This window comes from Aphelocoma coerulescens, chromosome 4 (genome assembly GCF_041296385.1).
Source record: "Aphelocoma coerulescens isolate FSJ_1873_10779 chromosome 4, UR_Acoe_1.0, whole genome shotgun sequence".
In the NCBI taxonomy this organism is placed as follows: domain Eukaryota; kingdom Metazoa; phylum Chordata; class Aves; order Passeriformes; family Corvidae; genus Aphelocoma; species Aphelocoma coerulescens.
Window position 1 is genome coordinate 42,519,670 of NC_091017.1, and position 144,179 is coordinate 42,663,848.

The 144,179-nt window shown below is 36.9% G+C and overlaps 2 protein-coding genes and 1 long non-coding RNA gene across 6 annotated transcripts; 2 read left to right on the plus strand and 1 right to left on the minus strand.

Annotated features, from left to right (window-relative positions):
- The first annotated feature begins 39,555 nt into the window (after nucleotides 1-39,555).
- LOC138109760 (uncharacterized) lies at nucleotides 39,556-69,217 on the plus strand. The gene is made up of 6 exons (XR_011150704.1): nucleotides 39,556-39,819; nucleotides 51,041-51,171; nucleotides 52,696-52,811; nucleotides 53,638-53,748; nucleotides 67,226-67,271; nucleotides 68,565-69,217. It is a non-coding gene; the product is annotated as an uncharacterized lncRNA (long non-coding RNA).
- A 12,645-nt stretch (nucleotides 69,218-81,862) lies between these two features.
- Nucleotides 81,863-98,016, minus strand: FBXO8 (F-box protein 8). Of its 2 annotated transcripts, none has more exons than XM_069013747.1 (6): nucleotides 97,739-98,016; nucleotides 95,595-95,934; nucleotides 93,272-93,398; nucleotides 86,401-86,519; nucleotides 84,751-84,947; nucleotides 81,863-83,990 (listed from the first exon to the last, which is right to left on the minus strand). In XM_069013747.1, the coding sequence occupies exons 2-6, from the start codon at nucleotides 95,921-95,923 to the stop codon at nucleotides 83,803-83,805; spliced, it is 960 nt and encodes a 319-aa protein (XP_068869848.1). In that variant the 5' UTR covers nucleotides 95,924-95,934; nucleotides 97,739-98,016; the 3' UTR covers nucleotides 81,863-83,802. The 2 variants fall into 2 exon arrangements, with proteins under 2 accessions (XP_068869848.1, XP_068869847.1); XM_069013746.1 differs by having other exon boundaries at nucleotides 95,595-95,931; nucleotides 97,739-97,822.
- Nucleotides 98,000-111,068, plus strand: CEP44 (centrosomal protein 44). 3 transcript variants are annotated; one of them, XM_069013743.1, is made up of 11 exons: nucleotides 98,000-98,089; nucleotides 99,488-99,630; nucleotides 100,217-100,364; nucleotides 101,372-101,518; nucleotides 102,406-102,513; nucleotides 103,965-104,096; nucleotides 104,483-104,692; nucleotides 107,410-107,479; nucleotides 109,337-109,464; nucleotides 109,716-109,753; nucleotides 110,553-111,068. In XM_069013743.1, exons 2-11 carry the CDS (start codon nucleotides 99,542-99,544, stop codon nucleotides 110,659-110,661), a joined length of 1,179 nt encoding a protein of 392 aa, XP_068869844.1. In that variant the 5' UTR covers nucleotides 98,000-98,089; nucleotides 99,488-99,541; the 3' UTR covers nucleotides 110,662-111,068. The 3 variants fall into 3 exon arrangements, with proteins under 3 accessions (XP_068869844.1, XP_068869845.1, XP_068869846.1); XM_069013744.1 differs by having other exon boundaries at nucleotides 103,968-104,096; XM_069013745.1 differs by lacking the exon at nucleotides 109,716-109,753 and having other exon boundaries at nucleotides 110,553-110,645.
- Nucleotides 111,069-144,179: the final 33,111 nt, after the last annotated feature.

The window sequence follows — 144,179 nt, forward strand, 5'->3', positions numbered from 1 at the left end:
AGAAGTTTGTAGTCATCAGGAAACAAGATTTTGGATTTTTTTTCCTTAGTGGCAGGAAGTAATTCACTGGATGTATTTTATTCCAACTGCTGTGATTTATGCAATGAAAATATAGGTAGTGTTGAGGAGAATGCTCTTTTTATTCAAAATTTTTTAACATTTCACAATCTTCAGGATCCCAGAAGTGCTAAAAGCACAGGAAGGGTTACAGTTATCCCAACAGTGATAACTTAATTGCATCTGTCGGCCTCCCTCTTTGAACTTTGAACTGCTGTTTTGTGGCATCATGATCCAAAAGGATTTAGATCTGACTTTTGTGTGGCTACAATAAATTATACCCAAGTATCTGAGCAATGCCTGGAATCTTATCTTCAAGGCAGGATGAGGCATCTCACTTAAGGGATGGTATAAATTTGGAATACAAATCTCTTTGGGTCCTAGCATTTCAGATGAGGTAGAAAAGATCATTTTTTCCTCTGCAATAGTTTGAATTATAAGCAAATTAAGAATATACAAATAAAATCATTAATTTCCTTAAACATGTCCTGAAAAAATGGCTCCTCAGAACTGCTTCAAAATGGGACTAAACCAATCTTTGTAGTCAGAGGCTGATCTGTGCAGTACCTGAAATCCATTTGCAATCGACATCTCCATTGTTTATAAACAATTTTATACATTTGAATTTGATAACTAAAGATGCAGCAGTCTAGAGGCAATTGCAGCTTTCATCATTAATTGGTCTAGGCGAAATGTTACTCACTTCTTCATTACTAGCTTTGTGTTTAAATATTAATGGTTAAGTTTTACTGTTCTGAAAGTCTTGGGTTGAGTTTGTGGTAACTGAGATAGTTCTCTTCATGGTTTTGAGTAATTCTGATTTGTACCACTAATGTTAATGTTAGTATGGTCTCAAACTTGGCTCAAAATATGAGTCTTGATGGCATGCATTGCATCTTCATAAACAGTCTTAAGACGACTACAGAGTTATTTATACATTACTATGCCAAGGGATATAAGCAGTCTTTTCGCTATGCATCAGCTTTAGTCAGTTCAAAATATTGTCTTTTCTTTTGGTTTATGTCTAATTACAACTTTCAGGCATGGCCTGATTCTCATCTCACTTACAATGTGAGTTTCCAGATGTATCCCTGGATTTTCACAGGGTTATTCATAACGAAAAAATTGGTCTGTGATATGCCAACTTTCTGATTATCCAGGGCCCAATTCAGTTATACATGTTTAAAGCAAGCCTAATTCTATTAGCTGCCAATCTGTAGTGCTGTGAGAGGATAATCAGACCTTGTGGATTCATCTTGCCCTTATGAAAAATTTTGCGACGCACATTATTTTCAATCTTGCCAATATGTAGTTGTGTCTCCTGTGGGCCAGACATGTGAGAACACCTTTTAGTCATGCACTGTATTTTAGCCATGATTAATTTTAGAAACGTTTTCAGTCGCACAGGTTTGGGGTATGTGGGGCAATTCACATTTTTACCCATTAATTAACTGCAAAAGTTACTCTTCTCACTATTTCGGTCTAGTAAAGTGTGCTGAAACAATGGAGGTTTTTTTGAAAAATACCTCATATTATGGGCAGTTTTTGGTACAATAACTCAGGCTTCTCACATCCATACACATATTGACTTAGCATCCATTTACTTAGCCATTAATGTTCATTAAATTGTTTGGTTTTTAAAATAATGTATAAATTTAACTAAATGTGTTACGTGCAAATAAATATGAATAGGACAGATTCAGACATCTCTTACTTCTACTCAAATACCCCACTTCAGCAAGGGTTGCAGAGGTGCAAATGAGGACAGATTTACCTCAAAATTTTTGCATTGCTCACAATGAAACTTCCCTTTGCATGTGTAGCATAAAATCAAGGATTCGTTTTTGTAAAGGGGAGAAAGAGATTGACATTTGTAACTTAATTCCAACACATGGCTCTTCATGTTTTCCTCCTACTTCTACAAGTATTCATATGTAAAGCAAAAGAATACATCAAAGTGACACAAACAGAGTAACAAGAGTCTGTCTACAAAGTCCTGTGCCAGCTGGTTCTCTTACATGGTTTAGATTAGAGTCCAGAGAGTACTAAGGCTGGACCACCACAGGAGAAAGAGCTAGGGGACACTGCAAGTGTTCCCATGCACAGTAATAGACAAACACCTGGGTCAAATTAATCTAGGCTTATCCACTGTGAAAATTCACAGGGTTTAATGGCTTTCCTTACCTGTGAAGGGGTGGTCTACTTAGAGGACTTCTGTACGGAATCTGATGCAGAGGGGCAGATTGCAGATTTTTGTGTGTTAAAGGTCAAAATCTGCAGTAAGAGGCAGACAGGTGGGAGTTAACATGCAACAAACAGAAAAATAACAGCAAAGATAGGAATTCCTCAGCTTTCATTAATTTTTTAGTTTTGAAAAACAACTGAGATGTTATTGTATCAAGTTCCAAGAGAAAACTATATTTATTGTTTGTGAGGAAAAATAGAAAACTACATTCCTGCTGTATGCTACAGGATTATTTTATTCTAGAGATAGATGGTAAACTTATGATGGTTGCATTTCTGTGGAACTACTTTAAAAGCTTTTCCCCTGTTTGTCTCTTAGGCTACTCTGTGTGCAACTCTGCGTTATAAGAAAATTTTCTATTTTCTCAAAGTTTGATCACTCTCTATCTTCCTTTCATGTCAAAATACAGAGCAGGATTTGCTGTACTTAAATCTTCTTCAACTAGGACACAACAGAACCAATGAGAGGGGATATGGACCCACTCATTTGCAAAATAAACTTGGCTGTATCACATAGTTTTAAGAATATGCTTCAAATACCTCATTAGTCCCATTAGCTGTCATGCATAACAAGAGGTAATCAGCAGGTTTCCTAGATCTAGTGCTGCAGTTGAAATAGCTTTGGATTAGGGTTTGTTTGTTTGCTTTATCCATGCATTAGTCTTTGATAACAATGCTACAAACACGACTGCGCTTGTCTTCTATATGGAGATGGATGAACTGGCTTTCTCCGAAACAAGACCAGGAATTCAGCAAGATAACATGAGGCAAATCAGAAAGTAACTGGAATTTTTACAGGGCTTCTTCTACACTGTTAATATCTCCTAAGGTTTTTTTACTGCTAGCTGGAGCAGCTTCCTGGCTTGGTGGTCACATTGCTGAAAAACCAGGGGGTATCCCTATGTTTTCAGTTAGCTCCTCCAACAATATAAAATGTTTTAATGTGGTCCACCATGGCTAACAGAAAGCTGTTGTGTAATGTTATTGCCTTATCTGTAGTGATAAAGCCACAGTCTTGTTGCTTTAGGAAGCCAGTTGCCTTATCACTACAGGTAAAGCAAAAGTCTTCCCAGTAAGTTTGAATGCTTATTAAATATTATACTTTGACATTGGAATACCTATTTCTCTGTCAGTAATTAGGACATAAGATTTGGTTTTTGTTTCCAGTTTTAAATAAGCCCATCAAACTATCAATACAAAAAGTAGAAATGAGGCAAAGGGACAGAACAGTTGTAAAAAAGAGCAATCTCCATTATTAATTTGGAGGATAGGCAGGAATGGCTAAACAAATATGTTAGGCTTTGGAAGAATAAAGATTTGTGGATTGTCAAATATTATAACTTAATAAAACTCAACCCCCAACTTGAATACTTAAATCTGTAATTGCATATAGAAACACATAATGTCCATAATGATTAATGAACGTATATTTGTCCAGAAACTGACCCCTAAGGAGAGCACTAAAGGACCCTGATACCATTGTTGGAGTATAGGAAATTTGTGAGGAAGGAGAATTTTATGATTCCTAGTCAGGGGAGAGGAGAACACTAAGAAAGGCCTACAACCTGACAAGCACTGCAGATCAATATTAACTACTCTCACCATGGCACTCAGTTGAGGTGATGTGATGGCCCACTGGGAAGAGAATGGAAGAGTCTGCAAATGTATAGCTGAAAACAACAGTATGTTGGTTTTTTGCTTGATTTCTAGGCCTTGACCCTTACAAAGTTACAAATAAAAATCCCAAAGGAACAGGATGAAGACATGACAATGGTTGTGGAGAAAAAAAATTGTAAAACTTGAAATAACATTAAGGGATATGATATATGGGTACACCACATGAATAAAACATTACCTTGGCCTGGAGTTCTTCCTTTTTTTTACCAGATGTTGCTATGCTAAATCATATGGGCAGTTTCAGAATATATAATAAACAAGGCACAGAATGTTAAAGGCAATGATGATATAATAGTAATCCTTCTGGTACTTCTCCAGTGTGTCTGTTTGGCTCTACTCACATTGAGTTCATGCTGATGGTAGTCTAAGAGATATTGAGGAAAGTGAAAGCTGCATCTCTCCCCATCAACAACTACCTGTGACACAGAGTGGCCTGACCTCTCAAAACAATGTCAGCAAGCTGCTGGTCTAAAGGAAAGCATACATCTCACAGAAAGACAGTGGGTTAACAAGCCTGCTAATAACTTTTTACTTGGATCAGAAGGGCAAAATTGTAATTTAGATACCTACAAATTAATAGTTTATGTTCTACCAAATATTTCTAGCTACAGTTAAATATCTGTGCTAATTTAAGACATCTGAAGATGCTGATGGCAGTGATGAAACAAGACAAAGAAAGAGATTATATATTGAAAGAGGAGTAATGTAGAAAGAGACAATAATAATAACACCAAGTTATCTGATGTGTAGTATGAGGAAAATAACATCAAGAATAAATATGCTGATTAATATGCCTAATTCTAAGCATATTATTTTCAGAATTCATTTAAATTTTCTGGTTACCCCTTTATCTCTCTTGTTGTGGAGATCAATCTATGCCATTTTTCTCCTTTTATAGCCTTATTTTTCCTTCTTTGTCCAGCATTATCAAACCATGACACAAATTCAGTTATGATGTTGTGATGCCAAACCTGTGGTCCTGGCAAAATGTATCATGGAGCATATCTAGGTAAGTGAATTAAAAAAACATCTGAGCAGGTATCTGGTGTGTGTCACCGTTCATTCTTCCATAATAAACTATGTTCTTATTCTCATTCATTTGTCAATCACAGTAACTAAAGGTTATTATGTGCTGTATGTACGTGACACCAGCAATTTGCAAAGTCTGTTGGAAAGAAAATCAGGTTAGAATGACAGAGTGAGAAATTAAGCAGAAGTCTGATGTAATTAGCTATAACAATCAGTGCTCTAATTTCTGATTTATTGTTTCCTGTTTTCCTGCTGCTTTCAGTCCATGCATACTGTATGTGCTTCATATAGGTCAAACAATTGTCTTATCAGTCCTGGCAAACCAAGAGGTCAGAGTTAACAATATTTATTTAAACATGCAGGATGCTTCCCACTGCAATTAGGAAATAACTATTACTAATAGATCTTTGGTGCTGTTTCCTCATTTATAAGACTTTGTAAAGACATAAAGGCAATAGGGAATTCAGATTCAACCTTCTTCATAAATATATCTTGCAGATAGATTTACTTGACTAGTAGCATTCTGGTTTGTTGAACTGATCACACTGAATCCCACCAAATGACAACTTGACAACAAAATATCATTATGAAATATTTGCATATACATATATAAATTTAATAACAATGGGCATGTGGCATTATGTGATGCTAGATCACAAAAAATAAAAGGCTATCCAAGTCTTGGTCCCTCTCAAAGCAATGAGAGCTTTGCTCCTGACTGTGATAGGATTCTGACTTGGCCCTATAAATTTGTTCTGGCTGTCTTTTTCACATTGTACAGAATTCAAGGTCTTTGGATAAGCAATCCCTTTTCATAATCCAAGGCTGAGCATAATTTACTCACACAGTTCTTGCAATTCCAGTAGGAATTCACATGACTGCTTGTTTTGATTTGAAATAGGCATAGTAAATTGTGCATCTCGCATATTTACTGTATGCATTGAACTCTTCAGTTAACAGACACATTTTCATAAAAAGCGAGTCTAGGAGAGATGCTTATAGGTCATGTAGTCTGGTGTCCAAAGTATTCCTAAAAATAAACTAGTACTAAAACATTCCTGACAGGCTGGCCTAGTCTATTCTTTAAAAATTCCAGAAACAGAGATCCCACAACATCCTCATGTAATCTATTCCACTACCTACTCCAGTACTCTTATGGAGACATAATAGCAGGAAAGTTCTAAACTAAATACTTTTGCTGTTGCAAATTAATCCAATTATTTTCATTTCTATAGCAGATGTGGGGAGTAATTTATTCTTTGTAATAATCTTTTACATATTATGTCATATTTCTTATTAGTCTTTTTTTCCTCTAAAACTATTAATTTTTAGCTCTTGTTCCTTGAAATTCACATTTACTTGATGTCTGACCATCTGTTTTGCTCTGTGCTGAGCCTTGCCCAATTTTGACAGAGAAGTTGCAAAACTTGGTGCTGTATGTCCAGCTCTTGTGTTTACACTTCACATTGTAGTACTTTCTTTATTGAAGAGTTAAGACACCTCTGACTCATGTGATACACTATAACATCCAGATCCTTTTCTGTAGGGCTGCTATCTAGGCAAGACATTTCTCAGAGAGTATTTGTGAAGCTGATTGTTCCTACTTAAATATTTTATTTGTCTTGATTGGATTGCTTTCTATTTATTATAGCTTCTTTCTCCCATTTGTCTTCCTTATTTTGAATTCTAACCTTGTCCTCAAAAATGCTTGCACTCCTCCCAGCTTGCTATCATATAAGAATTTAATAAACTTACTGCCTGTTGTACTTCCCAGGGCATTAATGAAATGACTGCACAGTATCAGACTCCAGACAGATTTCAGTAGAACTCCAGTTGATACAGCCTTTCAACATATTGTTTTCCAGTCTCTTCTGCACCCTTGTTACAGAGGTGTAAGTAAAGAAGTTATTTTCCTGTTTGTTTGGTTTTTTTTTCCAATGAGGTCAATAGTTATGCAAAGCAGCATTTACTGTTTAATAAGTGAAGATGCAGTATGTTATTTTTGACTGTTATTTTCACTGGTTAATATTTTAAGTACTTAGCAATAGATGCTTTGTTAGTTTTTCAACTGTTTGAAGTCAGGCTAGCTGACATGGTTCATTGGCTCTCCTTTTCCCCACTTTTAGGAATAAGCAGTTTATTTGTCTCTTTTTTTGGTGCACCAGAACCTTGACCTCTGCAGGTTCTCTTATTTCTAATGACTCTAATGATTTTTAATGAGTCTAAGTTTGTTTCACCTTTAGATATCTTTGTTAAGTCCTATGTAACTCACTGCCGACTGGAGTTTAACCCTGTTGCTTTCAATGCTAGCCACACAATTTGTAATCTCAGATCACTATTTTTTTTCTGTGAACCATGAACCAAAAGAATATTAAACATTTTGTCCATCTTGGCATTATCTAGCACTGCTGACAGTACTGTTGGCTTTTTATCCCTGTTGACGACCAGGCTAATTTATTGCTTCGAAAATTTATTTTTGTGGAGAGAAGCCACCTGTTCAGAACTTCTGGGCAACATCCATCCATGAGGGCCAGTTCTGAAGTCATCTGTCCAAGGCCCAGGGCAGTGCTGGAAAAGAGTCATGACTGCAGCATATAACAGCAGTAAATTTAGGATATGGATAATGTAAAAATTAGACTCTATGAGATTCTATGAGATTCAGTGACATCTTCTGCCTACAGAGTTGTGTGACATTACCAAAGGGTGCATGAGCATGGAGGGCAAAGGAGGGATGAAGATGAAGAGCATAAATGTGAATTAGAGTGCTTATATTATTTTCAGGAAATGTCACAAAATCCCTTCCCATTTCCCATCCTCCTGACATTTGAGAGAAGTGCGGAGTTTTTCTCAGGAAACTTTTGCTTTCAGGATGGGTACCTGTCCATGTAGCAGTTGTGTTTGGTAGATTGCAGCACATATTCATGAGATTTCTATAGATACCTTGAATGATGGGGTCTGGATGCCCATCCCTGGGCTGAGATGTGAGCCTGAACCTCAGACTGGAGCATGATCTGAGTGTGCACTGGGAAATCCATACCAGGGAAGAAGGAACTGTTGTGCCTTCCAGTCTGTACAGTGAAGGAGGCAAGGCTCCAAAGCACGAGAGACTCACAGTTTAGACAGACATATAACAGCAAATTAAAGCAGTGCTTAGATTCTTTTTCTGCTTTTCTTCTTTAGCTTCTATTCTAATGGGTGCTGTCTTCAAGTTTCTCTTTGTTTCGGAGTTTCTACTTGTTTCTGATTCACTGTTACTACTTGGAATGCTTATGATTTTGGAAAATTTACTTATTAGTATTACCTATTTTTCTTGCATATCAAAGCACATTATAAACAGGAAGAGCCTAATTCATCTCTATTCACATGTCAAAGTTTGGGTAGAAAGCAACAGCAAGACTGGAACTTAGTTCTCAAACATGTGTGTGGGAAGGTGGTGTAGGAAAATATCACTTATGTGTTACTTTTCTGGTTATCATTCAAGAATACAGGAAAATATCTTAAAAGTTCTTGACATCACAAAATAAACCACTGTAAGAGCCAATTTACTGCAGAAGAATTTGTATTTCTTGTTTTACAAATTAACATCTTGGCCAAATATTCAGCTAGCATCAATCATCATAGCTTCCCAAAATCCAATTTATACCACCTTACAGTAGATGAAGATAGCTGTAGGGTATCATAAAAACAAAAGACACACTGATTAAAAGTTTTTGGCTGATAATCATTGTCCAGAATACTAATACTAAATATTAGTTTAATTTTCTACAATTTCAGGAAAATGTGAACCCAACAGCATTATAGTCTGCAACCATCCTAATACTTATATCCACCAAACTTCTGGTGGACTTGTTTTTCTACTTTTTTCCCCTCAAAGTAGTTCATCTTACTTATTTGCTTCAAGATATTGATGCTAATTTTCTTTGTCAGTTAATTTGAGGGTAGAAAATACAACTTGGGCTCAGTCCTCCTTGTTTGATAATTTAATACCAATATTATTTACGTTATTAGTTTTACTGGTAAATCAAGAAGCAAGTTGCCGGAATACAGCTGTGACCCCAGGGCAGGAACTTTCTGCCGGCTGTCACCTTCTGACAGTTTGGGCTGTTAATTACCTCCAACAGTTGGAGCACAAGCACCTCTGTGTCTGCCAGCTGGCAGCCTCTGCCTCACACTGGCAGCCTGAGATTTAAAACCTGTAACAAAAGGCTGTTATGTAAACAGTTTATTGTATAATACACAATGGCAGCAGTAGACCGACACTGGGAATCAAAGGTACTCTCTGCAGTCACGAGTAAGTTAGGGCTGGAAAGGATGCAAGATCCTGCTTGCCTCTTTCCATCAGTCGGCAGAAAAAACATGAAGTCCAAAGTGAAACAGCCTGAGCTGAGGCTTCTCAGACTCTGCATACTGAGATCCAAGTGTCTGAATTGTTGCTGTACTGTTGAACTATACCAATTACTTTAACATGTGAGAATTAAAGACTTTAATTGCCTGGTGACACACCAGTCACCAGCCCAGAGAAACTGTAAAAATCATCTCTGAGGTTTCCTTCTCAGAAAACAAATGCAGACTTCACAAGTGCATTCTCAGGTCCTCTCATTTAAGGACTCATTCCCTGAAGTGGTACAGATGTCCCCTGGAGATTTAGCTGGTATGTATCTGGGAAAGAGCTCATGATTACACTTCTGAGGAAACAGTGTCAGCATGCTGTATATAAAACTTGAGCTGCTCAGAAGTGTGAGAAGCAGGTTCCTTATTCCTAATTCACGAAAGGATCTCTTTATAGTCATAATGGCTCAAAGCATGCAGATAAACCAGTGCTGGAGCCAGACAATGGGAAATCCCCCAAAAGTGGCTTGCAATTCGGCTTCTGGAAGTTATTTTATGTCTTGTCAATCGTTTAAGTTTAGAAAACAGAACCACCCTGAGCAAGAGGAAGGTGCCTAAACCCCTTTGTTAGCTTCAGGTGAGTGGTTAGAGCACTTCCAGAGGGGCAGAACTGGATTGCCATCCAACCCAAACCTGAGAAGATTCAAGCCCCCATCTCACTTGTCTGGAGAGTAGCCTGAAAATTTCCAGGTGAGCTTGGACCACCAGAGATCTAGAATTGCAGAACTGATGGAATCAAACAAGAGCAAGCTCATTTAGACCTGGATGAGCTATGGACCAGGATGAGACATCCATGCCTGGCAGGGAGGTGCTCCGGATCACTTCCTTATTCTCTGTAATGTTTGAGTATTTTATATTCTGGCTGCTTGGTGCAATAAGCACAGTGTTTCTGTAACAGAAATTTGTGTAATTTTAAAGACCTGAAGTAACAACAAAATAATGAGTTATCTCTCAATTTCCATTTGTGTGCATATAAATTTGAATTCAATAAATGTATGTAAGGAATATTCCCTACTATTAGGTTTGCATATCCAATATAAGAGTGTTCAGACATCTGTTATCTCTCTATCATGCCTAGATAAAGGACATTAATGCTGATGGTAATCAAAATGTTCTTGGGGCCTTTAAATGGTATCATCAGAACAGAAGAAATAATTCTTTAAGAATCAAGTCAAGCAGTAAGCTTTGCTTTCAGAATTTGAAATAAGTGAAAAAGAAACTTGTAACAAAATTATTTCATGTGAAAATTTTTATGTGATCATTATAGAGCATCCTTTTTCTCTCTCTTACTAGGTTTTACTCAGAGTCAAAATAAATCAATCACATCTTGATTTAAAGATTATTTCTTATTAAATTTATTCTAAGAAACGCTGCAGTTTATGTCCTTTGAGACAGCTCCTAGAGAGAAGGAGCAACTCTTGGGGAAAAAAGCTACTATGAACCAGCAATTTTTGCAGTAGAAGTGAGCCTGAGTTCCCTTATGTAGATAGAGTTCTCAGTATTTTTAAGTATTTTGTCTACATAATTTAGGTAGACTAGAGTGCAGAATTTTCTTTTCAATGTATTTCAGATCAGGCGTGGAACGCTCTACCTCCTCCATCCCCTGCAGACAAAGGGAAGTTGGAACTAGCTTAAAGCTGTTCAGCAAAAGAGGACAATAACTACCAGCTTATCAAAAATTAACAATAGTAACCCAAGTACCACCCATCTTGTGGGCTGACTTCCAAATAAGTCTAAGCCTCCCAGGCCAGAGACTTCCACATAATTTTTAAAATGGAAACATCTGGGAATGGCTTTTATATCACTGTGGAACATGCAATTTCATTCCTATACGTGCAATTTGTGTCTTACAGTTATTTCACAACTACATGATTAACGAGGTTTAATCTCACAATATCCTTTTAGAGCAAATGACAGAGGCAGGATGTACCAAATTGTGATTTTGACTACAATGGAACTTCCCAGTACTTACAGCAGTATGAAGAGGAGCAAAGTTTGATCCAGTGACTTCACACAGGCATAACGCTGGGAGGATTCCTAAAATGTGTATGTATTTTGAAATTTGAAATTTAATGTAAAGAAAAAGTAACTTTAAATCGGTGTTTTACATTATTTATACATATGAAATATTGCTTATAAATTCTCTTTACATTGCTATTGAAGGATGCTTTGAAAACAATGTACAGAAATTAAACCAATTGCCAATGTAAATAAAACCAGCCTTCAACACTGGTGGAGCTAAGGAAATGTCCATTTCTTCGAATTCTCCTCTCTAAAGTAGTGGCAAACCTTTTAACAGTTCCCATTCCTGCAGGCAATTCTCCTCTCATGGTTAACTGCTTCACTGCTGGCCCAGCAGCCACATCTGCCCTGTGTTGCCATAGCACATTGGTGCTCCTTGAAGCTGGGGAATTGCCAGCAAGAGATACCTGGTATCTATCACCAGCAGTCAAGCTATCTGATGGCTGACTGGAGCAAAGCCATTTTAAAGTTATATTACAAAAATTTTCTATGGTTTTCACAGATCTGAAGCACCCTGACAGTATTGCATTTTTTCATTTAAATAGACTTTTATTTTATTTAGCAGTTAGAATGGAAAATATAAAAAATAAGTCAGCATGGTTCTTCTTGTTATATTTGAAAATATTATTTAAAACATTTTCTTGAAAGGATATTTTTTCAGCAAGTCTCTTTTCTTCTAGGCCTTTTATTTGTAATAATAATTTAAATATAATTTCTTTTGCTTAAAGATTTTTATGTACCCTTAACCTTTCCAAAATATATTTGATTTGATTTCTGCTAGAGCATTTACATGAGAAAACCTTTACTGTTACTTAGGCTGTTTCATTGGAAAAATTCAAATTATTTTATAATTCTTTTTTTCTTTTTCATAAAACAACCAGATATCACAGTCTATTTCATAGATACAGAACTGAGTTTTTAAGTTGTTCTGATATTTGAGCTCTTTCAATTGCTTAAAATGTCAAGTTTCCCATTTCCATTCACATAATTTATTTTTCTTTGCAGGCTCTTTTTTTACTGCTGGCACAGACCCCTCCCCCATTCCCATTTTTTTGCACAGCGTTCCTTTCAGGTGGATCTTGGAACAGACATTATACATTTGCTATATTCCTGTTTCATACTGACCACTCCATATAGCTAATTTTGTGCCTGTGAATGATCCCCCCTAACTCAATTGCTTTGCCCTGCTTATGATGCAGAATCATGAGAGCCTACGTGCTCCTGGGCACTCAATGTCCAAAGCCCAACATAATCTGTTGAGTGACAGACCTGCAGTGTGAATGAGCCCGGTGGTCGGATGATCTTGTCTGACAAAATCATAAAATTCTACGCTTGAGTTTGGAGATGTAGCCTGCAGAAGAGGGACACTTTATATTGCCCCTTTTTTTAAAAAATGTGATTTCCAGTACCATAGAGCAGAGGGAAATGAAGGAGGGAGAAGTTCAGGAGGAAGAGGCATTGCTCAGGCTTTCTTTGATCTGCTCCAGTTGAAGCTTTTCTGACCCAGGCAGACAGATCAAAGAAAGAAGCCAGAATACAGAGCACTTGAGACAGTTCATGACTGTAGAAAATACTGCCCCAAAAGTGCTTCTTTTTTAGGTTGGAAATATGCTTGCCTTACATATAAACTGTTGTGGCACTTATTACTAAAACCAGATGATCACAAACTATTGATTATTTTATATACCTCTGTCAGGAAGGCATTAGCTATATAGTGCCTCAGATAAAAAAACTGTGACTGGTACATGGAGAGTGCAATAAAACTAACAGAAACAAATGATAACAAATTGCACATCTATTTTATTTCTAAATATGTCTTTGCTTAAAGAGATTCTAATTTCAAATCTTCAGTAATCCAGTGATTAGTAAAAGACTCCTTTGAACATTAGTAAACCCTAACTCTCTTAATAATTCAGTGACAGGCAGCAAACAACTGCTGTATTACCCTCTTCTTCAATCTGCAGTACTGAGCAGCCTTTACAGAGCAGAGAGGTATCAGCGAATAAGGACTAAATCCTGGTTGCAGTATAAGCTATGTGCTGCCTGCTTTATAGCCATAATCAGACCACTTTCTGCCCCAAAGATGCCTCTAACAAGGGCTGGCCCTTGTGATTAACTTCCTGCACTGTGAGCACTGATTGAGCTCCACTGACTCTTCACAGGCCTTGTCGGGATTTCTCAGTGTTTGCACACCAAGTGCGCGACATGCCTTCCGCACCAGCCCCAGCAGCAAGCCCTTTTGCTGAAAAGTCACAAGAGCCTTGTTTATGTGGTTTTCTCCTTTTTTTTCCGTGCTGGAGCTGATGGGCAGCAGCAGAGGGGCTGAATGCAGTTTCCTTCTCTGAGACAGAGAGAATGGTGCCATCTACTGAGGCACTCACATCCCCTCCTGCATCCCACAGGCTTTTCACACAAACCTCTTAGCCAAACTGGAAAGCTCATAAGACCAAAGTAAATCCATGAATTTGATGAAACTCATTAAAAGACATTTCAGGAAGAGCTGCATTTGTTTGAATTACTATGTTATTCCATTTGCTGTGTGCTAAGCGAGAGGGAGCAGCCTTATGATGAATAAGGAGGACATGATGCAGAAGATCATTTTGGCACATGTGCTTTAAAATAACAAAATTCATCGTGAAAGCCTGCTATTTACATGCTTATAGGACGGGATGAATTGAATAGTTATTGTGTAGTCATTTTGGTTGTTAACTCTGAATTTAAACTGTATTTTTATAGAATCTGGAGTTTCTGTTAATCCTTTTTTAAAATCTGCTTCATGCTGATAGTTATACAGCTATTATCATTTTATGGCATGTGCGGAACCCCAGACCCATTATTTGAAAATAGATTACAGAGTAATTTCTGCTAATACTTCTATCTGATAGTATAAAATCCATCACTGTGGTATTTTGTGTAGCAATGGTCACAAATAAACAGTATATTTTTGTCTTGCAGGACCATCTTTGAAAATTGTCTTCTAGTATTTAGGTCAGTAAGTTTGTTTCAAAAGCCAGATCTGTACTTTGCAGAACAGACTCGTTTCATTATCTGATGGTATCTGTCTTCTTTAATGAGAAAAGGGCACTAAAGACACCGGAGAGACAGAGCAAATACCTTCATATGTGACTGTGAGTAAATCACCGTCTGTGTGTAAGCCCAACACATGCTTTCTGTTCATAATCCACAGGGGAGTGTACTAATCATGCATTTTTACTGCAGCTCTGTGTATCCAAACATTTGACCAGGTAAAATTATTGGAGATGTCAGGGAAAAAGATATATTTGCTGTTCTTACTTTCACCTCATCTTAGAACATAAAACCCTGTAAATAAAAGCTAATCTTGGCAAATCATGTAGAAGAAGTCAAAATCAAGTTGTCAAAGCAATAAACAGCCCAATACAGCTGACAGGTCTCTTTGTTACAAAATAATATACAAGTCAGTTGTAAAAAAGATAGGCTGAGACCTAAATGTACTGTTTTTGAAACAAGTATGAAAAGTTCTTGTTCTTGGGAACCTATACAACTGAGCCATGATAAAGTACAAAAGGAATTTTTTTGATTTTTTTTCACCTAAGCATGTCTCATCAGCCTACCATGATCTAAGAATATATTGCAATCTGATAGCAAAACAGAGAGGAGCATCAGCAATTATATGTACTGGCTTTGGGGGAATTTTAAAATTTTATCAGTGAATGACAATTGTGATTGAAAACACTTCATGTTGGTGTTGTTTGTGCCTTTTCCATTCTTATCACCAGACTGCGAAATAAATGATAGAATAAAACCAGACAAAAATAGATTTTCAAGTGCAGACGTAAATGTTATGAGTGTTTGGTATCAAGAAGTATTTATGGCATATCAAATTGTTCTCCTACGTTTTTGGATAGATTTTACAATCAACAGGTTAAGTTAACAGAAGCTGTGAATTATATCTGAAAGGTATTTATAAACAACAGTCAAATTTATGCATGCAGGCAGATACTGAGAAGTTTGAATAACACTGTCACCAGGTCTATAGTCTTTCTCCTCCCACTTACTACTATTTTCAAGATAGATAAATCTGTAATGAGTAATATTGATCTAAGCTTCCAAGTAAAACAGAGCACTCTATCTGTTATTCCAGAGGCCACACACTTGTAAAAGTACTTTTCTTTATAAGTTTCTGATCTTCCTAGAGTGTTGTCGTTCCTTTAGTGCAGCCGAACAAGGTTCAAAATATTTAAAGCCAAATTCATGTTTCTGACAGATTCTGCAATTTAATTTAGAGGCAGTATAGTTCAAGTGTTTCTTGGTGTTTGATATCATTACCTATGACTTTGCCATAGGTGATTGAATACTGTATTGGGAAAAAGCGTTGAAGAAATAAGAATTGAGCATACCTGTTAAAAATTTAGGTGGGTGCTTTTTGTTTTTCATGCTTACTTTTCTATTATTGTAATTTACAGGTTTTCTGAGCTCATGGAAGTGCTGTTGTGACAGTCACTGGACAGATACACAACAAAAGGCAGTACCTATTCAATGCACCTTGTAATGATTTATTGCCTTTCTTTTTTTTGTTTTTCTAATGTTGTCTGCCCCAAAACTGTGAAGAATCATCACAGATTTAATGGAGTCTATCTGGGCTACTTCTAAAAAAAGATGACAAGATATAATATTTTGACCATTACCATGTGATATTTTTACTAAGTTGCTATAAATTTGTTGATAAGCAGAAAATAATCAAGAAAATATTGCCTTCAAATTTCCTAGATAAATGTGAGCAATATGCATGTGAACTTTGAAACCTATTGCACACATGGAGTGCTATGAATCATGAACTACAATATTTTAACTCCAGCTTTTATATTCGGTTATTGTTTGGCTTGAACACAGAGTTGAGGCACTCCATACTTTACTTTTTGTATATTTAAGAAAAGGGAGAGATGGCAAGAGTATACTTACCCATCTCCCCTTTTTAGGGATGATCAGTTAATGCTGCTGTAACACTTTAAAGATAGGCTTTGCAGAACTTAAATATGATTAGACATTTATACAGATAATAAAACATTCGTACTTACCTAAGATAAGATACAAGGGATTTAAAATACTCAAGCTTCCTGGCATAACTAGGTGATTGAGATAAAAAGGGAAACTTTTTTTCCTACAGGCGGGTTATTACTTAAGGTATTACTTTTGGTGGTTGTGGGGTAGTTTCCATGTTACTTTGAAGAATCACACACTGTTGGCTGTAACAAGATACTAGTTTAAACAAACTGCTGGCCTCAACAAGGATGGCAGGTCTTAGCCTTGTGTGTTTCTAGATCCTCACTGCCTGGTGGAGATGAGCCCTTTAGCTTCTGAGTACATTTTACTGGGGCACAACATACCTGTCTTTGGCTACACCACATGGCCAAGGCATGTCCCACCTTGCCGAGCCCTTAGGTATTTCAGTTTATCATATTTGTTGACAAAATTTAAAACCTTGTGGTTCTGATTTGGTTCAGTGGACATAATTGCAATAAGAAGCCTTACTAGCTAAAAACTCTCAAAGTAAGCCAAGCTGCTTTGACAGAATTAGAAAGTAATGAAATAATTCTGGTGACAGACTTGGGGTGGGGCCATCCCCACAGACAGAACAAGAACAGCACACCCGAGTATTGCATAGATATGGATACAAGGGTACCACAACCCAAGCTGAGGTGTACTGCTACTCTCCTCTAGCTATTGCCCATCTGTTTGGGGGGAATAGATGAAACCCCAGCAGATTGTCAGGGAAGACCTTTGGCCCCCTTGTGTCACTGCAATGCCTGTGAGTTAGTCATTGCCATCACGGTACTGGAATAGGTAAAGCAGAATCTGTCAGAAAGCAGTTTGCTAAGACATAGTAAAATAGTAAAATTGATGCCAGAATAAAGTCCTTTCTGGGCTATTTTCAGAAAGAGCAAAACCAAAGCAATATATGTAGGCTTACTGAGAAATAAGAACATTCCTCCTTAAGAAAATGCTATTTACAGCACTGCGTATTTTAAAATTTTGATTTTTTTTTTTAAATTTTGCATCTTTTTTGGAGGCAGTTTACATTTTTAAATACACACAACTATATGCAGTGCGTGTGTGGTATGTGTGCATGTGTTTGGGCAATAACTAGCTGAAATTCACACATGATTAATTTTTTTAACTTGCTTATCAGACAGCATGTCGCATTTAATTTTTATTCAGTTCAGAGTTTCTGTTTTACTGCCTCGTTATATTCTTCAAGTTCACTGGGTATTTCTCTCTCCACCCTTTTCTTCCCTTTTGTTGTATATTTGTTATATATAAATACACACACATATATATACAGAGAGAGGAAAAGAATTGCTCTGGGGAAATCTTGAAACCCTTTTCCTTCCCTAAACAGCAACAAGGGATTTACATTTATAAATAGGGAGCTGGGGGCCAGCAGGGAGAACGCTAACACACAACATCAGTGAAGTTACACAGATAAATTTTTCAGTTCTTTTATCTAGTAAACATCCTAATGATCCACATCAAAGGCTGAAGTAAGAAGCCGTTCTCTTTTGTGCCAGATTGAGAAAGAGTGGGCTCTTTTACATCTCATTTGGGAGATATGAGGAGCCTTTGAATGGATCATTGCTTTTTATGGGTAGTAATGAGGTGAGAAGTATTCTAGTGTGTGGCACAGGCCTTCATTAAAAGCGTGAAACAGAATGGCTTATGGTTAAAAGGAGTAATTTGTTCTAACATACTTGCTAAATTGTGCTGTAACCATGCCAGGTCACTGGACTACATTTTCCATAGGATTTCCGAATGCATTTGTGTGTAATTATTCTGCCTATACAGAGTTGAGGGATTTTTCCAATGACTTGTGCTAACTAGCTGACAACACTCATTCCTTTACTGGAAACTTCTCTAAATGTTATATTTTAAGAGGTGTGGAAGAGCCCAGATTCTTTTGCTCAAGCCTATATTTCCTCAAAAAATTAAGAACCAGCACAACACAAAATAAGTGTAACTGATCCAAAGTTATGACAAAAAATCAGGGAGCCATTCTCATAGTGTTCCCCCTCAGTCTGACAGGATTTTATCAGAGAGGCCCACGCAAACCAAGGCAACCAAGCTGCTATGTACTGCTGTCTCTCAAGCAGCACATTTGAGCAGCCTAATTTCCCAAAGAACTGCTTAGCCACTTCTCACATCACAGTCGACAAGTGGCGATGGTTGTCACTCTGGAAAATCAGCCACTCGTATTGAGCTGCTGCTGACAAACATGCTAGTAATTATGCAGGAGCACAGACACCACAATGTGCAAATGCTTTTCCAAGTTCTTGTTCCAGTCATGCTTAAAAAGACAGGAAGCTTCTACCTGGAGTACCAATTTCTGGTCAGGTAATTTTTCAGAGAAGAGAAAGAGGTGTAATCCCTGGGAACTACACTCCTGAACTGTGAAGGACTGTAACGCATTACACTGGCAAAGGACAATAGGAATCCTTTTTTCAGCAAAATACTGGTAGCATCCAGAGCTAATCTTTAGGCATTAAACCCACCCAGTCTGCTGAAGATTATGTATCTAGTTGGCAGCATGATATGGAAGAGAATGGAGACTTACAGCCTTCCCCTGCTCCAGTCACCACCTTGCACGACCTCTCTGCTTGCTCCGTTGTCCCAGCACCAATGGAGAAACTGGCTTTAATCCTTGCCATGCAAAAAATGACAGTCCTGAGTTTTGATGTAACATAGGAGTAAGAGCTGATCAGATGATTTCTCTTCTAAGCTTCTTTAGAAGGAAGTGCTAAGGTATTAAAATAAAAATGACAGAAATATCAGTTTTGGTTTGTGTCTTTTATAACAAACAAACAAAAAACAAAACCTCCCCAATATGTCATTTTTCTCTTTTTTTTTTTTTTTTGTGTCCCATTTTAGGACAAATATCAGTATCTAAAAATAATAAAAACCCTACTAAAGTGTTTTCATTAACTCAAGCCAAGCTTTTGTTTTGAATGCACATGGAAGAAAATTTATGGGATTTCAACTTTTTGCTCTGAGTCAGTCAAGGAAAGTGTTTGAAATCTCAAAACCATCTCATTCCCAGCTTTGAACTAAGGGAAGGGACAGGACTGTGCCTGTATGTGTGTGTGCATGTGTGTTTGGCAGCAATCAAAATATGAGAGCAGTGCTTAGAGCCATATGCTTCCTCAGAAACTGATGAAAGTCGCATGTGTATATAACTGATGGAGAATTTGTCCCATAATGTTAAGACAGCTGTGTTACGTACAGTTGTTTCTTTAAATCAGCTTACTATTTCTTTCTGTACAAGTCAAGAAATGCTAGTCCATTTTAACCTATTCATATGAATGAAAAAGTAGAGAAGTTTGTGAAGAATATGTGAAATCAAGTCCTTTTACCGTTTGTCTTCTGAGCAGCAGACACTTAGAAACCTGAGAAACAGATGAATTACTTTCTCCACATATTTTCTAACCATATTGTGAAACATAGGAGACTTCAATGTTTAATGCCCATCAGTAAGTGCTGGGGTCATTCCTCATAATCCTATTCACAATATTTTGTTTAAAAATGTTAGTGACAATGATTTAAATTACTTATTTTAATGATGTGAAAAAAACTAGAATAAAGCAGAGAAGTACAGTCTGCTTTAGTTAAACAGCCACTGCCATGAAAGTGATGTATATATGATTGTGTGTATGTATACATGCAAGTATAGTGTATATACATTATTATTATATATGTGTATATATTATTATTTAATGTATATACATTACACTGTTTGAACAAGCAGCAAAATACAGTCTTAGGTTTTCCTATATATGTTACATTGTTTTTCCTAGCTTTTTCAGGCAGAGAGATTAAATGTCAAGAAAAAGATGGGGTAGTATGTCAATAGACATCTGGAAATTGTAAGAGTTCAGGCAGTGACTATATTTTCTCCTTGACTGCAAGTGGGGAAACTCATCTGGTTTCTTACAACAATGAGGTGAGCTCAGGTTGTTGTGAAGGTTTTTAAAGGATGCCTCAGACAAATGTCAGCTACTTTTTTATTGGGAAGGTCTGAATGTCCTGACATTGAAAGATCTTTATGCCATATTGATCATGAATGCATTTATCCACGCATGCTAAAGTTAAGGTATCAATAGAGATTGTCAATTGTCTTGTATTATGAATCATGTTTTAACATTTATTTTGGCACTGATGATTTCTCTATTGTTTTAAATACTGTTTAAAATTAGATCTCTGTTTTTTAGTGCCATCTTGGAATTTAGGTCTGCAAAGCCAGCATTTGCCATCTTGCAAACACTACAGAGTTTGTGCTACAACTACAACTTAAATGCATTTTAAACCAAAACCGACTTGAATATAATGCTACTTGGATGCCAGTGTTGTCTGATCTTCCCCTTTCTCCAGCTTCATCTCCAGACTGGCATTGTCACCATTTGCTTGAAGGAGTTTATTCTGTGAATAATTGCTGAATTAATAACTGCTTAAAAGGAGGAGAAAATAAAGATGAACAAAATGAAATCACTTGAAACTATTTGGGAAACAGGAAAATTAAAAACTCCATTGATACAACTACCAGAAGATAGAATCTTAACCAGTTTGAAGCTCTGGAGTCCGGTTTACTCATAGAAGATATGAAGACCTAGAAAATGTTGGTCTCAGTCCTGCCCGGATCTTCCTGATAATATTACATTTATTTTTGTTACACAGAAATGAAGGCTTTTAATTCTGTAAAGGACTCACACATTCTGATAATGGGACTGCAAATGCTGCTATTAATGCCCTCTTTATTAGCAATTATTAAAAAAGCAGCAATACAAGTGTTGTAAAAACAGTAAGCTTTGCCCTGTGCCTCAGTTTCTCTTTACAGCATGTAAATCAGCAGATTCCTATGTCTGAGCTTCACAGAGTTCAAATGGCTTGATGTTATTCAAACCCTTTATTAACAGATAGAATCTGAAAGGGTGAAAGTTGTGTGTATAGATAGATGTTTTTTGCAATAAGGTCATAAATTACTCCAAATCTTTCTTGATTAATCTTGAGTCAAATTATCTTCAATCATTTGTCGAGATATTTCTTGCTTCATGAAACATAGCATCGATGATAAAAAAAACCAAATGCATTATCAAAAGAGAAAAAGTTTTACTGTGAGACACTTCTCTGTGCTGTTTTTAGGAATTGGTGTCAAGGTCCCATTATCCCTATTTATTTATAAAGCATCACACAGAGGAGGAACATATATGTGTACTATATTTATCTCAGACAGTTCCATTACAACCAAAATCCTGCTACTTTCCTCCTGTTACATAGTCCTGCTCACAATCCAGAATCAACCTATCATTCAGGAAGAAACTACAGAAGAGAGGTACACATCTCCTTCTCATTCCTCTGATTGTATACAGGACTGGATTTCTAAATTATGTTACTTTTTTTGCCCAGCAGAGGTTCCTCTAGAAGACAATTGCATTTCTTTAAGGTGACAGATCACAAACTTTGGTTGAAAATTTTATTTGCCTTCTTCCCATGTCTCCTGCCTTCAGACACAGGGCAAATCTTTAGCTGGCAGACCAGGCTTTATTCAAGCTGTCCAGGGCTCCTTTTTGGGCTTTGGACCCCAATGCTGTGGCATGACACCTTCAGGGAAGTACAGCCTTGCCTTGCATAAAGTTCCATGCACTACCAGAATCTTTGATTTACTCACCCATCTCTGAAAGGCCTGAGTATATGCTCAAAAGATCAGTTTTCCAGTAAAACTTTTTACAGATACAACCAATTTTGTAGATTTTTGGATTAGAAGTTGCATTTCTTGCCCTCACCCACCATGCAGGTGTGTGGGGCACACCCAAGCTAAGAGCTGTGCAGGTGTGGAGTTACATTCACTCCATCAGGCCCTTTTGCTCCATGATGTGCATTTATGAACCTTAGCGACCTGCTGAGACAGTAGGGAGAAAGGATAAGGGAACCACAACCAGAATGAGCACATTAGTGCTTTTAACCATAAAAAGGTCATCTCTATCCTAGTACTAAACTTTTTGGAAATTACAGAATCTTGTTTGGCATAAATAAATTCCATTCATCCCTTCTGAAAGCCTGTCTTGTAAATAGGATGTTTCTCTGTTAAGTTTAGGATTAAACCTAAGCCTGTTGCTGAGCACTCAGGGGTGCCAGAGGCTAGAGCTGGGCAGACAACTGACTTGACCACAGCAATTTCCCTCTTTAGTCTGCCCTAGGGTGAGATCTCAGCTCTTTGAATGGAAGCTGCAGGTCAGGATGCCCCCCTCAAATGTCTGTGCTTAAAAATACATCTAAAGCAAACAAACCTTGGTGACTTTCAGCATAGATAGTGATGAAATTTCACCAGTGTGTTATTCCTCTTATTAGAATCCCCAAATAGGGAAGTGAAATGAGAAAAAAAAGTCATTGAACTAATTAAAAATGTGAAATGGAAATGTAGCTACAAGAAAAGAAAATAATTCAAAAGGAATAATTTTCCAAAACAATTGTTCAGTTACCAAATGAAAATAATAAAGTGAAAGTCAGTGAAAGGGGAAATTACTGCTGCTTTTTTTATGGGTTTTTTTAGGTCTTTTATATCATTTTATACCAGTGCACTGATCTGACATAGAGCAGAGCCTTATAAACAGTTGCATTGGCACAGTTGAGTAGGCAATAAATTGGAGCTGGGGTTGAGAAAGTAGATGAAACCAGGAAAAACATGGACATCTATTTCATATTTTGCCATTGAATTAATTAGTTGAGACCAAATCTGTGCTTTTCAGGGGTTTTACTTTGTGTTCTGGGTTTATGCAGATTTCAAAGCACCAGTGCAAAACAAGAGTTGCTGGTAATGGCACTTGGTCTGACTGTACCCTGTAGCAGTGGGGGACAGTGGGGATACAGTCCAGAATACTGTGAAGAAAATCTACAACATGCCATGTAACACTTTGACCTACTGAAAGTGAAACACATGGGCTGCTGCTTAAATTGCCATTTCCCATAAAGGCAGCACTATTCTAATGTGTTTGCTACTATTTTTTCTTTTAAAATGCCTAGAGGAAATTAATTTTTATAAAAATGACAGCTAGGCCTGACCTTCCATCTTTAAGCTCCTACTTGAGCCTTAGAGATCCAGCACATATGGTACAGTATGTTGCATCCAGCTGCTAATTGGACTCCCTGCAAACATGACTATTAAGGTCAACTGAATCAAATAAAGACAGCTCAAGCTTTAAATCCAAGGGATATATGCCCTTCTGCTGATTGCACACAGCTCCCTTTGCTACTGGTGAGAATAAAATGGATTTATCCAGAAACAATAGGCTCCTATCCAGCTTTGATATTATTTATAATATTTCTTATATTATTATCCACTTATAAGTGCATTTGGAGTTATACATTAGAAAGTGCAAGGTCCACTCAGACACTTCAAAACAAAATTTTATGTACTTGGATTGTGTATCATATAATGCATACTGAATTTGTTCTTAAATTTCTGTCTCACTTCCTCTTAGTACATACAGATAAAAATTGAGAGTAAAATAAGGAAACTAGAAATTGTAATATTTTAAAATGTAATAGAATATTAGAAATCCTATCCCTTCTGTATTGTGAGAACATATTTCAAGCATTACTGTGTTGATCTTGCTGATGCTGTCATAAACTGATAGAATACTACCTTTAGCAAGCTTAGGGGAGGCAGGACAAAGCTTAGGAGAATGCTACAGCACTGCCTAATAAAAAAAGTCTTCTAATGTATATGAAATCTTGCCAGTGGCCAAATAGTGTGTTTGTGTTTTAGCCTGTTACTTTATGAACATTCTGCCAGCAGAGCGCGAACCTTGCGTCTATCTTAAGCTTGACTATCAAAGTCAACAGAGAACCTCCTGTTGCTCCCAAATATCTGTATTAATAAACTGTGTAAACAAAACTTTTGTGGATACCTCACTGGGTCTGAAGTCTTATGGAGCTGTTGCTGATTAAGGAGTCTCTTTACTTAACATTTGTCTTTCACATTTATTTTTCAAAGTACTTCCGTAACAGACCAATGTGACTGAAGTTTCCTGACCCTCTGCCAATCACAATATAACCTTCAAAGGAAAGAGATAACCTCCCACTGAAGTAAGATACGAAGAAACGTTCTTCAGAAGAAAGTCCAGTAAAATTCAAATAGGGAGTGCAAAACTGGAACTGGTTTAGAGAGCCAAATACTGAGATTAATTTAACTCTTTAACTAGTTAGTCCCGTAGCAAAGGGGCTGATGTAAATCAGAGTTCTACTTATCCAGCCATGCTGCAGGGAGCAAAAGCAGGGTGAGATAAGACCTTCTGTGGCAGACACTTTGAAAGGCAGTGAGAAGCAAGGATCTTTCAGCTAGGACTGCTTGATGTTTGTCAAATGGGAAGAGCTGAGATAAGCAGGACCTTATTTGCACTATAACTGAGTGAGCAGTGAAGCTTTGGTTCCTTGAGGTATTCTGATACACTGGTATTTATTTCCATCCCAGATTGTAAAGAAATTTGGAACATCATGCTTTGTGGTTTACTGGGGTTTTTAGTCTTTTTCTGAATGAACATTTCCTAATGAACATGATTTCGAAATAATGTATTGTTTTGACTCCATTTGCTTATCAGGCTACATTGCCTCTTGAGGACAGTAACCTAAATGCCTTGTGCCCAAATTCTTCTCATGTCCAGGTTTTCTGGTGGGATGACTTTTCATTTCAGACACTGAAGTGCTGTATCTAGGTCAAAGGGATGAGAGAATATTAGAGAGTGTAGCAGGAATTGCTGCAGATTGTCATATATGCTCTCACACCTATGACAGCCTGTATGACAATGATGCATCTCCATTTATAACCTTCAGAGAAAGAGGAAAACCTCCCCTGATTCAAGTGACCAAATCAGTGTTCTTTGGAAGGAAATTCAATTAATAGACAATAAAAATAATTTTTTATGCTTCACACAATTTTCACTGAAAGGCTAATTTCCACTGAGTACATTTTTTAATCTATGTTTCTCTTCCCTAGACATATAGCAAACTGATGCTGTTTAATTGGTGAGATACTCAGCTAGCTTCAAGTGTCATAGTCAATAGTGTTAGCAAAACATCATTAGGGGCTTGGTCTATTTTCAACATCTATTTTTACCTTTTTGTTTGTTTGCTTGTGTTTGTGAATGGCATTTACATAACTCTTTAGAAGCTTGACCTTTTGGGCAGAAAGTTGAAACTCTTTGTCATTGTTACATGGGGGTCAATTTTTTTTTAATTCTGAATTTTTTTTTTTTTTTGCTTCTGAAGGGAAACAGCTCAGAATCAGATGGTGGATGGTCATTGCACAAAATATTGACAATGACATATTTTCTGGTTTTGAGTAACCTCCAGGAGCCTGTGTGTTCATTTAGAATATGTGTCTGCAAATATGGCTCACAGCCTCACTACCTTCTTTGAGTGGAGGAAGATTAATTAGTCATCCCTGTTAAATGCCACAATAACCCACCATTGTTTTAACCAGCATCAGCCTTGATTTACAGATGTGAAACCAAAGAAGAAACTGCTGCCCTTCTTGCCTAATATTTGGTGTAAGTGTCTAAACATAATGCTGTATTCCTCTTCATGTATCAAATGGTATTTTATTTATACAGGTCCAATTCTTGCCGAAGTTTGGAGGAGGAAGAATGGAGGGAGACTGTACAATAAATGAAAGTTCAGAAGTTAACAGTTATGATCATAGAATCATTATTATCTGAATAGTTGTTTTTTTCCACTGGTAGTCACATTTTATTTTTCACATTTCTCAATGATTGAATTCACCTAAATTTACCAACTTTGCACATAGATAGTGATGAAGATAAGACAAGTAAGAAGCTTGTCTTATTCTCTAACAGAAGATAACACAGATTTAATTGAGGCAATAAATACATTTTTATGACAAATCTTTAAAATTAATTGTTGTCCTTGAATTTTTTTTCTTCCTCAGCTTTCAAGAAGGCCACTTAATATTCTGTTTTGATATTAAACCCAAGGGAATACGCCATGAGAAAAGAGGAAGAAATTCCAGCTTGTATCTTTAAAGCTATGGAATGGTGTAAATTATTACAGTGGTTTCACATTTTCATGGGATCAAGGCAACAACAGTAAGCTCATAAAACAGATACCACTAATTATGCAGAGGAGAAGTCATAAAGTCACTGATGGAAGTATGTTTTATATTCATGAACACATCATTAAAATTTTAAGACACACTATCAAATTCTACATTTTAATACTACACCCAACAGCATTAAACCCTCCCAACAAGAAAATCAGACTGTTTAATGATTGTGTTTGTCACACAGGTTTCATATGCCTGTTGTTGATGCATACGTAGTCTTTTCTGTTACTGGACAGCTTTTATCACTGGACAAGTAAAAATATATTTTTTATGCAGTTTGAAAACTAGATACAACAAAAAAGAAACAAAATCACCAAAATGTTAGGAGTTTTTAATTGCAGAAATATTTAAATTTAGCCAATCACATAAAATGTTTTTATAGTGTTGTCAATTTGTTTTTACTTCTCTTGTATTTTATTTTAATGACAAAGATGTTTTAAAGTAACAGGATAGTGATTTAGGCAGGCTGCAACCCAGCACACAAATGTTAGGTATTTCAAAGGAATTTTTAAAGTAAACGTGTCTTTCATGTAGCCATTTAAGTCAAGGGCAAAATATAATAGGAGATATTTCAGGACTGCCTGCTTGGCTGAAACTCTTGGAAGACCAAGGAGTGTCCTGTATGACTTTAATTGCTGTCCTGAAGAGACTGAGGCCACTGTGAAAATACACATATGAAAGGTCCCAAATTCTCTGATATTGAAAGAGGTCCAACAGATGGTAAATAAATGTATCCTTGTCAAGACATCGATGGCACAAGTGACACTTTCAAATGTGGTTCTTGTGCTCTTCAAGCAAGGGTCCTAGTTTTGGCCTTGGACTAACAGATGAAATAGCTGTGCAGTTGCACATTCACACATGAAGCCCTTGCCCAACCCCTGGTGTGGACACACAGTCTCATTGCTCTGCTCTCCTGTGTTGCTTCTTACATCTGGGACCTCTAGAAATAACTACCTCTCTAGAAAGGCTGGGCACAGTCAAGGAAATTAAGAGTCAATCTTATTTGCCAGCATTAGTAACTAAAAACTCAAGTACTTAATGCTGCATTTAAAGGACTTTTTTTTTTTAACATTTAACAACAGATCAAACTAGACCCTAAACTGGTCTAGCTCTAGTTAATTACTATATGACATTCAAGTACCAGCTAATACCATAGTTAAACACTTATCTGACAAAACTCAAGAGACAGCTTCAATTATAAGTATAAATTTTTTAAAGTGAGTTCTGATAGGACTCAGTGAAGACTTCTGCCTAAAAAAATCAATGGCTAAATGTGGTCTAATATTATGTCTCTTCTAAACCTTTCTTCCTCCAGAGCCAATATTTGGCCTACACTATCTGCCAGCATCTTTTTAATGAGAAGCACACATCTAAAAGCTCTCACAGCTCTCAAAATTTAGGAGTAAATATTTTTAAATTAAAACCGTATGCTAAGCAGTGCAGATTTGCTGCTGCAGATGTTATTTTTGGCTGATTTTTTTTAACTGATTCATAACCAACATACTTCAGTCTATTTTTTCCAAATTTATTAGTAGTATTCTGAATACCACAGTTATAGTTAAAGAAGTTACTAGAATAATATCTCAAGATATTTTAGGCAGTTTTCTACTTAGCAGCAAAGTCACAGCTAAAATTCTGTGAATAGGATGTATCCTCAGAATACTATAAATAGCAAAAGGGAGAAAAAGAGAAAATGGAGATAAAAGTCACTTAAAAAGAATGGGACAAGAAGGACCATTTTGCATGAAATTCTACAAACCATCTTTCTCAGGAGACTCACACAATCGTCTGCCATTCAGTTTGCGATTCCTTTCTGTAGTTTCTGCAGGTCAGAGTACAGTCATGTCAGCTTTGGGCTGTTTTGTTGATGGTGGTCCCACATTCATTCTAATTATTTAGGATTCCTAACTATTTCTATTTGTACTGTTTATATTCATGCCTGATATCCCAGTGTCTTTCTTCCCTGAAAGAAACTGAAGTCTATGGTGAAGGTCACAGAGTTTTCCACACTCTGCTAATTCTTAATTAATTCAGAATTAGTGGATTCTCTGGTTATGAGGGACCCTGTTGTCAGCCTTATTATAGTGACCAATCATTCATTAAAGAATGTATCATGTGTCTTTTCCATAAGTAGATCTAATTAGTCTTATTCCTTCAAATATTGGTCATTCGTGGGATCTTGAAACCACACTATTTAGAAAAGTCAGTTTGTCTTTTGGCTGTGCATGGAAAAAGACTATCATATTTTTTGGATTGCAAAAATCAGATCAATTTGGTTAACCATCAGAGTGGACAGTGCAGTGACAGAAGGCTTGAAACACAGAGCTGCCGTTCATGCCATTTACAATGATCTGTTCAGGTATTTTTCTTAGACATCAAAATTGCCAATTCTTAGTTCAAGCATGAACAAATCTTCTTTTTTAGCTCTATTTAAATAAGGTGAATGGGCTTTTACTCTGTGTGATTATGCTGTTCTTCCTGTTGTGAGGATCCACTCTGTAAATAAGTATTTTTAATTTGCATACCATATAGGCTTAATATGGGACCAATTTTTAGCCCAAAACTTAGAGAATTGAAATACCAAACGTTTGTGACTCTGAATAAAAGAATTCTTTTAAACAAGCCAAGAACTGTGAAATTTGAGAATGAGAAGCTCCTCAGCCACAGACATGAAAAGAAAATAATACACTAAAATCAATTAATTTTGCATGAGATTACAAAAGGAATCTGAACATAGGTTTAGAAAAATGTCTGGGCACTAAGGATCCAATCCACTAAACGTCCAAGAATTGTGTATACTACTCTGATAAGTAGTCCCATAACTACTAGAGAACTGATCAAGGCAGTAAATGGCAAAAACAGTTTTTGCAAGGTCAGGTCTTTTGGCAGAACTGCACAGGGTTTGCAGGTTTCCCATTTTTATGTCTTGAAACATTTTTGTTTGAGGTCTTTCTGTCAAGTTTTGCCAATTATACCTTAGACCTACATAAGATACTTTACTATGTTCGATGCTGAAACAATAACTTCTCAAATTTTCAAAATATCTTTAATTGCTAGAAAGCTGTAAAGTAGAAAAGCTAAGTTGTTATGGGGTTCTTACATATTTTTAAATTATTTCCAAAAAATTGTGGATGTTTTGCAGAGTGTCACATTTTTTTGAAAAGAAACAAACCTCAAACCTGCAGGTCATTCATTTTTATTGCCCTCTGGAACAAAACAGAAACATGCAAGCAATGGAAAATGTCAAAACCAACATTCTCATTGACTTGTTAAAAAAGTCCTGATATTTTGGTGAGAAAAGATTCAGGAAAAAAACCCACTTTTGACTGGCATGTTTACAGACCGTCATTCCACAGCCAGAAGGATATGTATTTAAACCAGATAATCCCCTTTACTAAATCTAATAACGGCACCTTGCTAGAGACACTGGCTAATCAGTCAGCAACTAAATCTAGGCCTAATTTATGAGACAAACTTCATTAAATAAATTTTATATTGTACACTGCGCAAAACCAAACTCAATAATTGGGATTAATTGCCACCTTCATCAGTTTTAGCAAGGTCAAGGATTAAGCAGGCTTGGAGAATTATCTGACCTTTCATTGCAATTCTGCTTCCACTGAAATTTTTAGCTGTCAAATTCACAATTGTAGGTTTTACAGGAGGTTGCCACAAAACAGATTTTGATGCTGTATGGTATTATCCATGCCTCATTTTACCCAGCCATGAAATAGTCAGACATTAAAAAAATAGCTGCTTTGAAAGGCAATGTGAAAATGATGTTAAAGTGCAAGTTTTTCCATGTTTTGATGGTTTTTGCTACAGATTAGGAACTAAAGCTGAAAAATCAATCACATGAAAAATAGAAAACATAAAACAAGCTTAAATTTTATGTTTATACATAGAGAAGTTCTAAATATGAATTACTGAAAATTTCATATAAAACCTTTTTCTATGGTTTATCATTTCAACTTTTCATGAAAATGCCCCTAAACAAAATATTTTCAGCCAAAAACTTGTCTGGTTTTGATTATTTTGGAGGAGGAGGTTGAGGAAGAATTAAGATTTTACAATATGGGTCTAGAAGTGCTCTTCTGCACTTGGTTATGTATATTTAAGACATATCTTCCTCCTGGCATGATTTTCCACACAATAATGGAGCAGTGTTGAGAAACCCATGCTATTGCTCTTGACTTAAATTCCCAGAATTGTCAATCTGGCAGCTGTTGCAGTAAAATATTTACTTAATTTTTAAATTACAGACAATTATACAGAACTCTTCTCCATCAAAGGATTGGTTTCATTCCCCACCCTCCCCCTGAAGTCAATAGCAAAATGTCCTTTCTCACAGTGGGAAAAAGTGCCTTGGTTACGCTTACAGAAGAGCACTGTATGCTTGAAATCATATTTTTGCTTTCGCCTAGTACTATGATATTTGAGAAAGTATGTTAGTAATGGGGATGCTATAAATAGTAGCTATGAAGTCTTTGATGGTAAGCACAGTTCCTGCAGAGCATATATGATGACTATTTATGGAATCCTAAGAAATAAACATTTGGTGATGGCTATTTGGTTTTGTAAAACTGTAAACTCCCATGACTTGAGATGACAAGAGTTTTTTCAGGTTAATTATTAATAATTTTTTCCTTTTTTTTTTTTTTTAATGAGAAAAAAACAGCATTTTTCTAAATGAATGAAGATTGTAATTGTCAATCAATGAAACACAGTATGTCTCCTGTCTCCTTTTTCTTGCTGTCATCCCTTCAGCTATATGAGAACTACATTTTTTTACAACTGTTAGCATGAAACAACACGGGATTGCTCTTATGTGTCACTGGTTGGTGCTGTGAGTTTTTTGGCCAAATCACAGACAGATGGGCAGATGAATGCGATGCAAGCATGACTGAACTTCCACTCATTTGATTTCAGATGGCAAGGTAAGCCTGTGTGTGGATGTGTACATAATGTACAATGCTTTTGTGTAGGCCCACATATGCACACGTATTGTGACTGGTGTTTGGCCAGCAATGTCAGACAAAGAAGCGAGAGAGAGAGAACCTGAGTGCTTTTTCTATATTTTATGTAGTTAGTCACAAAAGTGTTTAGTTGTAAAAAGCTAAATCCAAATGCTTTTTCTTTTGCTAAGGTAGTTACTCATATGGAAAAAAAAGGGGAAAGGAAAATAGACAAACCCAGCAACTTTTCTTTGATTCTACGGCAGGATACATGCTCTTCTTGTGATGCCCACAGTGCCGTGGAGCAGCAGTGGACCTTGCCCCTTTTTGTAGTTAACTGGTGAAAAAGACTGCATCTGCTTATTCTCAGACATTAATACAGCTAAAGGAATAAGACATCAGAGGCCTGAAAATGAGAAGGTCTTTTTAAATTTACAAAGCATTTGCTCCTGAATCCACCTCAGCCAGTTTGGGGAAAGCGCTTTTGGCACCAAGTCACCCTTCAGGGAAAGACTGATAATGATCACTAGAGACATACTACGGGCTCCTGCCTCACTCACTTCAAAGGCCTTCTCTCTTAATCAACATTAAATCATCATTTTGCCTTGGATATAGGGACAGCTGTACACAATCTATTTGTTTTAAAACAGATTAGGAATGGGTTCTCTGCCAGAGTATAAGATGCATGATAAATTTACTTTAAAGCCGTAACTAGGAAAAAACATTGCTCCCTTTGTTAGTTGGATTCCAGTACTAGCTGAGAACTTGCATTGTCCCAGGACTGGATCCTTCTTCGGTTGTTTGGCTGTCCCCAAGAGCACTCAGGAAATATGACAAGTTCAGAAAAAAATCAAGTGTTTGTTGGTCTTAGCTGTGTCTTCTGCTGAATTTCCCATGAAAAGCAATAGTCATAGGAAGTTGTATAAGATTGTCTAGATCTGCTTTCTTCTTCCTTTTTTTTTTAATTTCAGAGTTAAAAACCCTATTTCATCCACTGAAAGTCTCACAAGGTGACAACAAAGGCCTTTTCTTACCCAATTAAAAGTTGATGGCCAGATAGTTGTTAAATAATTAAGTAAAGGCCCTAAATTACAGGGGAAAGAAATCCCTTCTCTTGATCCATGCTGGAAATATATTTATATGGTTGCTAAACATCTCACTATAATCTGTTTTTCTTGCACAATACAAATGCACTGGAATGTACAAATTTTAAAAGAAAAGTCTAGCAGCTAGACATATTTCCAGAATAGGACAGTAGGTATTGGAAAGCAGTGGTTCCCAAAACAGATCTGGGAGTCAGAATGAGTACACAAAAGAATATCATTCCCAGAAGAACATTGTGATGAAATTAGCTACTCAGTTTTCGTATGTGCGGAGACAATATTGATCACAGAGGAATGAAATTAGTCCTATTTTCCACTTTAAAAAAAAGGTATTAAAAATTAAAATATAAAAATTACAAAGAACATGTCTCACAATGAGAAGTTTACAATGTTCAATCCGCGTTACTCTAAAAAAAAACCACAACAAAAAGATTGGCAGGCAAAGTGATCATATGACACTAGCTCCTACACAGAGAGAAAACAGTTTTTTTAATACTTCATATATTAGAGAAATGCAAAATGAATTTAAGAAAGTTTAAGCAAAATGAGACAAATCAAATTAAAAATGAGGTCCAGCTTCTAAGAGGGACCAGTAGGAAAATCTATCAAATGAACTGGCACCTTCTGCACTTGTTTCTTTTCTTGCTGTCCTTAAGCCAAAACCAGCCAGCTTTTGGGGGAGCTGTATCCTAGCCAAGCTTTAGCTGCTTTAATTCAAATTGCACTCCACTCAGAAGAAGCTGAGTGAAATGCAGTGCCTTTCAAAGTTAAGAGTGGTATAACTAGACAGGGTGATCTAACAGCTCATCCTGAGCTCTAGCTTCTCTCACATGTCCTTGGTGCAAGCACAAGTGGCACTGCATGGCATTTTCACACATCTACCTTAACTGTGGGCATGAATCATAGGCCTGTGCATGTGAATTTACATGCCAGTGGATGTCGCCAGTCACACAATCAGAACACATGCAAGGGATTGGGACTGTTGTGTCAACTCAGGGTGACAATAATTGCTATCTATTTATTTGGACACTTTTCTAAAGCCAAGAAAATAGATTATTAAACCCAAAAATTCATGTTTTGTATCTTTTTATGATAAATCACAATTTTGCCTTAAGCATAATTCTCTCTTTAAATAATCAAGACAAAGAATGAATGTCTGTTCTTGATACTCTTATGACCCAATTCAGAATATTCTATTCTAAAAGGTCTAACTGATTAATATTTCTTTCTTTTCATATATATAGATATATATATATATGTATGTATGAATGAATGTTCTATTTCATGATAAAGGTAATAGGAGGTGAAGAAGTTTGCCAGAAAACTGTAACCCAGTGTAGCAAGGCAGATACTACCACTGACTTCAATTTTCACATTGTGTTTATCATGTGGTGAATAGGGAGTAAATGAGAAATGTACCCTAAATTCTTTATGTAGGTGCTGTCATAAAGAATATTAGATTTACAAGAAATTACAGCCAGGCATGGGAATAAAGCAAGAAGGAAAGGCAAATAGATTCAATTTTAGTTAACAAGCAATAGAGGGAATCAGCTGAGAGAAGGGAGATGGGGATATAAATGCAGTAAAAACTGGGTAAATTTTTGACAAAAAAAAGGATTAAAGATTAAGAGGGGAAAATCCTAGTACATGGAGCAGAAGAAAACACACCATGTGTGGAAAAACTGCATCTTATCTAGAAAAGGGCTTCACTTACTAGAGCAGAGAGGGAATATTATACTGAATGAAGAGAGGCCCATTCCTGTCCTGCCAGAGAACCCATTTTTCAGTGGATGAGAATGCTCCAGATGATCTAGCTAGTGAGCAGGATGCAAGGAAGGAAAAGCCATATAAAATGAATCCTATGCATTTGAAAAACAACAGAATGCAAATCAAGGCAACATAAATTATAGAGAGGGAGTGAAAGTTACTCCAGGGGTTTTATCCCCCTGCCCCCACAGGATACAAGCTATTTCCTTTGAGTTTGCAATAGTAATTTCAAAATGCTACTCCTGGCACTGTCTGAGCCACATGTATTTTCAGCACTTGGCAAGAAGACATGTAGAAGACAGAGGTTGTTCCTTTACTTGGGAAAGGGAATTAGACTTCTTGCACTGTGACAGTAAATAATGCATTCATCCACTGATGTCACCACTGCACAGACAACGGTAAATTTGGCATTTCCTAATTTTTTGCTCCTTGACTTTACTACCTAAAAAACTTTCTTTTTTTCATTGAGTAATTGTCCACATGGAGTCCATTTTTACTGTGCGCGTGCTCATGGCTAGCTCAGGCACAGGGAGCACGTACAGTCCAAGAATGGATTACATGTGCATAACACATTTCAAAGAAGTACAGTTCCTGAGAGGTAAATAACTCCTTACTAGTGTGCAATATTGAGTAAATTAAGAGGGGATTGTCTGACCATTGCCAATGCAAATTACTGATCTTTGATAAAGTACAGTGGATAGACAGGGTTCTGAGTTCTCAGCAAATGTTCACGACTAAGTAATTCTACAAAATAATTTGAGACAATTAATACTTTAATAGGACTGAAAAGTTATGTCCCTTTGTAAAGTACATCACACTGACTGAAGATTCCAAAATTAATTTCCAACAATGTCCACCACTATACAATAGTTCTCAGCTAACTATATCCTATTTTATATAAAAATGCTAAATGGTGTTCGTAATTAACAGCAAAGACAAGGGAAAAGGCTATGGCTTTCATTTATGAAAGCAGTTATAGGACATAGGAACAGCCATTCTGGATTAGATCAAAGCCCCCGCCTGTAACAGTGACCAGTAGCAGATGTTACAGGAATAAAAGAAAGACATTGCAGCCCCTCCTTTTCTGTGCAATCAGACACTGTAAGTCTATACCACCAGGCTTTCCTGTGGAAGGGCACATATGCAAGAAGGTAGCAACTGGATGATATTTACCTGTTTATTTACAGAATTCTGTTTTCCAGAATTCTGTTTCATGCTGTGAAAGATTGCAGCCTCTTGCCAGAAGACAAAAAGAGATTATAAATATCACTGATATTTTCTGACCAAATAATATCATCTTCAGAAAAGATATGTTATGCTGAATGCCAAGATCGAACAAAAAAACCAAAGTTTAAGTCTGAATTTATTCCTATTATATCTAATGGAACTGCTGAGATTGCTGTGTTCAGTGTCAGGGTATAAAACTCACAGACCCAGCTAGAGAAATGATGCTTATTAAACAGGCAAATTACAACTTTGATTTTCAGTTTTATCTAGTATTAAAGAGAAAAGTAACACTCAATTTGAGAAGGATAAATCACTTCAATTTTGTGTATTTTTAATTACCAAGTGTCGTCATTTCTTTCTTCTGGGAAGAGACACTGGTGTTACCTACAGTTGAACATAAGAAATATGTTTCTAGTAGTTTATATATTTCTGGTCTTGCTTTGTCAGTAGCTATAATTTTGAAAAATTGGTAAACTTAAAACAATTCAGATTGATAGTTTTATTTTCAAATAGTGACCAATGGCCGTCATCATGCAGTATCACATAGCCTGGAAACTCAAATATGTACCTGACAGATACAAATAAGAAAAAGGGAGGAATCTAAATCATGGCTAGACTGTATCTGGTTTGGATCTTGTTGCTCTTTTTAAGATCTGATTAAGAAAATCTGAGCAGGCAGGTTTGCTTATAGGAAGCTATTCTGCAAATTATAATGGGGAGGTCAGAGCCTCAAACTGTCATGAAGTTGCTTAAATTCATTGTTGTATCTGGGCACCAACTTAGAGACAATGTCAGGACTTGTGTGGAAACAAAGTGAATTGATGTTCATGTCTTCCAGTTTATGTGCCTCCCTAGATGAGAAAGGGTTAAGCATGAGTTAGGGATGCATGTGAAAATATATGGGTGAGGTAGGGAAAAAAATTCTCTTCTAGCTTGAGCCACTCCATCTGTTGCCTTAATTCAGTGGCAGACCTTGATCAGACCCTGAGATCCGCTAGTCCCACACTTCATACAGCTTCTCTCTGTAAATTAAGTTGTTGGCCTGTGTTACTGAGGGTTTAGCAAGGTGAGTGATGACCTTGGTTTGAGTATGTTTGTATAGAAACATGTCACTGTAGGGTGATGTCTTTCCTCCAGGGACATAGGGCCCAATACTAACCATTTGTTAAGAAAATACCAAAGCTAAACATATCCAGTGTATGAAAGGATCCAACACCCTTGCCAAGTGTAACTTACACTCATCTTTGAAACATCAGTGTACACAGTGTTTTAAAGGTTATTTTTAGCACTTGTCTTTTAAACTGTTTCCCATCTGATGTTAACATCTTGCAACTTTCAAACTAATATGAGTTATTTTTATGTCTTTAATATACTGTAGTATGGCAATATGTTTAATAAATATTTTTAAAAGGAGATATAAAATAGTATTTATTCTCAAGAATCAAAACGCATAATTCCAGAGAAGTCCCACAATGTTTTCAAGTTCTGAGTTTCTTTACATATCTAAGATTAAAAGTAAAATGTTAATGACAATACAGTTCTTCTTTATTCCCTCTTCCCTGTAGTATTTTTTCAGAAGTGATCTATGTTCCTAAGTCCTGATGCATGCATGTTGTTATTTGGACAATCAGTTGTGGTTAGTCAATTGTCTGAGAAAGTTCTGTTAAATGACGTGAGTTCTCTTGCATTTTTTTTGAAATAACAAGGTAAGGAGTTCAGTCAGATCAGTAGTTTTCTTTAGCTTGTGAAGTTCACCAGAAAACACAAAGAGAAAAATTCAGATTAGAACCACAGTTTTCAAGCCAGGTAGTCTTAAATCTGAATTCCTAAGTGTGGTTTTAGACTTGAACTTTAAGCATCTGAGACTGAAGATGTTGGCCTTGTTAAATATTCCTATTGAGGATTGATTAATGTATAGTCAGGATGTTTTTCCATACAGCCAGCCTGTAAACGTTACCTTTCTAAAGTTCAGGCCATACTTACTTGGTATATCTTTAAATAATTTATCTTCCTTCCCTGCACTTTTAAAATATTTCAGACTATTTTAGTTTGTGAAACTGTTGTGAAACTGATGATCTGGTGCTAAAGCTTCTCCTGGGTATGACGGGTAGCTGGAGCAGGGGACAGCCTTTTATTAAACAGAAAAGGATGAAATTTTAGCCGTGTCAGAGTCAGTGGAAGCTTTGCTGCTGGCTTCCACATGGCCTGGATTTTACCCAGGTATCCACCTTTGGTCTCAAGTGATGTAAATCAAGCATGACTGCACCAAAGACTGAGGATGCAAAATGCAGGACTCATATGCGAAGGGAAATCAGAGCAAAACCAGCCAGAGGAACTATGAAAAGCTGGTCAAAGGAAAGTACCTGTATTAGAGGAGGTACATTAAATGTATTTTAACATTTTCTCCCTGCAAAATCTTCTCCAAATGTGTGTTTCAGGAAATACAGTCTACCACTATGTGAAACCAATCCTAATGGGTATATTATAAAAAGTAAATTATAAGAATGCTGTATATGTGGGATTTTATCTCTCCCACAATAGCTAAAGAAGTTACCTAAAACTGACAATGAACTATTTCTAGATGTCTTCTTTCCTCCGCAGGTAAAAAATCTTTTTGTCATATCTGAACTTCTATAAACTCCCAAGTCTTGCTCACTCCAACATAAACAGAAAACCAACGACATATTTTAGTTGTTCTTCTATTGTAACTGTGCTCTTTAATTTCATCTATTTAAAGAACTGTATTAGATAGGAATGACAACATAAAGAATGCACTCAAGTTCTTTAGCTGAAAATAACTTTTATTTACAATAGGTTTTGGATAATTTCTTTTGGAAGCTCTCATTCCATTACTTTTCACATAAATCAAAAAAGAAAAGAAATGTATTTGAGAAGAAGTGGGAACTAAAGGTCATATCATTCAAGAAAAGGCACATGTTTTATTTGGGCTAGCCCTGAAGAGCAGAATGGAAGATTGGACAGATATCTGGAGAAATGTTCTGAATGTTTTCTGGGTGAGAAAACACTTTTAATTTAATAAATTAATAAACTTTTAAATAAACAGAATAAAATGTTAAGAGCCTTTTGTTTTATACCTAGTGCAAAGAAGAAAATAACAAACCCTTTTAAGAGCAGCCAGGATATTATTCCAATGATAACTTCAAGAGATGCAAAAGCATGGTTAGAAGGCATTTAAGCAAAATGCTCTGCAGGAGTTGAGAGAAAACCACCTGTACACCCCTCCTTCTGGAACACAGCTCCATTTTGTGACAACTCTCAGACTCTAATGGAAAGAAATCAAAACCTTTAAAACCCTCTTAACAACCAAGAGGTCTCTAAATTTAAATTTTTCTATCAGGAAGGGTCTTATGAAATCCATAGTGCCGCCAGCCAAACTCCAGAGGTGTGTGCTGGAGTTGGTTATCGGTTTGATCTTAGCTTTAATTAACATGATGGGCTGTGAGCTGCAGCAGTGGATAAGGTGGGCTCTGCTCTGAGGAAGGTTTGCTTCCAAGCAGAGAAGCAGGTGGGTGGGTGGTCACCTCTGAAACTGCCTTAGCTTTGTCATCAAAACCTATAGACTTTGGGTTTCGCTCTACTGAGCTGATCAGAGGTTTCCGTCACTATCCTACCTGCTGTGAGCTGTTTCTCTTTGAGAGAAGGTTTTTTTAGCTTCTCTTCTTCAAAAAGAAGACATATACAGAAGCCTCCCATAAATTTGAAAGCTCCTCACCATTTGGTCTAGCAGAAAATGCCATAACCTGGCTAAAAATTGAAAACATCAGATGTTAGAAGATGTGCTGGATCTGCCAACACTTTTCCCATGACAAAACCTCCTATTTACCAGGGATTCTTCAAGTACTCAGTCACCATCCCTACCTGCAGAAAGAAGTTACTTCCTCACCTGAGATCACTCCAATTGTCACACAGCTGCAGCATCTTTACATGGTAGTTGGATAGCAGCTGCTCCTTCTGGCTCTCTGTTTCTTGCTCTGTTTCCTGCCATTACTTTTAGCTGCCAGGTCTGAAGAAGAATGAAATCCTACTGGGACAGTGATTAAATATAAAACAATGAAGAACTACTTGAGTTTATTTCCCCTTACCCTTATTTCTCCAAGAGCTCTGGTAGAGAACAAAGTGAATGCAGCAAATGGGATAACAGGCTCTACATTTTGAAGCATTTTGAAAAGAGATGCTAATACAAAAGGTCAGCATTACCTTGCTCATCTTTTTTCTTTCTTTGAGTTGTGTGAATTGGCATAATTCTAAGATTTTTTTTTACAATATGTTAGCTTATCTCAGTTTAACAACCAGAAGCTTCCTTTCCTTAGGGTCAGTTACTTTGTGCTCCCAGACAGAGGAGAGGTTCATGGGCTGAACAAAAGCTGTTTATAGGTGACCCTTGAAGTGAATTTACAAGCCTGTTTGAAGGCTTCAATGAGTTCTTGTCCACAAGAGCTCCTTGTGTGGCTTGTCGTCCACTTGTCAGATATGTGTATTTTTAAACTGATTGATGCAAATCTGAGAAAATGTTGCTTTCATGGGGTTTTTCTACTCTTTGTCTCGATAACATCAGTAAAGCAACATTTCTAGCATTCAGTTTATCATTATATTCGTCACTTGTGCAGTAACTTTGATGAATAATTTTTTGCTTTGGTTAATACCAGCAGCCCTAGATGCTGTATCTTTCCATAACCACAAGACATGGGAAACCAGGGGGACTAAACAAAAAAAGCAGTGGCAGAAATGATATGTAAAAGGTCTTCTTGCATTGTGCTTATTAATGCTAAATGTAGAGGAATACAAGAGAAACGAGTTACACCCTGAACACTTCAGACTTTATTCAAATATTATACCTATGTATATATTTGTATATATAGTACATATATATTTGTATATATAATTTTTATATATAATACATAGGTATAATATTTGAATAAATGTTATACCTATGTTTACTGCATCCCTTAACCTATTTTTGTTATTTATGTAAAGTATGCCTTACTCAGTTATGTCACCTTCATAGCCACCCTATAATTAATTTTTCTGGTAAAGAATAAAAAGTGTGTGACTCTGTACCACTTGCAGACAGGAAAATGATGGTCTCAAATTTTAAACCAGATTTTCTTCAAATGTATTTTTAGTCACACCTTTAAGGGAAAGTCTGCAGATGTCAAGCTGTGTTCATTTGCATGTCTGTGAATATATTTCTATTTTACTAAGAGTTTAATTTTGCTTCTCAGTATTCCAAAGAGTTAGGCAAAAATATTAATGAAAAAGATGTACTTCTATGTGAAACAAAAGGCATTTTAAACAGAAACCAGGCTGAGCTTTCAAAATCCAGATTTGGACTCAATTTTTTCAAAAGTTGATAATTTATTTTCCATTATCCTCTTTTAGGGATTAAATTAATGTGTGAAATTTTGACACAATTGACACCTGAGCTTGTCACACCATTTTCCCTGACTGGGGTATTTTTATTTGTGTTCTGATGAACTTGTTCTAAAAGAAATTATGTTTCCTGGCAGGCTGTCTGAGTTTTTTCCACAGTGCATTTATTTTTTTGGAGACAATTTGTTGTGTCTGTTAAGACTCATTTAAGAAAACCTTCCAGCAGTGGAGTACCTAAAGAGCAGTTACTTTTCTGTTCTTTTCCTTTAGAATTGAATTCAAGGTGAATTTTAGTTTTATCACCCTTTCCCTCCCCTGTCTGGCAATCCCCTGGAGAAATGCTGGCATCCAGGAACGTTAACATAGTAAGGTAACCCCAAGATCCCACTACTGCACAGTGAAGGGAGACACAGCAGAGGGGAATGAGTGAGAGCTGGGGAAGAAAGTGGTTTGGAGGGACAGAAACCAAATCAGCCTCCTCTCAATTTCTTTTTCTGTCTTGAGGCACTACATATACAGACACCCCCCCTTCTCCTTGAAACAGGGAGGAAAAAAATGTAGGCTAAATCAAGAGAGCTGGTGGCCATCACCAAACCCAAAGCAGCACTTGGTCCTGGCCTTGCAGCCCTGGCACTTTGGGGTATCAGTTCCACTGTTCAGCAGCTGAACCACCATGGTAATGGCAAGGAGGTGTTCATTGCAGTAGGTTTTGTTGTCCATACAGAAGCAAATCCTGAAAATTGTATACAAGGGCAACATGAAAAAGATGCTAAAATTGAAAAATCTAGGCTTTGAAAATGGAAACACCAAACTTATGTGCTCATATTTTTCTACAGTCTGAACTCCACACTCTTAATTGTGTTATAATGGGTCTCAGCATTAACAGGTGACTTTTAGTTTTGCTAACTCACAAGTTTTGAAAATTACTACTGTGAAATTTTTAGCATAGTGGTGAGGTCCATGCATACAAACAAGGAACTTTCCAGCACAGAAACACTTGTGCTAAATTTGAAGCAATGGTCTCTTCTTTTATGGTACTTTTTAAAATGTAACTTCAAAACTAATATGAAGACTAGTTTTCTTCTTAATTCCCCGGTAAGGGTCACCAAGATTTTGGACCTTGAGAAAAAAAATTAATACAATTAGAAGCTAATCCAATAGTAGTCTAAGTCTGTTAATGCTTTCCAAATTCAGAAAAGTAATAATTTCAGCCATCTGACTTCTATGGCGATGGCAGAGAGAAAAATTTATTAAGCACAACTGAAATTGTCACAAACTTTTTAATAATGCTGAAATTATACTTGAAAATATTTTTTCTACAGCATGACATGTTAAATAATGACCTTGGGAGAAAATATGAAGATAAGTAAAAGAAATTAACATAATACAGTGATAAATAACTTGTTTCCTATTAATTTTACAGAAAATTGTACTGAAATTGTAGGTGGTTTAAGCACCAATATGAAATTTTGCTTGCTTCCTTTCGATTTAACACTTTCTTAGTTGAAATTAATAGCTGTCAAATAGCATAAAAAGTGAGGAGGAGTAGTTTATTTGAGGGGTTTCTATTGCCACCTAGTGGCTCCCAAGCCCTTCTCCTGCCCTGTGCACTACCTTGCACTAGCTCCTGTCCCCGAAAGCTTCTCAGTTGACAGGAGCAAATGTTTTTGTTAACTGATGAGTGAGAAGAGATGCAATTTTTTAAAATTTCTAGACATAACAAAAAGAAAATAATGAATTTAAATTTTCTCAATATGTGGACTAAAAAAAAAAAATTCTTTGAATAACTAAGATATTCCCCCAGCTGACATAAATCAAGAGCCATACAGTAACTTAGTAATGAGCACTACTCTGAAAAAGAGAGGTTTATACAAATGTGCTTTTTACTGTTGCTGTTGTTTGAAACAGGTGATATGGATTTGATGTGATTCTGTCTTGCCTGAGTTTTAATCTCCTGAAGGTCTCGCTGATTGCTGTTGAATTGCTACATTTTTATCTCTGGAGAAAAACCTACTCATACTCTTATTAAAAGAAATAGAAGTTCATGTTGGTATGTTGAGATAAACTGTGAGAAATATAGAGTCTTCAGTTTTCTTTACTTTTTCTTGATAATGGTAAATATAAAAGATTTTCTGGGCTTTCACCCTTGCACAGTGACATCTGAGAGTTAAAATAGAAATGAGTAAGAGTCTCAATACCTCATACTTATGCCACTATAAAGTCTGAGGTTTCCCTGTAGCCAGTGGAGGTACTCATGTCTATGGAGGTAAGACTTGCTGTAAATTAAATCAGGTTGAAACCCACAAACCTGAAGGAAGTCCAGAAGCTTTTCATTGTACCTGGTCTCATGTGGATAGTACAGTACTGTAATGTAGATTATAATACATAACACCTGTATGTAAGAGCTCCTTGTATCAGAGTTTCACTTCTCCATGAAAGAGTTTTTCAAAATATGCTTCCTCTTGTGGTAAAACCTTTCCTCCATAAAAGTTGCAATTTTTTCTTTTTTTTTTTTTTAATTTCAGTATAGGCTAAAAAATGTGATTTTATTTCTTGAAAGTTCTATTTTAGTGACAAGTAAAAATTGCAGGGATTAATTTTTGCCTTCACTGCTTCAACAGAAGTAGTGTGTTCTGAGTGATAACCACTCCTCCTTTTAAAATAAACCACACACTTTTGTCTTGGCAGACACTCAGCTCTAGAAGACTTATCTGCTTGTAAAGTTTTCCTTTGCATACGTGGTCACTCAGTTTAAACACATTTTAAAAGTATGGAGCAAACTACAGAATGGAAAAAAGTGTGAAGGCTTTGATATATATTCTATCTTTACTGTGTGAATATGCAGCTAACTTGCCCTTTCTGGTGAATGATTCATTCCCCTGGACTTGGTATGTTTTTCAGTCCCGAGAATTGCCCATCTGAAACTATGATTTCCTAAAAATGGAGGCTTTTCTGAAAATTTTTAATGCACAAACTGGCTGGGAAAAGGGCTGCTGGGAGCCTGACATGGAACTCGGAGACATGCTTTAATTTTCACATTCAGACACAGCCTTCCTCTGTAACCTTGACCAGTTCACTTCGGCTCAGATTTTCAGCACTTTTAAAACACTTTGAGAGGTACTTTTAAAATACTCTTCTTCCTCAGTTGCCCACCTATAAAATAGCATGCTCCACGGTAGCACTTGTATTCCCTGTCGTGTGCTTGTTTATGGAGGGAATTTAGGAAGAGCAAAGCACTTACCTGGCTTTTGTCTCTGCAAATCCCTCTGAAAGACTGAAACTTCTTGGAGGTTCAGCCTGTCCTCTCACAAGAGGATCTACCTCAGCTAAGACAAGGAGGCCCCGCACTGGGTTTAGACTTTCAGTCGCTGCCACGTTTCAAGCAGTAAAATAGAACAGGAAACCAATGTGAGTGGTCATTCTTCAAACTGAGTGTGGCTTATTCACACTGAAACTTCTAATTGCAGAATGAGCAATTGCAATGATTCTACCCTAAAAAATGAACACAGCTGATGGAAGAGACAGTACACTGCAGTGAGTGTGTCAGGGCTGTCTGCCAATCCTGCACCCATGCTTGCTTGGCAGCTGCAGGACAGTAGCTAAGCTGATGTCCCTAGGAACAGTAGTATCTCCAGCAATTCCTGAGGGAAAGTAGATCCAGTAAGAATCATCAGGGGGTTCCAATTCCAGTTTTCTTACTTAAATGCAATTGATCTCTTTACCTAGATATATATGTATATACACAAACATTTGAATCAGGAAAAGGTAGTCAAAATTCCCAGTTCAGAGGGAAAATTTTCAGTGTTCTGCATTATTCAAGTGTTTCAAAGTTCATCACTCCTATAGGATATAGTAAGAAGATCAATTTAATATTAGATTTTTGCATATTGCATATATATATTTTTTAATTCTCTCTAGAGACATTTTTTTCTGCTGAATGTCCTGGATATGCTAATGCAATAACTATCTTTGAAGCACACTTTAAGTGGTTTGTTTATATCATATTTCAGCCATTTTTCTGAGTAAATTTAAACTCTGGGATTTTTCTTTTGGTTGGTTGGTTTTGGTTTTTTTTTCTTGCTTTGTTTTAGTTTCTTGGATTTTTTTAAGGGGCAAACACATCTTCCAAATGCAATGGTGTTTTTTCTTGATTAACACAAGAAAAAGACTTTATCAAGTTGTATGTTTAAATTCATCTGTTGTGTTTCAATATGGTGAAAAGTAAAAATACCTTAATTTTAGGAGTGGTAGTAGCCAACTGAAAAATTTTCCTGGTTAAAGACGGGAATCAATGGATATGTGAAGTTATTGTTACAGCTCAGTCATGTGCTGTTTTCCCCAAGTGCTCTGTGCTGCCGGATTAAACTGTGGTTTACAGGGTTAGGCACTTGTGCCAGGTAACTGCTATTCTGTTCCCACAGAGCAGTCACACTCCAGACAAATGTAAACTTTCCATGTGCAAGCATTGGAATGGCTCTGTTTAAGCAACAGAAGCCTAAGAAAAATTTCTGTAAGGACATAACATAGAAAAGCTCGACAGCTCACTGATGGGGTGAGAAGGTCACAGGGAAATGCTGGTCACTTGGATGCCTGAGATTGTAAATATCTTTCTGAAAAGTTATGATGTTCTGTGTGCCTGCAGCGAGTGAGCAAAAAAGAGAACGAGGCATGTGGGAAAAGTTGGAAAAGTCTGATACAGAGAAGTAAGTGCTTCTAGTTGCTCTCCAACAGGCTCAGTGATTGATGATGGGTTTTTCTGCGTCTCTGGGCTGCAATGGGTGCAGATGGTCAGCACTGCAGCCCTCTGCAGTGAACTCAGGCAAGTTCAGGAGTTGTGCCTCTCTGCACAGCAGTATGACTGGGTTCTCTGCAGGTCCTCAGCAGACACCCCCTGGTACTGTAACCATACCATGTTGTGTTCTGCAAATATTTTCTTAATGGCTTAGGATATTCTGGAAAATAGGAAAGACTATTTTACTTAACACAAATAGGCATGGTGATGGAATTTTGCTCTTCTGCTATCATTTGGGAAATTAAAATTAACACTATAGCAGTTTCTAAGATGCCTGTGCTATCAATTGGCAGTGTGCAGTTTATCTTTTTGGTAGCTCTGGAGAACACAGTGTTTTTGTAGCTCATGGGGTTCTGCCTGGGATAGTCCCTGCTCAAAAAATGTATCAAGAGGAAGATGAAGGTCTGCTGCCTCACCATTGTGAGATCTGCTCATTGTCCTCACCATGACCAAGAGAATGAACAAATAAATGTTATCAGGCTTCAGGCCTCCACCACATCTTCTCTCAATACTGATGTAGGACATGAAGTCACCCATCCAGCAAAGTGCATCATCTGAGCAGGCACACGAGTAACCCCTTTCCTCCTTAGTGAGGCAAAGCATGTGTTTAAATCCTATTAAAGCCTGTTGAACTTAAACACATACTTAAAGTTTGGTGGAGTTGAAAGGCAGAGGTGGAAAATGAAATTGAAGAAATGCGACTCTGCCTGCTGGTTTAACAAAGGACTGACTGTACGCTTGCTGTGTGTGGATTCTAGCTGAGGTGTTTTACTTACACAAATATCCTAATACAGACAGCTAATATCTACTGCAGAGGAGTGCCATGCTTTGCAAGTAGATTAGGATTTAGTTAGATCCTAATTGCCTTCATTACTCAGATGATTTGCCAAAGTTACATGCTAGGCATAAGAATGTGTTTTTCCTTCCCCAAATTTTGGGCCCAGTACAAGTATTTAGCAGAGAGAGAAATTTCAGTCTATTCTAATGATAGCTTGCATTTGGAATGTATATTTTCTGGAAACTCATCTCCAGGTAAATAAACTTTGCTAAAAAAAGCTCTCAAGAACCAAGCTTTAGAAAGAAAGTGAAGTGAAATCCCACACTCAGTGAAGAGATGTGTTACGGATTATTTTTTTTTAATAAATTTTCTTAGGTTAAAAAAAAACCCACACCAAAAACCCCCCAAACCAACACCATCCCTGATTTTTCACTGGTTGATGATTCTGAAACCCGCTCTGGGAACAGCAAGTCAAGCTGCTGAGGTGGGGGAAAAAAGCACCATTGCTATCAGGCCCCCTGGGTTCTGTACTGCTTTGCTCTCTGATGACACACAGCTCATTTCCTGACCTCTGGAGAGATGACAGGGGAAAAACAAGAAAGAAAGAAAGAAAGAAAGCAACCCTTAATGCTAAGGAACGAATATGGAGTTCAACTTGAAATATAGGGAAGAGGGTTTTTCAAAAGTTGTAGCTGTATTTAGCATCAGAGTTCATGAGATCCACATGTCCCATCTTCTTTTCCTACAAATCCCAGAGGGGAAAAAAACCCATTTATTCTGATAGCCTGGAAGGAAAAAAATGTCTGTTCATCAATTTCCCCTTTTTTAAAGAGATAACCACTGACTCTACCCGTATGTTATCTTTATCCTGAGGCAGCAAATTTATCATAATTTATTCTGGTATATTCTAAATTTACCATGTTGATTACCACTGTATAAACAACGTCTGGCATTTGCCTCAGCCAAAGAATTGAGGCTGGCGCTGATTTGGAGTAGAGATCTGTGGAAGAGCTTCAATTTACTGAAGTGGCTGTAATATCAGTACAAACACCAGAGATAGATAGCTAAGGATATGGTGGTTTTAAAAGGAAAAAAATAAGGATTCTTCTCCTGTGTGATGCTAATGAGCCACTTACTGAAATGTATCTGTTTGGAGAGGGAAGTCTAAATGACACAAGGTTAGAAGCCACTAGAAAGTGGTCTGCAGGAACAGCTGACTGACCTCCATCATGGAGAAGCTGCTCTTAATTCTTCTTAGGTATCAGTGGTTAAGGTTTAAGAAAATCTTTATATAATTACGGCACACAAATACGAGTAACATGAAAGGATTCTCATAAGGTTGGGCTGAAACCAGTCCTAATCTTTGGGGACTAAAAAAAGAATTTAAAGGAGGACCAAAAAAAAGGGGAGAGACTGTCTTAACTAGAGATAAGTTTCTATTTACAGTAAAAAAAAGAATTATTTGATCAATTGGCCAAACTGCATATTTACTAAAAAATAGCTGAGACCCCCATGAAAGCAGATAGATGGGGCAAATTTTATGTCTGCTTCCTCATAGAATTACAATGTGTTTCCTTCACAACTCTTCAATCATAATTCTAATTTCCATAGTAAATTATGATATTAAAATCAATTTATGTACCAAACTTTTAAATAACATGATCAGTTCTTTCATAAAATAGCATATTCAGGATTTAATTTGTTTTTACATCCTTGAAATCATGTTTGTCTGTTGTCCTGTGCATCATACTTATTCTAGAGCACCACTTCAGCATTAAGATCTTGGGTGAACTGTGCCTGACTTTAATGAGGTTGAAAGAGCCTTATTGATCTCCCTGGCCAACTCTTCCTCATGGTTGTCTTTTCTTCATGTGAGAAATATTTGGTTCAATGATATATCTTCTTTTTACAAAAAAACCCCAAAAACCCCAAAAAAACACTCCCCCCACCCGAAAAAGAACTCAAATCAAAAAAAAAAAAAAAACAAAAAAAAACACCCAAAACCAACCAACAAAAAAACAACCAAAAACCCTACATGAACTTGTCATTTTGGAGTTCTATCTTGTGTGCTGGCTGATTAAAATGAAAAATTAGCTCCTGTTATGTGTGGAGTGTGCACTGTCATGATCTGTGTAAACACGAGAGCTTTCAGGCAAGAGTGTGTGTACAAGCTTAGCAAATGCTTCTTTGGAAGCAGCTTGGAAAGTCTGTCTAACATTCTGTGGTTTTGTTTGCAATTTTTTATCTTTGCTTAATATTGTTAAGGAAATTCAGACTTAAACGATGTTTCTGATTTTCTGAGTTAAGCTAGAAAGATAATTTCAAATTGTTTTCCTCCAACTTTGCACTGTCTACTGTTTCTGCTGTACTCTGCTCTTCTTCCCTTACAGAATTTGCATAAATTTAGTATCAAGATAGGATTCCTTGCTAAAGAACAGCAAAGAAAATGGCTGAGGTTATTTACAGCAACATTAATAAATGTACTTTCCTCTGTTTTCAAAGACACAGGCATCTCAAGGGGAATGTGGATGATAAATGTAGCTTCTACACAAGGATATGGCATCAGAAAATTCCATTTCCCCTTAGACCACAATTGCCCTGAGCTCACGTGTCACTTCAATTGCTTCCTAAATTCATGACATTGGTTGCTTTGTGGATGAAACTGGATTGAACAAAATCTTGCAGGACTAAACATTAGGATGCATTTTTCATGTCTCAGCACTCAGTTGTGTCATTTCAGCCTTCATTCAGCATCTTTGATTCATGCTACCCACAGAGAAGCAAACAGGTGTATCTTCTAAATGAGAACAATGGGAAAATATGAGGATCATATATAAATAAAATAAAATTCATAACAATTTTGAAGTCTCTTTTGTGCCAGTTACCATATGAGTAGCAAACTCAAAGGTTTGGCACAGGTAAGTGCACAAGCATACACATCACCAGACCAGCAATATTTCATGGTTGTAGGTATGCACTCTGTTCCAACATTTTGCTTTGTTGGGATGTATAAAGTATGGTGTCTTTCCACATTAAATCCAAAGAAAGTTACTATTTTTGGTCTTTGCTCTTTACAGGATTGTATTCTGATATGGAGTGTTGTGCATGACACAGCAGTAGTATGAAATCTGATTTTTAGGGTTTTTTTTCAGTACCTGTCAACCAGGAAATGAGATTATTATAAGAGAAGCTAAAATTTTATTTTCTTCTTTTTTCTTTTTTTTTCTTCTTCTTTTTTTTTTAATCTGAATTATTTGAAGGTGTGCTAAAGGAAAGCCACAAAACCCTAAAATTGCAGGCCAATTCAGCCTCCCACCTCTAGGCCTATGTAAGGTAGGAAAGAAAACAAGAATTTTAGGACTCTACATCAGTACTGGGTGACTCCTTGGCCCCCTCTAACACAGATTTAAATATCTCCATTTGCAGTAGGAGAGAAGCCATTTGGGACAGCCAAAGGTAGCTATGGGAGATGGTTATTAATCAGTCTGTGTAACTTTCTAGGGCAGTTTTACCAAAGTCTGTGCAGGAATGGAATGCCTGTGATTTTTAGTCTGTGTGTTTGAAGCATGAATAAAAATGAGGGTGCATCTCTGCAAAGATAGTTACTTTATCCAGTCAAATAAAAATTACATTATTTTTGCTTTAAAGCAACAATACTCTGCATCCAGCAGGTACTGCAATGTCTGATACACCACAATATACTGTGATTCTTTTGCCCTTCTTTATTCCTGAATCTTTAACTTGGTTTTCTGTAAAGTCAGCAGGTGCTGTGAAGACTCCTTCTGTCAGTCCTTTCCTGTGTTCTGCTCTGAGTGGTTTCTCTACACTTGTAATCCTAAGTACATGTTTATAGGAATTGATTTTAATGGAGCAGTTTGAAATGTTAAATTTCTCTTAATGCCATCCCAATCTCCTGAGACTTGAAGACAGAGACATTTGTTCCTACTTGACACCTTTTGAATAATACTCTCCCTAAATACTGTGTTAACCAAGGAAAAATACAATACTACCTTCTAAATGGCTTGGAGGGCTTTTTGGCTGGAAGACAGAGATTGAGTCTTTGCTAATTTGTTCTTAAAAGCCCAGTATTGTGAAATACAGTATTTTATTGAGAGTACAGAACAAACACATTTTATGAGGAAAAGAAAGCTGTGCTAATCCATTCTGTGGTACAGGAGTTTCTTCTGTGGTTTTAGCTAAGCCATGTTATTTATAGATCAATTTGGAAAGCAGTTTGAGATAATTCAGAACATTATGGTTTAAAAAGAATGGGTAAAAAAATTGCATATATTTACGTTCCATTTAATGTACTGTCAGGTTCCTAGTAATGCCATTAAGAAAAAGCCAAAGTTCTTTCACAAAATATAATATGGCCTAAAAATAAATATAACATTGTCTTGTAGTTTAGTAATTATTATAAAAAAGTGCTAGGTTTCTACAAAAAGAATGCACTTTTTCTCTTCACAGACTGCAAGCTGGGAGGCAGGTTGACAAACAGAGAAGAGGAGTGCAGTATCAAATTTAAGACATAAAATAGAAATAGTCTCACTGCTTTGGACAAGGCTGCATAATAACTCGTTCAGGGACACAGAGACGAGGTAGGAGCCTTTGCCTGCCTCAGGCACACGTGGTGCTGGGTGAGATGCAAGTGGTGATCATCGCTGCAGGGCAGAGCACGGCTATTGGCAGTGCTGCTCACGCTCCTCTGTGTGCATTGCTCTGGGAGTCTGGCTGAGTTCCTCTGGCCCAACTTTTAATGCAGACTCACCTTTGAGAGATGGCACTGCCCTCTCCCAGGAGTGCACTGGCCAGACTCTCAGCTGTGTGACAGTGGCTCAGGAAAGAGACTAATCTTTCTGTGGACTGATTGCGGGTTTATTTTGGTATTGTGTTGGCATTATTTTTCCTAGGGAGGATGGGAAGGGTTAGGAGCTGAGTAGAGAAGCTCTCTGAGAATAGCTGAAGCCATAGCTCAATGCAAAGTATTGAGGAATGTCTGCCAGAATATATGCTGAATGAAATACACTGCAGAACATGATATTACACGAAGAACTCCTAAACACATTGTTTAGCTTGGAAGCAGAATAGATGTTCGAAGAATGGTTTGCTCTCTTCATACAGTGTACAAGCCACCATGCTCTGAGGCACTGATGTGAAAATGGTGGAAGCAGTAATACCAGCATTTTGGGGAAGAAATTGTTACCAGAGTCAAGGAACATCATCTCTGTTTGTAGCTAGAATTATGAGACCAAGAGCTGAGAGAAATGTCACAGCTGTCTCCTAGGAGACTGCTTTACAACATTCCAAAAAGGCATGGAGTTGATTTAGGCAACCAAACACTAATCTGGGTACTTCTAGTATGAATGGAACAGGGAGAAACCTGAAGATGCCATAAATAGAATTGGCAGTCAAACAGCCAACATTTCCTGTGAAAATTGCTCTTTATGTGAATGTTGGTTTCCCCACACCTGTTTTGCATTGCTGACATTTTTTTGGAAGTTTTTCTTTAAATTTGGTTGCTGAAGTTTAATCAGCTGAACTTCTCAACTGACTCAGCAGGGTGGACACAGGTTTTTGAAAGTAAGAGTTTGGTTTCCCAGAATAATATAACCGTGTCTGTTTAGTTTTGTCCATATATCGCAAGCTGTTTCCACTATGATGAGTCTAAACATAAAAAAAAAAGAGAAAACATTATCTAAGTCTGTTTATATTTTCAGCATTTAATTTAAACAAGGTATTATGATGTCCTTGAATCTAAAAGAAACTTTGGTTGCTTTGACACTGCAAAATGAGATGCTGTAAACTAACTGGATTTTTTCCAGCTCTACCTTATGTGCCTGGGTTGGCCTAGAACCAGATTTTAATGTTACTATTGGGACTACATTTTCAAAGCAATAAACAATTAAACAGTAGCAATGTGGTGGTGAGTAAGTTTCTTTACTGTTAAACTTCAGTTGGCTCAGGTTTCTGTTTCCAGTGATTTTACAAGCAAACACTAAATTCGTTCTTTATTTTTTCCTTGGATGACTTACAACCAAAACAGAGCAGGAAAAGTTTAGTATCATAATTTTATAAAATAAAGTCAATTTTATTAATGACTTAATTCTGTGATTCTTTTTCAGTTACACAGAACCAGCCTTTTTCAATCAATGGTCTCTATACTACTATTTTTTGTCATATTTTCTGTTGATGGAAATATAGGACCAAGACTACATACTATACAAGATCTCACTGAACTGTAAGTTTTATTAGTTTGATTGCTATGGACTGCAATAGTCATGGAGCAAATAATATAATAGTGAATGAGAAGAAAGCTTTGAGGGAATCTTTTTATGGACTATTCAGCACTGACTTTCACATTCTTGTAGATGTGGAATAGGAAAAAGTATATGGAAACCTGTCCCCATCCTATAATTTTGTGCATTCTTCGAGACTTAACATTCAAGTGTGTTACACACATTCAACTCAGATTTCCTCTGTCCTGAAACTCAAATGGAAAGCTCTATGCTTTCCAACATATTAAAATGTCAATAGGAGTGCTCTGTGTAGGTGCTCCATGGTGTCTGTGGTGTGCTAAATTTAATGATAACTAAATATCCAATCAGAATAATGGATGGACTTGTTAGTGGAGAGAACTCACCCTTTAGTTAAAATTCCCAAAGGACAAACATAAGAGCAAAAAGGCAGAAAAGCAAAAGAGCCAGAAAACCAAATTCCATTGGGAGGAAAATCCAAACTCAAAAGTCTTATCCTATACTTTGGATGCACTGTTTAGTACCAGTGGATATGTTAGATAATAATGGTGAGAATGCTGGAAATCCTGAGAAGCAGTGACTTTTGTCTGGTTGCTAATTTCTTTGATCTCCATTGGTTTCAGCAGTTTGGGCCTCCAGAAACACGTGGTGTGTCAGCGGTGCTCCCAAAGCTGTGGTGCACTGATTGCTGCCCTGAGCTTCAGGATGGGCTGAGACTCTGCCTCTACCTCACTAGAGGTAGTTGCTCTGAGGTGTCCTTCCCTAGTTGCAGTGCTTGTGTGACCCAAGGTATTTTATTTCCTGCTCTAGCCCTTTCTTATGCTTGATCCAATGCCACGAAGTTGGAGCAAACTTCATTCTTGCACAGATGAAATAAAGCAATGCACGTCCTTGTAAGCTGAGATCAAGACTGTCCCACAGGTAAAAATGGTGTAAGATAATCCAGGAAGCCCTTTTCCTCTCCACTTCTAAGCAGGCATTTTCTTGGTGCTGCTTTCCCAGACATTTTTTCAAAGCATTCAACTTTAGTGTCACATTTTAAATCCTTGTGCAGTTGATGTTCTTTCCACTGACTTAAAAGAGCTTTGGATCAGGCCCTAAGTAAATAATGAGAATTTCTTCTACCTTAATTTATGTTTAATTTCCAAACTAAGCAGTTATGTCTTTCATCTTTATTCTTAATATTTTTTCATGACTCTGCTTGTTATTTTAAGGAAGCAGTAATATATACAGCATCTATATACACAGACTGCAATATGTGTATACTGCCTGAAGTACAGTGGATTGTCTTGATGAAGGGATGAATATATAACTGTAAGAAGCCCTTTAGAGTTCATCCAGAATACATAGTTGCTTATTACATTGTAGCCTGGATTTAGTCAAAGGTGTATTTAATAGTAATTTAAGATTTTTCTTTTTTACCAGAGTAAATCATGATAAATGTTTTAGAAAATATGCATATTCCAGGAGGAAAAAACGCACTCTGTTAGTATCCAGTTTGCTGCTTAAGACTGCAAAAATCAGGAAATGTTAATAGATGTTCAATAGCAAGTTAAAGAATAAAGCAAATTATCTCATCTACCAACCAACGGAAAGTTGTTCCCAACTGTACGTTTTCTAGTGCTCAGTCCCCAAACCAAGTGCTTTCAATTCCATTCCTGTGCTCGTGTGCATTTCTGCGAGGGCTTTTCAGTACAAAATCACATCACACTAGCGATATTGGCTTCTCCTTTCCACTTTCCAAATTAACTGTTGTCTATGAATGATATCATCACTGGCATGCTGGCTTTGAGCTGGTTTTGCTACGACATGAAATGCTTTGCATCACACTGTACATTTTGTCACACACCAGCTTTCATTTTCAATTCTGAGCAGAAGGATAAATATTGCCTTTGGAAAGAGTGGCAGCAGAGGAAAGAGAGATGGGAGATTGCTGTGGTTGTCATGCTTCAGCAAAGCATCCTGTGCAATGTTGGTCTGGATGCACCCCAGCACCCCATAAAGATGGAAATTGAGTCCCTCGCTTGAAGTAACCTTATCTGAGACAATGTTACCTTCACCTCACCTCAGATGTATTAGCTTTAACTTCACAGCTGGTGGAAAGGCATCTCCAGAGGGGAATTTGTATTCCAGGCGCCTCTCCTCACTGCTACTGGAGAGGCTAACAGATACTGCTACTGGAGAGGCTAACAGATACCTCAGTACCTGTGTTTAGTTGGTGTTTTAGCAAGGTGAGATTTATTGAAATTTTATGATAGTGTGAGGAGCAACAAAAATTTCAGGAAAAAATGTATCTAGCCATTATCTATGTAAATATGGCCAAGGTATATCTAGGGGACACATGAGAATTTTTGAGTGTTTTCACTTCTGTAGATGAGGGAAACAGCAAAGCATACAAATGCTAGTATTCTCATTCAGGTATTCATTTTATATTCATCATTTCTTTTTTTAACTAATATGAACAACCTGTGGCCTTTTTCCCACCCTTCAATACTATTTTTGAGCTTTCAATACTACTGCTGAAACTGTTCAGTGCTGACTTTGAGTACATACGTATACAGTCAAACTTTTCACAGTACTATGTATGTTAAGATTGTCTTACAAATTTATGATTTCTCCTGATGAATTTTTTGTTTATGAGGATAAAAATACCAGTGATTTCATGGGTCTTAATAGTAAGGTAGCATGAAAATAAATCTGCAAAGTACTCCATTAAGCTGGGTGTGAGGGAGGAAGGTGGAAGTTGGTATAAATACATGAAGTTTGTAGCTTTGTATTCAAAGCAGGGCTGGATCACATGTCTCTGTGTAATGGTTAAAGATACAATAAATGCAGAACACATAAAAAGTGCAGTATTATGATTTCACCAAATAATACAGGAATCTTGTTGAAAATTGAATGCAGGATCATAGAATTAAAGCTGGATGAAAGTGCACTTGTATGAAGAGGCAACTGATGAGGGTTGATCACATGAATTCAGGCAATATTATTGTGGCATTTCTAAACTTACACCACCAGTCTCTATATTTTCTAAGTGTCCTCTGGAGCACAAAGGTTATAAAATATTTTCTCATTTTGCTCAAAATGTTTTGAAGAGTTAGCTTTGCTTTTACCTATAATAGTTTGAATGTTTAAACTCAGGAAAGTAAGGGTGATTTCAAGTAGAAGCTGATACACATGATAAGAACCCCACCATTCCTTGGCATCCTTTGGTTATAATTAACCATTTTTTCAGTTCTGTCACAGATTCTCTAAATGCATGCAATCTAAATGCATACAATCTTTGCTAATGTTAGAATGTATGATACTATTATTAACACTCACAGAATAGATGTATAGACCTTTGAAATATTTAACTATCCCTGTATTGTACTAGGCCAAGAATTCAGAATATGTTGTTTGGGTGTTTCAAATTCCACTTTTGCACAGACAAGGTGCTGAATCTGAGATTTGATACCAATAGGAAATAAACAGCAAAGCCTGCGACAGGAAAGAAACTGAGTTTCTCTCAAAATCAACTCCAACAACATCCAAGTTCCTTTTGAAAGAGGGATTCTCCCAGTTCCTCCTCCTTCTGTGACCTAGTGGGAGAAAACCTATAACAGCATTCAGATGAGAGCTTCATCTTCCTTCCAGACTTCCATTTTGGATGAACTGAGCAACCTTACTGTCCTCTCCCATGCACTACCCTTAACATAAAAAATGTAATTGGTCTGGTGTGGCTCTTGTAAAATGTTGTGAAGGAATCTAGGGAAATTGTTTTTTTCTCATTTGCTAGAACCAATGACTGATAGTCCATGTGGTCAGGGAAAATGCCTTGTTCTTTATTTGTATTCTTGTAGTGTGTTTAAGTCTAAGTATTGGCCATGAGGTAAAGGTGTTTCTTTGTCTAGAGACACTATTAAAAAAAGGATACTGTGTGAAACTACAGCACTTAAGCCAATAAATATAGTATGAACTTGGAAATTATGCAGTTTCTTTAAGACTGTAGGTTTGAGTGCAATCCCTAAGTTTTTCACTGTAGAAAATGTAGCAATTTATTTTGTTACTTTAGAAATACCATATCCACACAGAGAAGAGGTTAAATTACTCTGAAATGTGCATGGAGTGCCTTCCCAAGTGTGGGTTTGGCACATGATACAGGAAGCAAATATAGCACTACTGTTCTGATCATGTGTCCTGGTGAAGTAAATATAAAGCTTTTATAGGTACACAGTGCCTCAGGAATTGGATCAGAGTTTACAAAATTAAGCTTCAGAAAATTAAACATATGCACTTACAAATAAAGCTTAGAGAACTGTGGGTAGCAGCATCTGTGTAAATCCAGACTGTTTTTCACCTCTTTCAGTTTCATTTCCATGCACAGTGTACACAATCAAGCATAGTTGATAACTTGATAGTTACACACATAGTTACACACATAGCCCGTTAAATTTGCTGGTATAATTTAACTCTCTCATAAATATGAGATTTTTTGTGAAAGTAATTAATGAAAGTGAGATTACATTTCAGAATCTTAGCTGGTGAAGAGATAAGAAAAAAGCTGCAAGATAAATATGTCAATATAATTCCTGAAGCAGAATAAAAATCTCAACTCTAGCAATGTCAACAAAAACATGTTTCTCTTCAGATTTAATTTCCATGAGAAACTATGTTAAATTAAAACCTACCAGTGCAGTGTCCTTCAATTTTTTGCATTTTTACTACCTAGAGATCAAACAGTTTGACACAGCAAAAATTCTAGTGAGTTAAGAAGAAATGCTGATTGGTTTGTTGGCTGGTGGCCGGGGGAATGTTATGACCAAGTAATTATGTGTTCTGGACAGATGTATTAACCAGGCTTCGAGCTGGAGCCACTGCATATTATTTTAGTCATAAGACTAGAGGAACTGAATCATTTTCAAAGAGCTGGCTGGCTGACACTGCCTTAGTGATGCCTGTTCCAATGATTCTTTGGCAACAACTTCCAACGCTGCACTTATGACACAGTAAACAAAAACTACATTAAAGGTTTGTTTTTTAATCATAGAGAAGTTGAACATTTCCACTGAGGTATTTTGCTATTTATCAAGAAGCACTGAAAGTTATTGTACAGCTTCCATCCCTGTTTCTCTTACCAAAGAAGGGGAGCTGTTTAGCAAAACTGTTTTAGATCTGGTGATAGTAAAAATACTACAGAATTCAAGGTTTTTATCAATTCATTGACTTTTTATCTCTAAACCTGCTGTGTCATGTTTGTTTATTCACTCACTTTTTGGGGTAAGAATGTTTTTTTTAATTGGACTGACAAGTAAAATGAAGGGGGCTTTCATTGTCAGCCTCAAGTTAAGAGATGGTGAGATTTCTTCTGTTCTGGTAAGTAGTAACATTGTTTTGCAAGATTCTGGAATATTGTACTGACAGGTGAAGAAGAATCTGAAAGGGAAAAAAAAAATCTGTATTAAATGTAGTCTTCGCTAAAAAAATGTAATTTTGACATAAAAGAAGGGCATAATGTGTGCATACATTAATATTTAGAATCTTCTAAAAGTGTTACTTGAGATATTTCAGTGAGATTTGTCACCTGATAAACAAGCATTAAGAGGCCTTTGAGTTTTGAAGAAAAGTTGTTTTATTAATTTTTCAGCCGCTTGATTTTTGCAGCTACTTTGTAAATGCACATTGCCAAGGTGTAATTAATTTGCAAATACACACTGTACAAGGGTTATTTTTTGGGGGTGTGGGTGTTCTGTGTTTTTTGTAGTTCTAATCTGACTTCATCACTGGTTCCTTCCCAAGGACACAATATAGAACAAGAGCAGCCCTTCATAATGAAGCGGGAAAGAGCCTGTTGTTTTGATTTCCCTCTGCAGTGATGGATTATGAATGTAAACTGTTATGTAAGGTCATTTTGAACATTGCCCTGGAGGCAGTATGTCAAGGGAAGCATAGCAAACAAGTCAAAGATTCTCTTTCTTGGAATTGCAATTGATTTAAATGAGAAAGGTTCTTTGCTGCCCTCAGATTCTAAGGGCACCGTGTGTGACTGGAAAAATATAGATCTGCACCTAGAGCCCTGGCAGCTGGTTATAGGAGGCTTGAGAATAAGCTTTATTTTTAGGTCTCTTACTTGCTCATTTGACTGTGGTAAATGGCAGACTCTGTGCTCCAGGTTCTCCTTCTGTAAAGCACAGGTGATAAAGTGTTGGGGCTGACGACAGCTACCGTTGTGCTAAGTGTCTGAGGCTTGTGGGGTTTTTTTGGTTTGGAGGATGCTATGAATAAATGAAAAGTAAAAAAACACAAGAGAAGGAGTGTGTTACTGCAAAATGTAAAAGTCAGTCAAAATTCTCCTTTCGGAATTGTGTGGAGGTAAATAATCCTTGTCCCTGGTGATTCAGGGTGTCTTTTGATGCGCATGTTGGAGTCCCTTTAAATTTGTATACCCAGGCCAATTATGAAGGACTAATTTGGCCTGCAAGTTTGTCTTCCACCCAACTCCTGTTGTCAAAAGAGGGGTTTGTCTGAAAACTTCCTCCCCATATACCTCAGCTGCCAAAACTCCAGGGTCAGTTTGCTAAGAGAGTGAACAAGGGAGAAGTGAGATCCTGTTGATGCATTTGTTCCCTTTTTTTTTTCACCAGGGCAGCACAGTGTTTCAGAAAAGCATAATGTTTCTCTCTGGAAGAGGAAAAGAAAGGGAAAGATACAGTAATCTGGGTCCTGTACAAACACATATTTTATTGTTCCTTTGTTTTATTAATAATTTTAATAAACTGTAAATTGTTGCTGGTGCAACATTGAGTATTGCAAATTCCTATTTAGTTTTTAGCTTGATAGAAACTTAGTGAACAGCAAACAAAGAGATGCTTCTCTAACACAGAACCACTGAAGGGAGACTCAAGGGATACCTTCTGTTTCGTTGTAAGTTCAGTAATGAACTTGGTCACTGCTCTGATTTGGATCTTTCAAGAATTTTTTTGTCCTGGGAAGCTTTGAAAGAAAGTAGATTTTTTTTTTTTCCTTTTCAGAATCATGAAATGGAATCAGAAAAACATATGCTTAATTTTCTTCATAAGTCTTCATGCTGTACACATTTGTGTGTATCCATGTATGTGCATCTGCCTGGGTGTGTGCATAAATGATTTAGATGATAACCTGAAAGCCATTCAGTGGAAGAATAACAGACAAAAAGTAAAGCCTCAAGTGGCATCTATAAATTTGTTCCAAATTCCCTATGTATTTAAGTCTGTCCAAGAGAAAATCTGAAAATGTCTTCAAGATTTGTTTTCTTCAAGAGTCCAAACCCAAAGCACCCTAAGCTGGTAGGAGACTCTCCTTTTGTATTTGACTGATCTGGAATGGGACCAATAGATCCAACAAGTTGATGAAATGAGAAGCTAAGGGATTGCATATGCATAATGGATATGCATATGCATAAATAAAACCCTGAGGTCTAAATTAGGTTAATTTAAATCCTCGGAATGTATGTGAGTGCTCAACAGTTATTTATTAATTCCTTATTCACCATGATGAGCTTAAATTGTGAGCTGAGGTCCCTGGCAGATTTATGCAAGTTTCCTCTTTTCATTAATTGGAAGAATTTGTTGGGGTTTTGTTGTTGTTGTCAGGATTTTTTGGGTTGGTTTTTTTTGGTGATTGGCTTTTTTGTTTAGTTGGTTTTGTTTTTGGGTGTTTTTAAGAGTGAAAATAAAACAAATCCTTCTGGTTTAACAATGATTTATTTTCTTGTAGTTACATCCGAGAAGTTAACACTAAAGTGTACAGCCCAGACCCCAAAGTCTCATGAGGCAAATATGTTAATGGTTTATAGATTAGCTATTATCCCATTTGCTCTGGGAACAAGCTATGAGAGCTAAAAAATGAACAGTGTAATGAATAAATATACTCTAACCTAGACCAAAAGTTGTTTTCTAAAAATGAAAAGTAGAAGATCATGAGACTTTAGGCTGGCAATTTTTAATAAAGTGTGCTGACAATTTTGTCAGGCTGCTATAATCCTTAGACTACACTCTGCATTATCCTAGAAATTTCTGTAAGTGGAAATAAACAATGGTACTCAGGGGGACAGGCTTAGCTTACAAAGAGCAAAATAACCCACTGACAGTACAAGTGAAGATCATTGTTTTTCCTTCAGTTAATTTCTTCCAAATGTGTGTATACTACTAGATCTATGAAAAAAATTGAAATATAGTCTCCGTTGGATATACGGGTATATACAGAGAAATGGGATGGATAAATGCCCTCAAGCATTAGGACCAGAAATCCGTGATTTTTGTGATTTTGAATGGTAAATGGTAAATGGTTGACTGGTATCATCCTAGGAGATGAGAACCAACAGCATATTTAGCGAGCATTTACCAAGGAATGATGTTTCATTGCTTCTTCGGTATTTGGAAGTCAGTGGGAGGCAGGAACTGCTACCTTGAAAGAAGCTAAATCCTGCTTATCTGCAGGTTGCTGACATCTTTTCTCCTTCAGTCACAGCAGCTCTTGAATCTGGGTTGGCATATAATTTCAGTTAAAAAAATTTATTAATGCAACATTCAATACTGCCCTTAAAAGCCAAAGCATTTTCATCTTGTTCACAGCATGGAGCTGATGCCAAGTGCCACCTCTGCTTTCCCCACTGTGTTCCCCAGCTGTAACACACGGGTGACAGTCTGCTGCTGGGCTGCTACTTTGCTTTTGAGTGATTAGTCTAAGTGTGGGGTTTAGAGGCTGATTTGCTTGGCCCTGTTATCTTACAAACTAGATCAATTTAATTTTTTTTGTACTGGCAAGGCTCCTGATACAGCTATGTTATGGATACAAAGGAAAGCACAGTATGAATGAAGATATTTTGTTTTGGTTTTGAAACAAAGAAAAAATGCAAATTCTGGTGCTTACTGGGTTAGGGATGAGGATGTTTACAGGATAAATTGAGTGGGGACAAAAACAAAAGGAACATTTTCATCCTTTCTGATTAATAGATGTTTGTACAGCACCATGAAGATGAGAGGCACGTTAAGTGTTATTAATTAATATTCTTTCAAGATATTTATAAGATATTTATAATATTTATGTATTTATGTATTTATGACAACAAAAATGTTTCAATATCAAAGTGAATTATCCCAGAAAAAATGCCAAGCTTTTGATCTGCTTATACATCACGTCACTGCAAACCTTTTCCTTTCAACCTAGAGTTACATTCAAAAGCAGAAAGATATACAGCTGACGTTTCGAACTGAACGACACTACGATAAACTAGGGTTTCTCTAGAAGATAAAATACATCATAAATCGGTGTAACACTTACCTCATTTTAAATATTACTGTCTCCTTTTATCAGGTAACACTATATAACCTCCTTTTACCTCCTTTCTTCCCATATTTTATTTGGTATATTAATTCTGAACAATGATCACAAGCAGAATTTTTTTTTAATTAAAATCAAATATATGGCCTTAGAGGCTTAGGTTATCTGATAAAAATATTTTAATTAAAAAGATACCAATTCTTTTGGCTCCCTGATGAACTGATAATAATTGAAATGTACAGTGTTAATTTTAATCTGCAACCAGTTGTTTAAAAAAATAATTCTTAACCTTTTTCAAAGTCAAAAAAAAGTAAAAAGAAATTCCTTAAGGGGAAGAGGAACCTAGCCCGATGGGCATTTTATTGCAGATTGTCAAAAAACCACCCAATATTAGACAGAGCTTATTACATTTACTTATAAAGTTATTTTATTTTATTTTATTTTATTTTATTTTATTTTATTTTATTTTATTTTATTTTATTTTATTTTTTTTTTTTCTAAGCATAAAGAAATGCTTGTCTGACTACAGTAACTGAGTTTCTACTTTCATGGCACTCTACCCCTAGGGGAACTTCATATCTCTTACAAATGTACTTTCCTTACAAAATGCTGACTCTGTCATGATCATTGGGACACATATTTCACTAAAGTGAGGCTTCACCCCTGGGCCTTGCCCCGAGGAGTGTGCACATAACAAGGACAGATTTCACATGGAGAAAACTGTTTGTATGTCGGGAACGCAGCTGTTGTGTAGCAGCCCTGCAATATCCCATCAGAGAAATGTGGTTTAAGGAGAGGATAGCAAACAGCATTCTAACACTTAAAGAAAAAATCAAGATCATACAAAAAAGCAAGAAAGAGAGATGAAATGTCCGCTTTTTCTATTTTTATTTATTTATGCTGTAAGCCACTAGCAGAACAACTTATTTTTCCAGGTATTTTTAAGCACTTCTGGATCAAACTTCTAGAGGAAAATTGATTTTAGTACAAGCTTTTAAAGATGGATCAGAAGGTTAGGAGTGGCTAATTATTATTTTAGAGATACCCAGTGTAACATGAATTTGAAAGCTGACACTGAAGTAAAAGTATAGATCATGAGTGACAGCTACTATATAAGAGCTTCTATATAAGAAAAGTTGAAAATGCCAGATACAGTGCATAAGTTACTAAAGAAGTTTTTATTTTCCTTTTGAGATTGTAGGACTTAATTAGATATTAATTCCAGGTGGGATGTTGCCTGGAATTCTTTCATTTATAATGATTGATTTTTAAGATCTAATCCATTTTTATAAATCACTGGATGAGCATGACTTCATTCAGAAGAGTGATTTAATTCTATTGTGACTGTTCTGACCTTAAATATTAAGCAAACATGGCATAGTAAGTAAAATACTTTTCTAAATAAATAAATAAATAGCATAATTTAAATTTTTTACAGAAATCTGAAGTTTGTTTTCTAAGTTTGACAGTGATTATGCAAAATCAACTAACTGCAATCAAAATCCACTACATTCAAATAAACTATCATGCTTTGGTTTGTGTTTTTAATGTATCAGCTTAGGTTGATCTACACATTTAAATAAAATTAAAATAGTGAAAAGCTTGGAAGCAGAGACAACCTGTGTGTGCCACTGAATACCCTGTGAGAGTAAAAACTGCTTCTGTGCTACCCACAGAAAAAGTAGCATCAGCTGTGCACAGGAGCAGACCAACTACACTGAAAGTGTGTGTGCAAATGTCAGGATGTGGAGGGTTACCCCCTCCCTTCAGTGTGCCCTCTGCCTAACCAAACACCTTATTCAGGCAGTTTAATAAGTATTGCAGTTTTCAGAAGTGCAGGATGCTTTCCACTAACATGAGTGGGAACTGTTGGCCAGACATCATTAGGGAGCTAAATAAGATCCTCAGAATTCAACCACAGGCATATACCTCTAAGTATTTTGTTCAGCCGCCTTAACCTTTAAAATTTCTTAATCTATGCATAGTTGATTACTGTCATTCTTTCCAAATATTCCTGGTCAAGATTATTCTTGTGAGTTCTGTAAATAGTGCCTAAAAATTTTCTTGTGCATCAGTTTTCACTTTGCACATGTTTTGCTATGATCTCGGAGTAGGGAAAAGAGGAAGATTTATTTATGCATACTCTTTCTTATTTTATATTGTACTTCAGAAGTTTTAATAAGATTTGTAATTTTTTAGTATTTCCTGAACATGTAAATGTATTTATGGTATGAGAAAGGAGGAAACTTGAGTTGGTAAATCAATGAAATGAGAAACCAGAATTTTAGAAGCAGGTAGGTAACTGATTTTGATTCCTTGACATTAAACTAAAAAGTATTGGTGTCTGAAGTGGTGTTGCTGTTTTATCATCATTTAATGTTATAATTTGACAGTTTAGTCTTCCTTATATCAGCCTAATTACCATTAGATAACCATAATAACAGAATTAAGGAGGCATTCGGGATAGATATTTTAAATTAACACTAACCCTTGGTGAGTAATATTCTTTCTTTAAGATAAAATGCATTTGTTATGGACTCCACAAAAAAAGCATATTCAATTGGGGTATTTTAGTCCCTTTTATCTCTGTAGTAGGAAAAAATGAGATCAGTGTAGACATCTTATCTTCACTAGGTCAGTGTCATGGTTTAGAAACAGGTTTGTGGCAACCAGATAAATAGTGGCTTTTACTTGCCTTTCATCTCATGTCTACAGTGTTTGCTCCTCAAGACAACTTCAATAGGCAATATTAAGAGGTTTGGGCTGCTTAAATATTATGTCAGTCAGTCTGTGCTTTTCTTGAGTGTAGCTTAAAACAATGTACTTCTTCGCTCCTCTGGTTGGATTTTTTTTTCTTTTTGAAGAATAAATCTTTTATTATCTCCCTTCACAGAAGGGCAACATTTGTTTCTTTATTTTTGTATATGAATTTGCTACAACAGATAACAGGATATTGCAGTCTTTGTGATGATTTAGAAGCAAGGGGGGGTTCTTTCTTTTTCCTTTTTTTTACGTCCTGTTTCTTTACCTCCTTTGCTTTTGGTTTTGCTCATGTTGGATTAACATGCACATGTGCTGTAGACAGTCTTCTGGCTTGCTTGCATGCACACACATGTGGTGCATATACCAACAGGATCCACCACGAGATCTGCATGCATTCCTGCAATTAAAACTGCTCTCATTTAAAAATAGGGCTTATTGACATGTGTCACTATGGACAAACAAAAGGAAAAAGAAACAACCTCAAATTCAGCATTTCCTCAGAGAGGAATTCTCAAGAGCCATGCTAATATCTGGGAGAGAGGTCTGTTTTTGTGACTGCTTTTCACTTCCCGTTTCTCTACAGGAGGAATCCTAGTACTGTGTGGGGTAGTCTTTCAGCTTTGAAAAACACACACACCCTGCAGAGACCGCACCCTGAATACGTGCTCGTTGCATATTTTGGTGATAATCAATACGTGTTGTTAAGACAACTTTTGGTTTTCTGATATGGAAGCAGAAATAATCACACAGATCACAGAAAAACAGAATTTCTAAAGACAGACATATTCACCAGTTAAAACGGCAGTTGAATAATCTGCTAAAGGAGTACATTGAATAGTTTATTCTAGATTTCTGTAATTAATTTTATTGTTCTGAAAAAAAAGTCTTAAAAGAAATTCAGAGGAAAATAATGTGAATTCTTTTGAGATAACATTTGTGATTTTGATTATATGTAGAGCAAAAATGAAAACTCAGTGAGTTATGCCTGAGTTCATATTTTCTTCAGAAATTAGTTGTACTAATAAAATAGTCTTTTTCTTAAGCAGGAATAAAGAAAAACATTTTAATTACCGCAGAATTTGAGGCGGAGCTTTGCATTTTATAAACTTCTATAATTTTTTACATAATTTTACTTCCCCATCAGAAAAAAAAAGATCTGCTTCTGACTGTGCTTTACTGCTAAAGGTATGAAAATCTGTTAAAAAGTTAAATTTACTGCTAAATGTATTACAAAAGTGAAATGTTAAAACACTGCATTGGTATGTTGGAAGCATTTAATTTTGATAGGCATGATGTATAGCTAGGGAAGTAAATGTACTCAAATTATGCTGTCTTTGAAAGACCAGGTAATTTAAAAGTAGATTATCCAATGAGACCGAAGTAGTAGTTGTCAAATTTTCAGGAAGTAATTAAACAAGCAGAGGGTCTCTCTTTTTTACTGGCTGTTTCTGGGTTGCATAGAGATTATGAAGAGAGACAAGAAAAATGACAGAGCAGGCTAAACAGCACATCAAACTCCCCTTGAAGAAACCTTTTTTTTTCCCCTTAGTGGCTTTCTGAATAAGGTAGGTAATGTTTTGTGGTATTTTTGGTGCAGGTATCTGGTAAAATGTGCCCTGTGAAAGAGACACCACGGACAACTTCTTTTTTTTTAATACTTCTGAATGAAATCTGTGCTACTCCAAAAGACTTCTTTCCTGTATATGGTTTGGGCTTGTTTTGCTTTGTTTTGTTTTGTTTTGTTTTGTTTTGTTGTTTTGCTTAAGATTTTTGTATAGATCTCAGCTCTTCTGGTTGACTGCCACCTGGCTCTCTGCATTTTCTTTCCAAAGTAGGGCTACGATTGCTTGTCCAGCTGCCCGAGGTTTCACACAGCTCCACACCACTCACAGAGTGCCTCAGTCCTTCTCTGGCACACACAGCCCCACTTTTGCTCTGCTTCTTCCAGTTTGCATGCTGTGACATGAAAGGGCTGACCCTGGGTTTCTCAGCAACATAACCTCAGGCAATGATCTTGGGTCTCAGTTTGGCTAAGAAATTTCAGTGCCTCAGAGCAGAAGGCAAGAGTCCAGAGCAAGGATGCAGCTAGATGATAAAAACCCACCCTCTGGCCAGTGTAAACATGGAGGGCAGGGCTCGGTCTTTTTATTGTTGCAAATTCAAGGATGTAACCATTTTAGGAATCAGCCCTCCAGTATCTAAGTATTAAGCACTGTATCAAATCAAGAGGTTTTCTGACTTCAGGAAGATGAGAACGATGAGTGTCTAGCCCTTAAAATGGATACTTATTTTGCTTATTCTCAAACTTTCATCCCTCTTTCTCTGTATATTTCAGTACTGCAGATGCAAGAAGAGAAATCACAATGGTACCAACATACAAGGTGAGGAAGCAGATCAGATTACTTTGAGAAATAAGCCGTAAAACCCACTCCTAATTTTGCAGGAAACATCCTGCAGTGTCCTGTGCCCAGATTTGCCATTGCATCACACACAACAGAAGGCACCACCTGGGACCATTGAGAGGGACTGAAGGCCAATCTGACTGGCCTCCCAGAAAAATATGAGGGAAACCTACGTGTTTTGGATAGCCAGATTGTCACTGCAATTACCTACATGTAGCCACTTCTCCCTTGACTTCTTCCTGAGGCATAAAATTTCTGCTGTGAGTGTTCTGTTGACCTTGCCCTTTTCAGTTGCCCGAAGAGCTAATTCTCACCCACAGCAGCCAGGGCTTCAGCCACTCTCTCGCCTAGTGCTAGGAAACATTCTGTATTGACAATAGAGCCTCAAAAGGCTTTCTTCACCTTCTTTTTTTTGTCCTTTTGTATGGTAGACTAATGTAAGATTTCTCTCTAAGACATAAGGATTTATATGTGTTTACCTTATCCATTCACTGCTTTGAACTGTGGGGTGTAGACTACTGATTAATGTTGCTAACTACTGAACAACTGCTGCTGTGCTCCCTAAGGAAGACTGGAAGTCACCAGTGGGATCTCTTGGAGTCTGTAGCTGTCTTTGCAGCAAATAGTGTGATAACATTTCCATAACTAAACCTTATAAATGAAGGGAAAATTAAAGCCACACTTTAATTTTAAAAGCTGGAATGTGAGAAATTGAGTAAGAATAATATTTTTAAAATTTTTTTAAACCCTCACCTTAAATTTTCCAGTTCCACGTCTCATGGGTAGGGGTACATCTTTTTTAAAACTAAATTACATTTTTAAATTGTTATTTTATCAGCTTCATGTTTCTGCATGAAAACTGCATTTTCAAAACACTATTTTTGGTAGCTGGAAAATTGAGATTGTAGGAAATTATGACAGTATGACCGTAGATGAAGGTGATAGTTATTTTTCTAAAGACTTTCTATAGTCACAGTTATAATGGCCTAGAGTAAGCTGAGAGGCCATTGATTTCTGCAGTTGCACCATCTGATTAGCAGTGTATGCATGACTCTAGATAGCGTTGATGACATTAAACAGGCCCTTTTCAACGCAGATATGCACTGAAAGAATATTGCACACCAGTTGTAAAAGACACTTCTGACTGCATCCACAATGTACAAGAGAGGTATCAGAAAAAGCACTGGTATTTGTTAGAAATGGGTATATGTGCACATTGAGTTTCAGGACAGATCTGTTAACAGACTGCTTTTTTTTTCTTAATGGAAACAGCTGAATGGAACAGGTTGTACTGTCTTTGGAGTTACCAGCCTGATTTTTTAATGGAAATGATGCTGGAATCAGTGTCCAGGAAGAAGCTGACTTGTGAAGAGGCTGAATTGTTGCAAACAAGTTTGGGACTGGTGGGGAAAGGCTCCTCTTGATACCATGGAGAGAGGTACCTGAAAGGTCACGTTTGAGAAGAGAAATGTTTGAGAGTTGCTCTGCATGTGGTAGTAACACTGCAAACTGCAAACTGCAGATCATCAGTGTGTTTTCATGTGGAGAACACTATGAGAGATATAAAATTGGAGCTGATAATCACAATTGTTACTACTGTGGGTGAACGAGGGATTAACAGAAGGAATAAGATTGATTTGTATGTGTCTACATGAAAGCATGTGTCCAGAGCATCCTTTGGTATTATGTACCCTCTGAAGTTAAAGAGCTAAATTCTTCAAAGAAGTGCACTGTGAATAAATTCACAGCTCCAAGGATAGGGTTCAATCATATGCATTATCCTCTGCATTTGGAGACTTATTGGGCATTGATTATAAATGCAGGGAGAAAAACTTGTGGTTGTATGTGAGACACCAAAAAGATTTTCTTGAGATTCGTTTTCAGTCAATTATCATATTAGGTTGGAATGACAGTTTCAGCTTTGCCCCTAAATAATTAAATAAAACTGATTTTGGAGGCCCCGTTTGATCCTTTGGCTTCTATGCAGAAAAACCTGTGCAAATACACTTGCCAAGGCACCTCATTTAAAAGAAAACTCCAAACCACTGTCAACCCTTCTTTCATTACCCCGCTAAAAAGCCTTATTCTTTCTTTCATCCCGCAGCACTCCTCGAGCAGCACAGGATATTTGCAGGTGGGAGAAAAAAAAGTGTTTTTTTCTTTTCACCAGTTTTGTTTGCACCTTTCCAGTCTTGCTGCCCGTTTGCCACTGGTGCTGCAAGAGCGGCCCGCTCCCACTCGTCCCCAGCGCCACGGGGAAGCCTGGCTCCCTGCCCGCAGCGGGACAGCTCTCCGTGCCGCTCAGCCTTTCGCCCCACTTACTGGGCTTCTCCTAACACTTCTTTCTCTTTCTTTTTGTCTTTCTTTGGATGGGGAGACGGCCGGGTGAAGGTAAATCTCCCGCCGGCAGGGCCAAGGGGAGCCCCTGAGCTCCCCCCGCTTCCCCCGTGCTCTGGCTTTCCTCTCCCTGAAGCCCTGTGTACACAAAGGGCTCGCTTCTGCCTTTCAATTAAGTAACCGAGATTTATTTACTTTTACTCTTTCTCCCATCCCTACACGTATTTAGTGTCTGTAGCTCCTGTCAGCTTTGGGATTGGATGTCCTTTTGATTTTTTTTTTTCTTTCTCCCCTCTCCTCCCGATTAAGTTATTTATTTGCATTTCCCCGGAGGCAGACTTAAATCAAATATCCGCGTAAGGGAGGACTCCATCCAGCCTGACTCCTACACCCAGCAGACAGACGCGTCTCGGCCACCCCGCCGCTCCGGCCGAGCGCCTGACCCTCGGCTCGGCAGGGCTGGGGCTCCCGCGGCTCTGGGGGCGACCGAAGAGCCCCAGCTAGCTGGGGGCTTCCTCCCAGCACGTCGGAGGGGCTGGCTGAGCTCAGCCTCAGTACATACCCTCAGGGGAAAAAAACCACCGACAAAAAAAACCCGACAACAGAAAACACACCTAACCCACCAGGGCGTTGCTGGAGAAGGAGGGTTTCCCCGTGTTTGAGGAGCTGAGGCGGAGTTGGGTGACCCAAAGTGTTGGGGACAGCGCTTGGCACCAGCGGGTCCTCCGGGGCTTTCCCGGAGCGCCTTATATGGTGGGGGCGGGGGGGCCCGGCCCGGCTGCGAGGCCGAGCCCCAGCCGCGGGGAGCGTGTGCGTGGGGGCCGCCGCGGGGTACACGCGCTTTGTGCCATTCTAGGGGACAGAGGGAGCGGACGAGACGGGGATCTCCGAGGAGACCCCATCCCGCCAGAAGGGAGAGCCATAGCAACCTTCCCGGCCACGAAAGGTAAATGAGATTTGGTCTCTGTAGGTTGGGGTTGTGTTGTTGTTGTTTTGAACTTTGTTTGGACTGGTGGTTTGTTTTGTTGTGGGAGTTTTTCTCTGTGTGTGTGTCTTTGTGATTTTAAAAAATATGCGTATTTTTTCATTCTCTCTCTTTTTCCATCCTCTCGTCGTTTTGTGAACTGCACGGACCTGCCGGGGGAGGCGGCTATTGGCATCCCGGGGAGCGCCGCCGCCCTGTCCCCGCCTGCTGCGTGTCCCCGCGGGGGGACAGGCCCCGCCGGCGGGGGAGCAGCGCGGGGACGCGGAGCGCCCGTCCCGGCCGGCGCTGCTCGCTCCCGCCGGCCGCCCCTCCGCCTGCCGTCCTCCTTCCGCTCGGCTTTGCCGGGCTCCGCGGTCCCTTTGCTGCCGGCCACTGCGGGCACGTCCCCTCCGAGGCTCTATGCGTGACTTCCGTGGAGAAGTGGCGGCAAGTAAAGTCGAGGAATTATCTGTTCGGCACTGAAGCGGGGAAAAAGGAAAACCGCGAGGTTCGGTCACCTGCTCCGCGTCCTGACCGGAGGAGAGCCTGGCCGGGCCGGGGCCTGCGAGAGCTTTTATTGCCCATAAATAGTACCGGGGGAGCGGCCGGTAATGCGATCAGGAAGGGAGGCATTAGGCAGAACAGCGCTCAGGCACCGGGCGCCTACAAGCGCGCTCTCTAAAGACGCACCGAGGCAAGTCGCAGTAAAGGTTTTATTGGTAACTGAGAAGCGCCTCGCAGCCGCAGGTTTGGCATTAATGACCGCTTCGGTGGGTAGGAATTACACTGCCGGGCTGGTGGCGAGACCCAGCGGGCAAAGGGCGCTAGGCGGTAGTAACAAGTATTTACTAAAGGAGTTACTGCCAAATGAATGCCGGGTTTCAGTCTTCGATTTGCTGGATAAATTTTTAGTAACTATGAAAGCAGGCCAATAACATTTATAGAGGAAAGAAAAATATTTGCAGTTACAAACTTCTCTAATAGCTGAAAATTAAGTTTTGACAACAAGCGGGATTTCCCCTCCTCGCTGACTCAAAGAAACATCTATACTTAAATTTGACCCTAAAAGATCTACTATTTTAAAAATAACAGCGCCCCACAGGGCAATTTTACAGCTGTAGAAGAACCTTTAAAACCAAACCGCAGTGGTGCCTGTGGGCAGACGTGTTTAGAGCCGGCGAGAGCAGAGCATCCCCAATATTTTTGTTAGGATTTTCGGGTATGCAGGGAGGAAAGGAATGTTATTCTCTCCCGCAGATGCTGAAGTCCTTCCTACAAGATTTTCTTTTTGATCCGCTTGTTGTCAAGTAATTAGTAAAAGGAATTACCCGCTCTGGCGCTGTGCCTTCAGGTAGCAGAGGCGTTAGGTGTGTAAACTTCGCGTTTTCTGAATGTCTCCGGCTCGCCTTCCTCCTCCATCAGCAGCGGTCCTTTCGGGGGGTTAAAATTTTAATTTAGTTCGTTGTGATTCAGCTATGAAGGGGTGTGTTATGTCGCTGTCTCTGCCCCTTTGAAGTTAACAGTCTGGTTGCTGTGACTTTGCCTCTCCGGGCGAAGGCGGAGGGGGGTTTTGTGGCGAGGCAGAGCTGCCGGCAGTCCTTGTCCTGCCTCCCGGCCCCCCCGTGGCAGGGCTGGCACGCACCGAGGCACAGCTGGGAAAATCCGATGGCGCGACCATCAGAGCAGCTTCCATTGCCCTTGGGAAGACTCTCTCCTTTTGTCTTGGAAATTTTCTCACGCGAATTGTCCCAGGTGTACAACTGTATTTTAAAATGCTCTGGAATGTTAACGTTACCTTGGGAAAAAAAAAAAAAAAAAGAAGAAGAAAGCGAAGAAAGCAAAGGCACTTGTAACTAACTAACCTTTGAGTTTTTTGCCTTTTCTCACATGAGGATTTAAGCTCTAAATTTTATCCGTGCAAACGGAAATGGTAAATATTGAGGTACGGATTCATAAAGATACCTAAATGAACACATAGCTTTAGTGTGATTGTGTGCATATATATATAAGCAGTTTTGTTAGAGCACTTTCATTGAAAGAGAAGCTGACGAAACGATTAAAAGATTAAAATCTTTATCAGATTGAAAGCCGTCTGTTGTTTTTAAATGTTTAAATCCTTTCATCAGGATTATGGCTGTATTCCAAATGATGAAATAGAGGAATTTTGCTTGTAACGGGGAAAAAAAAAAAAAACAAAACCAACAAAAAAAAAAAAAAAAGAAAGAAAAAGAAAAAAACCTACTCCACCCCCAAAAGATTTTTTTCACCTTCTCACCTCCAAAACAACAACAAAACCAGCGTCCGAGATTTTTTTTATTTTGCTTTCATTATTCAATGCTGAGACTTAACAATTACAGTTTGAAAAACCCATCTGAAAACAGTAGGGCCACATTACAACAAACGTCTGGCCAGCATTAATCTAGTGTTTGGAAAACACTTGACAGTTGCGAGGGTTCCCCCTTCCCTTTCCTTTCGTTCCTTTAAAAGTTACCCCTTTCAAAAGGGCATCACAGACCCTATCTCTGTTTCTCCAGGTAGACTCCCCTCTCTCTCTTTCCCTTTACATGAAGGGGTGAATTGAAAAATCATTTAATTATTTTCATTCTAATCGCCTTAATCCCCCTTATACTAAGAGCAAATGATGATAATGGGATCCACATGGAAAAGACCCCTGGAGGGGGGGTTTAGGGCAGGCATCCTCCCGGCTTTGCGTCTTGGCAGGTGGAGACGGGAGGGACGGGGCGGGGCTTTAACATGAATAGAGCATTGGACTAAGCCTCCTCAATCTGTAGGCAACCTAATTGTTATCATTTTATTTTTGCTTCAGGTGCCACGGCTGTAAAGTGACCCGGTTGTCACTCTAGGGGGGACAGGCGACCCTCCTGAAACAGGAGACGAATAAACAAAGCCCATCCTCACTCCCCTGCCCGCCATCCCCCGCCTCCTCGGAGCCTAAGCAAGGACAAGCTGATTAATTTTCCCGGGTCGCCCTCGCAATCCCCGAGGGCCGCTTCGCTTTGCCGCCATCCGCGGCCGGTGACCGCGCAAATCCCTCCGGCTGCCAGGGCTCCGCGGCAGCCCAGGCACGAGGAGGAGGAGGAGGAGGAGGTAGGGCAGCTCCCAGGCGGCATTACTTATAAGCAGCGCCGTCATAGTACTCCTATCTGAGGCTGCAGGAACAGAGCCAACGGCGAGATCACCGGGTGCTGGGTTTTCTTTGGGCGTTTGCAGATTTATACAAATACGGGGCCTGCCGGTTCTTATAAACAAGTTTCAGGACACAGTCAATCAATCAGACCGGCAAGCAAGCAGACCAGGAGCCTAGGATATATACAAGGCATAAATATATACATATAAACCCTGTCAATTTTGGAGGAGTTACAATTTTTTTTTCTATAAGCCTTTCTAAGAGAAAGCATATCTAGAAAGATCCTGACAAGTCAGGAAATCACAGTGGAAAAGTAAAAGGTATTGTTAGGAAGTTATGTTACATTGTATGTTTTAATACTAGTAAGGGAAACATTGGAAAAGAGAAAGAAAAAAGTGTCTAAGCAAGTCGAAGACTAAAAAAAAATATTATGCTTACAGTCAGAGAGACAATTTCAAGAATATGTGGCTGAAAAACATGAAACTTAGCCACTTTAAAATACCATGCAATAGACAGATCCATAAAAGACATGAGTTAACCAGATTTTCTAGTCAGCAAAGTATTCTTTATGTTGCAGTCACTTCTAGTCTTTAATTTGAAACATATTTGTATCTAGGGATAGGTCCTTGCAAATGCACTGTGTTATTTTGTTCTGGTTTTTAAATGGTCTTTTGATAATAAGACCTCTGCACAGCATGGAGTTTGTGTTCTGTCTTTCTGACACTCAGCCCTTTTCTTGTAAAAGGACCTGTGTGAACAAGGAATCCATAGAATGAAGGGTGCAACAGGTCTGAACATCCCAGCAATGCAGAAAGAATAGTTGCGTATCAAGGTAGGAGAAAGATAATTAAGTTTCAGGACTTAAAAGAGAAGGACATATTCTGTGCTGGTGTAAATTAGGAGTTTCACTGAAAGAGAGGACTGGTTGGTACTGCAGAAATTGTGTGTTGCTCTTATGTTGCTGTGATCCAAAACTGTGGCTCCTTCTTCTGGATAGTGAGCATTGAGGAAGGCCTGGGGAACAATGCACAGAGAGCAGCAGCTGTGCTGTAGGAGAAAATATCAAGAGGAGCTTTTCCCAGCTGCTAAAACCTGTTAAACAAACGTGTAAAATTGAGGATCAGAGTGTTGCTTTTGCTCAGGAAAGACATTATGACTGCACTGCCTCAATGGAGCTATTGTCAGGAATAATTTTATTTTTTTTAAATTACTGCATTTGTTGTGTAAGTTTTCCTATCAAGAATAAACTTGATATTGGATCATTTCACTCTGTGGTTGTTATCTGTTAAAACAAATCCTATAAGGAGCCTAAGCCAAATATTACTCGTGTCAGGAGTGGGTTTTGGCGGTGACCTTCCAAGCTGACTGGGTCTTAGAGACATAAATAGTAGGAAAATTACATCATTGCCTTCTCAGAAACTGAATGTGTTTAAAGATATGTATGGTCAGCAGAATAGGGATTGGACTTACATCTAAGACCCCCTCCCTTCAAGGACTTGTGTTTAAAATGGATTGGATCACTTACTTGTTTAAAGGCTGTTTCATTTTCATGTAACTATTTATGTTTACCAGCATATAAGCAAATGCTGCGTCAGTCACAGCTTTATTCTCCTGGACCCAATGTATTATTTTTCATAGCAATATATTATTGAGTCCTTTCACAGAACCTTGCCTTGATTTGTGATGTATAAGACTGGCACAATGTGTGATAAATGCATTAACTGACAATTTCCAGTTAAAATAGCAAATGAAATAAATAACAGTAATTAAAATAGCATCTGAAGACTCTGTACATACTTACTAATTTTGATGTGATTTTAATGTTATGGAAAAACTGTGAAAGCTCACACACTTTTTACTCTCAAAGATTGTTTGTTTGTTTTGTTGGGGTTTTTTTTTGTATCCTGGGCTTAATGATTGTTAAGACTACTATGAACAAGCTTTTGTGGAAATGAAGAAAGTGAAGAAGGAAGAAAGGGGGATAGATGTATACAATACATATGCCCAACAGTATCAACAACCCCACCTCGTCCGCCCCATATCCAGGCTTTCTTCAGCCTTTGAGTATTTCTTCTAAACTCTTGTCATATGGCAAGTGACAAATGTCTTTCCAGAAGGTCTTACAATGCTACTGATTCACCAAAGACTGCTTGTGAGAAGTGCTTGCCAGAGCAGAGAGGTTACCTCATCAGCCTACTAACACACAAATTCTCCTTTGCTGCATTATGTGGTACACCTGCGTACTGAGAACTGGCTACGATGGGGGTGAAGCCAAATGGGTACTTTTACACCTTTTCTTTTACACCAATATAATGCTACACCTGTACAGGTGGGATTCTGCTATTTATTTTACAGATCTCCTTTACTGTCATTGAATTTTACTGTTTCTCTTTTCTCTGAGGTTAAATGCTTTTTGCCACTACTTCTACGAACTAACAGTATTACTAGCACTACTTGTAGTAAGCCTCCAAAGTCTCAGCCTGCTTTTGGCTTCTTGTCTCTACTGAGAATAGATTATCCAAGGAGATGTGAGGATACTGCTTTGTTTCAATTGATAACACAGTGACATCTATCACCTTAAACAGTGTGTTGAGACCATGGCTCTGTTGGAAGGTGAGTCATTAAAGATACTTCTAAGTCTTTACTTCTTCCAATGCAATCACATCCTGACTCTCCACCCTTCAGTTACCAATTTGCTTTTGACAGAGGTGGGGCAATAACTTTTCTAGGGTGTAACTTGTTAGGTGTGCGGTACGGAAAATGCAGATAAGGTTCTCCTAGTATTATCTCATATTCGTCTTAGTTCAAATATGTGGTGAGCAACTTCTAAAACAGTCTAGAGATCACTAATTAGCATTCATGAATCAATTTGAGGATGATTTTGGAGTGAAGTTATTTTCTTCTGTTGCTTTTATATAATAGAACTGTCTGTACTTAGAAAATTTTGATACTCACTGAGAGTACAACATAACTGCTAATTTATCTTGTTTCTGTTATTTAACCACTGTGAAGAAATTACACAGAACACTTTATATTTTAAAAATAACAAGACTACACACTATTTACTAATTTGGGGGCAAGAGGTGTAGTTTGCAAACAAAAACTGCTCAACTTCCCTGTGGACAGCCGTGGAGAGGTTCAGATGTGTTGGGCAGGGCAGAAAAGCTGTTTATGTTACTGCAGGAAAGAGGGAGGATGAGGCATGAATACATCTGGGACCAGGTATCCTCTTACAGAGACCACTAATCTCACCTTTTCAAAACTTCTGTCTTGATCTGCATTAAAACCAACCAAATTTTAGCTTTGTGGAGTCTTATCAAAGAAAAATTCCTTTGCTTTTTTCTGTTTTACTAATCTGAGTCTTTAGACTCAGGCTATAAATCTTGATTTATGATTGACAATTTAACTTAATACTACTAAATATCACTAATTTAAAAGAATTTTCAATACATTTCAGAGTCTTTATGATTTTAAATAAAATCTATCTTATACAGGGAGCCAGAATAATGTCTATGTTTATTTACATCTTCAAATTAGCCCTTTAAGTGCTGTGATTTTCAGTATATGTTATGTAGCACTATGCATGTTGTGAACAGTTAATACCAAGAAAGGGAAATAATATTTTACTTTTAAAAAATTGAAAAAGAATTTAACAAAAGCTGATTACTAGTCATGTGCCTTCTGTATTTTATTACAAATATAAACCTTATTTATAGGGAAAAAAGATTCAAGCATTTCTTTCTGTATTTTTGCATTGATAGATGAATGTTGAGTATTTACTTTAAATTTTCCTACTATTTTGTGCAAAAAAACCCCAAGACAGCTTCTGCTAGTAAAAAATCAGAAATGCTACTGTCAGACTTCAGACAGTGTGGAACAGTAACAAGTACATTTATTGATATAAATTCCTAAGTAGAATATAGAAACAAGAAGTTACATTTAATGTGAAAAAATACAGCATCTTGATTGTTACTAAGAAGCAGGCTGAGAAGTGCACTTCTTCAGCACTTGTGAAGAAGTCCTGTGATTTCCTCATTTGTTTTGTCATGCAGGTGATTAATGCTGCAGAAGGCAAGTAAACTCAAGAAGTTGTCCAGTTATAAAAATATATTTCAGTTCAATTGTGTTACACATAATTATGACAATTAGTCTGAATTCTTGATATGAAGACAGGGAAACTGTGGCTCCCTGCAGTAAGAAATAGCTAAGATAAAAGTACTGCAAAGAATACATGTGCTATCCTGCCCCATAATGGGGTATGCTCTGCCTGGTGCAGCAGAGCAGTACAAACTCGTTTCACCACCTACATCTCTGTGAAGCCTGCAGGACTTTTTGCCTGCTGAACTAATGGATAGAACTGGTGTATAAAGGGGTCCATACGAGTGAATGTAAGGTCAGTTTTTTGATACAGCATTATGTGACTCCAGGAGGACTTGTACAGCACAGGCAGGCATATGTTTTCTCAGAAGGGAAAGGCTGCTTTCGAAACTGAAATAATCTTTTCAGTCTTTGTGTATTTCATGTGTAAGAAAACACAATGCTCAAACTGTAGATCAACAGAACAAACTTCCACAAGGAAAGCAAAGAAGACAAATTCTAAATAATTTTCAATATCAACCTTACATTTCAAAAGAATTACTCATTTGCTTATGTTATGGTCATACATGAAAAGAATTGCAAACTTGTCAGATTTTAGCTCTTGGCATACACATACACATTGATGCATCTGCCTCAAGTCCAACAGAGCATTCCTTGCCACTCAGCAACCTATTGGCATGCATAGTGCTCAAATGATGAGTTCCTCCTAACAGAATACAGTATATAGGTTGAATAGATGATCTTTCTCCAGAAAATATTAGCTAAATAAGCTTCAATACATATTTTGACCCTTTTAAAGTATTTCTTTTCTGCAAGGATTATAGGATTTCCCATAAGGTTAATAATAATGGCTATGCTTGCTCTTAAAAACTTAAAATTTAAGTTTACACTGGTATCCACTGTCAAAAACAGACTACTGAAATAACAAATGAGGTTCACTTCCTCAGAATGTGTAAATGTCTCAGCTTAAACTTTCAACAGCTGAAAGACAATACCATCAACACGTACCTGGCACTAGTTACTTGGGTTTATTTTTTCCTGGAAAGCAGTTTTGGGCGACAGAGTGGCGTCCGGGTTTCCCAGGTTGTTGTGCTGACAAACTGCAGTGGTGGTAAAGGCAGGGAGTCTGACAAAATCTCATTAATCATTTTAAATTAAATCCAACATTCCACTCCAGCACTGCCAAGAAGAAAGCTAACTTTTACAAATGAATACTCTCTCTGAAAATAACTGGTATCCTGATCATATTGCTTTACAAAAATACGCTTGATTTCTGTAAGGAACACATTGAGTATTTTTAAGCACAAAAAATGCATTTTTTTGGATTGCTAGGAATCTGAAAAGTGCTTTTTGCTTGTTTTCTCTATTAAGGTCTATGAGTGAACCACACAACTGAAAACTAAGAGCTTTTTTTTTCAATGGATTGAAGTGTTTTGCTTTTTTAAAATTGTAAGTGCAGAAAGTTTGTTTTTAATGCAAATAAATTTCACATGGGAAATGGAAGTATTCAATTTAAATATTTTCTCTCAGCATATTTATATGAATAAGAAAGGAAAACTGCAAAGTTACTAACAATATTAGCAAAAACACTGAGGTGACGATGGAGCAATGTGATCTCTTTTAGGTTTTTTTACATACACACTTCTGTAACTACTCCTAGCTATTTGATTACAATTTAATTACAGTATTGTATGGCAAGTCTGAACTTTGAACATCTCATAATAGAGTGCCACGTAAAATTTTATCTTACTAAAATCACGATTACATGCAGATTATAAAAGTTTCTATTTAAGGCAAAATGAAACCATAATGCGCCGATGTGAGACACAGGAAATACTTTGTATTTGTTCTTTGCCCACTTTAATGGTGTTTTTGAGCTTAGAGTCGTAGATTTTACAATGGCAGAGAACAAGTCATCAGCCATAATGTTCATTAGTTTTAATACATCCATGAAATATTTGAGAAGAAAAAAAATCCTAATCCAATAAAGGGCAAGTAAATAGGACTTTCCTAAACTTATTATAATTTTGATGTTTTAACATGATCAAGTAGGTATACCTCAATTTTGTTTAAATACTTAAAATAATACTCGTTTTCTAAAAACAGAACAATAAACAATATCAGATTGCACAATGACATCCTTACACAGAGAACAAAACTATTACCACTTCAAAAAAGAGCAATTCCTGTTGGTAAACTTGTTTATGTTAAGAGCATTAATAAACTGCAGAATACTGAAGAGGAAATAGAAACATTTATTTGTCCAGCTAGTCAGTTTATTTTCTTAAAGTTGTATTTTGAAACTGTTTACATTACATACACCCCAATGTGGGGGGTGGAAGGGAAAGGTTAAAGAGAACAAATTGAATTTTTTTTCCTGAATGCAAATTTCTCACTTGCTTCAAAATTGACAAGTATGTCTCAAACTTGTATTTGTTTGGGCTTCTGTATGTTGAAGCAGCTTTATTTTAAAAAGTCAAAGCTGTATAAATGTATTGTTTAGCATTTGAATGAAAAGTATTCTAGACAGAAATAGAGTCTGAGAAAACAGAGAATATCAGATCCTGTCTATAGCAAGCCATGTGAATGTCTAATATATGTCATACTCCTTCAATAAATGCAATCAGAGCCTCAGAATTTAATAAAGGCAAACACGACCTGCATTAGTGTGACACTACATGGACACAGGGACACTCATTCTCCCTGACATGAAGAGAAAACAATTTTCCTTGTCACATCTGTGTATACTGAAGTTACCAGACTTTTAGCAATGGCCATTCAGAACAATTCCAGTGTCTTTTAGGACCAGAACAGTGAGTGTGTGCAGGGGGATGGGCTGCAGGCTCATTTCTTCCCTCAGTACTGTGTACAGTGCATACAGTTAAGAGTTAAGGCAATACCACATGGCCAAAGTTCAAAGGACATGCAGTGGTGGAATCACAATAGCTTGGCAATCACTTTGCAGTTATAAGCATGATTATGCTCATGCAATTAGGCTTGAGATCCTCAGAAGTCTTCTGAAATGCTTGATCAAGTAGCTCTTTCCACATCACATCATTTAGTGACACCTGGATCAATGAAGTACCATTATATTTAAATGTGCGTGGAGACACCAATTGCATTGAAGAAGACACTGCCCAAAACTTTTTAAGAGCTTGTGGAGGGCAACCAAGAGAATTTTTCTCACTTTTTAAGAGTACAATTACACTGGCTGAACTTTTTTTCTCCTTTTAAGACAGAAAATTGTGTAGCCTCATGTAAAGTCTAGATTGCTAAAATGCAAAAAATTCCTTCTCAGCCACTTTAGAGATAGACAAACTGGAAAAAGGACAGAAGAAATGTCTATATTAATCAGTTGTTTTGTGGTTGCCTCTGAGGGAATTCACACTTGGCATGTTGTGTTTGCTGTTTTTTGTTCAACTCTGCGTTAGTAACATAATGTACAGCATGAGTTGGGTGCTAATCCTCTAACACTGTTCAAAATCCTGTCGTGAAGATCACATGCTGTTATCTGCATGTCATTAGGGTTTTCTTTTCCCCTGGACTTGTCTTATGGAAACTTGAATTGTATCATCCTGTTTCTAATTTATCTTCTTGGCTGCTACACTGGCCTTGAAGTTTTCTAAACCTTGCTAATAGATGTACTCATCCATTCCAGAAAAAAATATGTTCTGTCTGCCTGGAGGCTTTGCTCTGTATCAGGGTAACTGGAACTTAACAGAAATGCAGACTAACAATTCATACTCTCCTATTAGTGCAAAATCAAAACCAGTATCACTAATGTCAACCTAAACATAAATCAGAAGAGAATTAAGCCTTGCTCTGCATTTGTGGTTTGAGAAGAAAATATTTTCTAATAAGAAGAGTTCTAATTTCAAAATTCACTGAATTCTTCTTTTAAAGTGTGTAACTTTTGAGGAGTGTTTCTTAGAAAACTATATTCTGCTGTCTCCACTTAAGATCACTTTAAGGACCCCAGAGACACTTGTCCTTTATTGTTGGTTTTACAAATTATGTTAAAAGTTTTCCTTTTTTTTTTTTTTTTGCCCCTGTAACACAGGAGCAGATATCTGTGCCTTAAACAAAGCTCCCTACTGTACCATGTACTATTTGTGTTTGAGATTAATTGACCACTGCAGAACGCATCCTTGGACTTTTTCAAACACATGAAACACCACAGGGTGAGGAGTAGTTATCCTGAGCAAGGCAAGTGATACTGTAAACCTGTCTGGAATATGGCCCCAGTACTGCTGGCTCCTGGCTTTGGCTGTGTATGCTACATAAGTGCAATGGCATTTACACTGGATTAAATGGAATGTAATAAAAAAGTACTTTTTTTGCATGCATTTCTGTTTGTGGAACAGAGCTATAAACACTTGAAATAGCAGTAATAGCTACATCTTTTTCCTCCCATCATTTATGTAGGCCTTGTATGAACTGTCATTGTCATGACTCTTCTCACATCTAAAACAACACCCCCTTGGTGCCAAACAGAAAGCAGCAGCATAGGCAAAGTGCATGGCTGTGAGGTGTCATTCCTGCATTCAATTCAGATTCGTTCTGTTTTACAGATTAAGAATACCTTCCCACCTCACCTCACGGTATGGTAGGGAAAAAGAAGAAATATACTTGTTACCATGATGTATCCAGATGCTACTGATAGCTGAGTATTATGTAAACAAACATAATCAGGAGCAGCTCTTACTTCAACTGCATGTTACATAAATTTAAAAAAAGCTCTGCTCTGTGAGTTGTCTGAACAAAAACTAGGCAAATCCTTATTAAATTCCTGCACATGCACAGCAGTTGCACTGCTAATACTCTCCACACTTCAGAAAATGTCAAGACACAACCTGACTAAGTAATTTTTGAAGTACTTCCATAAATTTAGAACTGTTTAAAATCTAGCTACATGACAGCTTTAGAAAGTAATTCAGTATCTGACTCTGAAACAGCTCCCCAAACCTGCACAGTCACTGCTCTAATCTTGCACAGTCAGTTTCTAACAGCCTTAGCAACGAGTCATCTGGTATATATTTGCCAAGGCATTTCCATCACTGACACTTCTAGACTGAGGGAACCAGTTGAAAGCAGCAACACGTTGGTCACTCCTGCCACTTTCCCTGTTTAGATTTCTTCTTGCTTACCGTGCTGAATAGGTGATTGTAGTTGCCCTGTTTCCCAAAAACTAGCATCTGCAAAAGAGGCTATGTATGTAAATCATGTAAGCCTCTCTGCACACTGCATGATTTCCCCTGGCTACCCCTGAATGGCATCAGGGTTCATCTAAAATAGAGCCTGTAATCTCTAAAATTGAGTGAATGGCAGGTAGGCAACATGCTAACTCAAGTTAATAAATACAGTATAAAATACCAGCTTAGATATTTTACAAGTGTTCTTTCATCTCCTAGAATAAACTTTATTGTAATATTCAGACCAATGTTCCTCTAACTTAGGTATCTGAGGTAGTCAGCATTGTAAAAAAATGCAAATGGAAGTCAAACACTAATTTAAGAGATAAAAGGAGAAATTTTAGTTAAAATACTTTACAATAAAATAATTATGATTATAAATCTCTTTAGTTAAATATATACACATTACATGGTATTCTAAAAAGAATGAACTTATTAAAGTTTCAAGCAGATCTAATGCACAAATTCACCACTTTGTCAGCTTAGACTGTAATGTCAGTTTAACATTCATAAATGGCTGTGTCAGACTAATGGCATTGTTTTGTGCAAAACTAAAAAAAAAATTATGAAAAAAAATTCCTTCTGTTCCTACAGTAAATAGATAGAAAAGGTAGTTTACACATACACACACTTATACACACAAACTTTGATTGCATACAGAGGTTAGAATGACCAGCACTAAAATAACCCCCCTCTCTACAAAATAATTAATATCTGGAATTGATGTAATTTTTGAAAATTATAAATTTTAAGTGCTAGCAAATTGTGCTTTTAGGCAGCCACGTGGCCAATAAGGTAGATGTTGTCATAAAGGTGCCCTACAAAATCTTCACTAATATTCTGTGCAGCTCGTCGCGTATTTCGGATGAATTCCCTCTTTGACATTTTGTTCTTCACGTGAGGGCTTGTTAGATCAATCGAAAGAAGAATCAAAGAGTAACACAGTACATAAACTGCATCTAGACAAGAGAGAATAAATAAAAAAAGTTTAAAAAAGAAACTGTGATCATTGAAAGTATTGCTCCCTGTCTACGAACCTTGTATATACATATATATATATGTATATATATAATGTATATCTACACAGACACACATATACATCCAACTACTCAGAAGGGTATCCCAGTGAAATAAAATTTAATATAGTAACTTTCAAAGTAATAACGTCAGCACACTGCCAAATGAGAATTTACAAATCTCTTAGTATTTCTACATAATCCAAAAGCCACTAAGGGCTTTATGTATTTTCATTTAAATGGATTCTTAAGTTTGTGTAAACTGAAGACAACATCCTGCAAAAGCTTATCTTTTAAATATGTAAGCAGTTCCACTGCTGAAAACTGCCTCCCCCAACCAATTAGAAATGCTTGTTAACTTGAATATGGCCTAATATTCCCTTTCATTTCTGTGAGACTATCCACAAGGTAAAATGTTAAGTGTGTAAGACTCTGCAAGAGGAAATTCAGAAATAGAAAAAAGCTCAAGTACAGACAAAAATGAAGGAAAGATGGAAATAAACCCAACTAATCAGCTAAAAAAAGAATCTGTACGTTTGTTTTTGGTTTTTGTTTTTATTTTCAACCCAAGTGGAATGATGACTCTAAACTGAACCATTTTGTACTTTCAGAAATACTTGTTTAGGGGCTGATTTTAGAGCTATAAGAAACATCAGCATCCTCCAGAAGTTTAAAGACTGATCCACTACTCATTTTTGCTTACCAGGGCTAAGGCCAAGCTCTCTCATCAAATCAGGATTACAAGCACAGAATCTGTGAGAGAACTTTGTTATGAGAGTTTCAAGGTACTCCCCACGCTCCTCAGGAGCGTGAATGTGTCTGAAGAACTCTCTCAGTGCATTTGGCAAGAACTGATTTCTGAAGTTGTGCAGTGTCACAAGGTCATCCAAAACATCTCTCCTGGTAGAATGAAAACCCACATTATTAGAAAAGTTTCTTTTAACTGTTTACATACAAAAATGTGTAGATTTTAAAAACAAAAATTAAAGCTTTAGAATAGCATGAGCTTTTGTTTTTTCTGAAAGGTGAAATTATCACTAACAGTACAAAGGTAATATAAACACATGTTCTTTGCTTATTAGTAGCCAAATACTACAAAAACACACATTAACCATAATTCAAAGTTTATACATATATTCAGAGTCTACACAGAGGCTTTGCTTCCTTTAAAGTGACAAAACCACTAAAAAAGACAGTAAAGGGAACAGACTCGTGTGCCACACATTTTGATGTCTAAATTGTAACAGGAGTGTATTGTTAAAACCAGGCTTCAGCTAGGCAGAATTTGCTCACATAAGTGATTAGGGTGTGATGTTCTCAAGTGTCTTCCACTGAACACAGAAACACCTAAAAGATTCACACCACACCTATATTAGCAGATGTGCAAAAGACAGTTGAAAAAAATTTAGAAACAAATTTGAAGTGAATCGAAGAATATTCTCCTATGTTTAACCTGATTTTTACCTTTCAGTACTAAGATGGGAGTTTCAGCATTTAGAAAACTAGTTTTTATTTTTAGTATCTGATTATGGTCTAAATATGAAGGGCAGACAAATGGCAGTACGAGTTGCTAATATTAACTTGCAATCTCATCCATTAAATGTTTTTTTTTTAGTATTGTCTAAAAAATTGATAAATCTGAAGTTTTACAGCACAGGACTGTCAGTGGTGCTAAACACTACAGACTCCTTTTATTCCTTTAGTAGTACAGGCTGAAGAGGATGAGAACCAGGAGAGGATTCCTGCTAGAAGTGCTGTTGGCCCTCTGCTCTTCCTATTTAGGTGCAGTTACTATTCTCCTTCTCTTTCATGATACTGCCACACCCCAACATAATGGCATGAAAAAGCACTGTGGAGACAGAAGAGCACGCTACAGTAGGCAGAGTGTTCCCTTTTGCAGCTCCTGATGTCTCCAAGAGGATGCTCCCTTCCATCTCAGGAGCTGTGTGCAACTTCCAATCAAGAAACATCAGGCAAACAAGTAATGGTTAGATGACTCAACATTAGTTAAAAAGCTATCAACCCTTGGTGAAGTGATAACTACTCTTTCTGAATAATGCACACAGAGGGGAAAAAAACCTCGAGTCAAAAAAAGCAGCAAAATATCTATGTAAGATTTTGTGAGGATGTAAGATTTATTATTTATAAGTGGTATTTTTGAAGATTCTTATTAAGTGTTACAGTCACATAAATACTCGAACTGAGTAACTGTTCAGATTTAGCATAACCATTACCTACTTGCATTTTTTTGCCTTTTTACATCTTGAAGTTGCATCTCTACATTCAAAATATTGTTAAATGTGGCTGTACATTGAAAATTAATAGAAAATATCTTAAGAGAAATTTGAATTACCTTTCATCAAGGTAGATTCTCAGCTTCTTCCAATTCAGTGTTCTTGTGCAAAAGATAAACTTAGCTATTTCTTTCGGTGAATCGTCTAGTATGCCTTTGGACATAAAGTAGTTGACTCCCTGAGATAAAATACATGTACATATAAATATGTTTAATCTTCATAATGTATTTAGGAACAAGTATTGTACTTCACAATGTAGGAATGTAATCCTACGAATTAACTGATTTGTTTTTCAGAATGATTCCTCCTCCTCTAAACCACATTTCAACATGCAGAATACACTCTAAAGTTATAAATCAAATACAAAGAAACAATTTATTGTTATGGTTGAGATTTTACATACAGTCATAGTAGAAAATTTTAAATTATGAACCCCATAATGAGCATGACAGGTCTTTAATAATTGCTTTACAGCGTATATCCGTAGTTTGCTTTTAATACTTTTGTAATAGGATTTAAAATGTTGCAGGGACTATAACTGGTAATTTTGTAACTTTTGCAAATAAGAAAATCTTAGCCATAATATGTTTAGTCTTTAACATCTTCCATTAAAACAGTAATGTTCTCACATGTATACAATGTATCACATTCAAATAGATGCATTAAATGCATTTGTTTAAATGTGTAATAATGCAAATAAACACAAGCACGCTGATTTCAAAGCATAGGTAAGTATCAACATATATAAGTATGCATACACATAAATAAGAACACTATGCCTAACATAAAAATAGTTTAAAAATAAAGAATTGCATATAATTTATATTATGATTTCCAGAATTTTCCACTTTGACCAAGCACACATTTCTTATAGAATAAACACAACAAATTTAAAGTATTTCAGTGATATTCTGGATTCTCTCTGGTCATTGAAATATCCCAAAGCATAAAACTATTTTCCTTACAATCTCAGAAATCAAAACCCAACTAATGGATTTAAAAAATGTTCACACTTTTCAACAGCAGAAATCTAAACCTAAGAATAACTAACCAAGTTCTTCTGATGCAATTTGGCAGGGGCTGGGAGCAGTTCTCAGCATTTGTTACAAAGAAGTGTTACAACACTTAAGTACAATATATCTTGACTATAGCATAAGGTTGAAATGTAAAATGAGTAGGAGAGTGCATTTCTGCATAGAATAATGTACCAAGGCCACAACCTAAATCACCTTTAAAATACTTCTGAAATATTTTTTCATAAATCTTCTGATATCAAACTTCACAATATTTTGTAAGTCTGCCCTTTTAGTTTACATTACAGCTATAAAGATGGAGGGGCAAGCTGTCATTCAGTGTATAAACTAAACTTCCCAGTGCTCTTGAATTTTGTGTGAAAAAGAAATAAAGGACTGAGTGCAAGTTTGGAACACTTTGTGAAGTGGCTTAGTAAAGCAAAGTCTTAGTAGCATCAAGCAGGAAAATAATTAGAATATATGTTTAAGAACACAAGTTAAAAGCCAAGAAACACTTGTAGTATTAACTAGCTACTTTTAGCAGTCCATAGTTTTTGCTTATATATTTAAAGAAAATAGCATTTATCAACATACGTCTATTTTGTTAAAATAACGTCTGACAAAAATAAATAAAAATATAAAGGTTTTTAATAGGCAAAACAAAAAATCTAGCAATGTTATGCCCCAATTTTAAGAAAAATCTTTATTCAGGATGACAGTGTAACATGTATTTCTCTACAGGCTTGCATTTCAGCCCAAATTAGATCATATTTAAGTTTGTCCATAATATGGACAACATAACATTAAGTACTTTCTTGAACCAGAGGTGAGTAAAAAATTAAAAATGGGAGATGAAAATGAACAACAAGAATTTTGGCAATTTATATAAGATCACCAGCAGAATGTCTCCTTTACATATATTCTGATTTAATGAGATTTATGTGTTTGCTTCAGTAATAAGAGTTTGCTTAAGGTTATACAAACTGAAGCCTGGCAAGGAAATCTTGAGTGGCATTTGTGCTGCAATTAACAAACAACATATCCAGAAAATACCTGGCATGGCATAGAAGAGGCAGGATGAAAATTACACCTTTTTTAAGACAGACAATGGGTTGGTTTCTCTGTGACAGAAAATGCCACAGTTTCTTTCTCATGCACTAGCTTGCAACTCAGTGTAGGATCTCCATCTAATAGGCTACAAAGTCTTTGCACTACCATTCTCTATCTCTAATTCCCTCTTTTCCCCCACCACACGTAACACTTGACAGTATCTTTCTCTGTGAATGCATTTTCCTCAGCTCCTTCACAAGCAAACGGTATAAATAAAATATACTTCACCACATGCCATTGTTTTTAGTTGCTTTTTATTTCATCCTAAGCTATCAAAAATACTTTGCAACAGTAGAAGCCTGATTTCTCTTTAAAGTTCTTAAATTTTGTCTCACAGCAAATGAAATTTATTTACAAGATTTACAGCATGTCATTGAATCTGCTTTTCATAACACTGTAAATACTGCCTTGAAAACCTCTCAGAACCCCTGCTTCAAATAAATCACTTTTGATAGCTAAAATGGTCGCTTGTGGCATATATACTAGCTGAAATAGTAGCTCTATGCACTATTAAAACCTATGCTAAGATTATGTATCAGTCAGCTGGTGATTCTCCTAGGAAACATTTGACTGCAGTCAAGTAGGCTGTTCTGTGCCATGATCTACCAGGTCTGAAGAGGCCTTTTTAACACTTGGGAGACATTGCAGAATGAGCACATACAATAGTTTTTAAATTCTGATTCAGAGCACTATAATGCTCTTAGCATTAGAGAATTAGGAAAGATGACTTAAGGGTACTTGCCTACCCTGCCTCTGTGGCAAGCATGTTATCTCTGAATTTCAGACAGCTCTGGATAAAATATTAATGTATGGAAGTGTTGATTTAAATTATATATGCAAAAACCAATTTTAAGAATAGACTAATAGTAACAACAAAAGCCATTTGTTGTATTTTGGTATGTTATTTTTTACAGCTGCTTCTTTTTTTCTCCAGGCTCACAATGATTGTTTTACCAACGTATTACAGCACTGATACTCCTTGCTTGCTTTCTACCTGTTTCCAATTTCCATTTGTTTATATCCATACAAGATATCTAAAATGGAAAACTTTTCTTTTTCAGTGTTGGCTTCCTTTCTGCATTGACTTTCTTCTTTGCTAAGAGTACTATCAGAGCACTTCAGTACAGCATTCAACATTAAAACTTTCACAGTTGCCCTTGACCCCTCTGTTTAGATATGCATACAAAACAAACCAGACACATCCTAAGTCAACGGCACAGAAATTTTGGAATCAGTATCTAGTATAGTAGGGTCGCGATTTCTGTTGGTGATTCTAGGTAACACTAACATTATTCGTAAATAATAATTAGACATGGATGGTATTATTGTTCCCATTTTTCTAGGGAAGTACATTATCTTAATATATTTACTGGTGCATCTTCTGGAACAAAATGCACAGTATGGATGAGATGTTGTATAATACATATTTTTATGATTGTTTTACTAAGTTACGAATCAAGTCATTTGTTGACAAATGTGGTCACAATAGGTAACATACATTTCAAACAGTATCTCTTTCACTGTATGTCTTTAAAATACAGTCTCAGTAATACAAACTTATGATGGCAGAAATTGCAAGTAGAACGCAGAAATATTTTTCATGTTACACAGAATCCATAACTAATAATTTACAAGATTAAACCACTCTGATTTTAATGTAGAATTATCAAAAGGTTTCAGCTCACTGTTCCAACTTTTTTGATAAATCACACAAAAGAACATCTTTCCTCTACAACATACACAAACTCATAATATTCTTCAGACAGATAAATCAATGCATCTCAAAATTGGCTTGCTTAGTAGATCACTATGAAATAGGATAAGTTTCAAAAAAACTTGCTGAGAAACACAGCACAGTAGACATTCCATCATCTACGTACTAGCAGGTAAGGTAGCTTTATACAAGTGGCTAACAATTTCTAACCAGGAACAGGTCAAAAAAACCTGACCTCCCTGACAAAAACTAAGGGCAGTTTATAGTGAATGAGACAATCAGAAGAGTGGAAAGCCAGGCTTAGTGCAAGCACTGTCTTACTGTACTTTATTATTATGCTACATAAAGGAAATCCTGACCTCACTGAGGACAGACAGTTTTGGTACAGTACAGATTCCATAAAAATAAATGCTTTTAAATAGATCAGTTAGAACCGTTAAGGATGAAACAAAAAAATAGATCTTCTTTCCTGACCAAACGATTCTTGTTTGTACCTTCAGTTTCAATTTTAGCTACATAGCATTGATCCATGTAATAAACTTGACAAAATGTTTTATAGGGAGTTAGAAACTGGATACAAAACAATGGGAACTAACTTCTGGTTGCTTACAAATTCTGAGTCATAAGCACACAAGATGAAATGAGCACTGCATGAGAAACATTTCACATACACCACACACTCTTTAAAATAAAATACAGCAGAAACCACATAGGCAGATTAAACAACATAATATTTATATTCAAGTGTTAATACTAACACTAAACCACCCCCCTCTCCAAAGAAACAACAGAAAACAGTTTCCAAAATCTTGGCCACAATGGTGGTGCCATATGAAAAAAAACCCAACAAAACCGACCAACCAAAAAAACCCCCAAAAAAACAAACAAAAAAAACCCCCAACCCAAACATGCACTAGAGGTTTTTTTTTTCAGATTACGTGTCACATGTTTAGGCACATCCTTTCAGCAGAATGTGAGCACCTGCTATGAATTATGCAAGCTCATGCACACAATCAACACATTAAATTACAGCAGATATCACAACACCATGCACACAACAATGGCTAACCAGAGAATCCTACCACAAAGTGTGTAGATGCTCTTCCCTACCCCGTGAGCCACCGCTAGCTCTGGAGCTGTTGCTGTGGAGCCTGGTTACCCATTTTCATGACATGGGCGGTGTCCTTTGGAGAATCTTGCTCCTGTGGCTGTAAGTATTCCTATTTTTATAGTAATTTGATCAGGTCTGTTATCAAATGTAAAGCAGAGTTTGGCAGGAAATTCGGAGACACAATTTGTAATAGTGGAATGTCGTATCATATATTCCAGTCACAGTGTCCTTATAATAATAATTCTGCCAATATCACAGTTGTAAACAGTAAAAGCAATAGTATTTGTGAAGTGTCCTGAAACTCAGGCCCTGAATGATTCCTACCAGGCTATGGTGCTCCACAGGGAGAGAGGAACAGAGCCCTTAGGAGATACCCTGAGGTTCTCGTCTCTCATTGAAGCAGACTGTTTGTACTACTATTGTAAAATATAACCATAATGAAGAAGCAAGAGTAGTATAATAAAGTTAATACCTAATTTAGGTATGCTGTAAGTTAGCTCTAATTTCCAGATCTTAATTTCCTTTAAAAATAATGAATCTTCTATTAAATGCCTTTTCTGAAGGCTCCAAATGCTTTAAACATACCAAGATTACTTTAAAAACGGTTAAAATATAATGGCACATTATAAACTAAGATAGTTACGTGAAAAATTATGTTAAAGCAAATTGAAAGACAAAGAAAAATTTGGATGGACAATGCTGCGACCAATATACTTGATACATTACTGAAAACAAGTAAATTACCTAAATACCGCATTTTGTTTGAAAACTTTTACATTTATTACTAAATTTGTGAAAATTCTGCAGAAGATCAATACTAATCACTCAAGTGGCCAGGTGCTGATGTCTCGATGCTGCTGTATCAGAGTTCAAGGCAGAGTTCTACCAGAGAAATTACAAAATACTCTATTTGTGACTGATAAAAGTAATGGTCTCTTAATCAAGCAGAATTTGAGATAAAGCAAGAACTTAAACGAAATCACATTTTTGCAATGATTCATAGAACTGCTTTATTTATTTCACCCCATGGTCACAAGTTCACACTTCCTGTATCATATCAGCAGAGTGAAACTTGCTTCTAGAAGCGTATCTTTTCATATCTCAATCCTTTTTGTACTTCAGATTTATTCAATTACCACTTCCATGTATATGTGTAACTATATGCAGGAAGTTAATGCTATTTTTGCTCAGTACTGTGTACTCTCTTTTCCTAGGAAACATGAAGCAGGAGTCTGGTTTTATACACAAAGACTCTCTGTGTCACTTGGGCATTAACTATCTCCCAGGCAAAAGCTGTCTACTCTCAAACTGTTTTCTTCTTTGAAAGGTGACAGACTGAAAGCAGAAAATGACTTTTCCAGTTAGTTACATGAACTTGTAAATCAAAACCTTTCAGTTTGACAAGCAATTTTTTTTTGAAGATAAATTTATGTTGTTCTATAAGGAAAGATTATGCAAAACAAACACCCACAGAAATTAAATCAAACTGATCTTCAGGGTAGTTCAGCAGCACATCTTTTTCATATTTCAAGATTTGCTCCTTGATAGTGGAAATATGTAAAAATCCCCTACAAGAAAACCTAATTGTCATAGAAGTAAATGGACTTTATACCTCATCCTGCTTTGCCTGAAGTGGACCTAACTCATACTCTGCATTTTAATTTATGTAAGCATACTGTTATGCTCTTACAATTCACCACTGTCTCTTCAGCTAGGATATCTGCCTCATTCCAAAGTCAATACATGGTTATGAATTTATGGCATCCACAGAAGTGTACAGAGCACTTAAGAGGCAAGTCATGTAAATGATGTGCACAGGTACAATATTCAAAAAAAGACCAGAATACAGCTGTAGCTCAGTATTAACCATCCCTACAGTAAAAAAAACACCTATTAAAACTTCGTTTTTATATGACTATAATTATAAAACAACAATCACAATTACTGTAACTGTTTATTACTGTCAGCAACAGTTCACTTACCTCATCAGGGTTGGCATTAAAGGTGAGACTGCCCTCATCTAGCTGCATATACAATTTTCTAAAAGAAAATCCTAGAGGCGGATTCTTATTGTATATAGAACAGTGACCCCAAGTGGATTTGCACAACCTATGAAAATAGAATTAATCTATTATAAAAATTCCTTTCTAAATTTCACGGATTTTACAGAAGCAAAATGTAATCAACACTGCAAAGCTAAATATTCAAACTATAGGGAAAGTTAGAAGTAGGTTGCTTGTAACAGTTTTTAAGTCTTTTGCAAGTGTTTTTCTAAAATCCTCAATTATATGATTCATGTTTTCTTCTCATAGAGGTTTTGGTGTCTTTGAGTGCAACCTCAAAACATATCCCAGCAGGTGGCATCATGACAACCACACAGCAGAGACCTCTGGCAGAATCTGAACTCTGGAGAACAGTAAGAAGTTGTTCTCTTGCGGTACTGTGACGGATTAAAACATTTTGTTTCTTTTATTGTGCCCCAGCTGTGCAGTGAATTGGACACCACATCTGCACAAAATTAGGCCATTAATTCAGCACTTTCCCCATCTGTCCTTTTTCACCCAACTCTTTTTCCTCTTGTCTTGGCCAGTCCTAATGACTAGATCCAGCCTCATCCCTCTCCATCTTCTGTAACTTTTCAGCTTCTTTCCCTTTTCCATCCTGACTCCTCAGTTTCATCAGTTCCTATCCCTCATCTCAGTTTCTTTGATGATACCATCTGAAATTACCTTTCACTTTCTACGCACGCTTTAGATTCCTTATTGAACTGGTAGTTTCTGCTTCAACACACCTGCCCTGTAATTAATCAGGGGCAATGTTTAGGACCCAGAAGATAGTCACTTGGAGACATGGCAAATATTCTGTTTTCAGTTCAAGAACCTGGGTCTTATTTGGACTGAGTTCAGAACTGCAACCACAGTACCTGCCAAAGCTTAAACACACCCTTATATGTGTGGAATAGTGAAGATTTTTACAGAGATTATGCAAATTGAGATTTTTATTTATCACTAATCAGGACACATTTTCATTACCAAATGAAATGTGGTATGAATGTATTATTTGGAAAGATTTAACAAAAAATGATTTAACTGTTTCTCAGAATAAACTTCAAGGAAAATACATATTGTCCCCCCATATGGTAAGAATATATACTGTGTGCAATTAAGAAGCTCTAGTATCTTCAAGCTTTGGTCTAAGGAATTTATTTGTATTTAGGGTGGGTTTGATACCAAGAGCTGAGCATAATACAAGGCATATTGATAAATTTAGAAGCTTACTGATATCCTTTACCAAAATTCCTGTTTCCTATCAATGTAACAGTCCCGAACAGCAGAACAACTGTGACTAAGAAGTTATACTGCATTATCCTTTTTGTAGGTTCAAAAGCTTGATAGGAAGGGAAGCTGCTTAATTCAAATGCTGCAGGCTAAGGAAATAGATGAGGGAAGGAAGAGATGTAGAGAATAATGAAAGGAAAATAAACAACCTGAAGAGCAACCCAACTGCTACAGTAGTAATACTGTCTGTTAAGGGAGAAGAAAATGTTGTGAAAGAAGTTACAAGTTCTGCTGACCATCTACTCTAAAGATAAATATGATTTCATGAGTCTTTCCTAGTGCTGTAAAACATAAAATACCAGAGAATATAATGTTAGTTACATTTTGATATTACACCACTTTATCTGAGAGAATGTTCCTTTATTTATTTCCCAGACATACAAATTCTGCATATGTTATACATAAATGTGTTTCGAGTGTTAGGCTGAAGAAACTTCACTTGAAAAAAAAAGATCTTTTCTTTCTTCCCTCTATAACCATCTTCCAAAAAAGATACACCTAAGTTGCTACAAGCATTGTAGATGAGTTCTCACTCCATGCCATTTGGAAGTTTGGCTGAATAGGTTTGCGTGCTTAAGCTAGACATCTGTTTGAAGTTCAGAGAAGTAATGATACAAACACTTGAGATGTGCATTTAGCTAATACAAAAGTGAGGATGAGCCCCTGTTTCTTTTCCCCATGCTATCTCAAAAAACAGGTGTATAATAATATATGCATATTACATATAATAATATATGTATACCTGTGCCAAGCACACTTGTATACGTAGTAATCTTCAGTAATAGCCCATACTAATTAGAAATCCGGAATAACACATTTTCAAATGATATATGTTTCCTGTGTGTCAATCTCATTTAACTTAGGAAACCTTTGCTAAGGTTAGAATGACAAAAAGCACTTACTGAAACAAATATAAAATCTAGTAATTTTTACTATGTCCTGGTGATCCTTCTTTTTTCATGCTTACCCTTGCCAGAGGAGCTCATCATTAGCAAGATCCTGCCAGACACATGATGCTAGACAGAGATCAGTTGCATTCAGGTATGACAAAATAGTGAAACTAAGCTCTGGTGGCAACATTTCCAGGTTAATGAATCCTTCTTGTTCTTTAGATTTCCTTGTCTTCAACAGGTGGTAGATGTCAATGCCTCCTTGGGCTTGTTTGCGATGGCTCGTATTGGAAACATTGTTAGCAGGTATCCTCCTACCATGCTCTCTGGTAAGATAGCCTTGTCCACTGTATCCTTGCTGTTGCAATTGTTGGTTTCTAGCAATCCTCCAGAGTCCCTGACCCATCTGCGAGCCTGCTGGACATAAAGTAAATGTTGACAGTTACTCGTAAACATTTGTAAGACAGACTCAGCACATATGTAAAATTTTAGGACCGATCTGAATAGACAGAAAGTGAGTTCTGTCAAAGTTATGCTGACCAGGTAATCAGTCTTCACAAGGCAACTGAAGAAATACTGAAAACAAAGCCCATAAAAAAACCTAGAAGATGTTTTTCAAAAGTTTCCATGCTTGAAGAGCTACAAAATTAACAATAAGCTTCTGCAAAGTGTACCAAATATCATCTATATCCTATGTAAGTTAAGAAACCTTAGGCCTCAGAACATTTGGAATCTTCAGACTTCCCTTAAAATTTAATTAAAAAATACTTTATTTAGAGTCAATGAAGTGCTATAAAACATTAGGAGAAGCAAAAATATATTGGGTAGCACACAAGACGAGGCTGTGACGGACACTGAAACAAAGTTTAATGACTTCAGTGATAATGCAGTAAGGATTTTGAGTGTTCAGAAACAAGAGAAAAAGTATCTTTTCAAGGTTTCTTACCTAGTAGCATAGCATAAAGCCTTGAGAATAAGGTACATACTTACACAGAAAGTATCACTGCAGAAATAGTATAAAAAGCCTTTTTGTAATGTAAAAAAACTATTTAAAAAATATATTTGCTATTTTAAGGACCAACTGAAGAAATTTCACAGAAGAAACAAAATGAGACACTATTTAAACCATTCTAGAACCAGTGGCTGAAAATCCACAAGCTCTGCTATTTGTGTAGCTATTCACCAGCTTATATGCCGTTTGTTAGAACACATATAATTTTCCCAATCACATAATTACTTTCAGCTTTGTAGTAATCCAAGATGAATGCTTTCAGAGCCCACTCAGAATACAAGATGAGCAAATCCATTGTTATAAAGCCTTTTAAGTAATGGTGTCAAAAACTGTATTTAAAATTATTTTGAACAGAAATTTTCAATCTTCAGATTCAATAGACCACTCAAATGCATGTTTTCAAACTTCCAATAATGTAGCTTTATCTAGTAATTGAAACCTCTTGATATCTTGACTGTAGTAACTACCACAGTAAAATAACATCACGCTTATTTATAAATCACTGATCTTCTCTAGCTCTGTCTGGTATCAATCACAGTCTTGATTTAAATTCAAATTATGTCTCGTTCATGTTTCTTTGCTACTGCATAATAAATTCTTTTGCAGTGTTGACAAGCATGATAGGATGCTAAAAGTAATCTAGATTAATGCTGCATTAGTACTGGATTCTAGTTCATTAAATAAAAAGCAACATGTACTCTAAACATTCTCCACTTCATGGTAACTGAGCCCTACAGCTGCTGCTTTGCAGCCACGATTATCCCAACAGGATAACGTTCCTTCCTCCGATGCAAGCTTATCGAAGCTGGAGCTTCGTTCATCGCAGATGCATCGCACCGAGGCCTGCTGGTCCCTCCCGTAACGTGCAAGCCCTTCAATCCTGGCTCCGGGCAACCAAGCCGGCGGGTAGAGGCACAGCCCGTCCCGCAGGCCCAGAGCCACCCCGGGGAGCCGAAGGCCGAAGCTGCCTCAAGCCGCACCGCGTCCCGAGAAGTTCCGCAGCCGTGCCGCCCTCCTCCCGGCTCCTCCCCGCGCGCAGCGGCGCCGGGACCCGGCCCGGGCACGGCGGCCCCACTCCCGGGGCACCGGCGATCGCGGCCCGGCGGGTGCCGCCCCCGGGCCCCATTGGGCCGCTCCCGGAGCCCCGGCTGCCGATTGGCCGTGCCGCCCGTCCGCCGGCGCCGCGGCGGGGCACCCGCGGGCCCCTACCTGTGCCAGCTCGGCTCCGACCGCCGCCGCGACGAGCCCAGCCCGTCTCCGTGCGAGGGCCGCGCCGGTCGGGAGGGGCTGCGCGGGCCCGGCGGCGGGGACAGGCGGACAGGCCCAGGGATGGAGCCTCGGCAGGGAGGCCGAACCCGCCGCCGCCGCCGCGACTCCTGCCCGGGCAGCTCTGACGTCTGCTGTTGTTGCTGGAAGTGACGTCCGCGAGGAAGGACGCGCGGGAAGCGGAAGCGGCCGTGGGTCTGGCGGCGGCAGATTCGGTGTGCGCCCGCCGCGTTGGGGAGCGGCTGCGGGGCCCGGCCGCGCTGCCGAGGGAACGGCGGCGCTCCCGCCGCGCGGGTGAGCGTCAGCATCGCTCTCGGGGCGGGGTTCTGTCCCTGCCGGGCGGGCCGGCGGCGCGGCCCGGCTCCCAGCCCAAGGCTCTCCCTCTCTTCGGAGACGGCGAGCCCCGGGGCAAGGCCCGGTCTCCGGTTGTTGTAGGGGCGAGGAAAGGCGGGTATGGAGCCCCGGTCCTGCTCTTGCGAGTTTGCCATAGCGCTGGCTCCGGGACCGCAACCCGCCTTACCGTGTTCTGGCTGGGACACGCTTTTTTCCCCTCTGGTGTTTCGCTGGCGCCCAGAGCAACCAGCCTAGGAGGCACAGTCTCTTGTGCAGTTCGCTCGTGTGCAAGTGGCCTCTGTGTGGCTGGCACGACAGCGAAGTCCAGTACTTGTCGGTGACGTTTTTGCATCTCTGCGTAATGTGGTTTCCCCCCCAGCTGCCCGCCCTAAGCAACAGGAGAGTCTAGATGCAATTCGAAGAAATCGAAAGTCTAGTTGTTGGGCGTTTCAAAGACAACGTTTACAGTGTTAACGTACTTGGTAACTTGCACGGGGTAGTGTTTGGTTTTTTTTTTTTTTTTTTTTTTTTAAACATTGATTCTTTGAATACCATTCGCGGTTTTGAGAGTTCTTCTTTGAGCCACTTGCTTAAAGGTGTATGTTTATCATATCTTGAAACTTTGTTATACTCGATTTTACTCTTGATAGTCAGTGCTGTGTAACTTCTGTAACTAATTCCTACAGACAAAAGCTATGTACCTCATTTTACTGTGTTCACCTTCCCAAGATTTTCTACCAACTTGACTTATTTTTTTTATTTTTTATGATCTCTTAAGTTGTTTTGTAGCGACAGTAGTTACCAGTTTTTACATCCAGACGTCTGGTGTAAAAAGAAAGGACTGTTGATACTTTTGGGAAACAGCCTATATGGTTAGACAAAATCCTGTGCGAGTGTCTTCTGAGTATTTGCATTGCAGATTAGAGCTTCAGTTTTTTGTCAGACTCTGAGATTTGTCTTACTATCTAGTTAACTTTGCCAAACCATAGAATGGATCATATTGTAACGTAATGCAGGAAGAATAGCTGCCTCAATTTCCAAATAATTAGTTAAATTCTTCCAAGTTTTCAACAATAAGTGTTGTGTACTTTTGTTTAGCCAGCTCTACATTCCTAATAATCTTTCAGATATCTTTGACTTTGGTAGTTTGTCACATTGAAGATTACTACTTGGTCCTATTCAAAATGAATGAAGATGATGGTTGATTTTAGTTGGTATTGAGCTGTAGTTCTGTGCTGTATTGTAATGCTTTGGAAATAGGAGTGCCTAGAAAGGGGGGCAAAAACCTTTGAATTTCAGTGGTAATTCTATTGTATTTGTAATTTTGTAATTTTTGTGTACATTTTTTTTTTTGAACAGACATACTTTTTTATGTTTATTTAATAATCTAAAAGAAGAATAACATTTGGAATAATGGCAACAGGAGACCTAAATGGAAGTTTAAGAAAGATAGAACAAGGACTTCGCTTGTTAAATTATCCAAGAGATGTGGATTATACAGTGTAAGTGGGTGTGGAAATTTATGCTAATACATGATGACAGCAAGACCTCTAAACAAGATATATATACATATTAGCATTGCCCCAGTGATAAGTAAGCAGAACATAACTGTGGGAAGTTGGGGTGTGGTATATGTGAACTGGAGTATAAAAGTATGCAGTTTTGGTCTTCTTAGAACAGTCCTAGAAGTGTATTACTGTCTTGCTCCTCTTCTGCTGTTCTTGCTTTGCTTTGGTTAATCTCTCACCTTTCTAATTTCTTTGTAAGTGCTCGCAAAACTTCCTTCAGGAAGTTTTGTCCTGTAAAGATTAGAAACAAAAAGGTCTTGAATGTTGAGCTGGAAATGCTGGTGGGCTTTAGACTTGACAATGTTTAAATTATATGAAGATCACAAAAAATATCTTTTGAGCATTTTACAAATAACAGCAAAGACTGCTGAATGAGAAATGCCTGGACAAAAAAAACTTCAAATGAAAGATGTTTGGGTATAACATGCTGTCTGTATTGATGCCTGTCAAGTTTTTGAATTCGTGTAATGAAAGGCTTTTGTTACCTTTTGCTGTGTAAAATACTTCTGTTTCTTAATAGGTTAGTAAAGGGTGATCCAGCTGCATTTTTACCTATCATCAGCTATTGTTTTACATCTTTTTCAACTTGCATAGCAGAGCTTCTGGTAAAGTGTGATGTGGAACTGACAGCAAAGAGTGACTTGCGTTTTATCGAAGCTGTTTATAAGGTACCTCTTCATGTTCTTTGCAAAAGAAACGTGGGTTTGACTATAACTTCACAAAAATTAAACACCTACTATGAGTTTTACTAGAAAGTGAAAATTTTTGGCAATGAACATGAATTTTAGTTCTGTTAGGATTTAAGATGAGTACTAAGTCACTGTGTGCAAGTGTTTAGATTTTAATGAAAATAAGCATGTGTGTCGTTAGCCAAATTTTAATTTTGAGACAGTTGCAGAAACAGTAATATTGTTAGATGTTAGTTTTGAAGAATACAGAAATGTTTATTGGACAAAAAGATTTATAGAAGTGACCTTGGCAGAAATCTTAACCACCAAAAAAATCACATGAAACTCAAAAAACTGTAATGAAAGCGCAGTTAAGAAATGCAGCTATTTTAAAACACTGTGCCATTTTAATATATAAAGTTGAATACTTAAATGTTTATAAATTGGAATCAAATTCTTAACTGATTGAAAATCACTTTGAACTATTCTTAAAATATACATGAGCATATTTTTATGAAAGGTGGATTGATGAATTAAGAAATAGTGGCTTATTCAGACTAGTTTTCCATCTGAGGGACTGCTTTACAGAGGGGTTCTGTGGGAGATTTACTTTGCCCTCTGATGCATTTGCTGAGATTAATACAACTTTTTATTGTGCATTCACTTTAAAAAGCTTTTGGTTTAAGTTTTTTAGTATTAATTTCTGTAGTCATTTGTTTCATGTATCTTAAGACTGTGAGTTAAAGTTTAGAAGAGTGATGTGATTGAAAGAGGAGATATGTTTTAAGGCTTTCCTTTCTGGAAGAGGAGGTATGTTTAAAGCCTAGGTAGAAGAAACAGCTATATATATCTTTAAATATATAAAAATAATCAAATGAGAAAAGGCTTAACTGCTGAAGTGCATAATGCAAGAAAAGATTGTAGTAAAATAAGAATACGGGCATGCCATTTCTACAGCAAATTGTGAGGTGATTTTGAAAGTGTAGTAAATTCTTTTTTTTTTGCAGTTTCTTCGAGATCAATTTCAGTATAAACCAATTTTAACAAAAGAGCAGTTTCTTCAGTGTGGCTTTGCGGAAAGAAAAATGCAAATTGTTTGTGACATTATTAACTGTGTGGTGAAGAAACATAAGGAGTTGAGTAACTCTGTTAAGGTACTGATCAAATGGTTACTTTTATTGTAAGTTTCTTTTGACTTCCTTGATGCTGCAGATAAACTGGCCTTCAGCTTCTGTTTGAAGATGCAGCATTGCTCATGGACCAAATAATGGAAAATTAGTATGAAGTTCCATTGTAAAATTCTTGAATGCTTTCATTCAAGACATGAAGCTGCCAATACTTCGTAGTATTAAAAAAAAATATTAGAATGAAAATAAGTCTAATACTTGGTGTCTTTACAGTAAGTGATGCATTTTCTTTTGCACTTCTTGATACAGTGAACATGTGAATCAATAAACTTTTCAGATGAATTTAAAGGCAAAGCAAAATGATCTGATATGTTGAAGTTCCTTAACAATTTAAACATGACACTTGTATTTGTTTCTCAAATCTGATTATTTTTATCAATGATACTTGTAATGGCATTTTTTTAATCAGTGTTTGTTGTGTATCAGTCTCTGCTTTAATGAAAGCAATTACCAGTCTTTATGTTTTACAGGATTTTGTTTCCTTTGAGTTTATAACAAGTCTTCAGGACTTCTGTGTACTTAATTTGTCAGTTTTGAAGACATAACTACATTTTTTTGTATTTGTTTTACTTTCAAGTCTGGTGCAAGTTGTCTTTTCTATTATAAAACCAGCTTTGATGCAACCTAGCATAGCCATTAATGAGTGTAAAAGTATGGCATTTACTTCTGGGTTTGTGTTCTCTATAAATTTGGGTCATATTTAATTTTTTTTAGACATTATTGTACTACAGAGGTTTAAATGTGTTTGTGTCTGTGTGCCATGAAATATTCCTGACTGTCAGTGATGGTGGTAGAAAGTGGGGTGTGGAATCCTGAAAATTTTCCTGTGTTATTTTCTTCTGTTCACTTTGGAGGTTAAATCCCAAATGAGGAAAAAAGTCAGACCTTTTAAATCTGAAGTATGGTCAAATTGTGGTAAAGGTCTTGCTGATCCTAGTGGCAGTGCTCTGAATCCCAGACAGGTATGAAAATAATTTTTATGTTTATGTCTGAAGGTTACTCTCATTTGTAGCAACTCAGGCTTGTGCTGAAATTTTTGCTTTCGTTTAGATTTTAATGCTTAATCAAACCAGTTTTGAGGTGGGCTGATGTTTGTTTGTTTTTCCCCAAAGTATGGTTGGCTGAAATAATAACTGGAATACAGAGGATGTTGCCTCTCTTTTACTGAGTAGTTGATTTCAAAGTCTTGGTGGTAATGACCTAGTGCTGTTGTTTGTGCTATATTTGAATTATATTAAGTGTAAGGGACAGCAATGGAAAAAAATAAAGTCGGACAAAGAAGCTATATTGTGTTTGAAGAGTGAAGTGTGCTTGGCCTAATGTGTTTTCAACACAGCTTTCATAACACTTTTTGCTCTTTTGTAAGAATCTGTTCAGCAAAGATTTCATAATGTAGCATTGCTCTTGGCTTTGGTTTTACAAAGGTGAGATGATTATGCATTGAGTAAAAATAATTATACATTATGCTACTCTTGACATGTGAAGGAGGCAGCTTTCCTAATATTTTCTGCTAAAAGAGTGCAGAATAAAAATGTAGAAAACTTTTAGGACTATGGCTGTCTGTTAATAGGTGGTGATTTCTATTTATAAGGAAAATACTGCTTTTATCAAGGAAAACTTCACAAATAAAGTATTTGGAATGGCTTCTCTGTCTCTTCTAGTTGTTTAATAGTAGCAGTGAATGGGGATAGATATGTGTGTTTTAAGAATACCCTAGTAGAGCAGAGTTTTAGCTTAACTAAAACATCGAGGAATCTGTACATGTTAAGATGCTGCACAGAACTAGTAATTGCACATTGTTAATCATTAAGTATTTTATTTTGTTTTGTGACAGTATCATAGGATTTAATCCACCTAGAAAGAATTGCAAAATTTCTTTGTTTTCTTTAAGGGAATCCTTCAAAGGAAACTAATGTGTACCTCGTAGGGCTATTTTGCTGACAGTTGTCAAGAAGAAGGGAGAATTCTAATCTTCCTAGCTAAACTTTTTTCCTTAATGTTTTAATCATGGTTTTGATGTTGGAACTGTCTATACATATGCATTTCACTGTATGTAGTAACATATTTTCCAATCCACACTTAGAAATCTAACAGGCCTTACATTAAGGGAAGACATTAATGTCTTCATTACTGTTTATGGAGAGGAAACAAGGTACACAGTATATATGGTGAAGTGTGTGCATATTTATTTTACAGTTCCTTCAAGTCTGTATGATTTTTTTTTTAATTAAACTGCCTGCTGTTGCTTTCTGTATTTTGCAACCAGCTTGGATAAGATAGTTGGATTTAAATAAGTATTAAAATAATAGATTCTATGTGTCATTACTTGGCTAATGAATTGAAATATTCTTGTAATGAAAAACACCAGCAGTTTGTTGATTTTGTTTTGTTTGTTTTTTAACATACTCAAAAGAAGCCTCTAGTCGAACGGCACTCAGGAAATGAAGTTAGTGGTGACCTTCATCCACTACCCCTTCCAGCACAGGGAGGGAATGAGGAAGAATTGTGCCTAGATCATGATATTGTGGAAGTTAAATGTGAACAGGTAAGAACTTCTATTTTAAGATGCTGTCTACATGTATTCTTAACCTTTTTTTACAGGATTTTTCTAAAGGGATAAAGGTTTTTACATTATAGTTATACTTCAGGAGCATGCAGCTGATAGTTACTTAATAAGTGTATTGAAAAAGTTGGAAAAAAGAAAAGTCAGTTAAATTGTACTGTCTCTTTCAAGACACAGTTCTGTCAACAGCTTCTTTTAAAAGCTGAGTTCCCTGAATAGGCATATTTTGGTAATTCTGGAAGAAAAATAATTTTATAATGTAGCAGGATGTGGTTACTGAACTTGAAGATTGCACTTAATTTGTTTGATCAAATGATGAATTGTATCTGTTTTGAAATTAGAGGACATGTTCTTATTGATATTTTCAGGTCATAGAAGATAATTTACAAATTGAGTTTTTAAAGAACCAGCTTGCAGATTTCCAGGAAAAGCTTCGTAAGCTAGATTGGATGGAAGATAAGCTACAAGTCTTAGAAGAGAAACTGCAAGGAAAGGTGATCATAGATGAGAAGGACTGGAATAACCTATTGAATCGGGTTTTGCTTCTTGAAACAGAACTGTTGTTACAATCCAAAAAGGTATGCTAACTTCTTGTAATTGTATAACAGAAATTGCCCAGACACAATCTTGTTGGTTTGTTTCTGCCCTCCCTGCCTCTCGATGTATTTTTTTCACTGGTTTTAAAGGCATGGTCTGAATGGAAGTGCTGTTTATGAAGTTGATGGTATTTTTTTCTTAACTGTTAAATTCTGTTTTCCCATACTCTGTGAACCAAAGCTCTCCATTGGAAACTGTTTCTTTGTAGAAATATATTCTCATTAGTAATGATTCAGTGTCATTTTGTTTACTACTGAAGTTATAGAAGGAAGTTCTCGAACATAGAGTCTTCATTCTATACAACTGACAAAAATAGATGGCATTCACAGTGGAAAATGCAGGGTTAATCAAAAAGTTAATTCTTATTTTAGTCCTGTTTTTAATTTGTGGGTCCTTGAAATTTCTACCCTAATCAATGGGTTTTTTTCTCCTATTTCCACTCTCTTCCCCCACTTCCTATTTCTTGTCATTTATCTTCATTGCATTTTTAAATGTATGAAAGCACTACAGTTGTGGTGTGGCTACATTTGGCATAGCAAGTAAAGCCTCTTGTTGCATTAAGACTCTGGGTTATTTTTCATGCCGCTGAAAGGTCCTTGTGTGCACTTTATGTAATTTGATATATGTACACATGTAAATATTTTGAGTTGCAGTGACCCATAGCATCACTTTGAAATTAATCACATGATCCAAAAACTGTATTCTCACATGCACCTTGTGTATCCTTCAGATACTGTCAGATGCTTTCCAGAAGTTGAGAACCCTTGTGGAAAATAGTTGATCGGTGTTGTGTTTTTCTCTGCAGTTGTAAAACTGCTGAATTTATTCATAACCAGAAGCTCTGTGCATGTTGCTGACCCCACAAATTTGAAAATGTTGCTAATATTTGTATACAAGACATGTTTTACTGTGTGCCTTGAAAGTGTGGTGGTTATGCAAAGTTTTGAAATGGACAGGTGTTCAGACTGATCACTAGATTATTTCTAAAAGCTGTAGCTCAGTTAGTAAGGATGGATATTCTCAGACACTTTAAAAAAAAGTAGTAGCTCAAGTAATTTACTATCTGAATTGAGATTCTTATGGATCAGTAGACATATGTCCAAATAATACCACCAATGATAATGGTTTTTTTTCTGGCAGCAGTCTCAAGAGGCTTTCAGGTGAACAGCCACAGATAGTTTTTCTCCTGTTTCAAATGTATTCTTTTCAGGAAATTATTGTAGCACATGGGAAAGCTTGGTTTCAGACTAGATTTGTTCTTAATTTTTGTAAATTTGGTTTATTACTGCTTCAGTAATTTGTTTATTGCAGTTGTTCGTATGGTTGGAATAGTATTTGGAAAATACTCTCAAAAATACTGCTCAGAAATTTCCAGTGAGATAATTATATTTCTGTACTGCATGTTACTGAAAGAATTCACCTGCACAAACAAGTTAAATTATAGTTTCTGTGTGGCATTGTTGCTGGTCTTTTTTCAAAGCAAAGTTAACTGGTTTTACATATATAAATATATAGGACTGTTTATATATGTATAGTCTCCAAAACGAACTGTTTTGCAATAGACGTTTGAAAACTGCTAAGAAATAATCCGTCGGGCCACAGAATTTCTGCTTTTTTGTTTCATGAAATTGGATCCAAGTCATGTTTCACACATACAGAACAATTCAGAATTACTCCTCTCTTACTTTTCAGGGAAATTTTGGCGTCTAGCCAACATAGCAAAAGCACTCTAAGATCTGTCTCTTGCTGTTGTCAAAGTAGCAGCAGCTGTGCATTTAGCTCTGGGAAAGTCTGAAAGCTACCAAATCCATTTCAATGAAAGGAATTGAACATAGTCAGTGCAGACTCTATTTTTGTATTTGTTAAGAGATAGACATTATTGCAGTTTTTTTCCATTGTTATACAATACTTACTATTTCTCCCTCATTCATTTATTTGAGTATAGTATTCCCCTGTTAGCCTATGTAGTTGATTCACAATACAAAGTGACATATTTTAAAGACTGAGATGTCAAACCATAATGATAACTCATTGGTAAAAAAAGTCTGGTTGTTTTTTGAGTGTTGCATTTTTTTACTTTGAAATTAGAAAGGTGAACTCAAAAATACTATTGTTTCCTTCCTTATGAACAACCTTTTTAAAGTTAGATTGATTTAAACTGAGAACATTTCTTAAAAGAGCCCTCTCTCATTTAGGAGCCTGGGAAACTAGCTTAAAATAGCCTTCTGAGTTCCAGGCATTTAAGTGGAGTGAATTTGAGTTAGTCTGTAGGCTATTTTTCAGAACTGAGGACTGTATTTTTGAATAACAGCCAGCGGTAGAAGGCACACTTATTTTGTTAAGCTAATGGCAACCAATGTCGAGATGAAATGATTAGTACAGTCTAAGAGCAGTCTGATTGTCCATTCTACTCATACCTAAGTTATATGCACTGTATTTTGGCCTGGTTTCAACCTCTTTATGAACAGCAATACTGATAGGAAAAAAAACCCCATGAAATGGACTACTGTTTTAATGAAGCATATGTATGGAAATGTTGAGTTTTTTTAGTCCTAAGAAGATACTTGTGCAGTGCCAACGTATCTGGATGGTGTAGCAAGTAAATGCATACATACTTAGTACTTAAATATACTTTTGCTCAGTCAGAAGATGATTTAGACAGGGTGTATGGCTAAAATGCAGTAAACTTGTATTTCAGAGAGACTTACCTAAAGAGTTCAGCAATATAAATCAAGAAAGTACTTCTAGAAGCATTCCAGTTTCTCTTGGTGAGTATTAATGATTTTCCTTTTAATTAACATAAATATGCTAAACACTTCTTGCTGACCTTGACTAAAATAGTTTAAGTAGATAACTGCAATTTAGTGCCTCTGAATTTAAAACCGTACTGCAGATTAGAAGTTAGCCGCCTCCTCATTTCAAGTTTCTAACTAACTCTGTAGAAGATTTAGTTGCTATAGCATAGTAAGTAATAGTTAGAAATAGCTACTAAAAATATTAAAGATGCAAATATAATTAAGGTGCTGTTACTAAAGCTGTAAAAAACAATACTGTCATCTGAACTTTAAAGCAGTTATCATCATGTTTTAAAAATGCTCTGTTCTTAAGTACAAATTGAGTTATTTTTACTGCCACTAGTATGTTTTAGGTTGCTGTGTTGTTTTTCAGCTCACTACTGAATTCTTCTATATTTCATCTCTGAAGCAGTGAGCAGCTATCCAACTGGCATTTTTGCTAAACTTTCTTATTTTGAAGAGAAAGACAAAATCTTTTTCTTCCATTTCTAACTTCCATTTAATTTTGATAACATAACAAGAAGTGAGCAAAGCAGCCTTAACTAGGAAAGAAGTTAAAAGCATTGCCTAGGCCGTGAGTGATTCTTCTGTCTTCGTCAATGGTAGCTCTTTAGCCCTTAGCTCTGTTAGCTCCCTCAGCTCCCCCTGTTCTTCACTGACTTGGTCTGTTTCCCTTGTGGCAGCTGTTATTCCTACCACCCATGGTAAGGAGGATATTCTATTTTCCTTTCTCACAAGTTAGGCATTTTTGTCTGGTGTTGGGCTCTTGAATTGTAATTAAAAGGCAGTCTCAGTAATTCGGTTTCCATGGAAATTAAGAAATTAGGAAAAAAAAGTGTCTTGGTTATGTCAAAGTTTGTTTTTATTGTGGAGTCTCAGAAATGGGACCTTCATTTTACAGGACATAGAAATCTTGCAGCATGTTTACTTCCTTTGATAAGTTTAGTGGTGTGTTACTGACACTTGAGAACTTTGTAGTGAGTAAACAGGCAGATAGTCTGTAAAAGAGAATTTTCATATTTTCAGACTCCTCATATTCTTCTGAATTTGTTATTCCTGCTTTTCTAAAATTCAGGAAATTTTAGGCATAAAAGTTACGGGGACAGTCTTAAGTCTTTTATCTGAGAAGTAGAGTACTTGGAATAGTTTCAGGCTCTTTTTCATTGTAGCACTCTTCAGATATCACAGATGTACAGAATAAACAATTTTTAATTTTAGGTATTTAAAAACAATTTAATGTGAATTTTAGATAAAAAATAGTGTAGCTAAGTATGTTCCAAAGGTATCATGTATAGATGGTGACATTACTAAAAAAATGGGTATGGGAAAACTTTTTTTTCTAGATACTAAGTTCTCTTCCCTGACAAGAGTAATCTAAAATTGCAGAGAATATCACAGCCTTCCAAAAGAAAAAAAAAAAAATTCTGCTGCTTATAAGACAGGTTACTTAGCAGAAATTAAAGACATGTTTGAACAGGCAGTTTACAATAAAAATGATGTAAACCATATGAAATTACTATTAAATGTTTGGCACTGTAATCAGATGTTCATAAGCTTTGGTTTTACTCTAATCAGGAGAAAATAATCTTCTTAGTAATCTTTGGAGTTTGCTTTGTGTATGTTATATGTATTATACATAGTGTAATACTGCACTTGTTTTAAAAAAGTGAGAAACCTATTTTGGACTCTCATAGTAGCTTTTTCTTTTCCCTCTCTAAACAATGCATTCTCTTCTGTTATTACATACTGTAAATCAAGTCATTTGATAGCTGACCTTGCAAAAGAGAGCAAAAAGGCAAAGGTGACATAAAACTGAGTATTTCTCTATAGATACAGAGAGGAATGAGGAGATGCCAGAGAGTCATCTTCAGTCGTCTGGATGCAGTTCACTATTATCCACAGACCAATCTCCCAAAGACATGACCATTAATTCTCGTGATCTGACAGACATTTCAAAGGTAACTAAAACTGGTGAATGCTCAGTAGATTTCCTTTGAGGTCAAGAGAACAAGTAAGCATTGGTTTTAGTTGTATATACTGATAGAAAAACAAGGAAACTATGCAAAACTACATCTAGGTCTGTCTCATAAAAATACTTTTATATATAAACAGTGCTAAAAGTTACATTTTCTCTGAATTTTAAGTTGAAAGTCCATCTGAAGAATGTCAGCTTTGAAAGTTTACTAACTTTGTTGCTTTTAAATTGTAGGAGACAATAAGGCAAAGAATGGAAAAGATAAGTAAAATGTAAGTAATAGGAAAGGGCAGCAGGAATTTATTTCCCAGGAGGGAGTTGTACTGGACTAAGGCATACAGAGAATGTACATATGTGTTCCAAACCTCAAAGGTCTCTACGTCAGGTGTGGCATTTCCTTATGGCTTTACTGGATAATAAATCCACTTACAGTTCTGTATTTGCAGGATGAGTCACTGGTTTGGTTTCTAAAAAGCAATAGAAAGCACTCTTAATAGTATTAACTAGAGATTAAAGAGTGTTTAGAGTTTGGTTGATAAGAAATAGGAATATTACTTATCTCCTGATTGAAATTCCCTGGTACTTGCAACTTTTCTTCCTGAAAAATAACTACGTTACCTTAACTGGCTTTTATTGTTTAAGGAAAAGTAAAACCAATTTCACCCTAAGCATTACAATAACTGTATTAAGATGAATTTTGTATTAATCTTGAGATCTCTAATGAAATTTTTTGTTATATTTTTATTATATTTGAGGAGAAATGCGTTGCTCTATAATGTTTCTCTAGCAAGAAATTTCTATTCTCCAAGTGCGTGGCCTATAAAAAGCTCTAGCCTTTTCTGTAATTTTAATTTTATTCTGTGGGTTGCTTCTTTCTTTGTGTACTTAAGGTTTATTGTTATATGGTAGGCATTTAAAATAGAAACCAATTGCAGAGGAAAAGGGGGGAGTGAGAGAAAACTTACGGTGTTGTGCTGCTTGTTAGTATTTTAGATAATTAGAGAGTTAAAAGCAAGCCAGTTATTTCTTACCTTATTTTATTAAACACATGTAAACAAAATTTATTTTCAGAATTGAAGAAACCTTCAAATTGCTCAAAACAGCAAGCCCACATCTGGGACTACCTGAAAGCACAGGTCTTCAGACCTGGTCTCTGCAGACTTATGGATACCAGAAGTAATATGTATATTTGTACAGCATTAAATTTTTAATATATCAAATGTATAATGATCACCAGCGCTTTTATTTCATTGAATAAGTATTTTACTCATGCATCTGTATATGGATTTCGCTCCCCACGACCACAATTTTCGGTTTTAAAGACTGTACACATAGCTTCTTCCCCCCTTCTTGTTCTTTTTGTAAATTTAAGTCATTACAGCAGTGTATCCTTGTGTTGACATTTGTTAGCAGTGTGCTAAGTAATATGTTTTTTAAAGTGCGGGCTTGAGGACCATGGTTTACATCCTGTTGGAAACATTCCAGCTGTAACTTTCATATTACACCCAAGAGGCATTCTTACATACCATCTTACCATCTGTACTGTTGAATAAGTCTTAATAAAAAACTTACATACACAGTTTCAAATATGTACCTTTCTTGCTTTTTTTTTTATTTTTAAATATAAGTTTTCATGCTGAGCTGGAGAGCACCAACACTTTATGGCTTCCATTAACACTGACAAAGTGAGGGTCAGTTTGATCCTAAACACTAAAATGTGCAAGTAAGTCCACAGACTTTGACTGCAAGAGATGTGTTGAGTGTTTTAGTGCTCTTACCCAACACATTTTAAGACCAGCAGCACAGATGGAGACCAGCCAGTTTACAAAGAAACACAACATTTTCATTATTTGAAGCCATATTAAGATTTCTGTTTAGAGACATAAGTAGATGTAAGACTTCCATAAACATATGATCAAACCAAAGATGTGTGAGGCTTGATAAGATTTATTTATTTATTACTTTTTGTAAATTGGTAGCCTATCATATCAAGGTTCCTTTGTTTTAATACTTCACTTAAAAAGATTTTTTGGAGTTTAATATTACAAAAGAATTACAATTTTTTTTGGGCACAGTTTGAAGATGAAGGCAAAAGCAGGTATTTGACATCCTGTAAAAAGTGATTTCTATGTTTTAACAATAATGATTTTTTTGATAACCATATCGAATATAAATTTATTTTAAACAGAAACAGAAGAACTTATGGTGATCTGTTATGTTAGATAAACTGGTTCAGGTTTTTTTTTTGATTTCTGCAAAGGACTTTTTCAGTTGTTTAAAAATAAAAGAAACTAAAAAGATTTGAAAATTACATAGTAGGAATGTGTTTTGCTTCTTAATTGAAAATAGGCCTTGCAAATCACTGTTCATTTTTCTAACAATGAAATGAAATGAGGTTTTCTTCTAAATGTTAGAGCAATTCATGTCTTAAAATAGGACTACAGCCCCATCTTGTGGAAATCTTTATAAAGTCATCAAAGAGGTAAAAACTAATATTTCTGTCTGCTCTAAGTTGCTATGGTCAAATATTTTGAATTATCTCTCTTTTATTTTTCCTCTTGGTCTTGGAGTCAAAGAGGCTTTTATGTTCAGTAATATATTTATTCTCTATGATATTTGATACTGTTTGTGTCGGGAACCAGAGGAATGAATCTGTTGTTTGTTGATGTCATGGCAAAATGGAGAAGTGTTAGTCAACATACTTGATTCAAGTTACAGAGACTTATCATTGAATGCATCTGGGGAATGCAGCAAGTGTTAGAAAAAGAACTTTCTCTATGTGTGCAATGCAATATCATCTCTATTCAGTGCTACAAAATTGAAAATCCCAAGTTGTTCAACTATTTCCTCCTTCCAGCAACTTATGTAGTAATGAAAAGCTAAAATCAAGGATACGGACAAACTGAAGTTGGAGAAGTGCATTATTGTCTTGTAAAGGTTAATTTTTCTGGAGAAACAGGAAAGTAAGATGATCAAAATATGTTAGAAGCTACTAATTGTGGAATTTACATAGTTAGCTTTTTATTAGAGATGCTTAAAATTCTTTACTAATCACTAGTGAACAGGACTTGAAACAGCTTTTTTCTATCAGCTGCTTGTTTTGACATTGGAAGTTAGGCATAATTTCAAACAGTTGCAATTGTAAACCTTAAAATTATTTATTTGCTAATTATTTCCAGTTATCTTTTCAAACACTATGCCTCATATAGTTCCTGTTCAGTTTTTTTCTGGGATCTTTTTTAACTCTGTGTGGTGAAAATATCTTAATTCACTTATAATCCTCGGACAGCAAATTACGCTTCCTCAGGAAAAGTATTATATCTGCAAAAATTGTTTAATGGTACTATTTGGCTTCTGTACGTAGGCAGATTTCTGTGTGCTAGAGGTCTGTGTTGTGGTCTTTGTAGGATACTTGGGGCAATGCACTCTGTCACCTGTGCCAGAAGGGTGCTGGTTAAAACACTTTTAACTCGAGTGTCCCAAATGGGGAAAAGAAGTTGAACCAAAACTGTGATGCTCCTTCACCTGAGCATCCTGCAGCTTATTTAGTGAGGAGTAGTGAGCTTAGTATCTCTGTTTAAGCAATGGGACCTTACCTGAGAGAAAAATGCTGTTACCAGTCATTGCAAAACTCATTGTCTTTAGACAATCTTTTTAGAACAGATGCTTGATTTGGAAGTAATGAGGCTTTTTACTCTCTGGGAGCAAACTGCTCTAGTTACATGTTAGCAACAATTAGCATTAGCATGGAGCACTGGTGTTCTCACGCAGCATTGTGTATTGGTTTTCCCTTCCCCTTTCCCTTTGCCATTATTGTAAAGAAAACTTATGCTGTAAAGCAAAATCACTTGATGATAGACTCAAAATCAACAGAAATATAATTTTGCCAATGTTAGGTTTGTCGTTAGTTTTTAGCATAAGCAGTGTCAAAGAATATTATACTTCAGGGTATTTTAATCAAAGGTGTAATTATATTTCTAAAACATACTGCAAGGTCTTCATAAACTTTCACACTTGTGTGTCTGTTCTCTTCTTACCTGGTGTTGCTGCACTGCATTGAGTGCATGTTGAAATATGAACTGGGATTAAGAGTTAGAGAGCCTTGAATACTTTCCATGAATGCTGAGAATAGTTTCACAAAGCTGAAGTTTTTGGCAGCTTAAGGGATTTCCTCCCAGTGCTGATCATTCCCATCTGTCTGTGTTATCAACTGTGTTTTGTAACTGATGTGACTTAAATATACTCTTCTGAAAATAAATAGTGAGGGGTATTGGTTGTAATTTTTGGGGTGGTCTTTTTTTTTTTTTTTTATTTTTTCTCATTCACATCAGCTCTGTGATCAGCTTATGACATTGCATCCAAATGTTTGTGCCTGAACTTTCAGTTGGAGCAGCCTGCTGTGCTGTCAACAACTGCAACAGGAGAGAGAATGGGTCAAGTTGGTGTTTTACTGGTGAAGGATATCTTTCTCTGAGTCCACAGTAAGCTAGAAGTGGAGAAGTTCCTATGCAAAGTCCAAATGTGCATATTCATAAAAATTTGTTTAATTTATTTTTGAATTGACTGAATGAAAGAGCAAATGTGTGTCTGAGAAAAACATGGAAAATAGGATTAAAGGAAATCTATATCTACAATTTAGAATTGGGTCAGCTTTCAAGAGTTGAAATAGCTGTCTTTATTACATGTGCTGGTGTTATTTATGTTTTTTTTCCCCTCGGCCAGTTTTTTTGGATTTAGAGCTTTATTTTTCATATGTTCAAAAAAACCTGAAAAACCCAACCCTTTCTTTGCTGTGTAAAATGACCGTAAAATATACAGGCAAATGCAAACCCAATCCTTTGGGAATATTCTTTGAAATCTTTTGTATTGTGTAATAAACATGTGTGAATGTGTAACACATTTAAAATATTTCACTTAGGCAATCACACTGTATTATAAAAATATGAAACAAACTTTTCTTTCAACCATAGTTTAACTGTAGTGATAAACTAGGCAATATAGTTAATGGAGTTTGAAGCATTTCATTGCTACCAATATAAGCAAATTTCAATATATGTGAAGACTCTCCAGTTATTTTTAGTGTGTGTTCATTGTTCCATAGGTGATCAAGTAGAATGCACAATGCTTTTCTTGTCATACTGACTGATGATCTGGTATTGCATAGTCTTTGTCCCTGTATTGTTGTGTAAGACACTGATAGTAATTTCTTTGTCTGCTTTCTCCAACTGCAAAATTAAGATTCCCCTTGTTTTTTTCTTGAGTATGATGTGGTTTGGTTCATTCTTTATGCCCACTAAGAATTACTTAGGAAAAAGGCTAATGGTAAAAAATGTAGTCTGTTTTTTTCTTGTAATTGAAACCATCCCATTGGAACCTATTGAAGGAACTAAGGGTAAGTTCATGAACTTACTCGGGCTTATGTATTAGTGGTAACTTAGGCTCCGACTTCTTGTAGTTATAAAAGTGGTTGACAGCTGTGATAATTTCAGTTAAAGTAGTTGTGCTTTTGTGTGAACTACAGAAAAATAGGTGCTGATATGGTGGAAAATTACTAGCCTGAATACTTTTATCAAGTTCCATTTTAAGCTGAGATATAACAATTTAAGATCAGTGACTCAAATTTTCTGTAGGCTTTTTATATATCACTGTTAGAACATTTCTGCATTCTCTATATTACATATAGCCTTTTTCATGAAGATATACCAGCAAACAATGTATTGCCTTAAGTATTTTGTGGTTGAACATCATATTCAAAACTGCAAAATCTTTTTGAAACTGACTTGGACTTACATAATACTGTGTTGATGCACTGATTATAAATTGTCTTGAGTATGAAATATACACAGGGAAGGGATACAACTGTTATGTTACTTTTGCATGGAAAGAACAAAAGGCAGTTATTCTAGTGATTGAGAAGGCACTGAGATTAATATTATTTCATAGTTGTTTTAAAGGCTTCAGCCTTGAGTGGAAGTATTTTTGTTACAGGCATGTCTTTGATAAATGTTTGGATTTTAAGTGAGTTTTCTAATGGTGTTGCCCCCATTTTAAAGATTGACATAAATATGTACTAACTAATACTGATCTAGTACTACAAGCAGGAACAATGATCTGTAGGTGTTCTGGTAAGGTTTGTAAGCTTTGCTGTACAGGTGTAATTTCACTTTAGCAATAAAAGATAAGTTATCTGTGAGTCCCTTTTCACTTAAGGGGAGAAGTTGTCTTGAGTAAAGAGCAAACTGAAGTCATGATAGAGATGAGGTCTTGAAATATCAAAACCCAGAATATGGAGGTCTTTTCTGGTTGTTGAAGTAAGGTCCACAGGAGATTCCTCTGGAGGAGATAAAAATGGAACTACAAGGGAAGCAGGAAAAAGGCTCTGGATGAACCAAAAGTGGGTGTCAGCAGGATGTATTTTATTTAAGTAACGCTTTAGAAGTTACTTTCAGAATGTAATGTATCTGACAATCAAGCAGCACAAAATACCAAGGAGGTGCATTTAATGAAAAGTATACTCATGTTGAGAACCATTTGAAATGAAAACAGCTCAAATGATTAGGAAAAATACACTATAGTATGGTGGTCATATGCGTAAGACAGGGTTAGGTACTGTAACCACATGAACAGACCAAGCAACCTTGTGGCTGCATACCTAATACACAAGTGTTTAGATCAAAATTGTTTCCAACCTGCTCTGGGCAGATCTGTTATCTCAACCCTTCATACCCTACATTGGTCACCAATTAAGGCTCTCCTGGTTTAAGAATGATATTCCCCAATTCAGTGCCCCCACTGAGACTCTCCAAAACCACACTGCTGCTCGCTTTCCCCATTTTGCCCTCCCCTTTCCTGCTGGGTGGGATGGAGTTGAGAATTGGAGGCAAAAAAGGCAAAGATGATGGGCTGAGACAAGAGCAATTTACTAGGAACAGCAATGAGATTAGAAAAAGTACAGTAATAGCAGCAGCATTAATAACCAAAGGGTTCAAAAGAGAGAGTGATTCCATGCAAAATGCTCAGTGAGCCCAGAAAGAACCCCTTCTCCCTGGACAAGTGTCCCGTTCCCCTGCCCTCAGCAATGAGGTGAGGTGGTATGGAAAAACTTCCATGTCCTAATCACACCCTCGCCCTGCTACTGCAAAAAATTAACCCTGTCCTGGCTGGAACCAGGTTAGACAGCAATATTGCTTCAGCAAATGATTTCATAAACCTTTAATCAATGAAAGAAGGTGAAATGTGACAGTATCTTGAATCTTGTACAAATCATAGACCTGTAAATAAGAGGGGAAAACTTAATTTGACAGGTTATCTGCCCAGGTGTCAGAGAGGGTTTTTGAGCTTTAGATAATAGACCTTTCAGACCTGTGCTGACTGACCTGAGCAGCACACTTCAGCACATAGCTAACTTTAAAATGTCCACCGAAGTTGTCTTGGTTACTCATTTACAGTGTCTTGCATTTTTATCACCATTTGAGTCCCATCAGGCATGCTAACAGTATTTATTTCTGTTATGCCTATGTATTTAATGTCTGGGGGGTAGGGGAGCGGAGAATGATTGTTGGGGATTTTGATGTCCACCTGAGTGAGGTTTAATGTGAACACTTAAACCACAGCTGTACTCAGAAGCATAAGGTAGCTCAGGTAATCACTCTTAAGTCCCTGTAAATAAAATTGTAACTGCAGCCAGTGCGAGCATTCCTAAGTTATCAGTAAATTCAGGAGCTCAGGTCCTGACTTGTTGCTGGGGCTAATGTGGAGGTCAGCACAGGCTACAGGACCCACGAAGTTTGTGAGTCAGAACATGCCAATCTCTGTTGCAGTAACTGTGCTCTTGCTGATAACTGGGCTAGTTTGGTAACTCCAGTCTTAACATCTTGGACAGCAGCATATCCATCATTAACTGAATGTGGGATCTGAAGGTAATGCTGCTCTCGCTAGTTTGTGTTACGCAGTTGAAATATCTCAAGCATCCCACCATGATTGTTGTGTGTGTACTTTTGTGTCTATCTGTGGGAACTGAAGGGACAAATATAAATATCAATAAAATATTCAAAACATAATTAATACTGGCTTTTAACAGAAATGATAAAATCAAGTAAGGATAACCTGAACTCAAGATTTCTTTTTAAATGGACTCAGTGCTTTCCTGTTAAAAACTGAAGTTGTATTTGGGGTGATTTAAGAAATAGTATCCTGTTCTCATGTAAAGTAAGCCTGTAATTCATGCAAAAATAATCACAGAATATACTGGGTTGGAAGGGACGCACAAAGATCATCATCCTGGCCCTTCAGAGGACCATTCCCAAGAGTCAAATGTTTTTAAATGTGAATGTTAAGTCAGACAATTTGGGAAAGGGTCATTCTTTTTTGTTGCTCCAGTGCTAGTTATTGCACAAAATTAAAAGTTGACTCTTACCACAGAGACCCTAAAGAAAGCATGTAAGTTATGATATGTATTTTCTATTTTGGTGTAGTTTATAGGAAAATGTAGACAGACTTGCAATATAAACAGTTTAGTCTTTAAGCTACATTTTTTTCATAAAAGATTGACATTTGCTGCTTTTTCCAGATAACAGTAGCCAATGTTGTCTTATCAGGAAACAGATTAGTTGCAGTTCTGTAAGTCATGGAGAAGATAAGAACAACTTTGAATAATGGAGCAATGGTGCAACAAGGTCCTTGTGTTTGAGAAAAGATTAAACTCGACACTTCCCAATAAGCTGACAATCAGCCTTTTTTTCCACATAAAATTTCTCAATCACTTAGAAATATGGACTTCAGATAAATATGGTAAATTATAAAGCTTTATATAAAAATATATAATCTTAAACTTTTAATCTTTAAAATTATAAAGCACCTTGTCATAGAATATTTCAAAATGATGTGTTTTTTTATAGGAGAAATTCAATTTAATAATCACTTTTTTATTGTTCATGTGGGCCCTTATTTGTAACACTGAGTCTATGTTGCAGATATAATTCTTCTAATTTAATATTTTCCAATGTCTAAGAAAAGATATCCAAGAATATTGTCTTAAAATCTCCATAGAAATTGCTGGGTTACATTTCTTGCATCCCTAAATGTGTATCTATTCCCATGCTAAGAAAGATTTTCTTGATGTCAGTGACGAGCACATTACTGCACGATTCCAGCTCTCTTGCTATTATTAGCACATATGTCATTTAGTCCTTATTGTAAGTTCAGGTAGAACTGGTTTTGTAGCTGAAAGGGAGTTTTACTCGCTTGTCACTTCCCTTCCTTATATCTGGCTTACTAATGTTTTCCTTCTTTACAAATTGAAGTTATGCTTTTCTGTTTCAGAAACTGCTTCTTCAATTTAATGTCTGGATTACATATCTGAGGAAAGAGAGAAGAGCAAGCTCATTGCTTCTGCTACCAGTACTAAAGCTGATTCTCCTTTCTGGTTTTATCTTCATATATTTGTTTTTTGTTGAAAAAGGAAAAGATCGACACTGTCTATACTCTAGTATAAACAGAATTAATTTTGTGATTATGTGAAATAAAAGAAAAAATATCCCAAAGCAGGAGCTTTAAGAAATATCAGAAATACAGTTTTGACTGTATTATTGTAATATGGCTTTTAACATACCTGTTACTCTAAGCTCTATCTTTTTTGAATAGCATTGCCCTTAAGCAAATCCATTTTTCTCTCCTTTAGTAAAGAAGAAATTGTTAATGGTGTTTATTAGGGTGTCAGGTGAATCTGTGAGTATTTTGCTTGCTAATACTTTCTTTTATGCCCTGAATTTCAGAAAGAGACAGCTATTGTTGTGGTGAGTTTTGTGTTCCAGTAAATCTAGGAAAAAGGGAGGGAATAAATAAACAGGTTCAGTCAAGTACCATGGAAAAAGTGCTGTTCTTGTTACCTCATTCTATTCCATGATAAAGATTCTGTATCAATTAGGATAATTTTTCATAAATGACCACTGGGGACATTGTGCAAGATCTTGCAGAATGTGAACCATGAGAGAGGCCATAGTCTAGAAAAGGTAAATCTGGGCAATATCCCATGGGAGCTGTAGATAAGCATACGAGTGAAATTGTGACTATGTTTGTATATTTGGCATGGCTGGAGGGAAACAGTAGAGGCAAGATACATAAACAGTAAACTTTAAGTATGAAAACAATGCTTGCAGAGCAGAAACAGGTCAATAGAAAAGGAACCTGAGTATTTCCAATGTTATTTGGATAGGTAAATGTTAGCTGGGGATTCTGTATAAATCGTATTCATGTCTTCTGTTTTCTGTTGGAAACCTGGATTCTTCAAAGCAAAATGTAGTATCTCTGATATTTTCCAAAGGGGCTATTTGCCTTGTATCTCACTTTTGCATAAGGAGATTAAACTTAGAACTTATCATTGCAAAGTCAGATTTGTCATATATCTTCTTTAATGTTTGTCAGCATGGAAATATTTCAGCAATTTTTTTTTCACTCAGTATTTTCAGTAAATATTTTTTCAGTATTTCTGTTCTTAACAGCCTGAATATTATCAGCCAAAATGATCATATCACAAGATAACCATCTCTTCCAGAAAATTTATGAGTAGATTTAGATTTTATATTTCTACTTTATAATGGTAGGAGCAGCACACATTAAATCTTTGTTCTACCAGCCTCTTTTAAGTTTTCTTCAGCTTTTTGTTGTCTGACCCTTAACAAAATATCATTCTAGAAATTACAGACTTGTCATTCTAGAAATTACGATTTTGAAATTAGACTTGTATATCCATATATTTTTCTTTCTTGTTCCTCCTGATTTAACCAAGCAAAACAATTTTATGTTTTCCCTTTCTTTTTTGCCTTCCTTAGGTCAAACATTGGGTTCTTTTTGGCATGTTAGGTCTATATGAAATGTGATCAGTAATGGAGAATATTGGAAGCATAATATTAAAAAGAAGTTCTCAGCTAAAAATCCTGTTTAAATGAAGATGTTGAAGAAGGGCTCTGCTTCTCTGTTTGAGTCCTTTGAGGGTATTGTATACCTAATGCTTATATGACTTGAAGAAAATTAGACATTTGTCACAGAAAAACTTGATGGATTCTAGGGAATGAGCATAGCTATCACATAATTGCAGAAACTCCAACTTTAAGCTGAGTGAAGCATCCTTCAAAGGGAATTGGATTTCATACTGTCAGTAGTGTAACATAACTTATTACTTGGTGCTTAAAAACAACTTTAACTTGGAGGTAATGATTTTACATTTAGACTCCCATTAAAAAGATAAACACCTTAAACTGACTGCTTAGCTCACTTAACCATGGTGTCTGTTTAGTATGAAAGACTTTATGAATTTTTTTCCTTTCTTTGGGTTTCTGAGGCCCTGTCTGGTACTACGCTTTAACAGCTTATCTGCCTGAGACCATAGGGCCACACAGAAATGTCTGATGAAATTGAGGAAGATTCAAAGCTCCTTACATAGCTAAAATTGCATCAGATGACCTGTGAGAAGTAGGTACCACTGCAAATTCAAGTTAATGTTAGGGTTCCTGTCAGCAAAGGCAATCATTTAAGCCCTTTCTTGCAAAGCAACCAAATAAAGTATTACTCAAACATCTGTCAGCAGAGACTTGAGGTCTAACCCTCAGCTAAGCTAGAAATCCATAATGAGGGACACCTGGTCCAAACTGCTTTTGCTTAGACAAAGCTTCAGCACTTCTTTGATATATTGGTAGGCCACATTTGTGACAATATAATTTTCTAGAAATAATCTCTCCAGCCTAATTGATACACTCTGATTAACTCTTCTTCATTAGGCTTTGTCATTTATCTTCACATTATAAAAATTTTCTGCATCTGAATGTATTGTGCCTTTCTTTAAAACTGTTCAAATTTAATGTGCTAGTTTTCACTTTTAAAGCAATTAAGTATTTAATAATTCTGAGATAAGTAGAAGCCTTCTGATCTCCTTTCCATATCCACATACTACAGCAAACCAGCAGAACCCACTTCCTTCCTTTTCTAAAATGTAAATATTACACTATTTATCCATAATATTCCCTGTGACTTCTTCCTCTGCTTTAATGTGCATGTTTGCTAATTCAGTCTTTTGTCACAGGATGGGTTTATGCTTCTAGAAGTTTTTCAAAGCTCAGGTTGTTCTTAAAGCTGAGGGCTAAAAAGTAAGACTTCACATTGCATTTTCAAGTAGGGCAAAAGGGGTAAGGTGAAGGGCTGTTTTTAACAAAACAGTGGATAATCATTGTCACCTCCCTAGAGAGTTTAACTGCTGCTCTTGACTAGAGATGGGATAGTTCATTTACATGGAAAAAGCATAAGAAAGGCCATTAATAATTGTTTATAGAGCATGATGGATGTCACCTTATAATTTACCACTATTCTACTGGTAGTAACCTGAATCTTAGAGTTGTCTTGGGAAATAAAAAAGTCGGAATCCCACAGAAAACAGGATCTTTGTCTCATTTTTTTTTCTTCTGTTAAATGGTGCTACTGTTAAAAAGCTTTAAAGTAAATACCTAGTTGCTAAAAACTGTTGCTGAACCTGAAGACTTTTTACACTGGTGTTCATTTTGTTATTCAAATTTTAACTTCATGGATTTCTTATATTGCAAAAAACCTATGTTTTCTCATTTAGCCTTTCTGTAAGGATCCCTGATTCTTTGTTTCAAGCACTATCTAGAAACTCTTGAGAGCAATTTAAATTGCCAATTGCTTAAGGATGTATCTCTCTTGTGGTATCACAAGGCAGGATATTGTTTTGAGGAACACATACAGCCAGAATCCTTAATTTCTCAACCATTTAGATAGAATTCCTGAGGGACCTTAAAGATCATCTAGATCCAGCCCACCTACCACAGACAGGGACACCTTCCACTAGACCAGGATGCTCAAAGCCCCATGCTGCCTGACCTTCCAGGGGTGGGGCATCCACATCTTCTCTGGGAAACTTGTGCCAGTGTCTCATCACCCTCAGAGTAAAGAATTTCTTCCTAATATCTAATCTAAACCTGCCCTCTTTGAATTTGAAGCCATTCCACCTTGTCCTGTCACTACATGCCCTTGTAAAAAGTCCCTCTGCAGCTCTCTTGCAGGCCCCTTTGAGGGACTGGAAGGCTGCTTTAAGGTGTCTTCAGAGCCTTCTCTTCTCTAGGCTGACCAACTCTCTCTCAGCCTGTCTCCATAGGAGAGGAGCTCCAGCCCACTGAGCAGCCATGTGATCTCCCCTGCAACTTGCTCTAACAATCCACGTGCTTATTTTGGGATCCCAGAGCTGGATGTGGCATTCTGGGTGGGGTGTCACCATAGCAGAGCAGAGGGGCACAATCCCCTCCCTCAGCTTGCTGGTCACAGTGCTGTTGATGCAGCCCAGGGTATGCTTGGCTTTCTGGGCTGCAAGTGCACGTCTGGGTCATGTTGAGCTTCTTGTCAACCAAAGAAAACAATCTGTAACCAAGGAAGGTCTTGGCAAACAGTTTATCAGCATTATTCAGGCAGTCTAACCCAGTGCTGTGTCTACAGAGCATTTAAGTTAATTTTCCTTCTAATTAAGTAAACCTGAAGTGTATCAGTGAAGGCTTACTTTCCTGGAATTGAAACATAGAACTTAATGTAAGTGACTGAGTTGCTCACTAATTGAAGCAATCAGTCAAGATAATGAGGGAGGATTTTCTAGTGAGTGGTAGTGGTGGTTGGGGGATAGGGGAGACATTCAGAAATTCCTTGAAAGTAGAAACATGATTAGTGGGTACAGACTCAGAAGGATTTGTGTTAGGGTTGGCAGTGAAGAAGTTGTGCACTCTGCACTCAGGAATGATATTTGAAAAGGTTGTTGCTTACGTTTGTTGCACTGAACTGTTTTATTCTCTCACTAGCAGATTTTTCTGATATATGGCAACCATAGAATAACTGTTGACTTAAAATGGAAGAGTAACTGCAATTCCAATTTAAATGGAATTGTTACTTGAGGGTGGAAATTTTACTTGCTTGCTGTAGTTCTTACAAGTAAGTATGTGATCTGGATGGTGTTCAGCACTCATTAATCATGTTTGGATACCCCTTTTACAGCTGGATTTTCAAATCTGGTATTAAAGTTCATTTAACTTGCCTTCCAGAAAGTAAATATGTCAGTAAGTTTTGGTTTGTTTTACATACTCATTCTTCAGGTAGTTTAACTTAGTACAAATCTATATTGCATTCAAACTTTATTCAGAGTTGGTCAAGACGAGTTTCATTTCAGATTATAGAGTGATTCAGGAACACCTGGAGCCAAGATTTATGTCTTCACCTAAATTTTGAAAGTACTGTGTTTTTATAGCTCTTTAGAGGAAAGGCAGGAACTGCATTAACACTTGTTAGAGCAACAGTTAATGCAATGCTGACTAGAACTCAACCTCCTCAAACGTTAATGTTAAAATGTCAAAAAAAAAAAAAAAAAAAAAGGAAGGGGGAATAAATTTAAATACTTGTTCTTGGGAAATTACTTATTCTCCTTTAGTTAAAAAGTAGTCAAGTTTTAAAGCGTTTGAGAGACATTATAGTAATGTGAAACAGGCTTGCTTCTTTATTTCCTGCTGATCTGGTATCAAAAGTGAAGACCTCAAGGCCTCATAGAAGCTATTTCATTGGAATAAGTATATGAAGATTTTAAAGCCTGACAGGTTATGTGCACCAGTCACAGACTTTGAAACTGATGCATTTCTCAACTGAAGTATCTCATTAAAAATTATCCTTTGCTTAGTTTTTTCTTGTGCCAGAGAGATTCAAACCTAGTATGTTGGAAATCTAGGTTTCAAGTTGCAAGGATTTGAAAACATCTAGCTTTGAGTGCTTCTGTATAGTAATGCTATATCATTTAGAAAAATTGTATCTGCTTAAAGTTGTACTCATGTTTAAATCCTTCCTCAGAGATGATGAAAATTACAGTGTGTAGCCTCAGGTCCCATAATCCACACAGTGTAATTCCCTTGCTTAAAGTATGTAGTAGAAGGCCATGAGTTACAGAAATTCTGGCAGGTTTCAGCACTCTAGCCTGCTTTTCCAAATTCTTAAATAGTGAAATGATGCCATCTTTTGCTTTCTTTAGAAAATATCAATCAGCTGGAATTGTTGTTCATCACTGACAGTATCCATTCAGTATCATTTCACTTGAGTCGGGGTGATAAATCATACTCTGCAATTTCTCTGAAGAATATAAAACCATTCCAACACTACATCTGTTAAGAATATAATGCTAGTCTTTCCATGTGGCAGAATGTAGATTTTATCACAACAGCACCATTTAGAGGCATGCATTCACGTATTTGAACATTTTGACTAAGCAAGATGGGTTACTTTCTGAATGAGAAACAAGTATGTCTTGGGATAATCTCTTCTATTCAGTCTCTTCTAACTTTTTCTCTATGAAAAGAGATTTTGAGATATACTTGTTTAAAATACCTTCAAGAACTTGAAAGCAACAAGTGTTTCCAGTGTTTCTACAGCTGTGTGAAATGTTTTGCACATCAAAATGAAGGTGATGAATTATGGTTACACAAAAGGGACAAGAAAATTCTAAGACAGCCAGCAAAAGTTGGTTTTGTAAATTTCTTGAAAATGATAAAACTTTTCCTGTTAAAAATCACCACAAAATAAATGAAAATTATGTATCTGAATATTCATTTATTTTTATGGCAGCATTGGGCTGCATTATTTTTGGCTGCCTCAATAAATATGTTCTGGAGAAAACCAAATTTTTTCAAGTATTAGAGCGACCTGACAAAAGTTGACAAATCTTATCTAAACAGACTATACACCCTTCTTTTCTTGCCTAAATCCCCGTGACTCATGTATACATTATCTTGTCTCCTCAACCTGTATCCTTTCTTCCCCTATCCTAGTTTGTGCTATGGACGGGTTTTACTCCTCTGCAGCCACTGTGACCCTATGGTGTGTAGTCTGCATGCTCTGATTTGGGTTACACCCAGTCTGTCCAAATAGACTGAATACCTGTCAGTAGTTTGAATGTTTTAGCTCCCCCACATCCAGCAGCTGGCAAACTGTTGTTTTTGTTAAATCTGACCAATTTAACGTTTCAGAAGTATCTGTAAATTTGCCAAATGAGTGACAAAAAATGAAAACAAATCTAGTTCCGCTTGTGAGGTTAGCATGTAGTTAGTGAGAAATTAATTTGATAGGATACATTATAATGTTATCATGTTATCATAGTTCGTACTTTTAATTTTACACTGTGACTGTAGTTTGAACAAAATGATGATCAACATAACTAAGGATGCCCAAGCACAAAGCTGTTTCTCAAGAGCTGATGTTATGAATAGGGCACAGACTCAGATAGGCAGGGAATCTGAGAAGTTTATTCAAAAAAATGAGCTGGTTTTGTACACTGCATCAAGACCCAAGATTTCCTTATATGGTATTTTTCACTAAGCAACCTATCACACATTGCTATGTCAGTAACACACTTTCTTAATGTCCTTATTATGGAGGTGATCACACGCTGTCTGCTCGTTGGGCAGCTTCCGGCAGGCTCCTCTCCACAGGGCTCTCTGCCCTGTAGCATCTCCTTCCCCCAAGGTCAGGTGGAGACAAGGTTCCCTGTGCTGCCATGGCATTCTGCAGGCACATCCCACAGCCCACAGTTCAATTCCATCCTATCTCTTCCCACAAAGAGCCACCAGAATTAAAAAGAAATACTAAACCAAAAATTCATGTAGTCTAGAGCTCCACAAACTTAAACATCTCTTTTTGTCCAGTTCTAACCAGAACTGAGAAGCTTTTCACCCAGTCAGTATCCAAAACCAACCAGCTCATTTACACATATTTCCTTGGGGATTGGTCTGATAGATGTCCTTGGAGCCCACTTACTGCACTGCTCTGCTTGCAAGACTGGTGGCAGCACTGGATGAAGGAAAGGCTGTGTATGTTGTCCACCTGGACTTCAGCAAAGCCTTTGATACTGTCTGCCACAGCATTCTCCTGGGAAAAGCTGGCATCCCACAGATTGGACAGATGCACAGTTCACTGGGTTAAAAACTGTCTGGATGGTCGTGAGCAGAGAGTGATGGTGCATGGTGCTACATCCAGTTTTCAGCCAGTCACTAGTGAGGCCCCCCCGAGGCCTGTCCTGTTTAGTATCTGTTGATGAGGGGATTGGTTGTACACTCAGTACGTCGCAGATGACACTGATTTGTGTGGGAATGTTGATCTGCTGGGGGGCAGGCAGGCTATACAGAAGGATCTGAGGAAACTGGATTATGGGCTGAGGCCAGTTGTCTGAGGTTCAACAAGGCCAAACACCAGCTTATGCCCTTGGGTCACAACAACCCTATGCCACATTACAGGCTGGGGCAGAGTGGCTGGGGAGTTGCCCAGAGGAAAAGAACTTGGGGGTGCTGGTTGGCAGCATCTGAGCATGATCCAGCTGTGCCCAGGTGGCCAAGAAGGTCGATGGCATCCTGGCCTGTACCAGCAATAGTGCGGCCAGCAGGACCAGGGCAGTGACTGTCCCCCTGTACTCAGCGCTGGTGAGGCTGCACATCAAGTGCTGTGTCCAGTTCTGGGCCCCTCACAACATGAAGGACATTGAGAGTCTGGAGCATGTGTAGAGAAGGGCAACAGAGCTGATGAAAGGTCTGGAGCACAAGTTTTGTAAGGAGTGGCTGAGGGAGTTGGGGTGGTTTAGCCTGGAGAAAAGGAGGCTTAGGGGAGACTTTGTCTCTCTCTACAACTGCCTGAAGGGAAGGTGTAGCCAGGTGGGGGTTGGCCTCTTCTCCCAAGCAATAAGTGACAGGATAAGAGGAAATGACCTCAAGCTGCATAAGCGGAGGTTAAGGTTGGGCATCAGAAGGAATTTCTTCATGGAAAAGGTTGTTAACCGTTGGAAGAGGCTGCCCAGGGAGGTGGTGAGTGCTCAAGAACCAGCTGGATGTGGCATTTAGTGCTCTGGTCTAGTTGGCAAGGTGGTGATTGGTCAAAGGTTAAATTTAATGATCCTGGAGGTCGTTTACAATTTAAATGATTCTGATTCTGTGACTTGCCTTTTGTGTTATGGCTTAGAACATGTAATAGTTTTCTCAGTGGTAGGAATGCAAATATGTGTCTCTACTTTTGGGAAGTGTCTTAACCACCAATCTATAGAATAGTTCATATAAGAAGTGTGGTTTGGTGTTTTTTCCTGCTTCACAAAACTTTTCCCTTGTTATTACATTATATGTACAGCTACAAGGTAAGCAGTCTTGGGAAAAGCAAATGGAATGTAAACTGTCTCTCCATGAGCTTCCTGATGACTAGACCAGAATTTCATGAATTTTTTTGTCGTTATGTCCCTGATGATTTCCTCTGGATTACTTTATAGATGTCGTCACCATGTGTGTTTTAAGAGAAAAATATCTTCCTTCCAATAATCAGTAGGTACTTGTAACTTAGAGAGTGTTTTAATCTGTGATCACAAATATAGAGAGGCATTTAACTGTAGGTAAAAAACCTAAGCATGAAAGACTTTCACTTTTTTTTTTGGCAAGAGTTTTCTACAATTGGCTTATTTCAGGGAGCAGCTTAAAGGAAGCAAGGAATGGCTGGGGTCAGGGAGGAAATGCATGGGAACATCTTAAACTGGCTTTACTGTCTGAAGACGAGACAATGAATCATGGAACTACACTTTAATACAGATGTTTGTATTCCTTTGAGAGAGGAGCTGGTCAAGTGCTTAAGTGGTTCTGCAGCACCTCTAAACTTTTTAGATGTGAAATTACAATTTATTGGATTGTGGAGTGCTTCACAGTCCCTATCAGAATGATGTACTCTCAGCAGTACAAAAAAATTAATTATTGTTATTTAATATGTTTGCATATAGTCCCAAATGTAAAACTGCATAACCAGCAATTAAGGTGTTAAAATATAGGTAATATAGGTAAAAATACCCCAAACAAACAAACAATCACTAAAAACCCCCATTTACATATAATCCAAGAGATAAGAAGTACTTTGGATACAAGTCTGTGGGTTACTTTTTTTCTTTTTTTCCTTTTTACCTCCAAGAACCGCTTAAAAAAAAAAAAAAAAATGCATAAATTCATCCCCCTGACCAAAAAGTTCATATTCAGGAAAGAGATTTTGTGGGGAATTAACTCTTCTCCCTGCCACTGTGTGCTTGGATCTCGAATGCATTCCTCACTTGGGACCTCTGTCAACACAGGAAAACAGGCAAGATTATCAAGTGAATTGTAAATAGTTGCTTAAAGGAGAAGGATGGGAAGATGGGGAGAACTGCGGAAGATCATTTTATGCTAGATACTTGCAGGTGGTAAGTGTGTGTACTCACTGCTCTTCTTGAGCAGTCCTTGCTGAGAGAGATTATATGCATCATCTTACTTCCCCTGATTTAATTTAAATTTAAACTCTTTTACTCATTTTGTCTCCATTCAAATGGCATAAGCACAATAAAAATGAGGATGCCTTTGTTTGCAAAGAGCACATTTTATTCTGCTTTTCTCTGAATTGTTTCATGTTTTCCTTCTAATGTCTTATTTTTTTTTTCAGTTGTCTTTTGAACACATGCTCACCTGCTTCACTGGATCCAAAGCTACTAATAAAAACACCCCATAATATATAACAGATGCAGAAGTGAATATAAGTGGAAACAGTTGAATAAGGGGAGCAGACCTAGAGCTGTCATCAAGCTCTTCACAGTCACTAGATTTTTTTTCACCTGTTCATGAAGTGCTTCTCAAGATGTGTTGGCAGTGACTATATGTTTCATCTCTCACCATTTTTTTCCCCCTCCACCTCAGGCTTTTTCTGAGAGTTTGTGAGTATATTAAATTCATCTTTAAATCCTGCTAAATGTGCTAAACAATGTAAAGTGGTTGCCATTAAAAAGACAAATTTATGTGCTGCCAATATTTTAACTAGGACCTCCTTATAAAATTTGTCCTTGGAGACTTTCTGGAATCCTTCCAGCTTGTGCAAAACTGGTGTGGAAGGGTGTATGTCAGCTTGGTGAGGAGACCATTGGAGGGCTAGGAGATCTTTTGTTTATTTTTCTTTATAAACAAATGGCATTTCCACCTTTCTTCCCAGAATGCATTTACATTTTGGGAAGAAATGTGGAAATGCCATTTGACAAACATTTTATGCAGTACTTTGAGTCTGTGGACTAGTCATGGTAGACATACAAGACCTTTTGAAAATGACTGTGGTTGTGTGTGTAAACTTGACAGAAAAAGAAATGGCATTTATCTTTCTTCAAAAATGTTTTTGAAAGCAATTGATAATTGCTGTTCTCTATCCACATGCAAAAACTGTGTTTACAGAATTTTTTCTAGATGTGTGAAGGAAGTTTTGGGCAAGATGGCTTTAAACAAGATGCAGAGAAGTTTTGATTTGGTTACAAAATTAAGTACTCCAGAAATTGTAATTTCATATGCATTCCTTTCCTTCCAAGAGTGTTTTCAGATTCCATTAAACAGATGAGGCTTTGTTGCCTTCTTTGTGTATACAAAAAAAAGAAAGTAGAGGCTATTAAAACAAACTTAGAATCTAACAGCTGATATGTAATAAAGTCAGTTGCATTCTTCATTGTGAACTTTATCTCTATTTGTTGGTTGTAGTAAGGTAGGTGGACAGTAAACTTAAGGAAGAAGAACCCTCTTGCTGGCCTACGAGCATAATTCTGTTAGGTTAAAACAGAACTCTTAAAAAGGATTTGTCAATTTGGTTTCATTTAAGTTCTGTTTACATGTCCTACAGTGCTTGGCAGTACAATGCTGGAGTGTGAAATAAGCTATAGACACAATATCTTTTTGGAGGGCATGTGATCTGACTGTCCCTGTTGGCAGCACAGAGAACACATCCCAAATTCCCTACCAGACAGTACAGACAGAAAAATAGTTTTGATCTCCTTCCTTTTTTTCTCTGTCCTCTTTCTGTTATCCCATGTGAAATGAAATGCAGTGGTCCCAACAAAAAGTTATGGCATTTTTTTTCCAACTAAATTAAACAATAGTGTGTCTGCAATTGAGTGGTGCATGTTCAAAGGAGTTCTATATTTTGTGGTGTTTATTGATTTGATCTATCTGTGTTCAGTATTACTGTTTGATTTTCTTTCTAGAACTGAGCTACAGGGTCTTCTGCTTTCTATTCCCCAGACCTCCTGAAACCACACATCTTTCTTTGTTATGCAGTCTAGTGTCACTTGCCTGTTTAGAGGCAGAGCAGGACAGCACTGAAAGTCAGTTTGTGTTACACTGTGCACTTCCCTTCTCCCTGCTCAATATATGCTTTTAAATATAAAGTTCAGACTAGTTTTGCTACAGAGAGACCTGTCTCTCTGTTTGTTCACAGATGCTTTGTATTGGGCATACGGACAAATTATAAGTGGAACTTTATTCTCTTTTGTTTGCAGCCTCTTTGGTTCTATGTGGTTGAGAGTTTTAAGTATGCACAGAAATAACCACACACTAAAACATATGGATCCAAGTGCTGACTTCAGTTACATCACTGTAAATCTGGACAGTAACTGTTATCATTGGGTTTATGCTGGTGCTATTAAGATAAAGAAAGGGAGTGATTTATTAGTGATGAATGGAGTTTTTATAGCCGTGTCAGTCTTGCACAAGTTTATAAGGTTGTTTAAGTACCAATACTCACAGGTTTAACTCTTTCTTTTATTATGTGTAAAAAATCTATGGCAGATCATTCCTTGCATAGTAAGTGAATGGTATGTAAGGGTATATTAATTAAAAGTCCTGTTATTTGAGTAAATTACTTGTTGGATATTTTTTTAAAGTCTCAGAGCTCTTGTATAATCTTTAATTGAACTAATTTACTATTTTTTATGCAATATTTTTGTCTGATATGTATCACTATTGCATGAGAATATCCTTGGCTCAAAAGAGGACCATTAGCAAGACAGTGAATATGTTTGTAATTTCTTTAAGGGATACAGATATGTAAGTATGTTGTAACCCATCTTCTGGACATCTCAAGAAATCTTAACCAACACTCAACAAGGGAGGCACGAGGCAAATTTTTTCAGGGATGTTGATTGTGGTTCAGAATTATCACTGCTTGGTCTCGTCTTTTCATTCATAGCTCTCTATTTTTTCAAGCTGCACTGTAAAGGAAAGAGATAAATAGATAAATAGATAAATAAACTTCCATATGTAGAAAGAATAAAGAATAATATAAGAAAAAACACTTGAGCCTAAAAAATTTTGTCTTGGTCAGTTTAAATATTTAATGAGCATAAAATACTGTGATCTTATGTCTTTTGAATGGTGCCTAATAACATTGTGGGATATACTTAATTATTTTATTGATGAATGGTTTCAACATTTTGAGCATTTTAATCAAATAATATGCAAAAATGAAACTTTTGTGAGAAAACTGCCAATAAAATAATTTTAAATAAAAGTCACAGAAAAGGCAGGAGCGACTGCTGTTATAAGGCCTGATACTGCACCACTGAAGTCTGTGCCAATAATGTCTTGTTCACTAATCACTGACTGAATAACCTGTACAATTTCTCTTTAAAAGGGCACCACAGTAATTTCATATTTAAGAGAATTGGAAGGCTCAAGCTATATTTATCAACCTCATCAGAACAAAATCATAACTTTTATGAGGAATGCTTAAAAAATAAAGCCTTTAAGGAAGGTTCCTGGTTTCTGTGTTCTGAAAAACTGTTCAATGTCCAAGAGTATAGCATTGAACATATTGAGTGGATAATTTTTCCATTAATATAAGCAACGCATAGAAATTAGGAATTTTCCTGGGATACACATATGAATAAATGCAAAGTCAAGGCCTTAAAGCAGCCCAGAAATGCTTAGCTCTCTTGACGTCCACAGCTTTTGAGGGCCAGCACTACTTTTACTTACCTAAAAGTGGTTATTTTCTTGACGTGCTTATATAAAACTTTTATGAGCTCCCAAGAATCTGTGAGAAATTATGCAAGTATACTCTGGGGGAAAGGGGCACGAAACCCCCTAAAGGTGGATGTTTAAATAATACAGAGAAATTGTGAACTAACATCAAATCCTTATTGAACAGCGCATGGAGACGTGGTCCTTTCAAACACACTGAGCTGAGAGCTCTGAAATATTAAAGTGATTTCTGATGTCCAGCTTTAAGGCAATAAAAATAGATCTTCATATTTTTATGTATGAATACTTGGCTTTATAGTAATAATGGCCATCAGGAGGATGCTGCACATTTGCAGACCTGCCATTTTCTGTGCTGGTATGCTACACATATGTTTCCTACTTACTCCTATAGTGCCAAGTCTTGTGTTTGAAGTGGAAATTATTTGATGAAGATTTTTTTATGTACATTATTAAAGCATGTTATACATTGGTCAAGGCAAAGACAGAGATAGCTGGCAGTACACAAAGTATATTTGGTCTTAGACCAAATGTACAGATATACATTTATGTGGATACATTGTCTCAAAAGATTCAGTGTTTCTATTAAGTGGTTATTTTCATGCTTGTTAACCATTTACTGAAATTTAATAAACACGTGGTTTCAGGATTTCTCCTACTTCTACCTGGATTTATTCTATCTTCACTTGAAACTCTCCCATAATCTAGTTCCACTTCACTTCCCTCTCTTGTGCCAAAAATTCCAGGCTGTTTTGGGTATTGACCTACCTTGGACAACAGTACATTTTCCAAAATGTCTCTGAGAGAATAACTTCATGGTGTATAGTATTCACATATTATTAATTGAATAATATTTATTTAAACAAATAAACCTATTACATAAAACTTTCCTATGATTTTTGTTATTGTTTCTCACAACTGGATCTGCAGCTGGGGGGAGTGAGGTTTTCTGACTTGGGCCAGAATATGGTGCTGCAACTGCTCTTGTAGAAGAGCCTGAGGAGAGAGGAGGGAAGAAGACCAGGATGTGTATGGACTAATTCACATCCTTAGATAAGTAACCATTTAGAATTATTTCTTATAATAAAAAACATTTAAGCAGCTTTATGGTTTTTAAAAGCTTTAGTATAGTACTTGTCTGTGGAATCAGAAGTTTTACCTTTCCACTTGGTTTTAAAGCACATCAACTTCTCCATTTCAACAGACATGCAAATTTAACAGACAGGCCAACTTAATAGGCTATGCAGAAGATGATCTTATTTTTACAGGATAAAACTAGAACATTTTTGATAGAACTGTGTTTGTTGCTAATACAAACTCCAGCTTAGCCCAGCAGCTGTAAAAGAAATGCATGCATTGAAGTTCCCAATCCAACCAGCAACTTGTGGGTAGAGAACTACTTGGGCATTTTTTGGGTTTTGCTTTTGGATTTAAATGAGTGATTGAAATAAAAAATTGCTGGATTTTTGTGATTGGGAATTGTACTGCTCTCCAGGCATGTGATCCTCTATGCCATAAGGATGATTCTAACTTTAATTTTACATTCAATTCTGCATATAAAAACCTTGACAGCTTTCAGTCAGAAAATTTGTTGTTGTTTGTCTCGTTCTGAAGTCTACCACACTGAGGTGGGAAGAATTTTATTAAGATTTTGAGGTCTCTTTGTCACTGTTCGTGTAAAATACTATGTCATAGCAGCTAATTGTTATGCTACATACTTGAACTCTCTGCTTTCTGACACAGAAGTTCTCTTTGCTCTTCCAGTAGTAAACGTTATTTCTGGTCTGGGTAAGCCTCTTAATTGACTCTCATAGTTCATCATAATTAAGGAGGGTCTTATTGGTTGTTGCAATTTTCACTGAAGTAAAACATCTTCCATGTCTCCCACCCCTTTTTGTGCAGTAATCTTCTCTGCCCCACACATGATGATTGGCTTGTTTGTGTTTTGGGGGCAAACAGGACCAAAATCGTCTCTTTTGTGGCATTCAGGACCTTGGCATTCAGTAATCTTCTTGCTGAGGATAATAGAGGAACACTGTCTTAATAAAATGCTGTACAATCTTCATGAGTTCAGGAATGCCATTATATTTTTTATAGCTGTTTGGGAAATATAATGTGCACCAAGACATCCTCATATTCCTAGTGGCCTGTGGAAGTGTGAGGAGAGGGATAAGGGAGAATATTTAGGGAGATTAACTTGAATACGTAGTAGGTCCAGGTAAAAATGTGGAAGACTGGAATACATGTTTTTTATATATATCAAACTCACAGCCCAAGAAAGAGGCATCAGAGCACATTTGCAGAACTTCAGACTTGATCCCAACTGTAGTTTTGCTGCAGTTATTGTTCATGCTGCAGAGTTTTGTAGCCCGTGTTATGATATTTTGCTTTTTTAACTTTTATGGGTGGTCCCTCCAAGATTAAAAATCTCAATATAAAAAATTTCATGAAAATAGAAGATTAAGGGAGTTGTTATTCTTTTGCTGAGTCTATCTGTTATAACACTATTTGGAACTGATTAATGTTTATTTAACAGCCCTGAGTGAAAAATTCACACCTTGTGGTTCTTACAGCCTACAGTGGAATTTAAGTGTGATTTAACCTGTAATGGGTGATGAAATGCTTCCTTCATGTTCGCGGTGGAGCTATTCCCACTCTGACCATGAATTCTGCTCAGTGACAGCTCCTCCAAGGGTGAGAAATGTTGTACAGGTGTTACTGGGGGCATTATTTGAGATACTGAGTAGGTGCTGTTTGCATTATAGGTGAGAGGATGTGTTTGAAAGGGGGATTTTACAAATATGGTTCTGGAAAATTGGAACATTCCATTTGGTCACTGAGCTACATCAGTGTAATATGATTTTCTTCTCTCTGAGTTGCTGGTTTTACCTGAGTTGCACTTTGAAGTACTAATTCGGTGCAGAATCTGTCTCATCATTTTTATGTTACATACAAAAATGAGTTAAACTGATACTTTCATATTTAAAAAAAATAAAAATGTCTATTTTATTAAAAATAAAAATTTACCTGTCTGATAGGTAAGAGCAGTGTACTAAAAGAAAAGGAAATTTCGTTTTGAATGGGTGTTTCATCCAGGAAAGGTAATCAATAGAGAATGGATACTTTCCACAAGATGGCAGTGTAGGTGCATTATTTTAACTTTTCTGAACGAAAATAAATTGTTCTGCAAAATCCAAGAGAGGATTAGTGGTAATTTAGCCATTTATGACTACAAAATAATTACTAAATGTTGTATTAGTGTAGTTATTCAGATCATGGGTGGTACAGAATTTCAGTAACTTCCATTACCGCTGGGTTTTAATGTAATTTATTTAAAATACATGTAACTGTTTTCTTGCCCTTTGTTTTCTGGTTGGAAGCCATAATCATTCTCAGCAATGAGCATATTATATTTTGAAAACATACACTACTGGACTGATAAAGTCAAATCTTGCAAACTGGAGAGTTAATGCTACATTTTGTTTGAATTTGATTCACCAAATGTTTGAAAGCAGACTTCTGTGCATTGTTGTATAGTCAGAATTTCTATGTGAATAGGCCTGTGGGCCTTTTCTTGGATGCCCATTTACCCACGTGTGAATTCTTAAAGGCCTCATAATGCATTCAGTCCTCAACTTGTTATTAACTGCTATGTTACAAGTTTAAAAGCAAGAAAGGATTATGCTCTTAAATAATAGAAACTGTGATTTGAAACTATTCCCTGCATGTTGTTTGGTTTTTTTTTTTGGTTTGTTTGTTTTTTGTTGTTTGTTTTTTTTTTTTTACTAAATGCATGGACTTGGTGATATCTTGCTCTATTCAGTATCATAAAAATTTTCCACTTATAAGTGCTCCAGCTGGCTTTTGCACACAGTGCTTGAGTGCTTTCAGTTAAGGTTAAGTGATCTTACTAGTAAAATGTAAGTTATTTAATTTTCTGGAATTTAACTGAAATAATCTCCCCCCCCTGTGTTTCCAAGTACCTGAAGAAGCAAATGGAAAAGAATAAAGGTCAAACCATGGTAAATGTTCAAATTCCAAATAGGACATTAAGAGCGTATTGAATCTCTACTGTAAAATTTCTATTGATTTCAGTTTGTAAAATTATCATTGAAGTAGAAGTGATAAAAAGTTTCTTGGGTATTTTTTTGAGGAATGAATAGGTACCAGATGATTGCTACAGAATGCAATCTGGCAGTGTAACAAACTCAATTGTATTTTAAAATCCCATTAATTTGCTTGTAAGCTGGATTGCTCCAAGTTGAGCGTAGCAATAATGAAAAGCCAGAATGTGAAGACTTAGGCTTCCTACAATTTGATTTGATTACAGCCATGGGAAAGTGGAAAAACATTGAGGGGAGCTTCAGTAAGAAGGAACCATCTTTCATCACCATGTGAAGTTTAATGGTGTTTATCTGTGCTGAATAGCTTGCCGTGTTGCAGCTGTGCACAAAATCTATTCTAGAGTCTTGGAGGCCTAACAAGTTTATCTTTGTCCTTTTGGCCTATTTCTTATCTGGCTGGCACAGCCAAATATGTATGGGTTTCAGGGAAGTGTTGAGGCTTTTAGTGCTTTACACAGGCATGTTACTGATTAGCAGTACAGCTATTTTGTGTATTATATGTCTCTGCAAGTGTACTGAGGATGGAAAGAACAACTTGATAGTGTATGGAAGATAGAATACGTTTGATTAATCCCAACAACCAGTGATTTGGTGCAAAAATGTTTATTATTTTGGTGCCAAGTAGGATTTGTGTTATGTTACCTAGGTTATCATACAGTTTCAATATGCTTCTTCAATTTATATCAGCTTCCAGGAATGCTGAGGAATTTGCTAGCTGACTGACAATTATACTGAAAAGTATTTGGAAATATGTTTGTCAGTGAAGTCATGGAAATTTACTGTACAGGTTAACTACTAATGTTTGTTTCATAGATTTCAGTACCTTGTTGAGGTCTCAGTCACTGCCCTGAGGAATTTACAATCAAAGATACATAGAGATAACAAAGCCGCATTGAGTTTACTTGGCTGAGAATTGTTAGCCAAACCAAACATGACGCATCAAGCATGACAGATAGCATATACCTTTGCATTCCATCATTAGTGAGCCAGTGAAAATAATTCAAATTTATAAATTAAATACAGGAAAAATTAAATTGGAATGAGGACTGGAGGAATAATGTGGAAAATGAGGTGGCTTGCATTGCCCAGTGAAAGCTTTAAAAAGTGGATTTTTATATTCAAAAGTGATATAGGAGTTGGAGACAGGATTCTTTTATTATTCACAGCAAACTCTTTGTATAGAGAAGTCACCCAGAAAGGGTTGAGCTTCAATATTGTGTATAAAAGTCAGGATGAGAAAATTAAGGTTTAATATTAGGAGATTTTCAGTTATTCCTCGGCATTTTGAATAAAGAACTGATATGAACTTTGTGTGTGAAAGTGACTGCCTTCAGAATAGATTTTTTTTCTTGAAAGCAATTTGTCTCATTTAGTTTATTGGGTCAATGAGGCCCAGTCCTGGAGCTGAGTCACAAAGTGTACCAACATCTTGGCAAGCTCAGTGCCAACCTGCTTGATTCTCAGTTTTCTCTATTTCAGAACACACTACTTCATCACATCAGTGTCAGTACTTTGCAGAGCATTCAAGTGCAAGTCCAGCATAGTTATGTGTGCTAAAATAGGCCATTGAATTTCAATCAGACTTAAAGCTGTCCTTTTGTATCTCATCCAACACTGATAGTGATGTGTTTTATCACTTACAAGAGAATTGCTGTACATAACTTGAATGTCTTGTCAGTAAAACCATAGTTATCTATGCAACAAAATTTTTACAGATCCATTGTCAAGGTCACCTCCATTCTTGCTTAGTTTTTCTGAACAGATTTATACTGGCTTTGTGCAGTTAGATGGAAAAGATAAAGAATCCATAAGAAATAATTTGTTTCTTTATTTTCAAATTTGAAGATTAATAAGGTAGATAGATTGAGTAAATCCAGATTTACCTCATTCATCTTCAAATGTTCTCACTTGTTCAGATGGCAAAAAGCTTCATCAGAAAAGAAGAGAGAAAAATTTGCAGGGGAAAGCTATGTGCTCTAAGGAAAGAAGCAATAATCTTTCCAGTCTCGAGAGCTTGTAAAATGAATTTTGGATTACAAAACCCAGACAACTAACTCCAGGAGTTTTGATGACATGAATTTCAAAGGGCAAAACCAAACCACTTTTAAACACTGGTAAGTAGGAGGAAGAATAGTAAAAAAAAGTAGGCACTGGCACAAAATGATAAGGAAGGCTTAAACAGGCTTTTCAAAAAGGGAACATGGTGTATGGGGTAGAGGAAAGATACGTCACTCTCTACAATTACCTGAAGGGAGGTTGTTGCCAGGTGGGGTCAGTCTCTTCTCCCAGGTAACAGGAGAAAATGGCCTCAAGTGGTGCCAGGGCAGGTTTAGATTGGATATGAGGAAAAAATTCCTCACCAAAAGGGCTGTCAAGCATTGGAACAGGCAGCCCAGGGAAGTGGTTGAGTGACCATCCCCAGAGGTATTTAAAAGAGGTGTAGATGTGGTGCTCGGGGTAGTGGTTTAGTGGTGGACTTGGAAGTGCTGGGTTAAGGATAGGACTAGATGTTAAAGGTCTTTTCCAGCCTAAATGATTCTATGATTATTGAGTGATCCAGAGCGTGAGAGAATATGCATATTGTCCTTGCACAGAACAGGACATCAGACTTAATGAAGGTTATTTCTTGGTATAAAATAAAGTTCTGGTTTTCACTGTGAGAGGGAAGAGGGATGATTACTAGCAATTAGGTTTGTCCTGTGCAATAGCTGTGTTTGTGAATATTAAATGTAATAATGCAGGCAAACCATCATGTCTAGTAATCACACTCTATGTTAGATTCAGTAGCAAATTTTTGACTTTTCATTTACTAAAGGAGATATGAGAAGCAGTGAAAAGTATCTTCTTTTTTTAGAATTAAGTTATTTCTTCACTTTGTCTTATCCTTTCCAGCTCCATGTCCAATTGAATAGAATTATGTTATTTTATTCAGTTATTGTTCACAGTCAGATCACTTCGATTAGAGTAACACTTCAAAGGGGTTTGTGCTTTGCAGTCTAAGCAAGCTCAGGAGTAATTCAGATGACCTCCCCAGCTTGTGGATTGATGGACCCACGTATTTTTCTAGTTTTCAGTTTCCTAGTGGAAAATTTAGTGGGAGAAACAGGAAATGGAAATGTCACTTGAATTAAAAAAAAAAACAATCCCAAAACAAAAAGTCAGCAAACCCAAGAAACCAGCTCTGCAGGAGTGGGATGTTACTTTAGAGTAGAAGCAGTAAGTAGGCATGTAATCGTTGTGGCTGTATTATCTGTGCCATGGCTATTTCATACCTGTTGAGAGTACTGTACTTTGATGGGAGTCACAGCAGGAGATTTGTAACCTGAAGCTAAATAGTCCATAAAGGGATCATGCTCCTGCATTTTTTGCTTCTGTGGTGCCTGAAATCCTAAGCAAAGCGGTGTTTAACTAGTAGGTCTAAGGAATAGCACCTTTTATTTTACAGGTTTCTAGTAAAGTAGTTCTGGAGTTGTAAAGACCCATGTGTAGAGCCCTGACAATCCTGATTTGCTCTGGATTTTATTGTAAACACCTGTCATATGTGGTAGAGTAGGCTCAAGGTATCATCCTTTATTGGAGGGATTACCAGGTATGCACACATTTACAATATGTGCTTCAAAATTCTGGGGAAAACGGAATGTTGCAAATGATCTCTAGTGGTCACAATGCATTTCCCTTAGTTTTCCTTAAAGCAAGAGCACAAATGAAGAAGCTCCTGGCTGATAATGTCCTGCCTGCAAGTGAATGATTTCCTTCTCTGTTTCCTTAGAAGTTTGTAGGGCTCTTATTTTCTAATTCAATCTCAATCACTCAACAGCAATATGTTGTTGAGAGCTATCAAGCATCTTGTCTGGTTGTTAATCCTTTAACAAATATATTTCATATTTCTGTTTTTTTTTTTCCATTTTCCCATACATCCTGGAATCATACTGTGTTCACTAGCAATATGCTCTTTGGGATGAATCAGATGTGTTATGGCACTAGTAATATGGACTGGAGTATCTCACTGGACTCCCAATAATAATAATAATAATAATAATAATAATAATAATAATAATAATAATAATAGTGAGTATGAGTCAGTGCAGGAGTGGCTAAGATTAACTCAGAGTTTCGGGGAGCCAAGAGATGAATCATCCTTTGAAATAAAGAGAAGCTGCTAATAAACATTAATAGACATTTTCAGTTTTGTTTGCAGCATACCAGCACTCGCTGTAGATACTGAGGAAGCAACATGAGTAACTGAGAATGTCATACTAGCAGCACTTAGAATCAATGACTTAATGCATGTTGATTTGTCACTGCTGTAGATATTGGCACTCTCTACTGTCAAGATACAGCAACAAACTTTACTGGTTTTGCTACTGCAGCAGCTTTTTTTTCAGAGTCCTTAGTGTTCTTTTGCACTTGAGATTTGCTGGGTGTTTCCTTGAATTTCTGTATGCTAAGTGCATATCAGGAACAGCTACGCTAATTTATATAGTATTTAAAGTGGCAAATGACTCAGATGACAGGAAATTAATTTTGATGTAGATTCACTGGACAGTAGAATAAATTTGTGTCTTGTTGTGACAGTCACTCTGAACCTCCTACTGCCCTGAAGCCATCTTCACAATTCAGTACTGAACTGCACCTGACTGTTGACCACGTGCTCCCAGCTCGTGGAGAACTCGCTAGCTTCAAGTGAAAAACAGTGTGATGCTTACTTTTCTCAGCTGTCAGGCAATGTCTTTGACTTCCTTGCTAGTGTGGCCACTTGCAAGAGAGCTTTTATATTTTCTTGTCACTGCATGTGTTTGGACTGGTTTTATCTGGTCAAAGGAAAGACACAGGTCAGAGTCACACTCGAGAGTATTGTGATAAATTCTGGTATCCAATGTCATAGAGAGCTTTCCGCCCTCAGGAATTTTGTTCCTCCCTACACATTGCTCAGAGTGGGAGCTAGCCTGATGTGTAACAAGCTGTCATCTCTTCCTGTTATATTTAAGGAACACACAACTGCTGGTTTTGTTGCCTGTGCAGTGCCTCAGACCATGGTGGCCACTGCTCTTTGTCCAGCCAAAATAGTTTCATCGTGTAAGCTAACAACTTATGTTTCTTTTAGAAAGAGAAACAGGAGAGAAAACACCAATGATACTTTTACTGGCCATGCTTGTTCATGTCCTTGATTTTTTGAAAATTATTTATTAATTTTTTTTCAGTATCAGGTGTTTAAGTTGGCCAACACCTACTGCACAAAAAAAGATATGACAGGCCCTTTCCTTAGCAAACATACACTGCTGTCATCTGGGTGTCTGTAAAATTAACCTTTTCAATACATGCTCTTAAGCTATGGTTTTGGAGGTTTTTTTAATCAAGAAGAAAAAAACCTGTAATTTTCATTGCAAATCCTCTTCTGCATTATTGGTTTCTCACTGACCTTGTACCTGCTTTGAGACTACCATCCACATACAAAAATGTCCAACATTTTTCTCAGCTTTCATGTTTGTCTTTTTCAACAGAATTCTCCTGTACCAAGGTGAGAATACTCAGAAATAATTTTGCAATTTGTAATTTCTTTCAGTGCTCAAATATCTCAAATTCAACATGCCGACTGTTAAATGTTCATTAATTCCCTTCTCTCAAAAAAAAAAAAAAAAAACAAAAAAAACCCGATTGGCTTGAAACCTTGAGATCACTGTTTGGGTCGTGTCTGTATATGCCTGCTGTCACATGAAAAATTAATTTAAAAAATACTCTAAAGTACATACCTGCCTTTAGAATTTGATAATGCTTTATTTTCTTTAGGTGACAAATATTGAATAGGTAGTGATTTCAGAGACTGCCTCCACCCCTTCTCTTAGATGTTTTTTCTCTTTTCATGGCTTATAACAACCTTCTTTATAAATGGGTTTGAGCTGACTCTGTTTCATATTTGACCTATATAATGTTAAAATTTTTTATATGTTGTGATCACTTTTTTGTTGATGTTTGTGAGTGTAGTGCTTTTGGCTGGGATAGAGTTAATGTTCTCCACAGTAGGTTGCATGGTGCTATGTTTAGTATTTGTGACCAAAACAGTGTTGATAACACAGAACTGTTTTTATTATTGCTGAGCAGTGCTTACACAGAGTCAAGGTCCTTTCGATTTCTGTCCTAATGAACTTGAGAGTATTGTGCTGCATGTGAAGAGTTTATTGATCTATCCTTCTTACCTATTCAAAAGTGGATACTCCTTGACTTCAATGAATAATCTGTTTGCATGGAAAATATTCACATGACAGCATATGAGTAGCTACAATATAAGATAGCACAGTGGAATTATCTGTAAGACAGATGGAATTAAGAACATATAAATGTTACTTTGTTTAAAAGAAATGTAAAACATTACTTTTGTGATCAGTGAACTACCTTTTTTTTGTGCTGCAGGTTTTATGAAATCAATAGTTTTGTCCTGTCTAGCAACTCTCCAGAAAAGAGAATTGTATTATTGTAATAACATGTGTAATAGTAGTGAATTTCTATACACCACAGACACAAGGAATCCTTCTACCTTAGAAGCTGAATTACTTTGTACAAGTACTTTATTTTTATTTCTCACACTATCTACTTATTACATGTTACTTCAGTGGCATTCAAGCAGATTAACTTTCTTTACCTTTCCGATTTGAGTACACATGCATAATACTTGTACCTTTCCCAAGCAGAACTGGTAAGTGTTATATAAATCAGAAACTTCCTAAAACTGTGTGTTACTCAAGAAAACTATGCAGTTTTCCCAGGCTGAGGCATCTTTCTCCATACCTTCTTACAAAAGTTGTGTCAACTCTACTTAATTAGCATTGACGTGATATCAACTGGCAATTGTACAGGCTGTTCAGAGACCTTTGTGTTGCAATGTGGTGTTCCTATTCATTGTGGGATGACTCTGCACTACTGGCCTCCATCATAACAAATTAAACTTTAACCCATTCACGTTCTGGAAATAACGGGGTTTGCCAGGTACCACTACACTTCTGTGTAGGAGTAGAAACCTTTGTGGGAAGGTTGCAGCTTGAATAATTTAATGAGGAAAAACTGTAACCATTTTAGGATTTCTGGATAAATAGTTCTGAGACAATAATTAACAACATCTATATACACACAACACAGTTCACATTGTTGAACCTGGAGTGAGAAATATGGGAAAGAAGAACAGATGAGAGAAATGAGAATCCACTTTTCTTTATGCTGAAGATATATCAGATTCTTATTAAGGTAGAAAAAGGATCAGAAAATTGCAAGACAATTTATTATTGAGCTCCCAGGCAGATGGAGTCTATTGTGTTTTTTCTTCTACTCTAAAGAGTAGATTAATACCTTCCAGTTAAATGTACATTTCAGAGTGGGAACATTCTTGTGGCCTTGCGAAAGTCAGCCAGACTTGAGGTGATTCATAGTAAGACTCTCCTTTGTGGGAATCCTGAATTAATCAAAATACTTACGGAGAAAATAATGCAGATATCCAGCATCCTGTAAGACTGAACAGTGCTGCTCAAATTCTTTTTATTTGGTCTATTTTCATTCATCTAGTTCTGCATAAAATGATACTGCTATGTGAAAAGGATATAAGCATTATACTCCGCCTCTTTCTGTTGCGTAATAAGCCTTCACATTGCTCTTAGTTTGGAAATTTAAAGTACATTAGTCAGTTACTAATTATTTATTAAACAGAATAGTTGGCACTGTAAGTTATTTTG

Bases quoted from the DNA above. Each gene is read 5' to 3' on its own strand.
- CEP44 (XM_069013743.1), top strand. From the start codon at position 99,542: ATGGCAACAGGAGACCTAAATGGAAGTTTAAGAAAGATAGAACAAGGA. The intron at 107,480-109,336 runs GTGAGTATTAAT...ATTTCTCTATAG, and splicing joins AAGCATTCCAGTTTCTCTTG to ATACAGAGAGGAATGAGGAG. The intron at 109,754-110,552 runs GTAAGTAATAGG...ATTTATTTTCAG, and splicing joins ATGGAAAAGATAAGTAAAAT to AATTGAAGAAACCTTCAAAT.
- FBXO8 (XM_069013747.1), bottom strand. From the start codon at position 95,923: ATGGGTCAGGGACTCTGGAGGATTGCTAGAAACCAACAATTGCAACAG. The intron at 86,520-93,271 runs GTAAGTGAACTG...ATTTTATCTCAG, and splicing joins TTAATGCCAACCCTGATGAG to GGAGTCAACTACTTTATGTC. The intron at 84,948-86,400 runs GTAATTCAAATT...TCATTCTACCAG, and splicing joins AGAATCTACCTTGATGAAAG to GAGAGATGTTTTGGATGACC.